The sequence below is a fragment of the Accipiter gentilis genome, chromosome 4 (genome assembly GCF_929443795.1).
Source record: "Accipiter gentilis chromosome 4, bAccGen1.1, whole genome shotgun sequence".
In the NCBI taxonomy this organism is placed as follows: domain Eukaryota; kingdom Metazoa; phylum Chordata; class Aves; order Accipitriformes; family Accipitridae; genus Astur; species Astur gentilis.
Genome location: NC_064883.1, coordinates 31,590,673 through 31,701,104, shown reverse-complemented (window position 1 = coordinate 31,701,104; position 110,432 = coordinate 31,590,673). Strand labels below are relative to the sequence as shown.

Here is a 110,432-nt window from a genome sequence, read left to right as displayed (position 1 = left end):
ACAAAAAAAAAAAAACCAAAACCAACTCCAACTATTGCTGCCTGTGGAAATGTACAGAAATTTATTACAGCCACAGTATATCAGAATTTGAACCCCTTCAATCTTGAATTACTTTGATCTCTCCTAAAGACATATACTCCATGTAGTTCATAAATATGCCAATTTAATAGCCATTTTTAATGGCTTCTCTTGCTTGTGTATGTTTTGGGGTTGTTTTTTTTTAAACATCAACTTCTACCCTATCTATCTTGGACACAGTGACACACTTGAAAGAATTCTCCCTTGGCATAGGGTGTAGACACAGCATTCTTTCTCTTAAAGGAGAGATTTCCTAGTATTAGTATTACTTAGTATTCAGCTGCTTTTCAAAAAAAACCTGAAAAACAAACCCCAGAACCCTTGCCAACAAACCCAACCCTCTTCTCCTTAGGCTATGCCTACATGTAGTTATTTCTTAGCTGTAACTGGGAGTTAGATATGTAAGATTATCGCTGCATCCTATTCACCAAGGTATTTCTTTTTTAAAATTGCATTCTAGAGTAAGCTGAAGTCAGCTTAGAGTCAGCTATACTTTCTTCTTCTCAGGAGCAGAAGGAAATTTAAGAACTGGAGGAGATTGCCTTAATTCAGACCTACTGGCAATCGAGGAAGCATAGATCCACTTGTTCTTTAAAATGGAACTTTGATGTGAAGCAGTGTAGAAGCTGATCAAGGGTTTGAGCACATGATATGCATCTGATTTGATTCCTGGGGATCTTAAAAATCCAATTCTGAAGACTTTCTAAGATGACAATGCATTTATCTGTTTTGGAACACATGAAGAATGGGTGCCTGCTTGCAGTGGTTCATCCTGCAGATGACAAATTCTGAAAGCTGCCAGTTCATCTGTAGCACCTGGCGTCTACTGTATTTTCAGCTTGAGCTGTAGCTGCTTGTGCTTTTATGTACTCCCAGTTAGCCAGTGAAGGAGGGAAGTGAAATGGAGATCTTCTGCCAGTCTGACAGAACAAACAGTTGCTTTGGTTCAGACCAAGAGCTCATCTAGCTAAGCCTCTCTCCAGAGGTGCCAGATATATGGGTTGCCCAGAAAAATCAGTCAAACGTGATGATTCCTCTCAATAGTCTTCTCTAGACGTATCACCGCAGGGGCTTTCCTGAGTGTGGTGTCGGTTGTCTGTATGGTGATGCTCAAATTTCTCATTTTATCCACATACTTGGACAGTCTTCTCTGGAAGCCATGTAAACTTGTCTTGGTTTTAGTTGGAAAGGAATTCCCATGAGTTACCACTTGCTTCATGAACTTCTTTTATTTTTTTTTAACTTGGCTCCTGCTGATTTGGTGACTCCTCATTCTTGTTTGAAAAGGATTAATCCCTTTCCAACAATTCTGTTCCACCTAGCCTTTTGTAGACCTTTTCTCTCTTTTTCTTTCTCAGGACTTGTTTTTCTTTCCCAGGAATCTGGGAAGCAACAGTTGATTCTACTTTTTCTGAGTGCTATTCAACTGATGTTTTTTTATGGAGCAATTTAGTTATGTAAGGCTGCAATCATCTTCTGGATAATTTTCTCAGAAAAAGATTTAGCTAAATTTGTAGAGCTTTGATATATAAATATATATATATACAAAAGCATAAAGGAGGTCTAGATTTAAGTCTGCCAGTACAGTTATGTAGAAGAAAAGATCTCAGGAGGAAGAAATTGCATATGTAAAACTGCTCAATAATGAGCTAATCTGATACTATCAAATATTTCATAGTGTATCCTATTAACTGAAGATGGCTCAGTCACACCAGTGAGGTGCTCACTTTTGAATAGACCTGTGTCTCTGCTAGGGGATGACCAACTCAAACCCTTTTAATTGTACACAAGGACTAAAGGATGCTCAAAAAGGAAAGCAAACTTCCTTTCACTCTGAAGTTTCCTACGAGCAATGGCATGACCTGAAATGACTTCTGAAATTAAGAAAAAATATTATTATGTCTCTGACAAGGAAAAACTGCAGTTACATGCACTGATAATCTACAATCTTCTAAGGAATTCATTGACAGAACAAGTTTGTTCTGTTGGCTGGCTTGGGGTGGCTTCCATCTTGAATGTACCAAGAAGTTGTAACACCAATTTAGGAGGTGTCAGATGCATTACTGTATTTAAAATGTGCTATGTGCAGACTGTCTCGAGTCACTTAAGTACATAATATAGCTTCTCTAAATGACGTAGAAAACATATCTGGAAGATGATTACTGAAGACTGTTGGTTGGGTGCATCAGAATTTTTGCCTGTGAAGTTTTGAGCTGATGAATCTTCCTGAATTCCCTGCAGGAGTGTTCATCATTTTATGTTTAACCAATCCTTGCTGGGGGGGAATGACAAGTGAAGTGGGACTGGGCAGGGAGAGTAATTTGAGCTGCTAACTCCTTTTAGTGTTTCATTATGAAAGTTGAAGGTGCAGAGGGTATCAGTCAGCTAGGCTATCCAGTGTGATGGGAAAAGTTACCTGAAGAAGAAAAATATAATGCAGAAGAAAAAAATGATTGCAAATATGACTATGGTAATAAAGCATATTTAGCCTATTTACTTTGAAAAGGAAAATAAGAGGCTAATGACTGTAGAGGGGAAAGAAAGGGGCATTGCATAGGATGGTGTGGCATATCTGCACCCTGGATGCCTTGCGGGTGTACGTTTCAGCAGCATACTCCCTCTAGGGTCTGTTGTGCTCCACAAGGTAGGCATACCGGTATTGCGGAATGAAGCTAAATCCGTCCAGTGTCTTCACCTAAGGTACCAAGGGAAGTGTTAATATGTACCTCTGGCAAGTAGGGAGAGCAGCATAACCCGCATTCTCCGCATTCCTAAATCCACAAAACTGGGTGCGGAAATGACTCCAAGGTGCCCCCAGGTGTGTGTTTTAGAGAGCTATTTCCACAGCATCTGTTGTGAGTAACAAATACCTGGGAGCCCCTGTCTTGGTCTGAAAGTCAACTCAAATTGTCTCCTGCAGTTAGAGATAAATACACTTCACAGCTGATGACACCATATTGGAGATACCTGCAAAGCTACTTGCTGTTCCAGTGGATGTCTGATTTGGCTTTTGTCAGCAGCAGCATTAAAAATTGTGTTAAAAAGTAAATTAGCTCAGCAAAGCATAAATGTCAGTCTTATCCTGTCTGCTTATTGCCTCCATCAACAGGGTTCTGATCAGCCCGGGGAGGGGAGAGTGTTGTGCTGTCAGGATAGGTGTTTTACCTGATCATTCAGCATCCTATCCTGTTAACAAGCAGGTATTTGCAGAGTATTTTGTGCTGGTCTTTTCCTGAGAGGGTGTAAATGATTCTTTAAATGCCTTTTGCTGCAAGAAATACCTGTCAGCAGAAACCATGACAGATCTTAGACTGCTGCCCAGGAAAGCTGGTTTCAACCGCAGCTTACTGCAAGGCCTTTCTGTTTTTCATGTCAGCTGCATGCAGCAGCCTGGTCACCATCTGTGTTTTCTAGGGCCTGATTTGCAGTGGGGACTGCAGCGGGGTGAGCCCCCTTCCCGCTGCTGATGGAAGAGGGAAGCTCCTTTAGGCGGTGGTATCCTCTCATATGTGCTCTAGGCGCTGTGCCTTGCCGGGTTTCCACGTCCTGGTGATACCGAAAAGCCAGTTGAAGAAACTCTCTAAGACTCGTTTTGGAGTTTTAGAAAGCAGGCATTCTTTGTTGCAGCACTGGATGCACGGAGGATAGTTCCACCTTGCGTGCATACCACAGCTTTAGCACAAACAGGTTATATAGAATAATTAATTGCATATGAATCAGATTAGTATACATATACATAAAAATGACTATAACTGATTATCATAGTACTGCCTGTATCCGATCATGCACAATGAAGGATCCATTTGAGTCGAAGGGCTGCTTTTACGACCACCAACCCATTTGAAGTTCTTGTTGGCTGTCCTTGAAGTCTTTATTCTTGTCCTTGTGCTTTGATCTCGAAGCTTAACACAGTTTCAATCACACGTGGTCAGATTCAACATTGTTCTCATCTAGTGTACAGGAACATCTAGTCATAAGAGCAAAGAACTGCAAAACTGATGAGTAACTGCCTCTACTAGTTAATTGCTTGGCTATACTTTTGTCTATTGTTTCAATCATAGTGTTAGTATAAGATTTCTAATAATTATTTGCCAAATCTTACTTTTACAGTCGCCTAGCAGCAAACCAGTTTCCACGGCTGGTACAAAATATTAAAACCATCAAAATACTTAGTCATACCGTGCAGAACGTATGGAAGTATGCCATCACTGGTGGGTTGTTGTGCAGAGGCAGCAGCGCAGCTCCCTTTGCCCGCAAGCGGTCAGGCCCGAGTCCTGGTCCTGCCGCCGCGCACCTCAGCCCCTGCCGCCTTTCCCCTTGAGGCCGGAGGGCTTCCCCCTGCCCACCTTGGGACCCCGGCGGGAGGGACGTGTCACTGTGCTGGGGGAAGGGAGGAGCTGCCTGCTTTTCCTGGGAGAACTTTGTATTCCTGCTCCTACAGGTCTGTCCTCCTCTCTAACTGTGAGGCCACAGGGCCACAGAACGGGAGAGGAGCTGAAGCGCAGGTCCTCGAGTGGGAGAAATACAGGCCAGGCTGTGAAGCAATAAAAGTTTTGTTCGGTGTTTTGTTTTTCTAGGTCTGAAGTTCAGCTTATAATAAAAAATGAAGAGTTCTTCCTCTGTCATTGCTGAGGCCTTTCTATCTGCCCATGTTGTTGGGGAGCCTCCAAGGTCACGATGAGGTGCGAGCCACGCTTGTCGTGTCGCTACTTGGGGCAGTAAAAGCAGAATTGCCCAGCCGGGGTTATAATTTCAGCTATGCAGAGCAATCATTAACAACCAGAAACGAACCCACCCTGTGCAAGCCCCTTCTGAGGGTGCTTTATTAACCCGAGAGAGGCAGGAGAGGGCTGCCCCGCCGCAGAAGGGATCCCGGGCGCTGGGAACCGCTGGTGCAGGGATCCGGCTGTTGAAGCCGACGGATTCTCGAATCCCTGCTCTCTCCCTTGGCCCGGGCCCCCTTCCCGGTTTGGCAGCCAGGCCCCGACCCTGCTCGGAAGCTAAAATGGGGGCGGCGCGCGGCGCGGCCTCCCAGCGCCCCTCGGCCGCCTGCCGGCGCCGCGAGGGGGCGCCATGGGCCGGCGGGGCCCGGCGGCGGGATGGCGGGGGCGCGGCGGGGGGGGGAGCGCGGGGCCGGCGGCGGGCCGTGGGTGCGGGTGGCCGCGAATGGCGGCTCACATCGTCTGCCTTTAGCGGCCTGGGGGTCTTGGGCGGTGCTGCTTACCCGCCCGTGTTTCCGCGTCCCTCTCCCGCCCCCCGCAAGCTGCGTTTTCTCACACTCACAGGCAGGAAGGCAGCGGCCGGGCCGCCGTGCAGCCCTCCCCTCAGGGGGCTGAAGCTTTACTAGCTCTCTTCAAGTCGCCGGCTGTTTTTCTTCCTTTAAACGTGTTTATGTTTTGTGCAACTCCTTCCCATCCCACAAACCTCTTCCCCGTCTCTGGTTGCGGAGGGGACACTTCACCGGGCAGCAGAAGAACTGGCTTTGGCCTCCTCGGCGCCGAGTACGTAAGAATACTACTAACCCACCCCCCAGGGCCTGCTGGCCCCCGCTTTCCAGATGTAGCTCAGCGGGCAGTTTGCCTTTTCCGCACGTCGTCGCGTCCCCCAGAACCCCGACGTCCTTCGCCGCAGGGCTGCGGCTCAGCACCTTGGTTCCCAGCCTGTCCTGATGCATCCACCCACCTGTGGGGAGAAACCCTGTGGTCTTTCTTCAGGTGTAGTATCACTGCGGACTCCTCTGATGTGTGGCCTTTATAAAGTCACTTAAATAAAACCTGTAGAATTCATTCTTATGCTAAATTCCCAGCTAGTTCTACTGGCGTCATGCAGAACGAATGCCATTTGTCACAAGGAAAAGGGCTGGGAGCAGATCCTGTGTGTGTCTTTCTATATCATGACATGTAAAGCAGCAACTGTAAAACTCTTCTATCCCACAGAGCTGCATAGAACTGAATCTTGACGTTAAAATATTGTGAAAAGCTGCACGTTATGTTTCTGAATAAGTACCAGAATATTCTCCTAGGCATTTTCCACTCCTGACTTAAACCGTTTTTTTTTCAGGAAGATACTTCAAAATGTCACAAAATTTGGTATCTTTATTTGAGCTGCAAAACAGTGATATAAGATGCAGAAAGTCAGACCTGTGCAGTGGGTGAATCATTATCAAATCCACTCATAGATGAAGCTTTGAGGCATTTTTGTATTTTTCTCTCGTTTCCAGCTGACTTATCTCCATTGATCCACAGACACATGAGCAGCACGAGAGAGGCAGGAAGAGTCATTCCTGATGAGAAATGGATTTTTCACCCCCACGCTCATTATTGTAGAGGACTGTCAGTTTCCCTTGGCAGCCTGTACAATGGGCCTGCTCTCTAATAAATGCAGATAGCATTAAATTAATGTTTCATTCCCATGGTGACAAACAGTGGCATCCAGTTCCAGCGCAGGATAATTCAGTGACAATATGGCAGCAAACAAGTACCTCGCCTGTTATGAGCTAATCAGAGATGCAGAGTATTCGAATGGGACTCAAAGCATCCACCATCAAAGCTTGGAATGAGTTTATTAACCTGGAGACATGTTGTTGAAAATTAGCTGGAAACTGGGAAATGAGACAATATACGTTAAAAAAAGGATCCAAAGCACATAAAAATAAGTATAAAAGTATGAATCAATGTTAATAAAAATTTTCATTCTGCTCTTCATCTGGCTCTAACTGGAACCTGTGCAGGAGCGTAAGTATGTGTGGAGATAAAGAGGATCCTTGGTTCATATGCTTGGTTGATGAAGCTGGTAGAGATTGGGCTGCCAGCCTGGCGAACTGTGGAGTTTGGCTTTGTCGTGTTCTTTGGTCAGGGTTTGGCAACCTAGGTTAAGGCAAGGCTGTAGAGAACACAGAAGTGTTTGGAAACTGTTACGTGAAAGAGCTCCAATGGACAAGAGCAGATATCCACAGCAAAGAGATTCGAAGGGCTGTTGAAGCCTGAAGGGTGACCGGAGCCCTTCAGCACCCTGCCATGCTGCTGGGAAGGGAGCTGCTGGCACTCAGGCAAGACTTGGCTCTGAGGTTCCTCTCTCTGCTCCTCTGCTGCTTTTGTCCCCTCCTGCTGGATGCATAGCTGGTGGGCCTTCATTAGGCCCAACAGTGAATGCACCTTTCTTTTGAATTTATAATACATATAGGTAGATACTCTAGAGGGAACAAGATACTGAGCTCTTGAGACAACTTGCAAAGAAAGAGAGATTTTGCAAGGACAGGGAATTCAGCCTTCATTATTATGACTTGCCCCAGGGTTTTGTTCTGCACATCAGCAGTTCTTCAGGAGGGGAAGGACCAGCAGCCACCTCTTAGAACAGAGGGATCCCCTTTCATTTGCGCTCAGCTGTATGTCCTGCATGTTTCTGAAAGGCTATTTTTCTGCATGTGTTCTCAGTGAGAGCAATGCTTCAGTTGGTGCTTGGGATAAAATCTTATGGGTGCTAGTTGCTTTTTCTTTTCATCAGATTAGTTATTTAAAAGCATCTCATTCATGTTCCCTAGAATTATTCTAAAGATTCTCATTGCACTTTTTTTTTTTTTTTTTTAATTAATGAAAGCTCTTGGAGCCACATCTGGCATGTTTTATTGATCATAATCTCATGGCTGGAAGCCTCATCTTGGTAGCTATAGCAACAGAGCTTTTTTTTTTCAAATGTCAACATAACTCCACAAAAAGTGGAGTAGGGGGAGCAGATCATTTAAATTACTGAGCAGCTAATAACTCTTTTTTTCTGTAACCAATTCTGTGTTTTCTAATTTGATACAGTAAATAATGGATAGGAGCAAAGTCTTTTGACAGCTACATCTGCTGTGGAAGCTCATGAAAGAGAATAACACGGATGCACATGGTGTTTCGAGAGTCCTTTTTTGCTGGTTGTGCGTTGCTCCCATCCTCCACTGGGCTGCAGGCATCACGGGCAGGCTGAGGGCATGGACCCTGGAGGAGCGGCACCATGGATCACGTATTCACAGCCCTCTCTCTGCTACCCATCAGGCAGGGGTCTCAAACACTGCCCACGGCAGCAGGGCTTGCTCCAAGCTCTTGGGGGCAAGAGGCACTCCTGAAATGTGCCTAAGGGGTAAGGTGAAATGATATAGACTGAAATTATAACTTTCTATAAGTGCATTCTGATGCCTAAAGACCCCTGTGAGGTCGGCACCGCCAAGTTGTTCTTATCAGAGATTTTCTCAGGTATGTCTACTCAGGCAGAAGTTACCTCTGAACCAGAGGACCAGCAGGTAACCTGGCCTTCATTGCAGGATGGCTCTTTCCTCTGCTTCCAGCTCCGATGTTTGGCTCCGAGAGCATTCGGAGCAGTGTTTCTTCATCCTGCCTAATAGCGGCATCCTGCTAGCACTTGAAAATGGTGATGCTGGGACAGTCAAATGAAGCAGTGGGTGGATGCTGTTGCCTTCCTTGCTTTCCCTTAGGGCTTTCCAGCAAGGCAAGTGGAGAACCGCCCTCAGCCGCCAGCCAGAGCAGAAAGTCAGATCCAGCTGCGGCTGCCTGCCTTTTTCAGGTTTGCAAGAAACTACATATGGGTATAAACTGTATTTCTAAAAAATTCCTAGAGATTCAACCCTTGACATCATCTTTTCAGCAGCTGAAAAAAATAGCCCTTTGGAGGTGCTGGAGAGCACAGCCCTGAGAAAATTGCAGAGGGCAGGCTCCTTCCCTGGGGCCCCTCACAGCTCCCCAGGTAGGGGCTGGAAACTGTTCCCATCAGCTCCCTGGTTGGTGATCCATGCAGAACGCTTCGGTGGCCGTGATGTGTTTCCTCAGTTGACGCTTGCCTTCCCCAAGTCCCACTCCCGGCGTGGGAAGGTCTCCCTGGGGCACACAGCCTCAGGCAGGGCTGAGGTTCTTGGCAATACCCCACAAAGGGCCTATATTTATTATTATTAATTATTGAAATCAAGCTCGCAGCTGGAGGGCAAGTCATCTGGGGGCTCTGCTGCTCTTAATATCACCTATTTGACCCCCACTTCTGTGCAGTCCTCCCTGCAGCCCCACCAGCAATGCAGTGCAAGGCTTTCCCTGCAGATGCCCTTTCCACCCAAGAAACCCCATGGATCAGCCTCTTCTTTTCATCCTGCTCAAAAACCAGGGTGGATTGGGGCTTTTTTTGCAATGTCTTTCCTGAGTTATGTTAAATGTCCATCCATCCAGCGGATGGATGGCTGCGGCTGGGCATAAGTGGCCGAGGCAAAGGCATGCCCCGGCCACTTACACCCGGCTGCAGCCCCGGCATTTTTTCCCCGTGCAGATGATGCAGCCGCTCATGCGTGTTAATCCCAGCGCCAGGTCACTGAGCGGGAACAAGGCAAGGATTGTTCCTCTGGAGCCCAGGGGAAATCGGGAACGCAAGGCACGGGGAGGGGAGAGGAAAGACGCGCCGCCTCATCCCAGACAGCGGCAGAGGGTGAATTGTGTCTCCGTTTCGCCCTGGGTAAAACCAAGTGTTGCTGGTTGCTGGAAGAGATGCTGGAAGATATGCGAAGACCTTCTTGCTGCTGAATAAAAGGGTGAGTTGGCGCGGGTTGGCGCTGACTTGGTGAAACACGTTTCTCCTGTGCTGCACCCACAGAGCACCCCGGGCAAGGAGATTACCATCGGGAAAATATGTAGCTACGGTGCTGCCAGGGATTTGACGCAGCAAAATACTTCTGCTGTTATCGGTTTTTGCTGGTTGACGCGCACATCCCTGCCGGGGCAGGTCCCTCGCTGCTTTAATGCTTAGAAATTTAGGGAGGCGAGGTGGTGGGTACAACATCAGCGGGAAGGACCAGTCTGCCGTGTGGTTAAGGACGGGCTTCGTGATGCTTTGCTTCAAGTTCAGCCGGTCAAGTGCATTGTTGTGAAGAGTGCAATTTTATATGGTGAGAGCAGAAATGGAAGAGTAAAGTATGTCCATAAGAGTAGACAAAACCAGTGTGCCTGGAGAGAATTTCAAAGACAAAATGGCTCATGTGGTTGGGGGAAAGTCAAGGGGACTTCTTCAGAGAAGTGGGTGTTGTGTGGGGCTGGAAAAGAATAAAGGTATATAGAGCTTTTCTTTCCTCAATTTCATTTCTTCCCCTCCCCCTACATTTCCTGAACGCTATCCTGGGAAAAGCCTTTCACCTGAAGCAAATATTTTCTTGTATTAGCATAGCTTAGGGCCTCTAACAGAGCAGAGCTAGAGGAGTTGGCCTGGTGCTGCTACTAGCAATGGGCAGTGTCATTGGCAGGATCATCAAGAGAAAATTCAGTGTCCACTGGGAAGCTTTGGACTCATACAGACCTCAGATATTTTAGAAAAGATTAATGTGACCAGCTTTTATTTTAATTCATGTTGTATCTTTACAGCAGTGACTTGGTGGTGACTATGTACCACCGCACACATCTAAGAGGAGCCTCAGACAACATCATAACCCAACATTTAGGTGTATTCACAGCAACCTGCCTCGACCCTGTAAAGATCTAGCTCTGTTACATCCTGCTTTTCCACACGCGCAGTCATCAAAGTCCCTACATGTCTGTCCCCCCCCAGGCCACTGCAGCCAGGGAGAGGGGAGGTGCTGGCCCCTTTTACACCCAGATTAGGAAGTCTTGGTGGCAGGCAACGTGCTGCAGGGAACATTTCAGTATTTGGTATTCAATAATTATAGGAGCGAGGATGGGAAAAGGCTTTTCTGCCTCTGATGATAAGTGGTGACCTCTAGGCCAGAGACTCACTCTGACTTGACCCAATAAATATTTATGGACTCCGTACAAAAAAGGGAGAGCTTCCACAGGTGGAGCTGAGAGGGCAGCGAGAGCATGAAACTGCCCTTGGGCGGAGGAAGGGGCTGGGCCAGGGTTTCCCACATCTTGGCTGACTATTTTAACCACTAAACCAGTGGGTGAAAGTAGGAGCAATGAAGACCAAACCCAGCTCCTAGATGAACCAAAACAGAAAGTCATGATTCACGTATGGGTCTACAGAGAGGATTCCCTGCTCCCACTTCCTACATTCCTTCAAAGAGCTGAAAAGCCTCCCCTTTCTTTTTTTTTTTTTTGAAGATGGGATTAGAAAGAGTATTTGCAAAGAAGTGTTTCAGCCCTCATGGGGAGCGGGACTGGGCTCTACCCTCCCCAGCAGCGATTCCAGCGGCTGCCTGGGGCACGCCGTGCTCCCTGCACTGGCTTTTCATCTTGCAGGTAGGTACCTATCTCTTCTGTGTCCCCCGTGTAATTGGGATGTTATGAATGCTAGCCGAAAAGTTAAATATCACAGGGTGCCATTGCAGCCTAAATCATCCCTCTGACTCTAGTCAATATTTGCAGCTAGTTCTGTGTGATGATTGTAAGCAGGATTGTTTTCTAGGCTTGGAGCCTAAAAATGCCAGAGAAGGAGAGCAGGGCAATGCATTTAGCTGAGGAGTTAGGTTTATCTTCTGCATGTATTACTGATATAATCATTTGTATTTGACTCAGTCAGTATTCATTTAATACACATGCATTAACAAATACTCATTAAAGTCAGATAGAAGCTGACTGCCATCTGATACACCAAATAACTCAGGCTACTCACGGCAGTACACAATGTATGCAGTATTTATTCAGGTATATATGTAAAAATGCATATGTATGTACACATACGTGTGTGAATGTATGCACGTATATATATGTTTGGATTTCTTATTCCTCGAGACAGTTACATTCTGCTGATCCTTTGATACAGAGGCAGTCCTGTGGATGCTCTCCAGCTGAAATGAGCTAATTCAGTTTACGCCACGAGTGTGGGGTTAGGCAAGGCCGTCCTCCGCTGCACATGCAGCCTCAGCCCACACAGCCTGAAGTCATCAGCAGCCCCACCAGTGCCCGGGGAGGCTGTGGCCGGAGATCCCCCCGCTCCAGGGAGCAGCGCAGCCAGGGGCGAGCATCCCTCTGGCCGGCGGGAAGGGAGCAGCTACCCTGCCGCAGCAGGGCATTAGCTGCATAAACCAACTCGGCGCAGATTGGGCCTGGTGCCAAGTGTCAGACAAGCTCGTGGTTTATTTAATACGGCCGCTTCCAAGGCAGAGCCTGAGTTTGCAACAGTCCTGCGTTGCGGGCTCCCTGCTGTGAACTTGCTGCCCACTCCACGGATCACAGCGAGCGTTCGCTGAGGAGCACACAGCACCCTGAAGATGCAGCGTGTCATCCTCACGCTGTGGCTGGTCGTACCGCCATTGCTGGCAGCAGCACCGCACCGGCTGCTCGTGCCAGGGCAGGCAGAGGGGGCAGCTGGCAATTCAGGCACCTCGCTGTCAGGTAGCATCGGCGGTTGCTGCCACTTCTGCACCAGGCGTGATGGTGGTGGGGAGCTGCTCGCTGCCACCTCTCTTTCTGCACGAGCATCCCCAGAGCAGCAGTAAAGTGGAAGATCTTGTCCTGTACTCCAGTTTACTTGGAAAAAGATATGTCACTAAATATTGACTCTTTGCAATGAGACTAATACTTTCCAAACAGCTGCAGGTCTCTCCCACCCTCTGAAATATTCTTGTGGGGGAGTGACGTGGAGTATGTTCCTCTCTCAAATGTTATTTTCATTTGATGTGTATGCTAATGTGTGTGCAATACTGTCACTGAGATTACCACAGACTGTCACATGTTGGAGACTCTGTACAGCTCGTTTCTATAATGGCACTTCTTACTGCTAAACATTTTAAACTGTTTTTTAAAAATGAAAAGCAGACAACTATTGGGAAAGTCTTGCTCGAGACAGGGAAAACAGGTCCTGGGGGAAAACCATTTTTATTGCTCTCACTTTATGAAACACTTCACAGAGGTCAGACTTCTTTTCTGTGTAAAGATCTCACATGGGGGTACAGAATGATTTTCTGAAACTCTCATAGTATGTTAGTAGCAGAGGTGGAATAGCTGTTATTAATTAGGCATTAAACAATTAAGATGCTGATGGAGGGGATGGGGTGGTAGGGCTGTGTTCAGGCTAAAGCACCTCGCTCTTAGTCTGCCTCTTAAACTGCTCTGAAACAGACTGACACGACATCTTGCCTCTACCTGTACGATTCAGCTGCGCTAGCTGACCTGTGTCCCAGCCCTCCCTATTTCCCCTTGCGAAGGAGGGCAGACCTTTGCCCACAGGAAAGGGAATATTAAAAGAAAAAACAACAACCCCCAAGCCTCAGGAAAGGGCACTGTGCTTTGAAGGGAGCCGGCCGGCTCACCCGCTCCCCGGTGACTCACGTCCTTGGTGGCTGTGAGCAGCAGCCGCGGCACGAACCTGAATCAGGATGTTGATGGATGCCGCGGGCAGCCGTGGGCATGTTTAGACTAAACGGGAGGTTCGGGCTCTCGGGTAGCAAGGCTGTGGCTCACATCGCCGTTCCTGTCACAAAACGGGCACGTACCAGACTTGGCACCGGCGCTTAGGGACGCTGCGTTTGCTTTGCGGGCGCTTTTTCAGCGCTCCTGGCTGTTCACGGCAGCGACCGGCGTGTCACCTGTGGGAGAGCCATAACCTTAATTGCCCGATGGCTGGGTAACTCGGGAGGCGCAGGAGGCGGTGTGCGGGAGGAGGTGTTTGGCAGGGAGGACCCCACGGCAGCGGGGTGCTACAAGGCGCGGTGACTCAGCGGAGCGTGCTGCCGGCCCCGAGGCGCCCGGCCGCCACGCTCCGTCCTGGATGGAGTCTCTGCCTCTGTTCCTCTTTAAAAATTAGGAAATTAGCTTCTTCGGAGCAGTGTTACGCATAGTCATGTTTCGCTAGATAAACCTCCCGGTTGGGTGTGATGCCGGGAAAGGCGCAAGGTTAACGAGTCAGGGCGTCGGAATCTGCTCTTCCTACTTGACAAACGCATGTATGAATTTCACTCTCCCACCGTGACAGGGGGATGTACCTCCGGCTGGCCCTCAGCCTTTTGCTGGCTCTCCCTGCCTAAGAGTCATTGCGATTTTACACTTCTTGAATGACTGGCTTGGATAGATCAAATCTTTGATGTGTTCCTTCCAACCCTGTGTGTGCCAACAGGAGGAAGTATAGGCGCACTCGTCAGGACAACAGTAATTAGTTGCAGCTTCTGAATCGCAATGCACAATTAATGCTGCGTCACATACCGAGCGTCAGTCATGCAATGAGAGGGTTGTGATGGCAATTAGGAATTCCAGAGTTTTAGGGCAATTGCTGTGCCAAAAATCCCACTCAGCTTGTACAAGTGGTCCTGGGCAGTATTAATTCATTGTGCAGCATCAGGCAGAGGGACTGTTTGCATCTCACGGTAACTCTCTTGCAACCCGATCTCCAAAGTGATGGCAGTTCCTCTGTCCTGGAGCACCGCTCTGGGTGATAAAGTAACCCTGAGCCCAGCTGAGAGCCAGCTCTCTCCCTGCAAAAAACAGTCAGTGAATATTGAAGGTCCTCCTGCTCACCTTTCTTTGGTTGGAGTCTCCTCCTGTGCCAACTCCAAGAGCCCCTTTCCTCCCTCATGAGCTTCTCCCCTTCCAGGGACAATGGGGAGTGGACATGCAACAGGCAGCCCAGGGCTCCAGCCCGCTGACCCGTCGAAGAGCAGGGGCACGGTGATGGCAGCGCCCGAGCAGCGCTTCCCTCCACCACAGTCACCACCAGGTTATGTGAGTACTGCACACACACGACTGACGGTGAGTGTCTACCCCTGACCGCGCCTGGGAAGGGACCTCCTCACCTGTCCTACAAACGTGGAGCATGGGGAGCCCCGCAGGACCTGTGCTCTGCCGTGCTGGAAGGGCTGGAGGCCTGAGAGCTTCACAAAATCATGTTTCCTTGCTCTTGGAGGCAAACAAGGCAGTTTTACAACTGGCAGCATCTCTTCCCTGCCACCTACCAGTTTGGGGAACAGATCTGAGACTTGCCCGTGCCATCAGAGATGTGTGAACAACCTGATCTGTGCCTGCCTCAGTGCCTGCGGCTCAGCAATGCTGTCTGCTGAAACCACCGGGTTACACAGCTTGTCCATGGGTGTCCTACCTTCATTGTTTCACATCCAAAACACCTGTCCTGGATTTGAGACACCTTTGCAATGACTAAGCTCCTGAGTCGCCTACCAATAACATTTGCCATTGCAAAAGACATCCCGAAGGACAGCTCTGCCTGGCTGATGACACCGCATTTGTCGCCTGGTCCCATCGAAGGCTTCCAGCATCACAGAGGCACTGCCAGACGTGTTTGGTTTGGGGACCCAACCTGGGATTTCCCAGTGTTAGGGTTTTCTCAGTCAGGGTGAACGTTGGGGCACCTTCATGGTCACCTCTGAATGCAGGGAAAGGCTGGGCTAGCTGCCTACCGAACAATGGAGGGACAAACAAGTGGTGTCCCCACTGAAGCTGTAATTTAAAATTACTATGCTTTTAATGTGCTAAGGCACTTCATAAAAGAGGGCGCTTGGTGCTGGTACAGACAGCGTAGCGCCCTGTGCCTGTCAGAGGGAGGGGGACAGTGAGCTCCCCAGTTTCCCCATTAGCACCATCCCTGCTCTTTCTTTTTGATTTTCAAGAAAGCAAACTTGTTTTTTCACCAAATGCCTCCTCCCTCTATACCCCAAATTCTTCATGGCCCGTTACTGGTTTTCCTAAAGCATTTTGAACTAAATGCTGCTTTCAAACCTGTCCCCCAGCCCTGCTGGTACTGCTGGATCAGCTTTTTTAACCTTACACCCCTTAATGGTCCTTTTACAATATTTACTGCTCCCACTTTGAATAATGGGAGATTAATTTAGTGCTGCATCTTTTTCACATAATAATTCTTATTAAATCTCTGAATCCTGATGTAGTATTTTGAGTCGTACAGGACTCAAGAAGAACCAAATATTATTTTCACTGCAGAGTTTCCACAGGTCACTAAACCGATGCCTGCACTAAACTGACTGCCATTATTATTCTGAACAGGGAAGCAGCCCCATTCCAACATGATGAACTGGTCTGATAAAATTACCGATTTTTTTCAGTTCAGCATCTGAACCAAAATGTTAATAAAAGAAACAAAGAAACAAAGATCTGAGTGAGCAGTATGTAAAATTTGCAGGTGTTTCTTTTAGGTTAAAAAAGCTTTGTCCACATAAACCATCCCACCTGACCCAAAGCAAAACATTTTCTTTCCTTGCATTTATAAAAACATAAAAAATAAGGAGGCGCTCCATACACAGCTCTGTTTCTAGACACCCAAGTTTATCCCTCACCAATAGTACCTCACACAGCAGGTGGAACAGACGGTAAAATAAGGGAAAATTAAACCCATATATGCCATTTAGGGTCAGTGGAGACTTCCCTGGAGTGGGCTGGCCCAAAGGGGTTGGGGACAGCCATATATTTGGGGACCAAATGCCTTGGGAGAGACAGTTGCTCCTCCGGCTCTTCTCCTCCCCCACAGCAGGTTTCCAGGAAATCATGTGAATAAAAGCCTTTGTAAGGAGAAAGGAGAGAGGGTCACGGAGACAAGCTGGAGAGGACGATGCCAGCCAGCGCCATGCTGACAAGTCCTCCCTCAGAAAGCAGCTGTGCTCCCATTGTGCTGGGTGAATGACAAGGCTCTGCCAGGATGTCACGCTGACCCAAAACGTTGCCGCTGTGTCCAATTGACCAATAAATCATGTCTTGTTTGGGGATGCTCTCCTGAATAGCTGGGTAATCGCGGTTTGCTGGCTAAATGCTCCCTAATGGGTGAGGTTTCATTTGGAGTAGATGTGAGTCTCCGATGCCTAGGGGTGAGTGTTTTTCAGTGGTGCAAACTGGAAGAGCCTCTGAGCGAGCAGGGCCAAGAGCATCCTGCAGCATCCCCCCTCCACAGCGGGGAGAATTGTCACCAACAATTAATCACATTTTTCTTTGTGGCTGCGGTTTTTTCCTAGAAATAACTATTTGGGTCAAATTTGTGAACAGTTTTGGGATGACCGAATTACTTTTGGGGGAGAATTTGCAATTTCCTTCTAAGAAACTGCTGAGAGCTACCTGTTAATTACTATTAGCAGCTCTGAGGATCCTTTGGGCAGGTGGAGACCATGTAGAAGAGACAGAAGTGAGACAGAACATTTTCCAAGCAAAGATATAATTAGGGATTAGAGAGACTGATCCTACTGCATAGTATAATTAGGAGATTATGGCGTGGCATTGGCCTGGATTAGACTTGACAGAAAAATCTCTACCCTGCTATATAAAACCTTGGAGGTTTTGAAACGGAAACCTGTAAACAAAAAGTCCTCACTGTCTTAAACCCGTGTCCTACAGCAGCCTCGCACTGCTAAGGCTCGCATGTTGAAGAGTGAATGGAAACTCGGGTGGTCTCCTGGGTTAGAGGTAGAGAAACCCCTGACAGGAGGTGACCACCAGCACTGTCTGCTGCTTTCCCTTCCCCGCAGGGAAACTGGTCCCAGCTGAGACTCTTCTGCTGTCCCCAGCCCTTCCCTGCCAAGCCTTTCTCTGAGCCTGTCCCGGGTGTCAGCACCACGGGGCAGTGGGCTTAAGGACCCCCTGCTCTGGCTTCTGGATGGGTTCCTGCTGGGATCTCCCCTCGGGTTTGGGAAGAGGCGTGAAGGGCACCCGCCACCCTCCCCAGCCCTGGGCATCGTGTGGGAGGACAGAAACACTCCCTTATGTGGTAAGTGGGGCCAAGGAAGGCACCCGGTGGGCTGGGGGAGAAGGAGAAACTCGCCTGCACATGGCCCTGGTACTGGAGAGTTCTGCATCAGCCAAGCCAGCCCCTAAATCAAATGAACACAAATAAATACTCTGAGAATCAGCTACACGGATTACATTCCCTTACCTCCTACCCTAAAGCATTTCTAAAATCAGTCACTCCAAAAAAAATTAAATCATACCACTAAATGGACCACCAGCAGGATAGGCTTGGTGTGCTTTTGGTACATCAGTTGATTAATTCTTGCTAAAAGTCAACAAAACACTCTAGTGAAGCATCCCCCAAATCAAGCAGTGAGACCACTGCTGCCATTCAACCGCAGTATTTTTTGTGGTGCCCAGAGCCATAGATTTCCCAAGGACAAGAGGGGAGTGGGGAAGCGTAGTGCCTTCCCGCAGCTCCAAACACTTTGCCACGGGTTTCTTTGCCATGCACTATGGTTGCAGCAGTAAGGCTGTCCAGTTCCCACGGCATCTTATTCTCTCCCCGTACCACTTTTATCTGGTATTAATTCTTCAGCACAGAAGCCACCTTCTTTCTATTACTTCTTCATGGCAGTATAGATTGTAAATACGAACAACTCTGAGTACTTCACTTCCCTAGTTATACACTCTTCAGGATACAGGTGGATAATAAAATAATATTCTGCATCTTATGGCCAATTAACAAGAATAAAACTGTGGATGAAATGCATGTGACAAAAGCCCAGTGTGAGAAGGCCCTGCAGACTCCGCCAATCCATTTCCTGTTTCTCTTTCTGATGCTCAAAAATCAATGTATAGTAAAGTTTCAACAACCTTCACATGTAAGTGCCAGATAGTAAGAGAATATCTTGACCCAATCAAAGGTTTGTTTTACTTTCGGCAGCATTGATTGTAACGAGGTCATTTGTCTTTCTCTTGCCGTGCAATCACAGAATGAAAAATTGCAGAATTTACAGAAAATAGACAGTCACGAGCACATCATCTTGTCAGACTATGATTTGTCTGGAAATGAATGACTGCCAGATTTCCTCAGCATAGAAAGGTAATCTGAACGCTGTCTATGGTCTAGCAATTTTGCTAAACTTCCCAGCACTTGCACCAAGACAAATATTCAGGATACTAAGATGGAGATATTTAAACATGTGATTTCAATGAAAAATTATGCCAGAGCAAGTGCTTGGATTCTCAGATCCATCCTCTTTTAAGGTATTATTTGGAATTGTTTTGCAATTTTTTCTGTAGTATGAACTAAATCTTTGTGATACACCATAGGCTTGTCTAGTAAATGCAATTGTCTCCCCTCTACATTGTATTTTCCTTGATCAAGATTATTACCCCCTTGAGTACCTTACTTAGCCTTTTGCTATCTGACAAGCCAATTAAAAAGTTATTTGACGTTGTAAGTAAAGAAGTAAAAGAAGATTTAGAACTATAAAAAGTAATCTGTATACTTCTATAAAAGCACCCATCTTGGGGATATTAAATGACTGCAATGTACAGTCAGGAATAAAAGGTAACACAGCAAATTGGACCTGTCATTTCATCTCCTCTTCATAAGAGATTAATTAATTTTCTTTTGACAGTGATAGCAGTTGAGCTTCAACATAACGACACATGATACAAAAGCATAAAAGCTTCTTTTAAAAGTGCATATTGATAGTCATCTGCCTGGGATCCTACAAAGTACAGTAGATTTTTTTTTCCCCACATTTGGCCCAGTAGGACCATTAGGTGGTTTGTCAGAGACCACAGAAAGGCTCAGGAGCTCCTGACGTCGGAGTGCATCCCTACTTCCAGAGTGGTTTTTTGGTTTTGTAAGATGTTGAAGATCTTACTGTTCCTAAAATACCTGCTTGCTTAGGGGAATTTTAAATGCGCGTCTTCTCACTTGTGTTTGGGATTAATTGACCCTTGGAAGAAAAGTCATCTTGTATGTTTAACGAAGTGACCTGAAAAGCTCTGTATTTAAAAGAAAGCCTGCCAATTGCGTGGCAGCCCAGTTCTGCCTCACAATCCTGTCGCTGCTGCACAGCGGTTGCTTTGGGGTTCACCCAGAGCCCCAGGGACAGCTTGTTCCCCCAGCGCCCCTGAAGATGCCACTTGCGCTGCAGCCAGCCCCAGCCCACAGCTCAGCCACCCAATTTAAGGGGCCTGAGTTCACTTCCAGGAACTGGGACGAGTTTCTCTGGGAGCCCACCCTGGTTTTCCAGCAGATGGCAATAACCCATAATGGGTGAGCGGGAGGAGCGGGGGGGGGGGGGGGGGGGGGGGCTGCGCACTGGTGGGACAGGAGCCTCCCCAGCAGCCCTGCCAAATCCCGGTGGCAGGGAGAGAGGGGGAAAGCGGGGAAGAGAGAGCAAGCCAATGAATAATAGATTACTAAAATCTAGCCAGCTAGAAAGTGCATACACAGGAGAGGGGAAGAGAGCATAATTCAACTATAATTGCTCAGGGGGGGATTTTAAATAAAGAAAAGAGAGGAGTTGCACATTTCCTTTGTTCCTTTTTTAAGTTTTCCAGCGGTGGAAACGTGTTTTTATTCACCCACCTTGGCCTTAGGGCTCAAAGGTGACCCAGCTACCATCCTGCCATCTGTCAGGTGGTGTGGCTGGTCACATACAGGGTGCCAAGGCGTGACTGAAGCATGACCTAAAAATGACAGTTGCCTGTAATACTGCAGGCAAAAAGTGGTGAGCGTGGAGGATACCTTTAAAAAGACAGGGACAAAATCCTGGTACTATCTGGACAATGGCTATTTCGTAGCTCCTGAAAATAATCTGGAGGAATTTCCGTTTTGTGATTCACCGTTAATCATCCTGCTCACTTTGCAAACCACCAAATTTATGTGAGGTTGGCCTTTGTCACAGCAAATGGAAACCTTTTTGGCTTTCTTGTGTTTCTCCAGAATAAACAAGGGAACAGGAGAGAACGAGACAGGTCGGCTAACCTGGAGTCTATAAAGGATGCTTCCCTGGGAATCGAGCATGTTCATGTCTAGAAGTGATGATTTTATGTGATAAACTTACACCCTGCATTTGTCAAGATTAAACACCTCAAAATTCTTACTGGCATTACAGAAAGCAACATAAATATAGACCCATGCTCTCAGCTCAGAGGTCTGTTTGTGCCAACGCCCTGTCTCTGAAAGTCGAAAAAATCAAGCTCTTCTGGAGGAATAGCAAATGAGACAACATGCCCTGGTTTCCTATTCACCGGGGGGAGGTACAAAAGGCTGGTCTATGCTGTAAAACCTGAGCATTTGTAACCACCGCTGTTCCACTGCTACCTGTGTAAAGCTCCTTTTGTTTTCTCATTTTGCTACACTCTTGGCCTCAGTAAAAAACTTTGGCAACAAGTTCCATGTTCTAGTTTGTGTGAAAACCTTTCTCAGTTTCTACTTTGTAACATTTCAAGATCACTGAATGTTCCCTTCCTTTTTCTTTTCTTTTTATGAAAGGGCGCACTTAGAAACTTTTGATCTGCTTTCTTCTTACCATGATGTTATATTTGTTCTTACACTGTTTCCTTGTACTGGTCTTTTCCAAAGATAAATTTTTTTTTCAATCTCTTAAAAAAAGGCATAATGAAGTGGGAAGAATGGGCAATGCCCACTGATAAAACATGCAGAAAAATACTGAGCTACTCTTATAAGAAAAGGCAATCCTTCCATTTTTATGTCTCCCTCACTCTCTTCCAAGAAGCACATTAAAAGGGCTGAGGAAGATAATTGTTTTGGGTGGGTATGTGATTGAGATCCTAATAAAAATGTAATTGCCAGATCAATAATTGAAGACCTGTATCTGTTAAAAGTTAGTAACTATTTATTATTTACCCACCACTGTATCAGTGGACCTGTTTTAACTTCTGCAGGCATGACAGCTTCTCAGCCTCCACAACAACAATCTGCTTCATGCTTATTTTTGAATTCCTGTGTGTTCAGCACCTAACGAGACACTCAGTTTGTGGCATGCATGGAGTATGCGGTCCAGATTACCAGCTCTGCTTTTATTTTACTATTCTGTTAAGACAAAGCTGATGCAGGGAGGTGAGCGCTAGCGTATCATTCAGTGCCAGATGGACTGGCACAGATAACTGCAGTTTGAGACCTGCTCAGAAGTAACTGTCTTGTGCTTTACTTGCGGACCAAGAGACAAGATGCCTACAGAAACCGTGTTTCTTTTGGTGATAACTTGTGGTTATTAATGCACTAAACAATTTCCATTAAACAAGAGTAGGAACGGATGATATATGTCCCAGTGAACAGTAATATCACAACAAATATGGTCTCATTCATTCAAAAACTTCATAGATTGGATCTCAATTCATTTGAATGATGCTGCCTAGGGAGACCAAAGGAAAAGCAATGTCACCGTATTCCCATCACGGAGCTGGGGGAGGGGGCCGCCTCTCTTTGAACATTCACTCTCAGCATGAAAGACGCAGGTTCAGTGTCTGCTTGAGGGGATTTAAGCTCCCCCCCCCCTCTATCTTAGTCCGTCAGTGCTAACCGCCACGCCATTAAATATTCTGGGGTGCTTGCAATCCTGTTGCTGCTGTTCCACTTAGCATTAATAATTAAATCGTCACTGGCGGAGGGACTGAGCTTCAGATATCTTCCATCCTCGAGGAGCGCTCCAGGCTGAGAAGCATTCATGTCCTTTGTTGAAATGACTGCTCATATATTTTCCACACACCAAAACTGTGCCAGCCAGAGGGACTGAAGGTGGCCCACTTTAGACTGGTTAGGATGCTAATCTGAAAGAGATGGTAAACATGATTTTAAATCCAGTTTCTGCTTCATTTGAACTAAACTACAAGGTCTTTGTTGTGCTATAAAAACTCTCACATTTAAATTTGCTTTGACCCAAGCTGGGGCCTGTTTCTAATCTTGTTCCCCCCCCCCCTTCCTTTTTTTGTATCGGCAGGAAGCCTGAGAACTCTCTCTCTCTCTTCATTAATTGCAAACATAATGATAACAAAACTCTGAGCCAGTGAACACCTCTCACTTGGCTTTGGAGTTTATTCATCCCTAAGGTATAGCTATTATTTCGTAATTGGAAGCACCTTCTAGGTATTCTTTTATCAGTAGTATAATAGATTCCTACAGCTCTGCTATTACTTCCTTGTGAAGCTGCCTTGGTGTTAAGAGCTTTTATCTCGGCTCAGCTGTTTGCAGCAGCTCTGGGCTCCTCCCTTCCAGGACATAGTTTCATCCTGACCGAAACCGGCATCCTACACAGCGTTGCTCTGTCGTTAGGGCAGACAGGTGCTGCACCATATTTCTTCCCACTCTGCAGGAAGAGATCATGACCTCAGTTATGTAAAAGAGCATATGGAGCATACATATTATATATTGCTAAAGTCATGATCTAGTACGCACAAGGCTTCTAGACTTTCTAATTAGGGACTGAGCTAATGAGAACTGGCTAAAATGTCCATACATTGGACATATTTCTATTTCACAAGCTTCAAAAGACATATAAGCATCTCCCCCTTCCAAAAATGTTTATATTTGCCATCAACATTGTCACTAAAAGGTTTAGCATTCATTAAATTGAAACCTGACTTTTCAAATGAAGTCTATGATTACACGAATCAATGGTTTTGATGAAAATAACAGAGTTGGGGGATTGGGTTAATGACAGTGATACAGGTAAGAAGTTTTCATGAACACTTTAGGGAGTGCCAGCACAGTGAATGGCTGAGCCTGGGGGAAAAGGCATTAGACAACAGCTATGGTGAAGAGGTGCAGTGCAGTGTCAAGCCAACACAGTCTTTCTTTCCCCCCTTTCTTTATCACGGAGCAATTGTAAAGTCAAGTTATGATCTACCCGAAATGTTCCAGGGGATCCTTCACATCAGCCTGGGGTGAAAACCTATGCTGGTCCTGCCAAAATACTACAAATACCCATTCTTTCTAATGACAAATCAATTTTACTATTTAAAAAACACGTACAAATATCCAAGGCCCAGCCAATTCGTTTTTATGAGTTTCTCCCATGGTTTGCTCTCTAGTGAAAAACTTGAATGACTCATTTCTGGCTAGAAGCAGCTGAGACAACAGAACTAACGGCAGCATTGACTGCATCACCTACAGCATTATTGCTGTGCCAGCCTTAGAGCAATGACAGACTTTGTAAGGGTTTCTTTTCCTTTCTCAATGGAAAACAATTGGGCAAAGAGAAAGGACAAGGAAAACCAGCAGAGAAACTTGCAGGAAAGCAAACATAATACAAAATGGGGACTTGGATTCCTGGAGATATCTCTCTTTGAAGGAGTGACAGGATTGGAAAGGGTTTGGTCCCTGAACTCCAGTGACTCCTTGGGAATGGCTATGATATGCTGAAATTACTAAGAACTCTGAGCCAGCACATAGTTTCCTTCATACCAGCCCACTCAGGGACTTGAAATAACTTTTTTGTCAGAAGCAAAACACAGAACTAAAAGAAACACAGCATGTCATGGAAATGTCATAACCTTCTACCTGACTTTTTCTGCAGTAGCTATTGGCACAGAAGGTTTGTTTTCTCTTTTATAAAGAAGAATTAAATAGAGAAGGGTTGGTGCAGGGGCTATAATGAAACACAGGAACTGGAGAAGGAAGAATAAAAGGTGGCATCTGTACTAGTAAATTAAACATGGTCACAGGCACTGGAACTTGATCATCTGTACTGTGAAATTGTTAGAACAGTCCTTCCCATGGTTTGGTCAGAGGCTAGCTTGCCGTCTCCAACACGTGTCCTGTGATGAGACCTTTCCCAATAGGTAGTTTAGATGTAAACACCAGATTTTGAAGAGTAAGAGCTCTATGACTGTGGGCCCTTCTGGGCTGGTTGGCCTCACTGTCTTGAGAGGTGTTCAGGTCTGTTTAACTCACTGGTATAAGCACAGCCATAGAGAAATCAGGGACCTTCACATTCTTCTTCCTTTGACATAAGCAACCAATGTTTAAATGTCTAAACAGCGTCTTGAAACAAGTTAAGATTTTTCCTGATTCTAGTGGTCTCTCTGAAGCCGCTCAAAATCCCTACCCTCCTGATGGCAGGGGGCTTTAAAAGAAATGAACAAAAAAAAAGGCCAATTTGCATCTGTTTTGCTTAGAGAGAAAAGCTTCTGTTGGTGTTTCCCCTGACATTCCTCTATTTACAGGGAGGAATCAAAATCCCTCTTCACCTCTGTTGTGTTCAGGTTTTTTTACCCTTGCTGCTACTGGCTATTCTAGTTCTTATGGGCAGAAAGCACCTCCTAACTTCCAACTCACATCTATTCACAGCTCAGATAGGAGAGGCACCCTGCGCATACAGTATTTCATGCAGCAGCAGCTTGGCCAGTCACATAGACAGCCCTGGACACTAAAGCTGTGCCTGTACTAGTAAATAAAACAGGCTAAGGCTGTCCTCTGGCCCTGGTGAACTGGCAGCACCCATCGGCTAAACTCTTTCACCCTCAAAACCAGAGAGGATGCATCCAAAGTGCCTAATGGGAACAGTCACTGGTCCGTGCTAATTCTCAAACTGCTTGAACATGGAGAGATTCAGTTCAGCCAAAAACATGTGCCAAAACCATGCCAGGGAGCATGCTAACAATTTAACACGGTAGGTGGCCCCATTTGTTGACCAGCACAGCCATAGCCTTAGAATGTGATTTGCAAGAATGTTTACTGAGTTGAATATCACAGTTACCAGATGAAATGTTTTTCTGAATCACTGGGATCTGTAGAATGAAACCTCTTCCATCAGGATTGCTCTCTAGCTCTGTTTTCTTCAAGACCAACCCCATGGTGACCAAGCAACATCTTTAAGAGAAAACATCATGCTTATAGAACCAAAGATTTCAGAGAAAAACTGAAATATAACACATGTATGTCTATTTTTTCTGAGAATAGCTAGGATTAAATTAACTTCAGGCAGCTGAAAATTAAAATTCTAAGTCACACAATTTTTTCTCATGAATTTTTCTTGTTCTTTTTGAACATGAAATCTTTTGGCATTCACCAGGTCCAGTAGCAGTGATTTCCACTGTTTAACTACATCAACAGGCTCTAGCGTGCAATCATTCTGATCACACACGGGCACCTACTTTAAGATGAGATGAATTATTCTCCAGACTCCTTTGACTGTAACAAATACAGCTCCACTGATTCTCAAGGGAGCTTAGACATCTACCGTTGGTGTAGATACATACTAATAGACACTCAAAAATCGTGGGCAGGATGAACCTCTTGCCTGACTTTTAGCTATGCCTGGTAAGCTGAGATGAATCCCATCCAGTCTATCAATTTCTGCTGTTCCTCAGAAATAGCATTCAGTATAAACTGGACAATCTCATATAACTTCACTTTGACCATCCACTGGGAACTTCACCGGACCGTGAGAAGCCTCTGTGGTTGCATGGGATTAGCAACGCGCAGCGCGAGTTTGAACTTCTAGTTCCAAAGTGCCCAGAAGCGAGCACGTTGCTTGCTGAGCCACGCCAGGCCCCTGCACTGGAGCAAATTCTGAACTTGAGTGACTTGGGGAACCAGAAACTCCCTTGTGTATCTTCTCTAAGCCTGAATTTTGTGCAGTATGATGAAATGAACTTCGTTACAAATAAAACATTTAACCCAAGAGGTTTTATTTCCCTCTTTTTGCACAGCTCTGTAATATCTTTATATTTATTTTGATTCTGCTTATCAGTGATTCATAAACACTATTCCTTCCTTCTTAATAGACAAAAAATAAGCTAATTAGAAATTAAAGACACTGGTACGGGACTCTTCTTAATTCTCCAAGGTATAAATGGACATTTACATTGTGCTTTTTGAATATCAATACCTGTCATTATAGGTCTATCCCAGGAAAGAGATACTATTATTTAAAGGATTAATTGTGTCTTTTGTATGCTTTGCCTGTTAGCTCAAACCACGGCTGGATCAAGACAAGACTAGTTGTGCAGAGCTGACTAAGATTTAGCTTAGGCGAAGGTCTTAAGTCAAGGTAGCACAAAGAAATGTCCTCCTTCACCCATTGTCTGCTTTAGCAGTTCTGTCAGACACCACTTTTAATTCTGTGCTGTGACTCAAGAGGTACATTTGCATGCTCAACATAGAAGTGATACAGTTTGGAATACTATGCTCAAGAGGAGAAAAGTGATAAACAGTTTAACTTCACGGGTAAGTAGTGAGCCTGGTCTTGGCAAGAGCATAATTAAAGGATCAGTTTGACCAAAACAAATCTCACTTTGATCTTCAGTAATGCTGACAATCAGATAGTTGTAAAAAAATTGTTCTTTATTTGCAAACTGAGACTGCTAATACAAACAATAGGCACATTTGAATTTTTGTCACAGCTTCCATTGGATGATCTCAGAGAGAGAGACAAATACTGAACCCCACAATGACCATGTGGCAAATGAACAGAGCAAAGTAGAAAAGCATGCATTGACCACAGTCCATTCTGGCTAATGCGATTTACAAAAACAATCTGCTGGCAAGATGGAAAAATCTTACAAATTCCTCCCTGATTTTCCACAGTAAAACAAATTACCTTCTCCGAACTGTGCATAAAAGTTCCTCCTTAAGGCAGAGAACATCCCTTTGTAGTGTCATGGTGAAAGAACTTCACTGAACTGAGAAATGTGGGCTCCTTTTTCTACATTCTTCACTTTCCTTGTTCCCTTTTCAATTGATTTTCCTTATAATGCACAGTTATGTAAATAAAAATGGCTCATCTGTTAGCTGAGTCAGGAGATGGGGAGTAAATTGACAAGTTCATGCAAAAAGCCCACAGTATCTGCACTTTGTTAAAAAGTGCTTTTGTAGTAGTGGGAAAGAACAGAAAGGAGGAATTGATTGTATGTATATGTGTAGGTGGTAAAAGAATTTTTAGATGGAGGTGAGAGGCTAGAAGCTGTCAAAAAACTGAGAGTAGAAGCAGAGTAGACAGGAGATGCCCCAGGTGATGTGCTTTATATCAGGCAAGTTGAACCATTTTATAAAATACCCTTGTAAGTAGTATTTGAAGTAAAATAAAAATATTTTCTATTTATATCAGAACTGTTTGCTTAATTAAGCGCATTTCTTTGTCTAAATTCAGAATGGTTTCTCTAGTGCATACCACTACTAAGGTTAAAAGACCAAACACAGAGAAAAAGTCTCTGAAAAAAGGAGGGAAAACCCAAGAAAAGAGCAAAAAGGGCAAGGTGGATAGTTGCAGTATCTGCCTGTTGGATGCGAGAAAGCTTTTTGTATTTGCCTTCTCAGTCATTTCTGAAAGAAAGAATCAACGTTGTTCATAATGAGATTAGTCTGTTTGGTAACGGGGGTGTGTGTGTGTGTGTGTGTGTGTGGCAAACAATGAATAAACAACCCAGATTTAATACTGATCATGTTTTAAGCAGCACGTTTCTGTTGGTTACCTAACATCAGTCTCGGCATTATGAGTAACAGGACAGCAACGTCCAATCTCAGATACGCATTTCAAATTAATTAAATCATGACATGCATCTAGAATTACTGCGACTGGGGCATAAAATAATGGACAGCTGAACTTGTAGAGATTTGAAATAGAGGACTCAGAAGGAAAAAAATAGCAAAAAAGTAAAATGGGAATTTGCCCTTCAAATTTAATAGGCTCAGATTTTTATATACATGACCCTGGTATTTCAGAACGTTGAATCTAAGGAGAGAAAGCATCCTTTCTGCATCTAATTCAAACACCAAAAATGGACTTTTCCAAGACTGGATTTTCAGAACTATGAAACTTGTTTTCTATGAATTTGTGTTTTATGATAGATAGTAAGTATTGGGTCAACTTTTTTCTCCACAATTGCAGTATTTATAATGTCACTTTCTTATGTGGCATTTCCTGCACCTCTATGCGGCTGCCTGCTTTCACAAAACTTCCGAGAGCTTAATTACTTTTGAGACAACTCCCTTTTGGCAAACATAGTTAAATTTGAACAAAGGTTTTGAAAGTCTGGCGTAACAGGACAGACGGACACAATTCAAACACTGACTTTTCGTAAGGTATCAGTTTACAAAGACAGAGAATAACGTCTTTGTGTGCGAGTTATGACAAAACATTCAGAACGCAATAGATACATGAATTAAGAGTCCCATAGGTTCTACCATAGCTCACCCATACTACATAAAGCAATTGTAGTTGGCGATTCTTTCAGTCTGAGATTCGTGAGGTCACTACGTGTACTGGATCTTTCCAACTAACATGTACATATAGTCCCATCTGAGGTGTCAGTATGACAGCCATCCTACACCTCCAGGGAAAACAAGTCGCAGTGAGGAAAGGTTGCGAACTCTAGCTCTTTCTGCTCCAGTGAAATGATAGAGAAATCCTTCACAGGCGGAATACGTAACAGATGCTAAAATTGGAACTTGGGCTGGACAGTTTAGTTTATTTGTAATGTGGAATCTTTCATGACTGCGCTTGGGCAGGGACTCAAAATTACATATCTTCTGGCACCTTTTGACTCTATTATGCATGTTGATATTATGTGGGACCATTGGTTTTCAACACTGACTCAGAGGGAAGAGTGCCTCAGACTGAATCACTAATGCCATATCCTGCAGCACTCTAGTGAAGCCTTGGCAGCAAGGGAGGATAATTACAATGTGGTTACTATGACTGATTTTTTAGATGCTTTTATGTATACCTCAGGCATGTCAGTAGGTAAAATGCAGTCGGCTTGCTCAGAAATATCCAAGTATATTATTTTCTACCACAAAACTGGACAAACAGACAGAATCCTATTAGACAAAAACATCCAGCTGAACATGACACCCTGAATTATTCTATATCTTTTTCACATACATGTAATTTACAAAAGCATAAGTATGAATACAAAACTACTGCCCTTTTACAGGCTTCTTTTGCTTTTTAGTGATAAAACAACAAGATGTTGTTTCCTTTACAATAGAAACACTAGTCTCTAGTCTGTTTTTCCAGACTCTGTGAATAACTGCTGAACGAGTAGGTGTGACAGTAGTATCAGCCTTACAACATCAACAGAGTTATTTAATAATATGTTTTGTGGACAGACAGCTCAAGGTCAAATGATCCTTGGTGTCAAGGGGACATTTTCACAGGTATTCAGATTAAGATACACAGAAGCAAAGCTGTAAGATATTTGCAGTGTTTACTACCTGTCTTGCATGTTGTCACATACCACCTGATACGAGGCATCAAAGAAATATCGATATTGGAAACATCATTCAATGTGAAAATGTGTCCACGTGTTCAGTTACACCTGTTGATGCTATTTTTATCTTTTCCTCAAATAGCATCTCTGTTTTTCTCTTGCTTGCACTCCTCAGGTCTCTTCCCATTGCCTTTCTTTCCCCTCAGCAACCCTGTTCTTTCCACCTTTTGAGGATTTTACCCTCTCCTTCCTACTTCCATGGTTAAAATAATCAAAGAAAAAGTTAGGGCCAACATTAGTCTTGATTAGATGAATAGAGAGCGGACAGTTTACACCTCTCAGTGCCATTGTTTCAGGATGTTTGCAGATTCATTCAGATGCCACTGTATCAGTTACAGTCAGTTCATGCTTTCAAGGTTATCTCTGCCACCAGGAGCATGAGATGCCACTTTTTTTTTAAAGAGAAAGATAAGATTACTTAAAGTTTGAAAATGCTGTGAAGGCCACGTAAAGGTTCCCAGACTGGAGGTTTGACAACTTTTACTAACACAATAAGAAATACCAAGCCAGTTAACTTGGAATAACCGAATGGGGCTACTTCTTATTATTTCTTTTTTGGTCAGACTATGAAAAAACTGTGGTTTCTTCAGTTACCAGCCATTAAACACGCAGAGAGACGCCTGGCTGCAGCGAGGAAGGGGCGCGATTCGTGTCTTCCACCTGTGCTTTTTATTGCGGACGGAAAGGCCTAGGTATTTCACGTTACCATGTGAATTAGAAAACGATCTCGCCACTCCGGCGGTCGCACCGGGCTCCTTTAGCAGACTGTACTGACGGCGAGACGGCCGGGCTCACCCGCACCCTCACCACTCCTGAGCGACGCCCCCTCGGGAGCCAGGGCCCGCACTCCTCCTCGGGCTGCCGCCCCTTCTCTGGGGCAGAGGGGCGGCCGAGGCAGCCCCTGGCCGCCGGCAGGCCCTACCGCTGGGCGCTGCCTCACACGCCGCCGGCCCGGCCCCGGCCCCGGCCCCGGCCCCGGCCCCGGCCCTGCGCGCCCCGCTGCAGGCCCAGCCTCAGGCCACCCAAGACCCCGGCCGGCGCCGCGCACCCACCGCAGCGCTCCGTGGGGCAGGAAAGACCCGACCGCCGCCGCTGCGCTGGCACGACCGCACCGGACCGGACCGGACCGGACCGCACCACACCGGAGCGGCGGGAACCGGCGCGGCCGCTGCCGCTGCCCTGCCCCTCCCCCCTCCCGCCACACCCCCCCACCTCCGCCTGGCCCCGCCCCTCGCGCCCCGCCCCCGGCACGTGACGGGGGAGCGGTGACGCCGCCGTGCCCCGGAGCTGACACTCGGCGCGGGGCGCTGGCGGGGAGGGGGAGCGGTGAGCCGTGAGGCAGGGCGGCCGCCACCCGCACCGGAGCGGGGACCGGGCCCGGCCGCGCCGCCGAGGCAGGTGAGGGGCCGCGCCTCTCGGCCCGGCGGGGGAGGGGGGAAACGGAGGAGGCAGAGGGCGGGGAGGAGCGCGGCGGCGGCGCCGGGACAATCGGGCACGACAGGGTGGCCCTGCGGCGGGCGGAGGGCACGTCCGCGCCCGGGCCGGGGCCGGCTCCGGCTCACGGCGGCGCCGGCACCAGCCCGCGCCCCCCACCCCGGCGCCGTCCTCCCTCCCTCTCCCGGGGCGCCGCCGGGAAGCGCCTGCCGTGTGCCAGGCGGCCGGCGGGGGGTCTGGGCGGCGCCGCCCCGCCGTGCCCCCGTTGGCGGCGGCGGCGGCTTCGTCCCCCGGGCGGCGCCGCCGGCAGCGCCGAGTCGTCGTCGTCGGGAGGCAGCTGCGCACCTGGGCGCTGCCGGTGGGCCCGCGGGGCCGCGGCCCGGGCGGAGGCCGGGCAGGGCCGCCCGACCCGCCTTGTGCAACCGCCGCTCACCTGCTGGGGCCGCGGCCGGCGGGAAACAAAGGGAGGCGGCGGGCAGCGGCGCCTCGGCGGCCTGGCCCGGGGCGGGGGGGGGGGGTCGGACGCCCCTCCGTTAACTCGAGCGCGGCAGCGTGCCGTGCCGTGCCGTGGGCGAGCCGGCGCGGGTTTGCCGCGCCGTCGGTGGTGGCCGGTCGTCGGAGTCGGCAGCTCGGCAAAAGCCCGCAACGAGGAGCAAGGGGGCTGGCGATGCTCTGGGAGAGCGCTGAGGCGTGGGGTGCCGCGGCGCGGCTGGAAAAGTTGTCCTGACAGTTGTTGGAAGCGCATCGCTTGTTCAGTGCTCTTGAGTCACGGGCAGTTATTAAGCGGTTGCTTCGTATGCCTTTAAATTTTAAGGACGTGTGAGCTCTGGGAAGCTAGTTTGTTTGGAAGTGGTGCTGGATTTCTGACCCGTGTTAGTAAACTCTGAGGAAAAACAGCCAGGGATCGAGCTTTGCTTTCATAGAGCTCGTAAGTTCTCTGTATATGTTGTTTGCATTTGCATCTTTGCGTCTATTTTTATACAACTTCTGCGTGCTCTAGATGCGCTCTTTGCAGATGGTGGTTTTTACAGGCGCTGGTGAGGGCCGGTTGTCTGCGTGAAAATACTAGCTGAGGGGTTAGGTGCGCTGGGGAGAGAGCGGTGCCCCTTGGGAAGAAGGGTATGTGAATAGGGTTGAATTCTGACAAAAGGTATTGTGGGACCAGTCTCGCAAGCAGCAGTCGTGCAGCACAGTCCGAACCCCTAAGAAAACTGCCCAGGGAGAAGGACGACCTAGGGAGCTGTAGCCAGGGTATCTCATCTGGCCTGAACTGGTAAGAATTTATCCTAATTTAGCTTCAGTAATTGAGTTTTTTTCTGTATCAGCACTGCGGAAGGGTTCATTTCAGAAGTGGGTGAAGTTTGATGCTGAAAATGGAAAAAGATTACACAAGTCAACTGCTGCTGCTTTGTAGGACACCGTGAACAAGGTCACACGAAGAATTTTAAGGCGATTGGTTAATATCCTCAGTGGCGTTTTTAATAACTCATCAGCTCTTTGTATTATAAACTAAGTAACAGTTCCATAGCCACAGTGAGTAAGGCTTTTTCCAAGAGGAGAATAAGAGAAATACACTAAAAAGAGACTTTTTGCTATCTCAAGTCTCAGTTACCTGGTTCTAGAAGATCCAAAGAAAATATTCTGTGCCTGATAATTTTGAAAGAGAGGTATGAAACACTTATTGTGTACCTCCTGTTTTTTTTTTTTTTTTGGGGGGGGGGGGGGCGTGGGAGGGGTCTTGAGTTCTAGGATAATGCTGAAGTTAGGGGCAACCATATCCAGTACGATATATGATCATATTATCTACATACCATATATACTCGTGATTCTATGTCTGCGCGTGTGAGGACCACGCTTCTTTCAAGACCGTTTACATGTGCTTCAAGCTCCGTTTAGCGAGGGTTGCTCTGCAGCTGGGACCGAGTGCTGTCCGGAGGTGACCGACCGTGTTGCTGGAAGGTTTAGGTTGCCGGAGGAGAGGCTCACCTGGCAGCAAACCTAAAGCTCTCCAGCCCCCACCCGTCTAAGGGTGGCTGAAGCTGCCACATTGGCGTCTAACTAGAAGAGGACTCGTCTTGGGTGGACGTGCATAAAATGTAGCTAGAGGCAAGTGTGTGCGTTCCCCCCCGCCGTGGGGAGAGCTCCGCCCCGGGCCGTGGCTGCGGCGGGGCGCAGTGCGGGCCCGGCCCCGGGGAGCAGCGGGCTGTGCCGCCCCACGGCCGGGGCGCGGCGGGGGAGGAGGAGGAGGAGCTGACCTCTGCGAACACCGAGGGTTGCCAGCCTGACTCAGCCTTAGCTGAGTAAGAGGTGGGAACGGTTCCCGTCGGCAGCCGGAGCCCGAAAAGTTCCGTGCGTGGGTACCGAGCGGAGGGGCCGCTCGCCGCTGCCTTCCTCAGCGTGGCAGGGTGCTGGGCTGCTGCGGCAGGGGTCTTGCGTGCCATCACCCGCGTCCTCGCTTCCGACGAGGGGAGCGCTCTGTGAAAGGGCAGAATGCGTTTCCAGGTGGGGATGAGGCCCACCTTACATTAGTTACCCTGTAGCAGTCGGTTTTTTTCTTCACCAGAAGAAAAGTGTGGCCTGAGTCTGGTTTTTGGTATTCAAGAATAAAGTTTTCTTAGGCCTTTGCTGTCAGTGGGGCCATTCGTTGTTATTAATCTCTTAATTGGGTATTGAGACTTTATGGAGGGTATTAGAGCTTACAGATGTCCTCTGTGGAAGTAAATGGTTTTTCATGAGTATCATCCCCTAATTGGGGTTCTTCAACCTTCTTCACCAAAATGGGTGCCATCCAGCATTATAGGTAACGGCAAAGAAAAAAAAACATACAGTGAGGTTACAAGGTCTGACCTGCCATATCGCTTCAGTTATTGACTAGTAGCACAATGAAGTCAGTACTCCAAATGTCAATATTGTACATTCACATCTGAATTATTCTAAGCCCCTTACAGTAGAGGTTTGGCCAAGGCTTCCATGGCTCTTTAACCTGAGTTCTACGAGACAGATACATAGACCCTTGAAAGGATATTACAGTTGGCTATCCCCTCGGCTGCGCATAGGGTACAGGCAGTCTACCTTCTGTGGCACAACAGCTGCGTTAAAAAAAATTCAAACAAAATAAAACTTAATGCATTTGGATCTGTGGAATCAAGGCCATGATAGTTTGCAGACCTACAGGGTTAATGTTGGTATTTGTTAAACTTGCTGAGAAAGATTTCCCACCTATGCCATAGGTATCTCTTGCTTCCCTCTGTTGAGGCAGAGAATTGGAGCCTTGCTTGATCCTGATGATGTGATCTGTTTATAAAACTGTTTTAGTGTTCCGGCCAAACGCAGAACACAGCCTGTCTCTTTTTGATCATATGTTCAACATTACCAAATGTTTGCTATTGACTTGATAATTTTGCAGCTTGGATGAAAGAACAAAAAATTGTGCTGCTTGCTTTTGTTGGTGTTTTTTTTCTGTTTGTTTGTTTGTTGTTTTTTTTTTTGGAAAGGGGTGAGGCTGCAACACTGACTTTAAAAGTGGATAGAGCTGTTTTTGTAGCTGCTGTATTTTATTTACCTTGTATTTCTCAAAATTCTGTTTTTTTAAAGCATAAAATGCAACTTAGTGAACCTGTCTGTCTTGGAAAAAAATGTTGAGCATGCATTCTCAATAGTTATATGGAATTGGCAAAAGAGAAATGAAAAATCCAAGCTTTTAAACACTTGGTATCCCTGTGGGAAACCATAGGCTTATGTTCTCTTTTTGGTTTCTGTATGGGAGAAGGACAAACTGTGAATGGGTGCTCGTCCTACATCTCAAGTTACAAGGTAGTAGACCTTAGAGGTAGCCTGTAACTTGGAAACACTTGTATTTTACTGGTATATGACCTTGAAGCAGTGAAAGGGTTTAGTAGTGGCTTTGAAGAAGTGTTGGGAGGAGTCAGGTTTAGTAACAAGGAAAAAATTACATTTGTATGGCAGAGCTTCCAAAACTAGGAAGAGAGTGGGAATGGCTTGCAATTAGTTCATGTTTACCTTCTGCTACAGTTGCTAAACAACTGCAAAGCTGCACTTAAAATACCTATTTATGTAGAACAGCAGGTAAGCAAGTTGTTTTGTACAGAGGCTGTAAATAGACTATAATGCTGTGAATTTCAATGTACCCGTTTTATGGTTGAGAGAGTAAACACCAGAATCGTAGCATTCTTTTCTGTTGCTTTGTGTTCTTACTGTCAGCTTTGAATGTGGTACCATCATGCCTTCTGCCAAGTCCTGGATTAAATTGTAAGTCTGATCTGGTGATTCAATTTGGAGTCTTGTAAACGATGGTGGCTTTCAAGTTACCTGTAAGAAATGCTTCCTGGAAGTAAAAGAAGATGGGCTGTGGGTGAGAGAAAGACAGTTTGCCACAGATGGACACTTCTGTGTTGGCATCATACTTAAGCTTTTTAGCTACTTCTTTTCCTACCGAGTGATGTGGGAAATGTAATTTTCTTCCCCCCCCCCAAGGCTGAGACCAAATAGCAGAAATGGCAAAAGAAAAATTGAAGAACTGTTAGGGGTTTCTGCTTCAGCTATCCCCAGAAGTCCTTTGTTGTTGTTGTTTCTGTCCTTAGTCCCATTTAGGGTAGCTGAATTCACTCTACGTTTGTCTGCCTGCATGGAATTGCATTAGTTCTACTCTGTGGCAGGGTGAACGCTATGAATCTCATCACAAAGTCTTAACTTCCATTGCTGCAAGTTTCTACATAATTTTTCTCATTCATGAAACATGCGTTTTTAAAAAAAGACTTATTTGTTAATCTTTATAAGATTAAATGTGGTAGCATTTTACTTGAATTCTCCTACGTTCTACTTGAATGCTAGAGATCTTCCCCTTACATGCTTTGATTTTCAAGATTAAGAAATCATATCTTTCATGTTGATTTACTATGTTGTGTTCAGTGTAAGTTGGCAAGAATGATGCTTATCCACTCATGAACTCTGATATTGATGCTACATGATTAAATAGAGAGAACTTCTAGTTCATGGGTGCAGATACAGTGGTGCTTGTCTGGCTTATAAGATGCTGAAAGTCCTTTTCAATATTTTAATATATTATCTTTTCATTTATTATCCTTTTTTGGTTTTGGTTCATAATCCTGTTTCATTGTTGTTGGGTTTTTTGTTCATGTTTTCTGGTTTAGTCCTTAAACTTTTAGTTGGATCAGGTTTTCTGTAAGATAAGTACCGCAAAAAGCTCTCTTAAGAGCAAAGTAAATATGCAGAATTTAAACCACTGAAACCAAAGTATCTTGGAAACGTTGAATACTTTTATCTAACACTACCATGGTTATAGATGAAATTCTATGTTGCAGTTATACTAGCAATTTAAAGAAATAAATAAAATAGTCTTCATACCACCTGTTTTATAGAAAACAGCTAGATGCAGAGCCAACATGATGTGCAGCCTCAGACAGCGTGGGTCACATACTCCCTATGTCATCTCCTTCTGCAGTTAGGTGAAGGTTGGCAGACTCTGTAGGGCATGCAGCACTTGTGGGTCAAGGGTTGTCAGCCCATGCTGAACCTGATGACTGGTGTGTAGCATTGGAGGAAGATTTAAGGGATTTTGTAAGGAATTCTGAGCACTCTGAAGGGACTCTTGAACTGAAATAGGAATCAAAATAAGCAAATAGTAATCTCCTTTTGAATATTTTTATTAAAAGCAGGGTAGTAACACAGCTCCATGAAAAAATTAACCCTGTGTGTAAGCAAGAGGTTGACTCAGACTATTCCCCCCACCAAGCCACGGATGATCAGTCAACATTACTTAGTAATAGAAACAGGCTTAATGAGCCACTTGATAGCAGGAGGCTTGTGTGAATAGGAGAGTTAAATCGGTAACTAAGTTGTTCTACTGGGTTTCTGTTTTATCACTGAGAAAGGTATCTGAAAGTCATGCATTCTTCCATCAATTAGTCTGAGGTTGACATAAATTGAATAGGCAGGGTTATTTTTAAAATGATTTTCATCTGAAGTGCTCTTAAATAATTACTTTATTACATGATATGTTGTGTTATTTTCCTTTCCAGCTCTGATTATTAACTGGAAGATAACACTTCTGAAACAGAATGTGGCTTACCTTTTGCCTGAAAAGGTGAAGTCTTTTCAAACAGAAATGGCTGATAAAGGTGGGAAGATCCTTCCAGGACAATTGTACATTGAAGTGGAATACGACTATGAGTATGAGGCCAAGGACAAGAAAATTGTGATTAAGCAAGGGGAGAAATACATCTTAGTGAAAAAGACTAACGATGATTGGTGGCAAGTCAAAAGAGATGAAAATTCCAAACCCTTTTATGTGCCAGCACAGTATGTGAAGGAAATACCACGAAAAGCGCTGATGCCACCTGTTAAGCAGGCAAGCATGCTGCCAAATAATGCTTTGAAGTTGACACATGGATTACAGCGATCAACAGAAAATGTGAATAAGTCACCAGAGCTTTCTAGTTTTGGAAAATCTTCTCCAGTTCAAGTGTCTTGCTTAGTTCGAGATGCCAATCAAAATCTGGGACCGAACAATAGCCCCGGTCAAACTCTTGGTTTGAGTCTGGACTTTACCCAAAACAATGGGAAACTTAACAATGAATTGCAATCTCCCAAGGTTTCCAATCAGTATAGAACTGTCTCCATGGGTCATTTCCCATGTCCAGAGTTCTTGGAAATAGAGAAGACCAGCTTTTTGCATGAACAATCTTGTGATTCAGCAGGAGAAGGCTCAGAAAAAATTCACCAAGATTCAGAGTCTGGAGATGAACTCAGCAGTAGCTCCACAGAGCAAGTGCAGGTAAGCTAAAAACTGATCCCAGTAGGTTTGTCTGTTTGGTTTTTTTTCTTTTGTTTTCTTATTGCCATAATTGCTTACTATTGTTTTGAGATTTATTCCTAATAAACTCAGGTTGTTTAAGTAAAAATGTCTTATCTGAGCATGAATTAATTCCATTTACATTATCCTGTGATTGAATGTTACGGAGACGCAGTTTTTCTTCATTAAGATTGTTTTGAAATGACACTGAATTTGGGTTATATTTTCTTCCAGAGGAAGGGAGCCTACTGCAGTAACCTCCTTACTACTTGGCTTGTTGAAATAATAGTGCTAGCAACTGTCAGCTTTTCCTAACTATGTGAGTAGGTGGCATAAGACCTGTAAGTTGATGTGTTAGTGGGTTTAATAGTTTAAAAATGGTACACTTAAGATTTATATGGAGTTTAATTTCAGGCTTGATTATTTTATTTGTAGGCTTTTGTAATGAGTCAGCCTTGCCAATTCTGCTTTTCACAACTTTACTCTGGATTAAAACTCAAAACATGTGAGTTTGTTAATTAGTATGGAAGAATCTCAGGAATGATGTACTCCCACTTCAGGGGAAAACTGAGCATTGATGGCCTTTTTCCTTAGTAAAGTGGTTTCTCTCACTTTTTTTTTTTAACAGGCTTCCCCCACCCCCAACAAAAGATTAGCACTCTTAGGTAATCAGGTCACTTCTGGTACGGGTAGCCAAGTTAATTGGTCTATTGTAATCCGGTTTTTTTCTTGAACCAGTGGTGTATGTGTACATACACATAATTATGTATGTGTGTGTATAGACAATTCCCCTGCTTCCCTGCCACCACCACCCCCATCTTTCTGTAGGGAGATGTTAAATTTTTTTTAATTGTAAGGTTAAAAGCTCCCTAGTGTTCAACGTTAACTCTGTAATGTGAAACTGTTGTTGCTTGGGTACAAACTGATCATTATAGTAAATTCTACTTAGCAGCATGTATTCAGAATACCAAAGGAATTCACTCAAGTGTAGTATTAAAATAAAAGTTGATGCTAACTTTAGAAATAAAAATCTTATCATGGAGAGCTGTGAATTAGTACTTTGCTAATAAGACACAATTAAGACAAAGCTGCTGAGTGAGTGTGGGAAGATCTCAAAGATACAAGATTGATTGGGTGATTTATGTACCCTTGAACTATATGAGCTCATATACATATATTTATTGAAATATTCAGAATTGGTGTTTTTTTCAATATCCTACTCTACTCTTGGCCTCATTCTTGAAATTCAGAGTTTCTTTAGTTATGGAACTTCTATGACAGTTTTATTTTAACTCCCCCCCTAATAATAAGGAATAAATAGGATTACTTAATTTATTTCTTTTTTTAAAAATAATTTCTTGCTTATGCAGTGAACAGTTTTCTTGCACGTTCTTTACAGTAGTGTCCTAGTTCACTGTAGTTGATATGAGCTACTTAGAACATGGAAGGATAAAATAGTTATAAGATGCTTATTTTGGAAGCATGTGTAGTAGCCCATCTACTGCCATAGTAATCGATTGCCAAACAAGTTATGAAAATACTAAGGAATGTTTAGAAAGTATATCCTACTTTAAATAGTTTACCACACTAAAGTTTATATTGTATGTTGAGTGCCTTCTACTGTGTTGACTATAGTTAGATGCATCTCATTCTCTAAAATAGATGAAATTAATGTTACATGGGTGTCTTGTCAAACAATAAGAAATATGTGGCTTGCTGCTCAGTTTCCACTGGACTTTGTGACTGTTGATGCAGTGACAGTCTTTCCACCTTTCTCCCCCATCCCACACTCCCAAATATACTTGACTCAATGCTACAAGCTATTTGTGAGTTTGGATATGAGTGGGACAGCTATGCACATACTTGTAGACTTCACTGGGTTATGGAAGGTCTGAAGATGGGAGTTTTGACAGTGCTTAAAAATTACAAATCCTAAAAATGCTACATACTGGCTGTGGAAAAAGCGTGGCAGTTTCTGACTACTGTTACCGAAGAACTTGCCGTTATTGTGGTCTTGGGTGACAAGAATGCAGATGTTCACTGTGCCTTGCAGTTGTCTTATTTTAAAACTGTGAAGTAACTTAATCTCATTGTGTGCGATCACAAGCTCTTTAAATACGATGAAAATGTTTGACATTTAGTAGCCATAGGGATTAAAGCAGTAGTAGCACTGATGTCACTGTTAGCTCAGCCTAGATATTCAGAGTGTCAGCCTTCTCACTGGAACAGCCTCGCATTTTTTTTAGAATTCTTTCAATAATGAGCATTGTTCAGTAGAAATCAGCTGTGCAGAAATTAATGGCTCAGAAAGCTGTTTTTATTGCTCTTAGTCTGTAGTGAGAACATCAAGTTCCCAGCTTTCACGCACAAACAGGATTTCACTTCACAAGACTGACTGTGGTTCTCCCTCCCCTGCCTGCTGTGGAGTTCAGTTTTATGCAGTCTGCATTATAATAAACTCTAAGCTACAGGTGTTTTCTCTTAAAGTTGTAAGATTAGAAGCTAGAATGACCTTATTAATAATATCTTTGTGTAAGTGAATTTTTGGAGGGGGTTGAGGTGATAGTATTCAGCCCTAGCCCAACGTTTAGTGTGTTTTTTAGTATCCTGAGTACAAATGTATGAGATGCAGAGGAATGCTGCTGTTAGGAGATTCTTCTAAGAGGTGGTTACATTATCCTCCTTCTCCTTTCCAGTAATGGAGTGCAGGTTCTGCAGCTGTACAGTCTTGAGCTCATAGGCTTGCTGGCTGTGGAAATACTGGAAGATCCAGAGTCTACAAAGTACTGCATAAAAGAAGGATTTTCTTTTTAGCAGCTGAAATATTACATGAAATGAAGAATAGAGGTGACAGTGTGAGCAGAAGAACTTGCTAATGAAGATATGAGCAAATGATCTGCTCAAGAGAAAGATCAGACTGGGTAATGAATATTCTTGACATTTTATGCAAAGAAATTCCAACTATTGAGTGCAACTCTGGTGCATAAGGCATTGTAAGAATCGGATGTTACTTCATGGACTTGAACTGCAGGAAGGCTGGAGGTAACTGGAGGAAGTAGGGCTTGAGAGGAAACAAGCTCCAACTTAACCAAATTTAAATCTCTGGTGGAAACAGTAACTGTAGGTTACTGCATTGGAATTGAATGAAATGGTTCAGGAGTGCATAGCTGGGCATAAGACTCACTGACATGGTGGTGGCACTTGAAGCTGTGAGAATCAATGAAATTCAATAGAATTTTAGGAAAATGGTGTCAGGTGTGATGTCCTGATCCCACAGTGAGAGGCAGAAAATACTTCTCAGAGAGGCCAGGAATGGGGGGAAAAAGGAAAATTTTGAAAGAGGAGAATTCTGTAGCAGAAGATGGACAATGTTTGAAAGAAGCAGATGGGAGGTCCCAGCAGTATGCAGTAGAGCCCTGAGTAATTGTTCTGAAGAAAAAAATTACATGTTTAGGCATGCCTAAACAGGAAACAAAAGTTGAAGCAAAAGTGGAAGATTTTAAAAGTGGTCTTGAAAAGGAGTTTTGGGCAGTGTTTGCAGGTAAAATCTACTGCCAAGTTTTGAGAGAGAAGGTGTGCAGATGGGGAAAGAGTTGGTTAAATTCAGAGATCATGTCTAGAACGGTTAGGTGTTATCTATGAGGATGATACTTTGGAATAAAATAGTTACAGACAAAGATTAAAATGTGCTTTCAGCAATGCTAATGCATAACCTATGTGAAATAACTTTGTTTCTGGTGAGTGTTACCTCCTCTTCTGTCGTAGGAGACATAGAATATATTTAAAATACATGCACTGTCTTAATGTTACTTTTTATGCTTATTAAAAGTTACTTTTAGTAGCAGACAGTTTTAATCATTATAAATATAGACAGTGACCTATTTGCAAAGATTGTTCTGTCTTTCATCCTCTTTAGTAATTGACTATTGCATAAACTGTGAAGCACTAAAGGGGATTATCACTAGGATGGCTGTTTTGCTTTGATTAATTCTGAGTAGTAAAGATCTTGCAAAGACATCTTTCTGTTTTACCTCTGTAATTTCTGTGGCATTGCTGTAACTTTTTTTAAATTAAGAAAACAATTTTTTTTGTGTTTCTGTAGAAGATGCGAGGGTGCGTCTTCTGGAGATCTTAGCGTTCTTGACTTCGTCACTTAGTTGAAAGACTGGTGGCAAATCATTAGTGTCAGACTGCCTTGTGGGTCAAACATTAAACCTCTAAAATAAATGGCTATTACTAGTTTTGTGGGGCCCAGAATTAATTTGCTTCTATTATAAGAAATTTCATGCTATTTTTTTTATTCATTTGCCCAAGGAATAAACAATTTGACAGTATGAAGGAAGCATGCTATATACAAAGAGGGTTTTTTTTCTTAATGAAAATGAGCATGTTTGCAGATTCATGGTGGCATGTATAATGCAATATTCTGAATTGCATTTTAGGTACCATCTTTTTAATCTCTTAACTCCTTAAAATCAGCATTTGTTATTCTAATGATGTTAAATGCTGAAATATGCCCATTATAATGACGTGAAGAATAAGTTTCAATGACAAGGAACTAAAAGCTTTATAATTTAAAGAATTTTGTAAAACATTGGCACTTTTTTTTTAAATTCCAGTAACTGCTGTTAGAACTTGGAAAACATTTCAACCTGTTCACAAAGTTACATTAGTAATTCTGAATGTTGTTGGTCCAGAACCTTTAAGGAATATTTTTCCTGGATTTTTTTTTTCCTACCTAGTGACAGCAGGTCTTGATAGTTTCACTTTACAGTGGTGCTGTTTGTGATCAGCTCTGTCTCAGTATTTTTAATACATAAGTCAGCTAGCAGATAGCTGTCCCTCTTGGTCTGAGTGAATAATTCTGGATTTAGGCGCCCTAGAATGAGAAGGCTCTGTGTCCCATTTAACACTGCCTACAGCCCATACGCTCCTCTGAACTTCCCTGCTGCAAATCAGTTTGACCACCTTTAAAAAAAAACCAACCAAACCAAAACAAAATAAAAACCCACAAGTATTATCTATGTGATGCAATTGTCAAAAAACCGTAACCTGGGAGACAAGTTGGTTTTAGTTGCTTGGCTTGTTCTAGCACTGGTGTCTAAATACTCAGCTGAGTAAGCTACAGATCTGCTTGGTACATGCACTTTTGTGTTGTGATTTCAGAATTGAAACAAACATCTGGAGCACTGTTAAAATTCTGCAAGTGCCAACACAGTCGTCTGACTTTTCACCCCTATTTACCTTAATTTCATGCAGAAAATGATAAATTGGAACTTCCAAGGCATCAGCTTATATTAATAAACCTGTGCCTTTCATCCTGGTAGAACTACTTACTAGCTCAAATGAAACTGAAGCTGCAGTGCTTAAGGAATAAAAGCCATAATATGGAATTGATTTTCCTTTTTTTTTTTCATCTAGAAGAGTGTAATTTCTAGTGTGCAATATTAATTTTGGTGCCTGCTGTCTCACCTGCCTTTTCTTTTGAAGTAGTGCAAAATACCACCCTCAGCAGGGGTGATGGCAGAATCTTTAGGGATAGTGGAGTAAATGCTTAAACAGAAAAGCAGCCCTAGGAAAAGGAATGGATGTTTTGTCTGACTGCTGCCTAAACTGAAATCAACTGGAGATACTGGGGAATTGCTTGTTCTCCCTTGGCAGTGCTTCTGTCAACTTTAAGTGGGGAATCTCCAGACATAGAACGAACTTAAATTGCTTTGTGATAAACAAAAACACATTTGAGAATATTTGATCATATCTTGTTCTTGCACATAATTGAATATAAACGATTGTATTTGGTATGTCTTTACCTAGTTACTATTTAGGCAGTTGTTTAATATTGCAGTGCTTGCCTGTGGAATAAATGTGCTGTTATTTTGTAGAATTCTAAAGAAAGTATCATTTGTTTCACAGCAGTGTGACAAAACGGAACGTATGACTCGGTAGAATAAAATGCAGAACACTTTTTCTTTTTTTTTTTAGGCAGTTCTCTAGAATAGTAGACATTTGTGCTTAAAAAAAGGAAAGTAAAATCTATGTGTATCTAGTACCCAAACAGCTGATATTTCTCTGATGTGCCTTGCCAGATATGTTTGATTTAAAAATGGAGAGAAATGGGTTTTGCCCTTATGTGGGGTTTGTTCTAATGCTAAAGGACAGTGCTTTTGGACAAAACAATCTTTCAAGACAGTAAGAATTGAAGGTTTTCAAAAGACTTTTGTGATGGTAAGTAATTGGGCAACATAGGGTTAGCTTACACTTAACAATTTTGAATTTAGTCTATCTTAATGTGGCTTCTGAGCTAGTTCTTGGGAAAGACAGTAACTTTTCAGTAGATTGTTTTATGAAAGTGCTAGGTTAATGCAGAGGAGCAATCAAACAAGCATGGAAAATGTCAGCAGCAGGAAACAACAAAACAAAAATGCAGAACTCTAATTCCATGTTATTTCTGTATTTTTAAATAGTGTGCATTTGCTGGCCCCTCTCATCTTGAAAAGTAGATAGTAGTGCTGAAAATAGCATAGAAGAGGTGAAGAGTATGAGGAGAGACATGAAATAGTTCCTGTGTGAAGGCTTTGCAAAAACCTTACATGCTAGTGGGTGCACACTTAGTGCTGCATACAGAGCACTCCTGATTTTTAAGTTGGTATTGTAATTATTGATGCTGAAATGGCTGAGAGTAAAGCAGCCTAAATTTTGGTGGGTTTTTTCCCCATTTTTCAACAGTTTTTATCTGCTTGTCCTGTCTTGTCTTTTGTAAAATCTTTTGACAGAGACTTAGAGCTTGTGTACAATGATGCTCTGAAGAGTGGCATAGGTGTTTAGAGTCTGTGTTTCAATTAATTCTAGTTCTCTGTCTCATAAAACAGTTTTGTACATGAAAACTGAAAGTTGAGGAGCTCTCTGAATGAATTGAGCTTATTGCTTATGTTGGGTTTTGATGTTAAATTATTTGGCTTCAACGTCTGTTTGTAATCAAATTCATGATTAGAACTTACTGGCTCCTATCTTAAATCTGAAATTACATATTACATTTTGAATTACGTTAACATAGTTTTTAATTGTTCCCTTTTTTTAATGGTTTGCCTGGGGCTTCTGGATGATCTTTGGATCATTCAGTTAAATTAAGTAGCTTCCCTGTGTTTAGTGCTGAAGAGCAGAGTTTTGTGTATGTTTTCTGGTGGCGTCTAGTGTATGCAGTTGCCATCTTTCTCTTGTTTTTGTGGATTAGTGTTCTGTTGAACCACTTTGCTGCTGTAGTCACCACCTGGCTCTATGAATATTTATTGCCAGTACGGCACTGAGATGGAGTGGTGCTGGCTTAAGCAGTGTGATCCAGTATGTCAACAGCCCATACGTACCCCTTTACTGCAATTTGGGTAGTCATAAATAGTCCAGTGTGAAGTCTGCAGATCTGATGGACTGGAGGACACACTTGCCTTTTTAGTGTCATTGATGTGATGGGACTTCTGCAACAAATGTGCTAATGTAAATAAATATTCTAATAAAATATCTGATAAAACCAAAAATACTGTTAACAAACTCTCTGGACTCTCAACTGGTTGTTCAACATATCTAATAGTGTTATATACACATGTCTTTTCTAGACAGCTTGATAGGTTGCCAAGATATTGTTTAGAAATGATTCGTGCTACAACAGAAACTCTATACCGTGTTGCACATAACCATTGTTATTTTTGAAGTATTTAGAAGCAGCTTTATCCTGTGGTAAAGTGTTGTAACACTAAATATGAGGCTCTTGAGTGACTTTGATTTGACTGCTTTTCCTGTTGAAATTGAATAAAGGTGTTTCCCACCCCACCCCTGCTGCTGATCTATCAACATGCTTGGCACTATCCTTATCAATTTCGGGTTATCTGCATCTGATTCAAAGAGCTAATAGATGGCTGTCATGCATAACTACATTGTGCTTTAGACACAGGGGACTATATATGTGTGTATGTATGTATATAAATATCCTCTCTCTATATAATTATATATAAAGCTGTAAAAAAACCAGGAGCCACTGTTCTGTTTCTTGATAGCACTTTGATCTTGATTTGCACCTTATATAGTGCAACTACCAACTTTACACTCCTTCACAAAAACTTCATGAGATGTACTCATCAGTATTGTCCTTTTTTTTTTTCTTTTTTTTTCTCCCCTCTTATTTTAATCCTCTAAATAAGTCCATTTGTCCTGGCTGTGACTTTGTCCTTATCCTCCCTCCCAGGTGCCACACTCTAACTTTTACTGGCATCTTCAGGCTACCGTAAGGCCCTGTACTTTTCAGTAGCATAATGTGTGTTACTCTTTAGTGCTCATGGCCACAAGCTATGCCAGAGGACTTCATTACTTCCTCCCAGGCATGCTTTTCACAGCCAGGCTCTGTGGCTGCCTTGCTTTAGGCAGGGAGCTGGAGCCTGCGCTCCCTGGAGAAGCTGCAGCGTGGCCCAGCTGTCATGCAGCACTGTCCTTCCAGCCCTTTGCTCATCATTCGTTCACTCGCTGAGCTCGGCCACTCGCCCTTGTGTCCGTGGCAGATCCTAATCGGTTGTCCACTGCAGCCTTAGCAGTAACCAGCTACAGCCTTCGCTTTACTTGCTTTGCTTCCTCTTGCCTTTGCCAACCTGAAGGGTTACGTACTTCATATGACTGCCTGAGAAGAGAGGACATTTAGGGTGAGGGAAGTAAAACTCTAGAGATATTTTTTCTTGTTGGTTTTTCATGCTCTTCTCACAAGGACAGACCTGTCTCAGTTCCTTTTCTTCCCAAGTTTGAGAGCACTTGCTCCTATAGCAGGTTGTGGGTTATGATGTACCAAAGGTATAAATTTTCCTTTAAGTTTGTTTACTTTTTGGGTAATTGTATGTGTAAAAACTGTATTGCATCCCTTTTTGCTTTTTCCTAGTTCATAAGTTGCTATTGTAACCATCAGTTGAGCAAAACTTGAATATGTGCTTCTCCTCAATTATTTTTTTAATCTTTTATGGAGAACTGGAGAAACCCAAATCCCAAGTGCTTTGCTAAAATCTAGCTCTAAATTGTTTTTTCATTCTTTTCTTGCTTTATAAAGCTCTAAACCCTCAGCAGATTTTGTCCCAATTTACGGTGTGATGATAGCCCATACAGCATTTGTCAGGGCTGTAAGAGTGCTTTCTAGCTGCTGCCTGTCTTTGGCATGCTGTTTATTAAAGCAAATAAAGAGAACATTGTGCGATAAGACAAAGTTACACTGACTATTAATTTCTTTGCAGTTGATTTTCTGAGGAAAGTTTGTGATTGTAGCTTGAAGGGCTGTATTTAAATACTGTGTCCATAGCTGATCTCAGGAATTCCATACACTTATCCTGCTCTCACTTCATCTCACAGTGCCTCCTTACTGTCTGTCCAGAAACTGCTGCTTTGCTTCACCGTGTATTATGTTAAACTGTGATTTGAGCACTGAAGACCAGGCTTCTGTGTTGTCCTTGGTATGGCTGGATCTGGGCTTGAGTGCAGCCTCAGAATTGTTGTAAAGTAAATAAAATTCCACAAATACTAAATCTTTTTATATCTTCTTAACTGTCATCTGAAAAAAAAAAAAAGCTGGTTTAATATCTAATTTTATTGAAGCAGTAGTTGCAGACTTACTTTAACATCTGTTTTAATGTTGAAACACAAAATTAAGTGACAAAAGTATACTTATTTATTCTGGATACTGAATTGCAGAAATAGCTGTTCTTAAAAGCGAAAGAAATTCTTGCTAGTGTAAGGAAAATAAAGGGGAAGAAAGAGTGCAGATATGCATGGCTGAGGGTTTCATGCTTTCTGCCCTGAAACTGGGTGCCAACAAACTGTCTGCAAGTAGAGAGAAACAAACTAAGAAATACAGTTAAAGGACAAATATATCTATTTTTAGTTGTTGTAAGGGGGGGAAAAGATGCAACCTGGTTGAGATTCCCATGAGAATTTTATTGCTTTGCTTAGTTCTTCTGTAAGCAGTCCATATAGCCTATTGCTGAGTATTTCTGGAATTTCAAGATAGTCTTTAACAGTACAATTGTGTGCTTGCCTTTAGCATTTTAAAAAAACTTCAGAAGTGATCTTAAAAAAACCAAAACAACAGAAAAACCCTAAACAAACAGTCCATTCCCCCCCCCCCCCCCCAACTTGCTGAAGTTAGGCACGGTGGGTTGAATGTATTTCTAAAAATATTCATCGTATGATTTGGTACACTTTTGCAAAACAGAGTAATGATGTTAAAATTTGAGTCTCTGTAGCCTAGTCTAGGTCTGTTTAAAAGTTGAGAATTAAAAAACCAAATCTTAGAAGTACCATGGCATAATTACTTACAGCCTTTTTGTGTGGTCTTAAACAGCCACTAAAAGAAATATTCCTACTTTGATCAAATTTTGAAATAACTCTTATATAAACGTGCCAACTAGTAACACTTATTTTGTTCATCTTACTATGTCTTTTAAGGCAGAATTTTAAACTGAACTCTTGACTTAAACTGTTGTGTGTGTCTTGTCTGCCATGACACTTGGCTTTCTATTTTATCCTCCACTACCAGAAAAAAATGTTATGCATGGTATAATAGTAGATGTTCTTTGTCTTAAGTCATTAAAGTATGCGAGTTTGAGGGGTTCAAGTAGCCCTAAGAAAACTTTGAAGTTTTGATTGTGTGCTGAAGCACATATATTGTGGAGGCAGCATCTTCTGAATTTAGAAGGACTTGTGACATTTTGCCTTAATTCTTCATATCTCCTCTCCAATATAAATGATGGGTGCTAATATATGTGGGATTTTTGTTGTTTATTTGGAAACTTTTAACATACAAACTAAACAGCTAAGTAGGTATATATACTGGAGGTGACAATACATAAACAGCCAGCTTCTAGTCCTGTTAAGAGCCCAACTTGTAATGGGAATTAATTTTAAAATGCTTTTCCAGTGGAGCTGTGAACTTCATTTCTGTAAGTGCCGAAACCAGAAGTATTTCTCCTGGTCAGAGGGGTTTTAAACACAAAACACATCTACAGTATTGGAAAAAAGAGAAATATATTCATTTTAATGCCAGGTTTTTTTCCCTCTTTAGCTTTTTGCCTGAAGGTTTGTTTGCTTCAGGCAGCCTGGTCAATATCCCATTCAGATAGTAGTAGGGAGACAGTAAGGATGTCAAAGAAATGCAGTATCCTAAAATACCAAGGACTCCTTTGAAAATTAAATTGCAGTCTCTGCTTTAAGTTGTTGTACAGTGACTTTGTCTTGCACCTTGTACAAAATCTTTCTGTCTGTCATGGAATCCACTAATTATATTCAGCGTTACACAGTAAACATGTGAGAGAATACTGGATCTGAATGCAGATTTAGTAAAGGATAATCCAGTACAGTGACTGGTGGTTTCTAAAGGCAGCCAAGTCTAATCTGTTCACTGTTGGTTGAAACCTGCCAGGTGAAGATGAATTTTGATGTTAAAATAATGAGATTTTAGATAATATATTTTAATGAGCTAAATGAGTAAGTGGGAGCTTAACATCTAATTTTAATTTAACCATTTAAAAGATTACTTGTTAGTTGAAATTATATTTACATATATGAAAAATGATGAATAGTGCATGAAAATGGCGTTTGTATCATCTATAAGCTTCAGTGGTGCTTGAGGGAAGGTTTATGTGGAGAAAGAAGCCTCCAGAAACAAGCTACCAAAACCATATCAAACAGCTGCTTGTTCTAAATCCTTTTCAAGCTGGGGGATCTTTTCATATTAACTTATTGTGCTAAGCATCTCAAAGACATGCTTTATGACAAGAGTGACTTTTTTTGGTTTTTTTTTAAAATTGATTTGTAACTTCTTGCTGCTATTAGATCCATTTTGTTACGGTTTGCCAGTACGGCCAAAAGCTCCATGCTGCCTTCGAGAACAGCGGCATAAAAGTTAAGTTTCTGCTCAATATAGATGATTCTGTATGCTACAATGTAAAGTATGCCCATGTGCTCTTAGAGTGCAGCAGTTTGACATCTTCCTGTAACTCTTGTCCTGCTTTTCTCCTGAGAGGAATGAGGGCTGCGAGGCTCATCGCACCTTGAGGCTTCATTGTAGGTTTTGTTATGGTTGCTGTACTGTCACTATGCCGGATTGTTTGCCCATCCTCTAATCCCCTATTTCAATGGCAATCTAAAAAGCACAGCTATTAATATCTCCAGTAAGTGTTATTCAGAAGATGCAGCTAATCCCCCTATATACTCAATTGCTGCTCTTGTGAAGACAAAAGCATTTGGAGTAATGTTAGCCTGAACCCTATTCAGGTATTTAAAGTTTCCCAATAAGCTTTAATATTTCTAATATAGCTGTTGTACTAGATGTGACTGAACAGCAAAGTCTTAACAGTCATCAAGCAGAATAGGTTCTATTCATTGACAGCAGTATTGCAGGAAGCTTTCTGGGCAGTTGGCTGATCAGCTTGCAGCACTGTTACTTTACAGACCCTTGTGGGACCTGGAGCTTCTACAATGTCTGCAGTTGCCTGTAATTCAGCTCTTTAGAGAAGCTGGGTGGAAATGAGCATAGAGAGCATTTTTTTTTTTAATGGAAAATGGCATAGAAATCAATGGCAAAGTATTCTTGTGAACACTTGTATACAGTAATTTTAAATACATAGAAAACCTTCAGTTTTGGTCTGCTTTATTCATGGCAAATTATTGTTTTTCCAGAAATAGTAAGGCTTTAAATGTCACTTGTTTGTGATACTCTGCTTTAGCTACATCACCAAATGAATGCAGCAGACATCTAAAGGTGCATGATGACCACAGTAGAAAAATAACATGCCCTTTACCCTAGTACATATTTTTCTTGGAGAGTCCCAGAAAATTCAGCTTCCATTCAACCTGTGTTTTCTGCGGCTGAAAGCTGCTTTCCGTCAGCTTTCAAGAACAGCTTTATGTGCTGAGCTTTGCTATATACTTCCACATAGAGATTTTTAATGCATACATGTCCTTAAAAGCATTTTTTTCAATAGCTTGGCAGATAGTGCTGCAATACTTTATTATACTTGTACTTTCAATGAGAATGTTCTCTAAAGGCTGGTGGCTCCAGCTGATCCGCTGAATGCTGAGCACAGAATTGTAATTCAGCAGCATGGGGGAGGGCCATGTTTGCCATAGCTGCTCACTGGATGTTGCTTAATCAGCATGAAACTATTAGCAAATTCTTGCCATCTCAGCTATAATGTACTGCTAATAGGTTTGCTTTATTGCATAGGATAGTCGAAAAAGCCTGGAATGTTTTAGTAACTTTAAGTAGCATAACATTCCTCTTAACGAAGTTTGACAGCATTTTCTAAACTCCCTAACACTGTATGACAAGACTACCATAAATGCGTTCCTGTTACTAAGTGCTGGTAACTTATCTGTGTCTTTTCCTAACAAAAGTTTTCTTATGTGAAAGCTTTTGATGCAATTTTACATTCCAATGTATATAAAATAAGATTCCTGGCAATAGAAGCATCTGTATAATTGGTCCATTTTAATGTACTCTCAATTTTGTCAAAAAAATATGTGTTTGTCAGAAGACTTTGTAAATCTTACTTCAGTCAAAAAAACCCCAAAACCAAACCAACTTTTGTAAGGGTTGTTTTTGTCTTTTTTTTTTTTTTTTAAAATTACACCCAATCCCCCCCAGTATTTTAGGATGTGCTTTGTCACCTGGGGCATGCAATTCTACAGTATTAATCCGGCAGTGCTGCTCATAGTCAGAATGGCTCTAGTTTGAATGTAGTACCACACATGGGAAGACCAGATGCCATCTTTATGATCAGTGCATCTTTGGCAGACCTTGTCCTGACTGCTCTAACTATGACAGCAGGCCTTTGGAGATGGAGCCTGTACTCGAAATATCAAAATACTTGGCTCCCCCCCCCCCCGACCCCCCCCTAATTTCTGGCAGGCTGTACCTCTTTGTTTCAGCTTTTCATAAGAGGTCTTTCATCCTATGCAAAACTTTGTTTGAGAAGGACCTGTAAACAAGTGGGGGGCTTTCTGTTAAACTTTTAATTATGATTAATTGTTGATACTTGTCTGAAGGAATGAAATCAGTACAGAAAGTTGGAATAAGTGTGTGGTTTGGGTTTTTTTTGGTGTCCTGTTACTTACACAGTTGGCTTCTACAGAAAACACAGTATTTTATGTTGAACAGATAGTTCCAAGCCTTTTAAGTAAGAAATTTCAACTTAGGATGTCAAATGTTAGGTAATGGGCTAATTTTTTTTCTTTTTCTTTTTTGAGTTATCAAAGAAGATATCACAGTGAGGGATAATTGTAGTGACTTCATTGTCTGATTTATACCAAATGTTGTAGAAAAAGTTACAGTGAAGCAGAGGAAATATTTCTCTTGATCATGTTAATTATCAGTCTAATCTACAAGTGTTGTCACCTCAATATACCCCCTAAAATGGGTGCTTAAAAAAAGAAATATTCTGAACTATGTTATGGGGAACTTGGCTGACATGCTGTGCTGTTTAACTATCCTTTGTTTCAGTTTTTGTACCAGTGTATAGTTGCAAGTACTGAAGGGGAGCTGCTTCCTATTAAGTAGATCTGAGGAGTCAGAAAATATATATTTTAATTTGATTACTGAAAGCTTGATGAGATGTTAATTCTCAGAGCACCTAATTTCTTATTTAAAATCAGGTAGCTTTTCTATGGAGTGGGCCTGTAACCTCTTAATATTCTCATGGTGCTTAACCACTAATCCATATGGCTGCCTGTTCAACAGTAATCATACTAGCCTGGCAGTGGAGGTACTTTCAGTGTTTAGTTTATGTTTTTTTCCTTTGTCATCATTTTAGGTGAATGTTAAGGTTTGATTTATTTTTATTTTTAACTTTTTTAATTTGAATTGCTCAGTAGTTCAGGTAGAACATAAGGGACCATTAGAACCTGTTCTAACACCTCTTTTGTAATGTGTACAAGTGAACATCGTACAATAATTTTCTGTGTGAAACCTGTAACTGTTATGTTTAAAGATGATTGTTGGAGGAGGGGAGATACTTAGATCTAGTTTTGGCTTTTGAGGGTGGATGGCTATGCTAACCTTCTGGGGATAGGCTTAGTCTGTTGTTGAGGAACCCATTTGTTATTATTTGAATATTCTGGCATACACTCTTTTTTTAAAGTAAGTTTCTAGACCATGTGATGCTGCCTTAGTCTCCTCACCAGTTCTTTTATTTAAGATACAATAGGCATACCATAGACTGTATGCACTGATGCTATTTTGTGGTTCTTTCTCAATTACTGTAGCATACAATCCACAGACTTTTTTTTATCCTAATGGCCACATTGAAATTATATTTGAACTGCAAAAATTACAACTGACTGCTTCTGAACAAATAAATATTGAAGTTTAGATTGCACTGCAGTTACTCAGAAGCTAAAAAAAGCCAAGCAAAAGTCCCAAAGCTCAGTTCACTTAGTTTGCAAGACCTCTATTTTGTATTACAAAATGCAGCTTGTTTCATCATTTGCTTATTTGCAACTTTTGAGGGAACACAAGTGACTTGAAGTTTCCTGTAAGTGCTGCAGCTGTGAAAGCGAATCAGGGGGAAATGGCCACAGGTCTCAGTAAAACTGCTCTTCATTAAACATGTGGGGCTTGCCATCTAACTTAAAACTCTTTTTTTTCCAAATTGCACCTGGAATTGACTTACCAGCTCCATTTCTGAGGACTGTGAAGTGATAATTCATAGTCAAGGAAGAATAATTGAAGCACAAGCATTTGGAGCATTTCAGGATGTTGCTTTGGGTGACTTAAATTCCGTGCTGGAAAGCTTTTTAGTCTAGAGATGATTTCACTGCCTTTGTGATTGTCTCTGAACACAGTAGTGGGTTTGGCCAATGTTGAACTTGCCTGCTCTGAAAAAAATCTATGTATTAATCCCACAAAGTATAGCATTGTGTATATCTTCCTATCTGGTTTATTTTGCATCTTACTAATTTTTTGGGTTAGCCACCTCAGTGAACAGGACAGGAACCACTATGGGGTTGATGTGACTGAGTGAATGGTGGCACGTCCTTATTTTTCTGAAATCTGAGAAGCTCAATTCTCTAAAACTCATCTTTCAGATCTGTGGGAATGTCTGAAATCAGAAGCATGACTAGATCCGGTAGAAACTTCTTGCTTTATCCCTGTCAGTTTTGCTATTGTCCTCAGCCTTTGGTTTTTTTGGGGGGGTGGTGGGTGGTGGGAGCAGGGAGGAATCTCCACTTTCCTTGCTGGTATGTCTCTGAATGTTATAACTCTTCTGGGTTGTAACTTACTTTAAGTATTGATATACCCTGGAGGTTTGCAGAGGAGAGGAACATACAGCATCTTTTCTTGCTTTAATCGATTAAGATATTCCCACCATACCTGACCCAGGTTTTTCCACTAAAAATTAATATTAGTAATATGGATTTTTAATTAAGTTTTGCAAGAAGTGACTATAAGCATTCTGAACAATGTACTGTTCCTATTTTTCTTAAAGAAAAATAAAATAAAAATTGAGACATGGCAGTCCAGCATAGCTGAGACTATATATTAGACCTTTGCCTCGCTAAACTTTCCATTCCATCTCATTTGATGACAACTGTGGCAAAAGTATCCCTTTTCTGCCTAATTCTGTAAGGTAATATATTAGGTACAGAGTGATAGGCTTTTTTTTGTGCCTGTCCATGCAGACTGGTGGAAGATCTTGAGCATTGCCAGAATTGTCAAATGCCTCACTGGTAAGTGGGCAACTCACACCGTAGACTGTGCAACAGCTGAGTTCCCTAGATGTGCTTATTTTGCAGTTACCTCGGTTTACCTGTTGCCTGAGATAGTCATAACGAGTAAAGCTTACCATCAAGTTTTATCTTGTAGGTGCATCAGGCATCAGTATGATACCTTTTTTCCTGCAGTTGGAAGGGCTTGGGTGGCTGTGAGGAAAATGTTTTGGTTTATATTGCATATATAAAGTATCACGTGTTATATTTTGTGTTTAAAATAGTTTTTCTCAAACTACTAACAAAAAAACTTTATTCAGAGATGTTTTTTTGCTCCAAGTGGAGGACTTAAGCTAGTGAGCAAAATTGTATTTCTGTCTTCACTCTTATCATTCATACTACTACAGTGCTCTGTACTCTGAGGGGACAGGAAGAGCTGTCCTTACCCAGCTTAAAAATCTTTGTTATTCTCCATCTGAGCTACTTGGGTTACTACTTTCTTCCTTTTATGGCACGTGGCCTCTTCTCCTTCAGGTATGTTCTTTAATGCTCCGATCCCTATGGTACTTACTATATTGCTCGTTCTTATAGGCTGTTGACTTTTCCTACCAAAAAGCAAGGATTTAAGCCTAACATTTTAGTTGTGCATAGTTGTACAATAAAACAGCTTCTTACTGTACATTTTTAATAGCTTGCTCTATTTGTTTCTAACTTCAGATGTGAATGTGCTGCCTTTCAGGATGAGGGTTACAAATGTGCGAAGCTATACAAAACCTTGTGAGAGTAATGAAAATAGAGAACCACCCCAAAGTGGTTCTTTCTCACTGCAGAGGGACAGAAACAAGAATCCCAAAAGTGCACTTGAAAGTTGTTGACTAACCTGCACTCAAGGAGAATTCCCTATTTTCCTGATCAGACTGTTGCAAAGTTTCATTCCTTGTACCTTGCTTCCCTCCATACCTAAGTTAACTTTTTTCTTAATTTAGCCTGTTGTTCCCCACCCCCCTGTCCCTGGCAGAAATAGACACCTCTTGACTTATTTTTGTTTTTATAACTGATTCTGTTTTAGGCGTTTGAAGGTAATGCCTTTTTCCAGCCACCTTTGGAGTTTAATGATGCAGCTAAACCCCCTTAAGAGCTAACAGGTTCTGAAAGAGAGGGTCTTGCTCTCCTGTCTCCTAAGTCATTCAGATACTTCAAAGACAACTCTAAATATGTTTTTGTTTGGTTTTTGGTTTTCAAAGTCTCCGTGGGCTTAATTTACTGTCATTCTAGTTTCTTCCGTCAGCTTGCTAAGAGGTCACATCAACACTGCAGAGAGGAAGGGAGATGGCATTACTCCTCTTGGTCGCAGTTGGCCAGTAGACCAACTTAGCTATATCTTAAAACTGTATCAGTGGCCTTTTATTTTCTGAAATAAATAAATTTGTGTTTTTTCTTGTTTTCTAAACATCGAGTTGTTGGCCGAGTCCTTTGAACTGTGTACTTTATTAATTTGGTGACATGAACTGAATTAGCAAAAGAATTTGCTGAACTTCTGGTATAAGCAGAAGTGTCAGTGTGGCTTCTGCTTTTCTGCACAAAGGAAATTATTTGCTTGTGTGCATGGGGAGTTAGGGTAACTAACTCATTTGAAATGGCAAATTACTTTTCTCTTGGCTTCTCTTTCTGCTAAGGTGAGCAAACCAGTTTTTCCAAAAGGAAAAAGAGAAAAAAAGAGATTTTTAAATTTTTTTTTAATAGTAGATATTCTGATGTGTTAAAGATAGCTGTTGAAAAATTTGCCTGAAATTAGAAGTATGGAAACAATCAGGACTTTGGGTGTACAGACCTAAGAACAAGTATATCCTGAGATTCGCATTTCCCTAACCCACATCTGTTTTATGTTAGAGTATGAATAAATTACTTGATGAACAGGTTTTATCATAATTTTTCTAGACTTTGGGTATATAATTTGATTTTTGGTTTGTAGAGGGATAGAGCTAGCATGACACTATGTAAAATGTGGTTCTTCAAATCATATATTCTGAAACCGTATAGCCAGTCAGGATCCCTAGAACATACCTTTCAGATGTTGCTCTTAGTTTATAAATTGGGTGGTATTGAAACTTGTTTCTCAGGTTTTTAATATAATGTTTATGAAAGTTAGGGTAAATAGCTACACTGACTGTTTTCTGAAGGGATTGCCTGTTTAGTCCCAAGTGGGACATTCTAATCAAGGAAACTACCTACTGGAGATTTGGGGCACGTGAGTAGTGCAGTACCTTGAGAGTAGTAGTTGCAAGTAATAAACTCAGGGAAAGCTCTGAGAAGCAGATGTGGAGGGTAGCAGCTGCCTGGGTGTTCAGGAACGGGTAGACCCTACCAGTTGCACAACAGAATATATTATTTTTAATATATTAGTAAGGCAAGCCAACAGAAATTACTCTAGTATCTGATTTCATACTATACCATGGTTGCTTCCTAGGCCAGTTAGCTGTGTTATTCACTGGGGTTTGCTGCCTCAAGTTATTCCTATAACATATTTCCAGTATATCGGTAAGTGTGCTGATAAATTAGCATTGTTCATCCTGTTTGAATACAGGTGATATTCTGCAGCTGCATATGTTATTAAAAACTTTAAAGCGTTGCAGTTCATAAGCTCAATAAGATATTTTGAAATTGTTCTAACACATAACAATGAAATACTAGCATAACAAATGCTTGCAGAATTCGCTGCTACAAGCAACATTTAGTGAAGCAGAGTTTCACACAAGTGAAATCTGCTTTTACAGCAGAGTAAAAGGACAACAGCTGTAAATTGTGTGGGAGTTCTGCATTTTCTTGTCAAATGTTTGGCATTAAATACCCTTTCTGACAGAACACAGATTTGGTCACTGCTGTGTTTTGGAACTGTCTTTTGCAAATTGTTCTTTTCTCTATTTAAAAAAAGCAAACCAACCCTTAATATTTGGAAAGTAAGCCATTAATATACACATACACAGGTTTTAAATTGTTAACGGCTCTGGCTTCCTTCTGTTTCAAATAGTAGAATATTACAATTTTTTGTTCTACTGAGTCATGGGTTTTTGGTAACTTGCATGGTAGTAGTTAGACTTCATTCTGTTTGATCAAATGGTACTCAAGGCTTTTGGGCTTGCCCAGTAATACAACTTCAGTAACTTTTGAGTAATTTGGGAATATTATCAGAGGTGATGTTTACTTTCCCATCTGCACTTTCCATGGGTGTGTGGCTTTACACTGCTTTGTGTAAGCACTGGACCCTCAAAAGTACGCTTAAATGCTATGGGATCTGTACTTTGGAAAATGTAAAGTGTAGAAAAAATATCTATTCAGTTTGAAGTGACTTAAACTAATGGAAACTTTCTTGACCTTTAAGCTATTATGAGTTCAAATAACACCATTCTATCCCCCCAATTATATTTCATATGAGCTAACTTTTTAGATGTGCTATGGTATTGTAATGGTGACACATAGAAGTGTTCCATGAAGATGTTAATAATCTAATCTGTCTTAAAAAATACTTTGATCTCTCTGAGGCAAATGAGATGTATGGCTATACATTAAATCAGTTAAAACAGTAAATGGCTTTTTAAGCGAGGGCTTTCCAGTACTCCCGAAACTTTAAGAGATCATTCTGCTCTATCAGTTATTCTGCTGTAACACTTCTAAAACAACTGAAGAACTTGTTGTGCTCTTGTGATACTGCCCTTCTGAAAAGCAGTAGCTGTTGGCATATTATAGGACAGTTTTCCACTGGAGAAAGCAAGTTTGGGTTTTTTGGTGTGTTCTTAGTGTACTATCTTAGTTTTTATAGAAAATAATCCTTGAGAGATATCACAAATGATTCCCAACGGCTTTATTCTTTACAAATCTGCATTCAGACATGTACTGCAGGTTCCCCAGAGGTCAAGAATTGACAGCAGTTAAACTAAAACACAGAATAAACTTGGTGTTTCTGCTAGTATTGTTGAGACATCCTTATAACAGAACCAACTTGACACCACTTCCATGAAGGTGGAGGAAGAATAAATGTGTAAATCTACCACTGTATGGCATGTCCAGGTTGTTCAAGATGCTGGCTACCTTTCTGAAATAGGTTACAGATACTACATTATGTCTGTTGAAAACATCAGTGTTTTATATGGTGAAGTGGACAGGGTAAAAAAAAAAAAGTGAAGGAAATCTACTGGTTGACTTTACAACATTGTTAAATTCGGCCACTTTCCTGACTGGGGTAAGCTTGCTGTGTAAGCATGTATGAAGCAAAGTGTTTCATACGGTATTTAAATTTTCTACTATAGGAAAAGCAGCTTTGTATATATCCTTGGACAAAAGCTTTTTTATGGAAGGGAGAAACGAGATTGTGCAAGTGGTGAAGTACAAGCACGGTAAACACTGTCATCTTTGTGCATGTTTTACAAAGGATCCCATTGTAAGATCTTATTTCCGTTTTTTAAAATATTTGACATCACTGTTGCAATCTTTCGATCAATTATATACTTTCTTTTATTGCTATAAACTTCTGAAGTTCATATGTAATAGTTTTGCTCACTGAGATGGTTATGAGCACTACAGAAATGTGAATGGGAAATCTGTAGAGTGTACAGGAAGAAAAGGTTTCCCATTGATTTTCTTTCATCGGTCAGTTATGATGGATGATCTGGGAGTGTTGTCTCTGGTACTCAGACACAGCCAACTGCTCCCCTCTGTAGCAAGCCACGGCGTGCCAGAGAGCCCTCCTGCTGCAGCAGCTTTCCGCTGCTGTTTGTCAGTCCTTGTGAATGTGACAGAAGCAGCCACCTCTTGGCTTTCCGTGCTGTGGGATTTTTGCAGTACAATTTAATAAATCATTGTCTTGATGAGTATGAAAATAATTTAAGGCACTTCTTTTGGGCTACTAAGAAAAGGGAATGTTTCTAGTTTTACAGGCTTTTTGCTATGCATCTAGATTTTTTTTTTTTTTAATTGATAAGGCATTACAATATCACCAGATGAAGACTTACGTTTTTGGCAACTTTGGGATTTCTTTTTTGTTATGGGAGAGGTAAAGCAGAAGGGAACTTAAGCGGCTGAAATAACACAAGCGCATTCTGGCAGAACATGACATCCCATGTACTAAGACTCTTTGTTTCCTAATCTAGTTTCATAAAATAATATATTAATAGATTTATTTATATAAAAATGCCTTGTATGTAAATATCTCCAGAAATAGAAGAAAGTAATAGCTCAGCCTGTAATTCAGTGTAAGTAATTTGCAAAATTGACCAAAAGATAGAATTAAGGAAAGTAAATCAGAAGCTTAATTTTCCTGTTTTCAATCTGATGAAAAGTGATTGACTAGCCATTTGAAAAAATTACTTTGAGTGTACCTGCTTAATTTTTAAATTGGACATTTTAAGCATTTAACTGTTGAATGGACTTTACTAGGCAAATTTATGTGAATGCTTGGTATAGGATGATTTTAATTCTGCATTGCTTTGTAATGTCGTTTATTTTTTCTTACCACTTTATAATGGCAAATCAACTGAACACAAGAACTTAAATGTATTTAAATATTTGCATTACTATAGCTTGTCTGAAATTTATAGTCAACTAGTAACAGGCTTATAATATTTACTGTCGTCTTCTTATGCATTCCTTAGAACTTAGAGAGTGAATTGTCCAGTTAAGTTTGGAGAAGGTTAGTGCATTAAAAACTTGTTTGGGTTCCCATTTCAATTTGGCTTGTTAAATTAGTTTGCTCTCTTCACCTCTGACATAGTAGAGGACTGGCTGAAAAATCTCCCTCATGGATTTTTGGGTATTACAGTAAGTTTTAAATGCGCCTGAATATGTCAGAAAGTAAGTAGCGTCCAGAACATGTTTGTGAAAACATAAGCCAAGAGCAGAAAGAGGAAGGAGGAGATGAGCTAATTATTCTAGTTGAAGCTGTCACTTCGTGAAAATGAAACTGTAGAGTTTTTGAGATTTCTTTATTCAACAGGAACGATATAAAAGCTAGTATTGAAGTCGCAGGCCTTCTTAAAAGGACAGTGGTGATTCCTTGGCAAGAAGCTCGGTTGTTGAGGGAACTGGGATGCTTCGTTGCCTGTCTTGGGATGCTGTGGGATGTGCCTGTTATCCTTTCTTCAGCTTGCTGCTGCAGAGAGCCAGTATTCACTTGTTTTCCTTCAGCGTAATGCTGTTCTTTTGCATGAGTATGGACCATCTGTTGCTTGTAACTTCATAAAGAGTATTAAGATAAGAATTGATTTTTTAATTTTCTTTTTTATTTTTAGCAGCTGGTTTCAGCAATTAGAATGCTGCTACTGAAATGGAAGCTTTTGATTTTTTAGTTCATAACACTAAGAAAAGCTGCAAATGGAGACACAACACTAAAAGCAATTTATTTGTAAAGGAGGGAAAATCACGTGTGGAAGATCAAGTTTTGCAGGCTGGTATTGCAGTTCTAGAAATTTTTGTCTTGGATTTAAGTGCTATAAAAGGAAAAAGGTAACTGCCAGTTTTGAGGAAACTATGTTTTCTTTTAATTGTGGGCATCCTCGATGCAGTGTGTTCTCATTGCATGAAAATAAACCAAAAGCATTTTTAGGTGGTGGATAGGGAAGAGTTCTGTAGTCCTTGCTTCTCCTGGCACTGCAGTCTTACCCTGTTGGAGTCCGCTGACAGCCCCCCCCCCCCCCTTTTTTTTTTTTTTTTAAGTTTCCTTTAATTTTGAACACTTAAATACTGCCATCTGAAAAAAGCCATTTGTATAAGGTAACATTAAAATTTAAGGTGTCCTCTGGGAAGCTGATATGCATTTTGGTAATTAAAAGTACCTTGTGAAGTATAGTACGTTTGCTTTCTCATTGCAGTGTGTTCAAGTGCTCAGAGGCCTGATAGTGTATCTGTGGCCTTTGTTGAAAATGTTGACTGTTCGTTCATGAATGATTAACAGGTTGTTTTATTTAAAGGCACGTATCTGCTTCCTACTGTGCCAGCATAAAAACTATGTTCTGAAAAAGCTGTGTGTACAGTCTCTGTTTGAAGAATGTTGTGTGTTGATCCTAGAAACTTTGTCCTGCCTGCATGAAACTCTCTTCCTTATCAATTTGCAGGGATTTAGTGCCAGCAGACTTTTCTGTGAAACTGAACTTATATATGGCAGATTTCTAAAGTATTAAAACACAGAGCATTACTTAGCTCAGGGAGAGGTCCTTATGTTCATAAAGTTGTCATAGGGCTTAATAGGCTGTACCATTTTCATTCAAGTTGTAGCATCATAGAAGTATTTCTGCTTTCTAATTTTTCTTTATCACTTTTCTAGCAAGAGTCCTTCACTGTTCTTAGCGGGAGAAAGCAACATGAAAAACTGTGAAATCCGTATCAAATAGCAAATGAATGTTGAAATGTTTTGAGTATAAGGTGTTTTGTGTGTGCGTGTATGGGCCTGTTGAAGGACGTGTTGTGATTTTGATAGTGAGAAAACAAAGAGTCTCTTTTGATAGATTTAATTCCATGTTTATGAGCACTGGAGCTTGTTAGTGCAAAAGTGAAGCTCAGGGAGTGAAGTTCTATCTGGAAGTCCTCAGGTACATACAGAGCTGTTTAATGTTTAGCATATATTTAAGTTTCCCTTAATGGTGTATGTCTGGTTTTGGGAAAACGCTCATGGAAGTGGTCAGAAACTATTTTGATCTAGATAATGCTTTCTCTGTTCGGATTTATACATTGGTAATGAGTAATGGGTTTGGTAAATGAAAGGAATACAGTTAAATTAATATGCTTTTTGGCTTGGAACTATTAAAGGTTTTTGCAGAACACAGTCTTGGAACTTAAAACAGGCATCTGAAATGGAAGGAGATGGTGGAGTGCCGGGGAGCTCTACAGGGACATCTAGTGGGACCTGCCTCTCTGCACGACTCTCCTTCCCAAGCTGCTGGGGGGAGAGGATTGACCTTCCTGTCGACACTGACGTAGAAAGTACACTAAAGTTAATTACAGGAAACTTTTGAGCTTTCTAAAAGCTGTTTTTCTCATCAATAAATGAGAAATTCTTCACAAAATTACCCTTGATAAGGTTGGGTGCTGTTGAACTGAGCATTATTGTAGACGTAATAACGTACCTCCTTGTGTGGCTCAAGGTATGAGGAAGTATTATTGTATGTTACGTGGTTATTTAAAATAGTTCCTGGTAAGAAAGTTGTATCCCTCAAAGACGTACTTATAAGCTAAGCTGCGTGTTGTAGTTAGATTGATGGCTTTGAGTTTTCTTATGCTTCGCTGAAAGCAGTAACTTACAGGTGCCTTTCAAAAATCCTGCAATTCTCCCCAAAGAATCTGGCAGAAGAGAGTGCAACAGGGAATGGAAGTAGCTGGAGGCTTGGTTGGCAGGTTAGTTAGCTGTCTTGTTTGTTGTTCAGGACAAAAGTTCTGGCTTCCCTTGAAAACCAGAAATTGGTATATTGAGTTTGGAAGGACTGAGCATTCAGAAGAAAACACCTCATTATGTTTCATATCATGTTACTGTTTTAAACTTAACTACTATGCTGCTTGAATTATGTGGCAGTACGCTGGCTGTGAGCTTCCAGTATTGGCTTAGCACATACATGTCCTGCAGTTTCATCTGGAGTTGTTCTGGGTATAATGCTAAAACCATTGAAAACCTCAGTGTGAAACCTTTGAGCCATATTCCTATGTGTTGTTTGAGAAACTGTTCTAAAAACTATATTGAGCATTCTGTGTCATAGGCTTTCTATTTGGAAAACACTTTTATTAATACACAGAACTGTTCTTTTAATAATGGCACTTCATGTCTTAATTAAAACAAAAAAGCAACTGGCAAATGCAGGCCAGACAGCAAATCCTTCTTATTGCCTTGTGTGGAAGAGCAATTGTAGGAGGACGGGAGTGTTGTGCAAGCCACCAGCCTCCCGCTGCAGCAGCCAGGGTGTTTGATGGTGCTGCTTTTGCCAATGCCTTGAAATAGAGGAAGAACCTGAAGGTTTGTGCATTTGCTGGTGCAGGTGTATGTTGTGGTTTCAAATGACAAGCTCAGGGGTTTAATGGCAGGATGATTTATGTGGGAAATGCAGCTCTGCAGGCCGGTTGGGAAATGAATGCAGAAACTGCCTATTGAAAGAGGAGACCTCTAGGCTGCTTTCGCAGCATCTGAGGGAATCGAGGTTCATCCCTGAAGGCAGTGGAGTGATGTTTCATTCATAGTAGCATTTTGTATGGTGTTACTGCTTTCAGGAGCAACTCCACCAAAGGCAGCCATTCTACTCTCCTCCTCCTCCTCCTCCTCCTCCTCCTCCTCCTCCTCAAAAAAAAAGGCAAAAAAAAAAAGCAGCTGGGTGTTGGAGACTTGGATAGTAGAAAAATAGCCTCTTACTGCTCATCAAGTTTTGTAACAGCTTGTTTGTTTTTTTTTCCTTTGAATTAGGTAGAGGAGGATACTAATTGGTTTTGGCTCTTATTTTGCCAGTGCTGCGATTTTGGTTTTTTTTTTTCTCCCTCTTGTGGTTTGCCTTAAACATACTGTACTTGCTATATCTAGTAAGCTGTGTTTTCTCTTCTAAAGGCACACAAAACAAGTCCATGCCTGTTTTAATCTCATTAAGTTCCTCTCTAGCCGTTTCCCTTTTGGTTGTGCATATTGCCCATATTTGGTTCTAGCTATGGTGCAATCAGTTTATATCTGATTGTGTGGTATGCTAAGCTGTCTTGCCTGAGCAAACCCCGATAATTTATGATTAGATGTGGCCTAGATTAGCAGCTTATGATTTTAATGTTTAAAAGTACATTATAAAAGATCTTTTATGTAATGTAATATGTTATTTTTTCCTGTGAAAGATGCAACAAGAGGCACAAGGACTTGCCTGCAGCAAAGCTTCTGAATTAAAACAAAGCAGGGGGAAGGGATGGTATAAATTCCTTCCTTTAGAGTGCCTAAACAATGTGTCCTAAAATACAGAGATGGCAGTGCATTACCAGGAAACTATTCGATTTGGTTTAATAACAAGCTGCTTTCCCAATCTCATAATCACAGCTCTTATATTCTGCGTGGTGTGTTTTATATACTTGTATTATACCTTAAAAGTGGAACATCTGAAAGTCTATTTCTCTCTAAACACTTTAGTGGCTTATTTGAAAGTACTTGTGGTTTCAGTGAGTGCCATGGACTTTTAACCATGCTTTCTGCTGGCCTTCATGTTAGCAAACTATTTATTAATGAGAAATCAGGGGTTTGTTTTCTTGTTGGTATTTGTTGTTCTACTTGTGTACATGTATATGAATAAAACTAGGTGGATAAGAATATCCACTTATTTGTTTCAAGAAGAGAGTGGTAATTAGAACACTCAGTGATATTGCCTAAAATATTTAAATAAGCATCTGTTTGGAAAGGCCTACAGGTCAACTGTCCAGGTGTTTTCCAGAGTCTCTTAGTCACAACATTGTGCTCATCTTTCTAACCAAACTGTCTGTTTGGATCTGCCTGAGAAGATAGAAGTGCTGCTTTACATTCATCATCATCTGTACTAGCAGTGAGGGAGAAAGGCTGTGGAACCATCTTTGCTTAACAAGTGGCATCTCAGAAATGCTACATTTTGTCTTGAACGAGATCACATTACTCACAGTTCCTGAGCAATACCTGAACTGTAAAGCTGAAGTTTTTCAATAAGGCAAGGATATAATTATTTTCATGATGATGCCGGTGTATTTCAAATCCACTGTAAGACGTAATTATCAGCTGTCATCTGGAGATATGCTGAAAAATTGTTTCAGTATTAAATAAATATAGCTTGTGCTATCTACCTTATAGTTAATAATCTCATGTTTTCACGTCCCAGCATCTTGTGGCTGTCCTTTGTGCTTTTGTACTTAACAACAAAAAAGGGAGTTTGTTGGTTCGTTTAACTACTGTAATATATTCTGATTTGCAAGGGAGCATTCTAAAACTCATTTGCTCTTTAACAATACATTTCTTCTCTCAATAGCCAACTACTCCACCAAGCCAAGGGAGGCCTGATTCACCAGTTTATGCTAATTTACAAGAACTGAAAATATCTCAGTCTGCACTTCCACCACTACCTACAAGTGCTCCGGTCCAAATAAATGGGGAATGGGAAACTCATAAAGATACGACAGGACGCTGTTATTACTACAACAGAGGATCACAGGAACGAACCTGGAAACCTCCACGGTGGGCCCGAGATGCAAGCATTAATAAAGGGGATTCCCAGAGCCATGCAGATCATGAGGTAGTTCCTTCTGAGATCACAAGCAATGAGACTGTAATGCATATGAATGCTGTTTTGCTATGGAATTTGGTATCGCTGAGTTTCAAGGTGTCAAGGAGTGTCTTCATTTGTCTTTCTGGTCATGTGTCTTGGTATGAAGTAGTAAACAATTTAGCTTTTCAGTTGCTTTTGTATACAAGAATGCATACATGAACTGTGTACAAGAGTAGTAAGTTGTAAAAATGCCTTACAGTCCCTCAGCAGGTATTGCAGCTTTTCCTTTTAAAGGTAAAGGAAAAGTAAGATATTTTGAAACTAATAGGACTATGAATGATGATAGAGTAAGATAACCATTCTAAGTTCTCTGACATGGAGTGCGTTCTCTTTCCCAGTGTATTTGCCACATTTTTGGGGGGAGAAGGAAGGGGAATGTGACAGTGCTTCTAGCAGCAGGATTTATGGGGATGCATTGAAAAAGGCAAGGGGAATTTTTTATTGTTACCAATATCAGTTAAATGCACAGTAAAACAAAGGCGGGGGATATACAGGTGTTTGCTACTGCTTGGTTAATGCTGTGGCAGTAAATTTGAATATGAGATGCTTTTCTTATAGAGGAAAATATTTTTGAGGGAGGAATTAAGATGGATTTAGAGGTTAAGATGGATGTAGAGAACTCAAGAGTTCTGGACTCAAAACCAGACTTAAATTGAGTTCCACAGCAGTTTCCTTCTGCATCAAAAATACTGGCATAATTGAAGCTTCTATCAAATTAAAATATATTGATTTTTATTTTCATACTTAGATTTATACTATTAAAAATTTATGTATTCTATGATGCTTTTAAATTTTTTATTTTTTTTTTAAAGTGGCATATGTGACTGTTCAAACTTGAGTTTTATTTAATGAATTCTTGAAGAGGTAGAATAATTATAGTGAATATAAAAAGCAAGTTTAGCTGGATAACTTGTTGCAGCAATTTAACCATTTGCTGAAGAGATTTGAATTTACACACTTGTCAATGATTTCTGCCTTGGGTAGCTGTAGAACAATCTAGGAGAAAGGGCAGTTAAAGGAGAAATATTTTGTTATCAACTTGTGTTAACTTTGAGGAAATCCCTTTCTTCGCTCTGTGAATGATATTCTAGAGAAGAGGAGGACATTAAAATTACTGTGTTAGAAGCTCTGCCTAGCCAAGTGTCTAGGTGCAAGGGTAGCAAATACTGATGGGGGGAGGAAATCCACCTTAGCTTTTGGAAATTAGCTGTAGGAGCTTTTGACTAAATTACATTCAAACCATAAACTTATTCTTTAGATATCACAATGGATTTTTTTTTGTTGCTTTTGCAAAACTTTTTGGCAAAGCTTTGCTGCAGACCTTGCTTAAGAGAGTTGAAGATTATCATGGAGTTATTTATGTTAAAAGATGTTTTGGGCTAATATTTGAGGTGCAGATATATTCTGTGCAGCCAGTTGCTAGGGAAAGCCAGACAGTGGTGTGTGTTTATCTGAACTGCAGTGACTCAGATAAAGCAAAGGAATAGTTGGGAGATGGATATTACTATTTAAATACACTTAAAATAGTGCTCTTGTGTTCAAACAGTACTTGAGTTAATCAATTTCCTGATTGAAAGAAAAAAGCAAACTTTTATCAAGAAATCTTCTACATATTTCACTTTTATATACCCTCTTCAAATATGTATAGTTTAGGTGGATTTCCTCCTGAGCCTATCAGAATGTTTAGTTTTAAAATTTAGTTGTGGACTGCTCAGAAATTTTAGATTGCTGGAATCCCTGTTGTAGAAGCCTACCTCTGGGATGGTAGTGCCAGAAACAGGAGAGAAAGGAAAAAGGGACCCTTTCATTGCCTTTGGCAATGGCCTTCATAGCAGCTGTGACATCCGCAAGCATTTGAACAGCCAAATTTTCTTGCCACAGGCTAGTGGCAGCAACAGGTAGCCTGGTGAAATGTTTGTGGTTGTCACTTTGGTATCTCTGCCAATGGTCTATTAATTTCTCACTGGCTGTGCTTTTGCTGGATGAGGCTCTGTTTTTAGTCTGGATAAAGTGATTGATTTTTTTCAGTAGTAACTTTCCCTGTAGCAAGTATAACTGATTTTCTGTTGTCATTCTTCCTTTTCATGGAAGGACTTCCAATAGTTCTTTCTCCTTCTCCATCTGCAAATGATACCTCTGACTCTCTCATAGCTGTACCACAACTTCACCACATGGTTGCGTGTTTGGAAAGTTTGATTTTTTTATTTTTTTAATTTATTTCATTGGCCATAACTTAGCTCAGTTTCTCTGTTTATTTGTGATGCTTGAGGTATCACAGATTGGCCTTCAGACAGTTAGATCTATCAAGATTTCAGTCGTAGTAAGACCAATGGATGATGCATGTTTTGGTTAATTTTTAACTTGACATAAGTTTGCATTTCCAGTAGCACAAGTTCCTTAAGTAATTTGTGTCCTCTCTGACTGGGTTATCAAAGTTTGAGTCTAGGGAGATATATGTTGCATGGTCATGTCAATCCACTTTCCAGCAGTCTTGTGTTGTTTTTGAAGCTGCCTTTTTTTTCCCTTCCTTTCTTTTCTGTTCTGCATTTGGGAGTGTGCTTCATACTCCACTGTTTGTGTTCACCTTTTTGTTTGACCTCTGAGTACTTAAACCAAAATATTTGGAGTAAAGGTTGAGATCCTAGCCTAAGCGATAGTAAAAAATAGGACATCCAAAATTTTGTTTTGTGAAGACTTAGAGCAAATATGCCTTAATAATTAGTAAAACCAGATTAACTTCATTCTAATAAATTAAGTTGGCTTTTATATGCTAGTCTGAGTTATGCTCCTTCCCTTCAGATTTAGTAATAAAAGAGCATATGCAGGAAAGTTAAATGCTAGTTGTATCTCTACTGATTTGTCCTCAGAGTAGCTTGTATTGTATTAGGTGGCAAAATGGCAAGATGATGTAAAAATGAGAACTGTGAATGATCATATATTCTAATATATGTGTAATATATTAGAACATGAAATAGCTTATAGTTGGTCTTAGAACTATGTGATTAAGAAATTGAATTTTATTGGATAATTAGGAAGGGGCAAAATTGTACCTAATTTGTCAAAGAAGTTGGTAACAGATATGGCACAAAGAAAACAGTTGTAGGTTATGGCAGTTATTTGGATGGGGTGGGGGGAAGCAGTAAATTCCTGTCAACAGGGCCTCTAGGAAAGTGTATAAGACTTTGGAATTACACGTAAAATTTATCAGAGGTAGTGACTTGTTAATGTATTTGAGGAAGGAGTGCTTAACTGTAATTGGGAGAAATTTGTCAGTGAAGTGATTTAATTAAGGTGTACTGTAAAAGGAATGAGATGTTGTCATATCAGGGAAGTGCAAAATTCTAATACCTAGCTAGGAGACCATAATGTGAAGTAGAGACCAACAAATTAACCTGCAAGCTGTAGAAAAGCAACAGGATTTCATTTAAATTGAAAACTACATTTAAAACATGTGGCTAACATGCAATTTTGTTCCCCATTCTTTTGTTTCAAAGTAAAAAAATGGTGATAAAGGGATGCTAGCTCCTTTAATTAGTAAGTATTCTTTCTTATTATTTTGATTTTTAGAAGTAGTAGTAACTTTCAAAACTAGACTGGTTAAGTGATAGAAGAGAGACCGTAACTGTTCCTTTTTTTATTAAATGCATGGTGATGAACTGGTCTCTGCCCTCAAGAATTTTCCATGTAAATGGAAAAAAGCCAAGACAGACAGTAGAAGTGATGATGTGGGGGGCCTTTTACATAAATCTCTTTAGTGTCACAGCAAAGTTCTTAGAAGGTGTAAGGTTGGGCAGCTGCCTGCTTAAGATGGCTTTATTTAAATGCGATATAGTATAATTGGGGATGGGACACAGGAAAGCATGGATGCTACATAAAAAGCATATAGGCACTTAATACTGAAAAAGTGTTGAAAATTAAATTGAAAGTTGTTGAATGTGGTTTGGCCAGTGTTCTCTAACCCCTGTTGATGCAGCTTCAGCAGTTGTTCCTACTAGCTGAAGGACAAGGAATGCCTTGGCTTGGCAAACTTTCTAACAACTCAGGAATTTTGTTTAAGTTTAGGTCTGCAAAGGTAGGTGATAGTTAAGTCTGGAAGCATCAAGACTATTGTTATATAGTTGCCCTACAGATAGACACATTAACAGTCATTCTTACTGAACAACAGTGTTTTTCCTAGGAGAATTTTCATTTTGAAGTCTTCTGTTTAGTTTTACATGTCTGCAGTGTTTCCTCAGTATCAGGAGTTGCTTGGAAGAGGCAAATACAAATGAATTATGTTATTTGGCCATAATTCCTGTTAATAATGTGCAAAGTCTACTACTTTGAACATATGTCATTGCACTTAATATTTAACCATTAAAACATGATGTAAACTTAAATATGCGTATACAATATAGCTATCTTATAAAACAGTAGTTCAGATGGGGCCAATAGCACTCTTATCAACTCCTCAGTCTTAATTCTTGAGGCATAAAAAGTGGGGCTGAAAACTTTTTTTTTTTGCCCCAGTGGTTAGAAATTGGCACTTCAGAATTTCATGTTACCCCATGTGCTAGAGAGGTAGCAAGAGAGGCAGTATTGTTTAATCTGTAGTTTACATTCTTGCCTTCTGTAGGCTGCAGAGGATGCTTACTTTTTTTTTTTCATGTTACTTTATTAATGATCTGAAAATTTCCCATGGATTTTGCTGTGTTTGGTAGGCTGGCTCATGTCAGCATAGGCAGTTTGTGTCACACAAGTGGTAAGGTACTCAGAAAGGTAACACCCAAAGCCTATGTAATAATCATTTGGAAACATCACTAACATGTTGTCTCTAAAACCACTGACTCTTTAAAACTGGTGAGTTTCTGATACCTGGATATTTTTTTGTAAGATTTAAGTTGTTCTGGGGAGGTTTTTCTAGTTTAAAATTGAAATTCTGCCTTTCTTCTGCTTTGTAGTTTTCCTTAAAACCCTTACACTTGTGTTATTGAACCTTAGTCAATAGTTAACTATTGTAATTTCTGAATAGCAGGATGTGTTCCCTCTTAAGTGTTATGCTTCCTACTAGCCAAGGATCCAAGACAGTGTGAAAGGAAATCTGCACTGAACTCCTCAGGAGACTGTGGCATAGAGATATTGTTGTGGGAGATAAATGCAGGGAGATTTTTTTTTATGCATGCTTTGAATACTACTACAATAAATTAGCAAGGAGATGAACAAGGTGTATGAGGGAACAGAAATTGTTTGACAATTGACGCGTGTGTGCAAAATCTTTTTTCTACTTTACACGTCACACTTGTTCCTTACATTATAATTCACTTCTACTTTCAGAAAATGATCTTACACCTCATCTAGCTGTGCCTGGTAGATAGTGTTGCTTTTGTATTGCTTGTTGTCACATGCTTCAGAGTTAGGAAGAGGAGAGTGGAAATTCCTAATATTTTAGGATGCATCGCATAAGTGCTTTAAAGTGCTGGGATCTACAAAGATGCAACTGGAGTTTCAAGTGGTCCTTAATGATTATTGTGTTTCCAGATACTATTTGGGAAGGGGAGAAAAGGATTTAGGTATGAAAGTTGGGATGTTGCCAGAAAAACAAGGTAGCAGGTCTCCCAAGTTTTTTGAGGCAATGCAGATTACTAAAGCTAACTCTCTTCATCATTTAGTAATGTAAATTTGTGGGAAATAAAATTTAGATTGGGGAAAAAAAGGCATTTGAATTTGAGTAGCTAAAATCTGGTATAGTAGAATTAAAAAAAATAATATTATCAGTATAAACCAGTTGTTCTGAAAATACTTTGAATTGCCTAGCAATTGTCAAATATTTCTGTACTGTAAAAATGCATCTCTTATTTTCTGATGTAAGACATAAAAATATGAACTTCCTGAATTTACTACTATTCTCTTTCTAGTCAAATAATCTTTGATCTTTCAGATTTTAAAGCGCTTTCATTCTTAAAACTGCCTTGTATGTTTCTGACTACTTGTAGCATCTTTCATCAGAAGAAAACGACCACAGTTCTTGTTACAGCCAGTCAGATAGTCAGTATGGTTCTCCTCCAAAGGGTTGGTCAGAAGAGTTGGATGAACATGGTCAAACCTTATATACCAATGACTATACTAATGAAAAGGTACTTTTTCCTTCTTCTCATCACATGTTCAAAATCTTTTCCACTAATTCACTGTTAGAAATGTAGATTTTGTTTCTAGAAGTGGAAAGCATACTGCAGCAGTACCTTCTCCCCCCCCCCCCCCCCCCCCCCCCTTATGTGTGTTCATTATTTAGAAGAAGTTTTCTTATTTCCAGTTGGGTATCAGGTTACGTTAAATGAACACATAATGTATAATTTTTTAAAAATCCTGCCCTCCCCCTTCCTCTTAGTTACATTTCAGGAATGAACTTCATACCAATGTAATGTTTTTCTTACTGTCTTTTAAGAGCTGTTCTTGTCTATGTAGGCATTCCAGTTAGGATGGTTTCAAAATGAAAATAATGCTGCTTTATCAGTTTCATCGTTTACTAGAGATTTTCAGTACTGCTTTCAGATGTAGACAAACTTCTTAATTTAACTACAGCTGTATCAGCAGATTTATGTTCTATTCTAATCATCTAGTTGCTACGGACAACTTACTGTGATTCTGAGCACATAATAAAAATTTCTCCCACATAGGATAAGTGACAATATTTGTTTATATTTGTAAAGCAGTCCCTTTTTCTAGTTGTTTACTAAAGTTGCATTTTGTTTTTTTAACTTAAAGTGTTCATTGAAACAGTAGTTTGTCTATCATATAGCACTACTTCTTTTCCAGTTGATGTATGCAGGTTTTTTTGAAAGAAGTCTTTAAATAATTGAGTTTTATGTCAGTTTTGGAACTTTATCCTGCTTTCTATTTCTGCTAAACATCTGTAGAGCACGTACTTATTGTTTTGGCAAATATGCAAACTTTTTTTAATTGCACTGGGATTGATAGGAAACACTGTTTCCTATCACAAACAGTTCATTGGAAGGCAATCTCGTGAAAACTGCTTGACCCAAGAGCCTTACTGTGAGTGTTTCTGTGCATATTTTTGTGCGATCTTGTAGACTTTTGCTCATTATGATTCTTTCCTTTCTGCGTAACGAGTCACAGTTGTCATAGTTTTACCTCTTTGATTGCGGGACTTGCTTATAGAGGTTACAGAAATTATGTTCTCTTCATAATTTATTTAGGAACTGCATCTCATATTCCTGTTGATGTTTTAAAAACAGAGTTGTTCAACAAGTGCAATTATCTCTTAAATTATCAGTAGTTGCTGGCTGAGCTGCTTGTAATTCTGTAATCTTATGTACAAAATCCTTATACAGATATGATGCAAAGATTGTGCTTCCTTAAACTGACACTGTAATGTCAATAAGAGTGAGATATACCATCTTCAAAAATATCTGTTTATCACAATCTCTTGTGTGATTTTGCAGCACTATATGTTTTGAGGTGTTACAGAAAGAAAAAAATATTAGTTAACCCAATTCAGGAAGCTGAAAATTGTGTTGCTCTCGTTGCTAACTAACCTTGGTTAGTTAATGGAGGCTGTGCACTAGATGCTGCTGAAGTGGATGGCACTTTATTAAAAATTTAACTTCAAATTGCAAGTATGAGAGAGTTACTGTTATGACTGTCACTCTGATTACATTTCCTATCATCGCATTTTCCCTACAGTGGATAAAACATGCAGATGAACAAGGTAGACCATACTACTACAGCGCTGATGGTTCCCGATCAGAATGGGAGTTACCTAAGGTGAGTGACCTAAAAAAGAAACTTTGACAACTTGGGGCTTTCCCCTCCTCCTCAATAAAAGTTCTATGGGGCCTTTAATGGGAGTTATTCACAACAAGAGGACTTATGTGTTGCACTTGGTTATTTCTTGCATTTTTGTGGAATTTCTGATTGTGAAGAGAAAAAAATATGCTCAAGGACATGAAAAATAGATGTAACTATTCAGATGTCAGAGAAGATCTTGTATCTTTGCTGAACTGAGCTTTTCATGCAAGGCAGAAGAATAGTATCTGTGATTTTGCTGTGATAAAGAAAACCTCTATAGGAAAAAAGAAATTTATTTTAACTACAAAATGTTCCTGAGAAACTGTAGTCTATTTTTAGTACCCTCCAAAATGCTTATACAGACAAGTGTTGAAAAACAAAAGTTTCAGCAGAGTTTTGTGGTATCTTTGAGGATGATGCAGTTTCACCAAAAGTGTGTTCTGGTATTTATTAATTTCATAATGAAAATGGGAATTTGTAGGAAAGTGCCAGAGCTAGGGACAGTTGGTAGTCTGAGGATGTACCTAATACTATGTAATTCTCATTTTCACTTTGAAAAAACTATAGGACATTTGTCATAATGATGTAGTTTTATATGTCTTCCCTGCCATTGGGATGTTTGTTCAATCCTACATAGTAAGTTCAGCATTAAAAAAAGTTTCACACGGAATTGTGTACATAAGTGTATGAAAGAGCATGTTTCTCTATTGTTTCATCAGTCCAAAAACCTGGTGTCTGAAGTAACTTCCACTTATAAAGGAGCAACGCTAATAGATAGTGCTTTCATAATACTTGTGAGAAAATATTTACACTGAAATTTATGAATGGATCTATATACTAGACTGTTTTCTTATGTTGGTAAAAGAATTGCATCTGAGTCACTGAAGAGTTGAGTTAGCTTTGTGAATTCTCATATGTTGGTCTGATGTGTTAGATAAATTTTGTAACATACATAAACCTAACAATATAATCTGTAACTATTGGTTTTAAAAAGCTACTTAGCTATTAGATTAATTGGAAGTCTGAAAATCTGCTAGACCAGGTTTTACCAGTAACAATTGTTAGTTCAGTATGTATAATGGAAGTGAATTTTGGGAAATGTCTTGCATATTTCATTCTGCGACTTCTGCAATGCAGAAAGTTTTGACTGTGAAGAAGTTGCTTTCCACTAAAACAGAATGGATTTGGATTTGAACTAAATAGCAAATTAAGTTGGCTTTGATCCAACTGCAATAAGTCACAAAGATAATCCAGAGCTGCTACATGAGGCATATTAGCATACAGGGATTGGGTCTAGTATTGGTGTGTTAGTCCATGATATTCTAGTGGTTCTAAACAGACATCTGAGCTCCGTTGTACTAACAGCCACCTACAGAATGAAATATAGCCTCTGTTTCAGAGTTTGTGATCTGATATGCTTTAGTTCTTGTTTATGTGAAAATCATCACTTATTGCTGTTACAAATGTTCCTTGAAAATTTTCTCATAAGCCATTTGGGCCGAATGTACTCTTTAATTCCTTCTTGAAACTAGTAAATCTTGGGTGGCAGCAAATGTAAGGTTAACAGAAGTAAATGAGCAATTGACTCTTGTATTCACGATCCAAGAGCCTATGTATTTTCAGAAATCCTTAGCTTTTATCTTTAAATGCTGTAGAATAGATGAAATATTTCAGTAAAAGATTTACCTGGTTTCTGTAACTGTATATCTGAAGAGCATACAGCAGAGATGTTACACTTGTGAGTAATTGAAGCATGATTGAAGATTAGTCTCTTGAAAATCTTACTGAAGCTGGTTCCAAATATGCTTAGAAACAAATGAATTGGAAAGACAATGTAGACTGCAGAACTGCTTTGAAGAAAAATAATCTATATTGAAAACACTTACGAATGGTGAGAGAAAACTGTAAAAAGACTTCGGCACTGTAACTCTTGCTTAAATGAAAATTAAGTTCCTAGGAACAAACCCCTACTCTGGGTCAGTTTTTTCCAAAATTTGTTGTGAAATAAAGTGCTGGCATAGCATGGTCATGTAGTGCTGTTAAAACAGAAAAAGAGGAGAATGCTTTTGTTAGATGGTTCTTAATAATCTGGACTTCATTAGAACTAGATATCATCTGAAGGTTTCTGGGAATAGCACATTAGCTGAGCTAATGCTATAACATTAAAAATCTTCACTGTTACAGCATTAACTGTAAATGTGAACATGCTTGGGAATAACACTTCCAGTATTCTTGTCTGTGTGTTAAAAATTGTGAGGGTATATGTTGGGGAGGGAGGGCAGTTACAAAACAAATTACTTCAGACAGTCTCACAGAAAGCCCTCCAGTCATGTATATTTGAATAACACCTAGGAATAGCTGAATGCCTCTGCTTAAAAATGACATCTCAGGTGGAGTAGCTTTGACAACTGCTGAAAGGTCTATTAAGGCTCATGATGAGTGTGACCCAGCTTTTTGCAGTGGAAAAGAAGAACATACTGAATTATTCTTTAAAATGGATAATAATCTTTAACCATAATTTGTACTACATGTTGCAAAAGACTTTGAGTTTTCTCCTATGCCTGTGCATTCTGCTGCGTTCAGTTGTTGGTTCTTGCCAATTATTTAAAAAACCCAACCAAACAACCCCCCCCCCCCCCCAACCACCCCTCCCCCAGCAAATAAAAGTTCATTCCTGTGTAGATCACTGTGATAAAAATGTTTATTTCCTGTGTAGTGAATGAATAATATCTAAATTGTGTTGAAAAAGGCTACAGCCCTATTCCAGAAACCTAGTTTTCTAATACAAGTTTTATAATTTAAGCAAATGAGAAATCATTTGTATTAAGTGGGGAAAAAAAGTTAACTTCATCTCAGGAATAAGAACTCCATAACTTCTAAAGTTTAAAAAAGGTAATCTATCAAAATGACAACAAAGTGAGGAAACCTGTGTAATAAATAATGAATAAGGAGCTCAAAGGGGAAGTAGAGAGGACAACCTAATAAGAATTAGAGATTAATGGTCTCTCAAATTTTCAAAATGCATTCTTAGGCTGATATCTAGCATAACAGCATGATGCTTGGCCATCCTCTGACTGAGCTCTCTGATCCAAGAGTAGACTTTGAAAGAAAATGTGTATACCATAAGCCTCTGGAGTGAACTCATAGTTTTGGTGTTAATATTTACAGACTGTGATATTGCAGTTGTACTTTCTCTTCTCAGAAGTTCCTGCAGCATTAGCTGCCCTTGCTGTATCCACAGAGAATGGGCTGGGTGGAAGAGCTTCATTTTTGGCAGTCTTAATAGACCAGCAGTCTGTTAATTCACTCTGTGCACTGTCAACACTGGGCCTCAATTCCGATACTGAGGTGAATGATTTTTGCCTGCTGGAGACCTGAATGCTGAAAAATTACAATAAAACACGATGCAGGCAATATCAGGAAGATATCATGCAATCAAATGGTGAAAGAAAATAAAGATGAGAACATGTAAATAGGGCCTGGTTGTCTTATGGTAAATTTGTCTTGTTCTGAGCTGTGCTACCCAATTTGAGGTAACATGCTTTGTGTGTTGGCATTCATATCTACTGTAAGTCAATGCACTAAACAGTATCGTTAGCAGTAGTGAATCATCTTCGTATTCTCGTCATAAAATTTGGGGTTGCTTGGCAAAAGTTGAGATAGTCTCAGCTGATGTGAGGATCTAGATGTTTTTTAAGGACAAAAGCGCAAGTGATATGACAAACCTGAGATATGTATGTGTAGATTTGTACTCAAGAGGCCTGGTCTGGTCTTCCTCATTTGTCCTGGTGTTTGGTGGTTCCCACCCTCTTTCCCTCCTTCCAAGTAAGATGAGGAGTGGGGGGGAAAGTGCCCCCAGCTTTTGCTTGGGCAAGCAGCAGGACCTGTGGCAATTAGTGCTGACTTGGAGCAGTCTTAGTGATCTCAGTGAGGGTTCGGTGAGGCAATGGACGTCCAAGTCAGCAGGGTGAATAAAGTGGGTTATCCAGAGGTGTCTGTCAGTCACTTTTACATTTGAGATAGAGCTGCTTGTCCCAGCGGCCTCCTCGTTTTGTGTAGATTCTGTTCCTTCAGTGCGGCTGGTGCCTCCAACGGCTGCCACCCAGGCATCCTATGGCAGAGAGTGAGGAATCTTCTTTCCTAAAGAAAGGGAATGAAGTCTTTAAGAAGACAAAAATGATTCTTTTTTTTTTTTGATGTAGGTTTAAGAAAAATGTGTTACTGATTTAGCTGAGAAGAAAATCAAAAGCTGTAACATAGGTGTTATGTCTGTTACAGCACCAAAAAAGTTTATTCAAAGCCAATGACAGTAGTAGCACTAAAGAGTGGTTTTGTTCTGAGGCAACGTTTAAATTTTTTTTTAAAATCTTCGATTTCAGACAGTCTGTTGGAACAACTATAAATAACATGGTAGAGTACATAAGGTGCTAAAGGGTACTAGGATATCAGAATATTTTTAAATGCTGCTGTTTTGAGCTCTGATTGCAAGAAGGTAAACCACTTAACTTTAGGTCTTTACTAACTCTCATTGTTGCTTCCCATTCTTTTCTCCCTTCAACCACCCAGTTCCTTTCATTTGGCTGAGGATGTTGTTAACGCAAACCAAGAACAATTTTTTTTCTGTTTCTTAAAGATGACAGATCTGTGTCATCCCCGTAAAAATGGGGACAACTGCTACAAATAACTCGGAGGTGTTACATTTATTTCAGTCACAATTAGGCTAGGACAGAGCCTTGAGCCATGCCACGTATCGAGTTAAAATGAAATGCAAATCACTTGGCCAGTTGAGAGGGTTAGGAAATTTTATACTGAGGCAAAGAAAGATTTTAAGTAGCTGATGAAGGCATTGAACAAATTCAGCAGTGAATATAACCCTGTGTGACCTATATTTCTACTACTGGTGTCCTTACCCTATGCCAAGAGCTGTTACAAGAAGTCTGGGTTACTTGGTGCACACAGTCAGGGATTGAGCAACTTGCTTCTGTCCTCCCTTTGTGATGGGAGGTGCTCCCAATGGAATGGGGAACAAACCTAGGTGATGTGCTGGAGAGGTTAAAGTAATGGGATAAATTTGAGTTTGTGGAGGATTTTCATGGAGCAGTAGTGTGTATATTTGGAGTTGTGTGCTACATTATCAAAAGCTTTAGAATTAAGAAAATAACATCTCGCCCTAAGAAGATGGTATTAAGGCATGTGGTGTAGCAGAGATTGTCCTACCAGGCAATGTGTAGTCTTGAACGGGCCAGTTTTATTGCAATGTACAGCCCTTGCCAGATATCCGTCTTCAAGATTACACCAAGGCTTAGGCATAGAAAGCCTGCTTAGAGTTGTATAAAAATAAGATTTTTGCATGAACAAGGAGAGTCCAGCCTAGTTGCGTATTGTGGCTGATAAACAGTGGAAGTATCATTGTAAAAGCTTGTAGGAGAGGCAACAGCTCTGCAGGTAGGAGTCCCATAGAGTGTCAGTAAGTGAATCTGACCTGAAATGGTTCTGCAAGGCTTTTTGAACTATGAAGATTGGCTGGGTGGAGACCAAAGAGTAGCAGGGGTGGTGTCATCTGCCTTGGTTAGGCTACTGGCTCTGGCTGCTTCTCTCTAGTCAGTGGACTCTACCTGATCTAGAGGATGGCTAGATCAGCTGGATAATGCAGAGTCTGAAACAGTATCTGTATTTCACTGTGATTCTCTTTGGAGGTCACAGATCAATCCATTTATTTTAGAAGCGGAGGCTTGTCTTGAGCCCAGAAATACATAAGGTTTGTCTTTTTTACCCTTAGTAGTGTGTTCTACTAGTTGTAATGAATAAAACGAACAAAACCAACCACCACCACCCCCCAACCCTCCCCAGCAAACCACCAAAAAAACCTGTAAACACCTGAGTGAAAAACGTTTACTTGACACCTCTAATGGGAACATTTGACATTTTTGCCCCATTTTGTCACATTAGAGACTTGCCAGTTTACTAACACTGCTTGTATCACCAATGCAAATTATTTAAGCTGCTAAGATGCATATAGATCAGTGTTCCTGGGTTGTTAGCAGTGTTTTGTTTAATGAACTCCATATATTGTTGTTTTGCTTTCTTGTTAAATGTTTTGTAAAACTAGAATTTCATATTATTTTACAGGTCCTTTCAATTCTTCAAGATGGGGGTTGTCTGTTAGATAAGTTTAACTCCTGATGGCTTGTGATGGTATCAAAGGCACCTTTTAAATGTAGATCACCTATAGATCATATTCTAACTCTTAACATAGACTTAAATTCAGGATAAATTACTTGAAGTCTTTGACTGCTTAAACTTAAATTCCTCAGGTTACTAAAATGGAAAGTGCATGGAGGATTTCCATAAATAATACTCACCAGTGTCACTAAATTGTAAATCTATTTCTGAATTAAACAATTCTGTTTCATAGCAAGAAATATGTTTGAATTGCCCATTTAAATGAGTTGGAACTGCTGCAAGGAATGCTGTTTCTGGCAACCTTCTTCAATTTAGACATAGTTTCGCTGAAAATTGTTTAGATTTTAGTTGTGGTATGGGTGGGCAATTTTGCTGCATATTGATTATCTTGCTGCTGCAGTTTTGAGTTGTAGGAACATTTGCAGAGTGGATATTCCCACCACAAGAAAGTAAGCTAGTATTAGATTCCTTGCAGTATGAATGATGGTTCAGCTTTTGATTTAACAAGGGGACAAACTGAGAGTTCCTTAAACCTCACCATTGTTGTCATGTGAGCGTAAATGTGCTGAACCCAGTACAAAGTCAGTGCAATCTTGAAAGTGAATTTCTGCAGTGACAACAAATACACTTCTCTCTGTATGTGAACTACCAAATTTTATCCTCAATAGTGCAAGATCCATTCACCTGGGAGTATTTTACTACTCTTGTGGATATTGAAATAATCTAATGAAACACTAAGTTATTTACCTTTTAAGCATCTATTGACTTATTGGAGCATTAACCCTCTTCATAGTAAAATACAAAGCTAACACAAACATGGTGTCTGCCATGGCAGTAGTAAGGCTGGTTCTTTATTTGGGCAATAAATGTAACTGCATCATGCAATTTATCTTAAACTTAGCTTTTATGTTATTTAGGTTAAACCTTGTCATGCTTCATGGGAATGTGTAGGTGTAGTTATTCTGTCTTTGAAGACCTGAGGCTCTGAGCTTACAGTAGGAATTGATAGCAAAACTACAGAATTCAGTGTACTTGCAAAGATTATTGCTTTAGCCTTTTTAAATAAAAAGGACACTTGACTTTCCTTTGTTACTTCTTACCCAGTGGATTCTAGTCCTTTACATGACTCCGCAAACGCTGCCTTAAGTTTCTTTCTACATGCAGACTTCAGTCTTCTGATGTGGAATAGAAAGAATGAGATTTTTAATGACTTAAAAACCCCTATGTTGATGGTGTATTTTCTTGTTTGTATTTTCAGTATTAAACTTTGTTTGAGATATTTTTATAATTCTTTATAATGCTACCTTAGTGTTGGTGGTGATGATTTAAAATGGCAGGTAAGTATGCTGCAATGCTGAGATCTAATTAAATGCTGGGTCCTTCTCTTGACTGTCACATTTTCTTAGCCCGTACATATTTGGATGCTATTGAGTTATTAGAAAACCCATGTTATGATAAATTCATTCTCTCCTTGGCTATTACAGCTCTGCTTCTTAAAATTATTTCCTGCTAAATATTTCTTTTCTGTGCTTATGTACATTCCACACCAGCAAATCCTTTTATAAGTAACATAATGGGATTATTTTGAAAAAGCAAGTCCTCACCCTCCTGTCTCCTCTCCTAGGCATCCCAAACCATTTGGGTTAAAGAGAATCTTATCCAGGCAATCATAACTCTCAATCTAAATACCTTACTGCAGGATAATAGGGTTTTCCTTTTCTTACACAAGAGCTAGACAGGTGGTATAGTACTGTCAGTGCAATATGAAGAGTGAATGTTTACCTCTTGTATTTATTCTAATTCCTTGGTGGCTCTCAATATGCTGGTTGGCTGCAAAACCAGCAGTAAGCTGTTGCACAAGAAATCAAATATCTATCTGCCAATCGAGAGCATTATCACAATAGGCCAGTCTTAGTTACTGCCTCGGAGAGGACTACAGCAAAAAGGACAGTTCTGAAGACTAAACGCAGAATAAAACCAAGGCTATTTTCACGCCCTTGGATGATATCAGGAATCTGAAAGCTTGCACTGTTAAGGTGTATGAGTGGTATGTCCAAGTCTTGTTTGCATGAATTAGATTCTACTTATAGTTTGATTTTTCTCTTCTTTAGTATAATGCTTCACCACAGCAGCAGAGAGATATAATAAAGAGTAGGAGTCTGGACAGGAGGCTACAAGAACCAATAGTTTTAACAAAATGGAGGCACAGCACAATTGTGTTGGACACCAATGATAAGGTAGGAGCAAGTTAAACAGCATGCTGCAATACCAGCTATTTCTGATGTGTGAAGTATTTGATCTAACAAATGAGTATGCATGAATTACTGAAATATCATTTTTCTTATCTTCTGTTGTATCATTGTGTATAACATTCAGCGAAACCAAGGGCTGTTTGGTAACTTTACTACTGTGATTTTGTGAGTAGTAGCTCTTTTCTTGTTATCCTTGAAGTATTTTAACTAGTGTTAGTTCAGGGTTTGGTGTATACAGCCATTTCACTTATAATTGGGGAATCTCCCAATTCAGTTTAGGCTATGGAGTGTAATTAGGGTATGAATTCAAGAATTACAGATGTGGGTGAGGTTCTCGTGTAAGGTGTAGTGATGTTTCATGGCCAAATGTTTTTAGCTGTAGGAATACACTTGAAAGATTTCAGATGAATAACTGAAATACTCACAGAATTGAAATAAAATAAAAGTTGCACTTGCTAAAGTAAAAACTATGACTTAAAGATATAAATAGTAGATTTTATATAGTGGATTTATCCCTTTAATGGCTATTCCATTGATCCTGACTTCAATATGTCAAGGGAAGACGAAAAGCTGTGTGTGGTTACAGCAGGGTTGTAATCTTTTTATTGAAGGACAGAGGACAGTACTGAAAGTGCTGAAATGCTGGGTTTTGATCCTGTCCAGAGCTGAGCTGGGTGTTTAGTCTGAAAAGAGCTGCAGGTCAGTAACAACAAAAGCTGTTTTCTGCCTGTTCTTAGGGCATGTTCTTGATAGTCTGTTTTGGACTGTACAGTAACGGATGCTGTTTAGGCCAACAAGGAGACACAACCTCTCCCTTGACCTCCCTCTGCCCGTCTCTCTCTGGGTTGATTTTTGTCCCAGCCGTTTCTGCTTGTGCTGCCTGTGGGTGAGGAGAGTTGATGTGAGCTGAGTGGGGAGAACTGAAATGGGTGTTGTAGCGTGGTGACTTGCTGGTTTCTGTAACTTTGCAGCAGTCCACCCCAAGATTCATGGAAACTGAAATACTTTGTAATGCTGAAATCTTAGCACAGACTACAGGGAAAAATGAAAAGAATGTAGGTTTGGAAGTATGGAGAAAAGCCTATAAGTGGGCCTGTGTAATTGCATATGTTAAAGCCAAACTTAAATGGACAAAACACAGTAGTTGTAATAAAAATGGATCTGCTGCCCAGAATGTTACTTGCTTGACCTTTTGTTTCCGGTATGTTTTAATGGCTTTCCTTGTTGAAATGGAGTATAGGAGAGTGGGTTGTCATGAGTTGACTTAGTTCCTCAGGGTAGGATTTATTGGATTTGATGGTAAGCTTTTGAGCTGTCAGTTTAGAATATATCATAAGTGGTGCTGAGGAGGCAGTGGACCGTGCTTGGCTGGAAACCTTGCACCTGTACACATTAGTTTAGCCTGAGTGGTTCTGAGGTCCCTCTACTGCTCCTTTCCCCTCCCAACTCCTTCTTACGCATACTTCTATACTGAGTGTGTTGTGGCACTGCATGAGAGCGAGCCTAGACGGAGTCCTAATGAGTCAAAGCTGAGTGGACACTTCTAGCCTCATGTGCGGTTTATGCTTCACAGGTATGAACAATTCTGTTGGACATAGCTTAAAGTTTTGGCCTCACTTTTAAAAGAAGACTTATCTTTTTATTTTTTGGTGTAAGATTTACTTCTGTTTTGGAACAACCTCTATGTAGTGTTGCACTGAAGAAGAAGCTCTTGTAGAACATTGAATACGTTGGCTGTTTACTTTTCTTCAAGACCCAATGTTCAAATACCAAGACCTTAAACCTAGTGAAGCAAACATGGAAGTGTACAAATGCCTAGTGTGATAACCAAAAGAAACTGTATATATAAGCCACATTTGTAAAGTCTAAGTCAGTGGCTTAAAGTTCCTTTAACAGCTTCAAAAGATGTAGCATGCATTTTTTAATGGTAAGGAGACTATGTAGCTCATGTAAAGCACAATGTTAATGCTTGGAGAAAATTAAAAATGTGTAGTGAAGCAATAAACTAGTGTTTTGTGGAAAGAAAATTTGTTTACTGCATTAATGTACCCATTTTATTACCACTGGCAGGTACACCGTTATGTATTCTGCTTTAAATTAGTATGTGGAAAGGGAATAGTTCATGACCATAAATACTGGATTTCTTGTTTCAGAGTTGCTTAGGGTGTGAAAGCTATCTCAAATTCAGAAAGAAATAGAGAGAAAAACAACTGGTATTTGTCTGGATAGGCACATCAACCCCAAGTTAGCTTTTTAGCTGACTCCTAGGGAAGCTATTTTCTTTTTATTTTCCTTATTTGTTTTTCCTGGAAAAACAACACAACTGAATTCTGTGAAAATAGGCCAGTCAAAAGAGTGCTGGAAATGTGTCAGTGAAAGTATGGGTTGCCATGGCTGATGAGAATTTGATGATACCAAATGTACTTGTTAACTGTTTATTGGCTGTAGCACGTATCTGTATGTAGCCATCAGCTAAAAAAATTGATAAGTAGAGGAAAAAATACCTTCCTGGGAGGGACAACATTGACTTTCTGAATTTTGAACATATCCCCCCCTGCCTCGTGCCAACATCTGAAAATATGGAACATTTAGGCTGTTCTTAGGATTGCTAATATTGTCTGTTACTATGCTACTAAAAGAACTAGTGGGCCACTTCTGTAGGTAGATTTACAAGTGAATTTTAAAGCATGGGTGTGCAGAGCATTATGTAATGCAGGAAAAGCAAACTGAATTTGGGAGAGGTATCAAGGGAATTAAAAAGAGGGAGGGGGAGAAAAGTGTTAACAGTAACAGAGAACAAATGATGTTTTTCTTCTGTTTGAAATTCTTCACCAGATTTTTAAGCAGTGTATTTGTGCAAAGCAATCATTACATCAGAGGAAACGCACATGCCTTTTTTTTTGTTCCAGATGGGCAATTTTTCCAGTTTTCAGAGACTTACTACTCTTTTGGTCCATAGTTAATGTCTAGTTTAAAACAAAAACCTGAATCTCTAGAAATTTTCAGTGCTTGATTATAAGGAAATTAATGATCATGACTCACAAAAATTAATACAGTTGGTATATGATTTTCTACATGTATAACAATTTATTGTATTTTATATTTACTAACCACACAGATGCATAATCTGTTCTTTAAAATCTTGGTAATTATATATAGTGCCCTGTAATAAGTTAGTATTATAAATGTGTTTCATAATTTGATAGCGATGTCATACAAAAAAATCTGTCCCTCAATAAGGATGAAAGCTTTGCTTTAAGCTGATACTGTATGTATTAACATTTTTTTCAAATTGATACGTGCTAATTAACCCAGTTTGAGTGTTGTCTGTAAATCTTGTAAGAACACTGTTTAGTAAGCAGGTTTATAATATAACTATCTGAGAATATAATGAATTCTTAAAAAAAAGTACTTTTTTTTTTGGTAATGTGTGAATGTGCATAGAGAGAGAGAGAAAAAATATCTTTAGGGGTAAAAAAAAGTACAAGAATTATAAGAAAGGTAATAACTTATGTTGCCTATTTGAATTTTATAGGAATCGTCAACTGCTTCTAAGGCCAGTTTTCCTGAAAATGAGTCCTCTCCTTCTTCACCAAAGCATCAAGCCACAGTCAGTATGCAAAGTGTTTAAATAGATAAGTAGATGTTGTAGAAACTGGGCTATTCATGATTAGAGAATTGAGGGCAAGCCTGCTTGTTATTGAGAAAAATAATGGGATAAAACTATTATGAAGGCATTACATTTTAAAAGGAATGCATTGTATCCAACTGTGCTTTCAGAAAAAAAGGTGAATGTCTTTGGTTTAAATACAGCTTGGCAACAGTAGATTAAGTTAAAAATTCACAATGGAATAAAGTTATGTCAAATTGTGTAGAATTTGGTTTACTTCCTCCAACAGTCATGTCTTCTCACCTAGCAACTTGGAAGGTAAAACCAGAAAAAAACTCCCCCCCTCTCTGCAGAATCTCTTACTGTCAGTAGTCAGTAATAATTTGTAGTATTTCATATCTTTATTTTTTTACTTGTCTTTTCAAGGAGACTGAAACACAGAGGACCTGACATAAATAAACTATGTCTTTTTGATTTAGTAGAATAACTACTGGAAAGAAAACTTAAGCTTGTTAAACTTGTTATGAATGTTTAACAGATTTTTTTGCTGCAGTTTATACTTTAAGTGTGATCATTGCTTTCTAAACAGTGGGAAATAATTCAAAAAATGAAGCTTTTATATATTTTTTTTTTTAATTTTGGAAATGTACTACAGTAGCATTGAAATATGTGCCTTGATCAGTTTTAGCAGCCCTTTACTAGGTAGCTCAGGGCATCAAAGGCGCAACTTCTCCTATTTAATTTTTACTCTGCACACAGAGGAATGGTTCTCTGGCTTATTCATGCTAATCCATTCTTACAACTTCCACAATAAAAATAAACATTGTTTATTAAGCAAGCAAGTCGATAGCCTTACACACAAGCAATTATTGCTGCATGTATTCTGATTTCTTTAAATATGGCTCAAACTTTGCATTATTAAAATTGTATTTTGTAGAAGAGCTTACTGCTGCTTTAGATAAATGCAGCTTATTTTTTAATATTTCTTTAGCTGTCCCCTGAGATTTAAATATTGGAAAGCAAGCTGGTGAATTTTTGTGTATTTTGGTCCTTAACTTGCTTTCCACTTCCTTTTCCCCAATTACATTAATTTTCCCATTAGTACCCCCTAGTGTTGCTGCGAAGTAGGGCATTATGATGCTTTGTCTGAATAATTCTTTGGAGCATTCCCACTGGTTCCTCCATGAGTAATTTATTAAAACCATAATTTATTTGAGAAAGTAGGCATGGATTGCTCAGTCACTGTGAAAGATGGTGACAGGCTGTTCTACTTACTAAAGCCAAAGGTTTGTTACAAGGGTGCAATGCGTAAGACTGTTAGTGGTGGTCTGTGTGGACCACAAATAAAGACATCTAAGCAATGGGTACTTTTTTTTTCTTTTTTTGGCGGGCGGGGGGGGGGGGGGGGCGGGGAGCAGGGAAGTGACTAATTTTTTCTATTGAATGTATCAGTTTTGGAAAAGAAGGTGTTTATCACTGGCTTGGGAAAACATTCCAGCACAATGGAGAGATTAAATTGAGTAAGAGTAGCAGTTACCATTGGACTGAAACAAAAGAGTAGCAGTTACTATTGGACTGAAATAGCATCTGAACCACCAGCTATACACTATCATCCTTGAAAACATGTCTTTTTTCTATTTTATGGGCTGTGCTTGAAACATGCAGGTAGAATTTTTAAGGTTCATGAAAAACAGATCTATGTCTTTGGTAAGAGTGTTGTGACAGTATCCCAGCAAAAAAATTCTATTCAATACTGTGTTTTGCAGTTATGGTCCACTTAAATTTGAGATTGAGGAGAATGCTGAAGAAAATATATCTTCTATTTTGATTGGATCTAGAATTGAGGACGTTTTCATTATGATAAAACGAATTTGGATCTTTTCCCTAGTTGATTGTTTCAACTAATAGCTTAGTTCTTAAATTAGGAACTGTTACAAGCTGATACTGAAAAGGAATTGATTTAAAAAAATAATTTAACATTTCTTTAGCACCATTTGTTGGTAGGACAAGGACAGGAGAAAATGATAGAATTTGTTACTCATATTGAGTCACAAATGGTATAAATCAATGGTTTTCCTTTTTATCTCAGAATGTTTTTTTCAAACATTCCTTTATATTTTATTATTTTTCTGTAGAAACTAGAAATATTCATTCTAAATATTTGAAACATGCAAATACACTTCTTGTTCAGTGGTGTGTTTTCCACCATTTACTGACTGATCTCCAGATTTGTCCACAGGCATACCAATACAAATGATTTTCATCAGCAAGACAGAACTAAGTAGTTTAAAATTCTAATATTTTGCTTGGGGATAGGAAAAAATAGGACATCAAAGAAATGTTTCACTCATCTGTTTTTTTGAAATGAATATGTTAATATTCTTATGCATTTCAACCATGTTGTATTAAAATATGCAATTATGTTAAAATAACATGGAAGAGTTTTGTTAGAGAGTTTAGGCTGGCTGTTTGTCATCCATCTCCTTTTTTAGTAAAGAACACAAACACAAATGTGCTATTACAAAAATTATTACAAATTTATGTTTAAAATTTCTACTGTCTTGTACCACAAATGATTTAGTTTGGCTTGTCCAAAAAACATAGGCCTTGAAGAAGGAAAGCTTTTTACCCTCTGAATGGTAATGAGTACTTTCCCAGAGGAATTTTGATTTTGTTGATCTCTGCTTATTTAAATATACTTAAGACAGTTTCTTGAAGTTATAACATGGGGAAAGATGACCGATTGCCAGAAATGGATTATTTGGGGGATTGAATTCAGTGCTGTGATGGCAATAGAAGCAGATTTTCTTTTATATTTGTTCTGTCTTACTCTATCTTACAGGGTCAAGAGAAGTATGGGCTGTTGAATGTGACAAAAATTACAGAAAATGGGAAAAAAGTTCGGTAAGTCTTGGACTTCTAGAAGTACATGTGCATAAGCGTCTGTGTAAGGTATCTGATTTTTATATTGGGATAACATACTGGGTCTTGCAATTTCTGACTTTCTGTCTGATTTTGCCTTAGAGGTTTTCCTGTAGGACACAGCATTTCCTTATCCCAAAGTATGTGTTTCTCCCACTGTGCTAAAGATAATGGACTTCAGAGAGCCAGAGGCTCGTGTATGCCAGGGCTCCACACAGGGCAGTGATTTCGTGGAAGTGTACTGATGAGAGACAGCTTTTAAAAATGGGATTGATGTATTTATTTAAGAGAAAACCTGTATAGGTTATAACCTCTCTTGTTCCTTGGATAGAATTGGTGTAAGTGGGGCTTTCAGACTTTCATTTCATCTTTCATTTCCAAGGAGTGTACATGTCATGTTCTCCCTAATTCTTCCTTCACTCTGCTTGTGAAGGGTTTGAAGCAGAATGTATCACCCAATGTTGGTCTCCCTGGAGGAGGCGAATGACCTCATTTCTAATTTTTTTTTTCTGCCTCACAGGCAGGCATTTACTTTATAAATCATAATGTATAATCAAGTAATGCTGTCTAACTTACACTTCTGGTGTTTTGCTAAGGGTCAGTGTTAAATACTGCATAAGTGTGGCACATCCTCAGATTTAATTTAGGTTTACTTTTTACCTTTTTTTTTTAAACTTTTTAAAATTTAATCTTTTAGGTCTAATACTGTGTTATATCTGCCTCAGTGTTTCCCAGATTTTTGATATATGAAGCATGCTTTTCCTGAAGATTAAATAGTGAGCACCCAGCTGATATTCCAGAGCCACCCTGACCTAGTACAGTGCAGCTTGGCAGTGTATATGACCCCCACTTTGGTTTCTTAGAGCTGTTCCTAAGAGCTTGGTAGGAAAGAGTGGACAGTGGCTCATGTAAGCTGCTACTAGCACAATATACTCTCACCACTTATGTTGCATCTGTTGGAATCATTGATTTGGATTACTGTACAGGAAGATGCAACATGGCCATCCTATCACTTTAAGAGCTTTTGAATAATAATTCATGTTTGAGCAATGGGAATAGATTGTCAGGGCTTGTGAAGACTTTTATTTTTTTTAACCTCAGGAAGATGGGTACCCAGGCATAAAAGCAAATAGACAGTTGGAACAACTTATTTGTTCTTTTTCTGCATTTTTTAGATGTGTAGCAAATATTTTATTGCCAGTATAAATGAGCTTATCACATAAATGTGGGACACTTGCATCCCAGTTAGATGCGATCAATCAGTTTTAGAATTATGCAGTACTTTGACATGATCTACTAAGTAAACAGTAGGCTGAGTGTTCCAGATTAGCCCCTTTGAAATTATAATTGTATGGTGTTTCTCCTGGTGAACTGCTTTCGCTACTAATTAGCTCTCTTTGATTTAGTCTTTGATGGTCAGGCTGGGGCTGTTAACATATGTTCCCTTCTACAAATATGATAGCAATTAAGACTTACTGATGGCACTAATGACCGTATATATATAGTTAAGTATATTAACATACGGGTCAGCTGGGCAACAATGATCGACAGCTTAAATATCTACTTTCAAAGTCAATTTATCTTGTGTTTGTTTACAAATATTTACAGAAAGAATTGGATGTCATCGTGGGCAGTGTTACAAGGTTCATCACTGCTGTTCACTAAAACCCAAGGAAGTGGAACTGGCTGGGTAAGCACAGGAACAACCCCCACCCTCATATAAGTGTGAATCACAAAACGCAATATATTAAACCCTTCTTATTTGTAGGGCTTAAATACTGATATGCATGCATAATTTAGAAAACATAAATGTGTGTAAGTTAAGAGGAAGGTAGTTCAATGTAACAATTATCATGCAGAATGAGAAGAAAACCAGTTCTACTTTCTTATATTTCAGAAACATTTTATATGTGATAAGTAAGAAACTGATAAAGAGGTATTCAGATGCCCTGTAAGCTTGAAATTTTTGTTCCAGGCCAAATATTTTTGTGTTCCTTACTAATGCGTTTGTCTAAACAGTTTGTTTGTTTTACCATTCTTGGTTATTTTTTTCATAAACTTCAGGTAATTTTGAAAGTGATACACGTAATAAAGAAAATAGTCTGGAACTTGGCTTGTTGTGTTGGACTATTTGAATGATGTAGTATTGTTGTCTTATTTAGTCTTTGCCTTGCTGGATTCCATATTTTGTTTTAAATTTGCATGGTGCATGACAAATATTTGTATCTATTTTGATGTCTGATGAAGACCTAAAGAGAAACATCACACTGAAGATGATGAGGATTATTCAATTTTTATATCACCTCTAGTTTATTAGTACTATAATTAAATTGGCTATATTTATCCAGCTGCATTCCTACATTAATTGGTATAGAAATGGTTCTTTATCTACAGCTTGCTTACCTACTTTTGGAGATCTGACATTAAACTCTGTGGATCTCCTATAATAACTAAAGAGAGGTCAGATTCAGTATTTGTTATTCCAGTGTATTATCATGCAATTCCAGCAAAATTGCATCTTATAGATATATGCTATCTTGCTTCTCTTTGCTGATCTTTCTACTTGGCTCACTTTCTCCTGCTGTGCTTCTTTTTGGGTACTGAATTGGTATTGACTATTCTAAAACATTAAGTTCCTTTCAGAGCTGTAAACATAATTCTTTTTGCTTTTCTGTTGCTGTAGAAGGGGTGGTTGGAAAAAAATGGGTGAGGATGGATAAATAACATTTGGGGTAGAAGAGAATGGAAAGAGTGAAGTTGGGCAAATTGGTCAAGCAGAAGGAAAAGAGAAGGGAAGGAAAAAGAATAGAAATTAAAGGCATGAGATAAGGTAAATTATGCTGTCTGGTAGGAATTGGACTTGGTGACTCCTGCAACTTACTTTTATAGTAAAGGATCCAAAATGTACTTTAGTTTTACAGGTATAAATATGCATGTCTGGAAAGTATAACATTTTGCCTGAGTAACTAATCAAGTTCCAAAATCTCAATTACAGCTACTAATACTCCAAATGTAGCTGTAGTTCAAAAACCACATTATTTTATCTATACAGTGATATCGTTAAAAGACACAGTGCTAAACTAAGATACTGTTTATGAATGTATGATACTGTTATGAATGAATGTGTGTCTAAATGAATTATCCATAGAAGGTAATCATGCAACTCTGCTTATTGCTTAGGGATACTAGTGTAAGTTATGTTACACCTTCCAAATACAGTCATTAGGAAAAAAAAGCGCCATAAATGCTTTTGAAATTTAAGTGGAGCAAAAGTATCATAGTGACAATATTTCTATGTGACACTCTTGGGTATGTGTACTGTCAAGTATTGGAGTAAGGTCAGCAAAATAAATAGCAGCAGTATAGAATACAGTGAAGCTGGAAATATTGAGAGAAGCTCTTTCAAGGACTTTGTGTTGTATACCTGCATACGTGAGGTTGGCTTTGTAAATATGTAATTAAATATTCAGCACACTCTTTTTGCTTCCTGTGTAGAAATTTTTTGGGGTAGCGTTAAAAATTCCACCTCCCTTCTCAAACTTTGATCTGTGTCAGTATTTTAATAAGGTGATGTCAAGTCTTAACAGTTTTGACATAAAATGAGAATTACATTTCTTCTTCATCTTAGAAGAAGAATATTTGTTTAGCATTTGTCTAGTGATTGATATAACCATTTTTTGGTGCATTGTTTTGTGACTTCATCACTTTTCTTCCTTTTTCTCATCAAGTCATTTTGCCAAGGGGGCTCAATTCCTGAGCTCTTGCTCTCGCTGCTTTCTTCTTGGAAAAATGCTCTCAGTCGTCGACCTGCTGTCACCTATGTAAACTCTGACCAAGTTTCAGCTATCACTGTATGTGTTCTTGTTGCATGCCTCTTGTCACTGTAAGGCTATTTACCACTAATCTTGAAAGTAAATCTGAATTTTCCCAAGGTTTAAGTTTTGTCACTTCATATAACACCTTGTGTATCCTGTTTGCTGTTTTCTGAAAGTCATCCAAGATGTGAATTAACACAAGTGATTGCAATAATACTGTAATTGTTCTAATGGAAGGAAGTAGAAAGAGTATCTGGTTCATCAGTGCCAGAATTATGATCCCAAATTTGCCTACTCTTTGAACCAGTAGTGTCTTGACTAATAAACAGCATGATATAGTGATCAGTTCCTTAACAGATATTTTATGTCTAATTCTTTCTAACATAACTAATTTAGGATGTTTGTAAGGTGCCTATGATGCCTTTGATACAATGATGTACATGTTATTGGTTAATTCTAGCTATAATTGGAATACCCCAAAAATGTAAATGTTATGCATAAAAAGCTGAAAGGAAAAGACATCAAGGATGTTCTGGCTATATGCCACATACAGAAAGCTGATGGAAATTTGTAGGACTCTGTATATAATTTAAGCATCTGTAGTTAGTCATGTGTTGAAGTGTAGATGTCAAGCATAGAAGCGCTGCTCATGAGAAACTGATAAAATGTTGGTAGCTGATATGGTAGCTTGTTGCTCAAGGTGGATGAGGAGGAATTTTTAATGATACTAGTGTTAGAAGAAACAAACAGGCTTGACTGGTTGTATAATTGGTTTTTAATATTGCTTTCTCAGCACTCTTATCAAACTAAAGCTTTCATGGAAAAAAATCATATGCTGACGACATGGAAAGCAATGCTTCCATAATTTGACTTCTTCACAATTTGAAAGTGTCAGTGATGTTTAAAACTATTTTGGTATCTTGGCTTGTATTTCCTGAAGAGTGGAGAGAGAGCTATGTATTTCGAGATCATTTAAGATTCCTGAGGCTTCTAGAATGACCATTTTGACGACCAGTCCTTTAATTTTTGTTTTCCCCTGTCATGGGGAGTAACTGTAGGCTTGTTCAGTTAACTTTGTGCTAAAAATGATGCAAATTATGCTTTTTCTTTGTCAAATTCATTGCTATGTATGTGGAAGCCTGGAACAGTTAATTTGTACACAGTTTGATATCCTTTAAAATGCTACTTTCTATAAGGAAATCTGGAGTTTTTAACATGTCTTTTCACAGAAATTTAAATTTTCAACTGTTGGAAGAAGGTGTCTCTCAACTTTTGGCGTGAATGGGTTGTAATAGGTATTGCCAAATTTTAGCAATGGGGCTTCTGCTGATGACTGCTTGGAAGGATTCATCTGTCAGCCTTCTATAATAGGCACGTGTCTTCAGTGTCAAGTACAGTGGTGGTAAACTTCTCAAACATCAAGGAAATAAATGCTCTTCAAGGTTTATCTGGGCAAACTCTTGTTTACTGTGTTACACCACTGTTTATAGCCAAGGATGTTGTATGTATATTACTACAGTTCATTAGTATTGCACAGCTCATTATATGGGGGCTCAGGTGATTGTAATGAAAACTATTTGGAAGGCAAACACAACTATCAGTCTGGTTTCAAAAAACTTCCATCATTTTGCTATGACAATAAAGAATATCTTCTATATTTTTCTTTTTTGTTAAAGCTGTAAGTTCTGAAGCTTCCCTACCAGCCACAAAGGAGCATCTGTCTCCTCAGCTCTATTTCTACAGTCCGTCTGTGGGTGAGAAGGACTTGAAATTAAAACGTGCTACCCGACTGATTAGAAACAGAATTATGAGAATGGCAGGTGTCATTTGTACATCCAGAGTCGTCCCACAAATAACACCCAGTTCTGTTTCCAAAGAATGCTGGAATATATCACAGTACAGACTGTGTGGCTCATCCTGTGGAGGCTTCCAGGAGTTGGAGAAAACTCCTGAAAAGACTGAAAAGCACTTCTATTTATTAGTGTCAGCACACATCAAGGCAGTCCTTAAACTACACAACATCTACTCTGTCTATGGCACCCCTGCCCCCTTCTTTCCAAAAAGTGGAAGTTATTTCTGCCATGTAACTACCATAAGCACATCTCATCACTATGCTTTTTTTTCCTAGAAAGTGACTCTAGGACAGCTTCATATCTAGGACAGCTGGCAGCACCATGTATAGACCTCTCCCTCTTTGTCTTGCACTGCTGCCCTTTCCAAACTTCCTAGATGGCTCAAAAGAGAAATCCAGTAAGAAAAAGGTGCTGCTTGGTAAGGGCTGAATTTAACCCTACTAGTGCTGACTTGGTAGCGCACTCTGTTTTGAGAAAGCAGGCTTTATGTTTAGGTGGCAGCAGATGCTAAAGAGAAAGGTTTTCTTTTTACTGCTCTCAACAGAACCTGCTTGCTTCAGGAGGGTTTGATTGCCTTTAGCTAACCTTTGTATGCAGGGCATCTGACCAGCCTTGTACAGGATTTGCTCCTGGAAGCTTTCAAGGAGGGAAATGGCTGTTGGCATCTTGTTTTCATCCACCCAGGAGCAGAAAAGAATCTTGACAGGAAAGCTCATAGGAGAGCCTGCATGGTAAACTTAAAATTTCCTTGAATAAAGAAATAAAGTTTGTGATGAGTATAAAATATGTTGGTATGTCAGAGGAGCTTTGCAGAGAGGCTGGATTATTTGCATAGGTTTCCCCATCCTTGGATCTCACACAGCAGTTTGGGCACTGCTTGTGTGAACAAGTAGGGGAAGACTTCTTTTTTCCCCTCTGAGAAATTTAGCTTCTAGTTTTTGGGTTGTTCTGTGCTTCTCTGAAATGCTGAACGGAGTCAGGTCAAGAAGATGGGTAGAGTGCAAAGGTGTTTTGAGGTAGTACTGCAGTCTGTCAGGTGGGGAGTTCAGCAAAGTGATGTATTAGAGGGCTTTCCTTTTGGCCAAAACAGCAGTCGCTGTTACTTTTTTATGTTGTTGTTTTTTATTTCACCTGTAGCAGGTCATCTCCTGTGCTCCTCAGCATCATCTGGGCAGTGTTTTTAAAGAATTCCCCCCAATCCTGCAGAGGATTTTGGCACAAGTCTCCTGCTCTCTCCAGTGCCAAACTCTATAAATTGATTTCCACCCCCAACACAGAGCAAGATTGATCTAGGCTGTCAGGAATTGTGTGGCTGGTACACGTTCGTTGTATGTGGAGTGGTTATGTGAATCTCTCTTAAACAGGCAGCTGCTGCATGGCTGCCCACAACTGCAAGAGCCATAATGGCCCAGAGATTGTTCCTGTGGACTCCACTGCCAAGCTGGGCCTCTCTCAAAACCTCTACTGTAATTAATAAGAAATGTTCTTGGATGTATCTGAGAATTAAGTTAGAAAGCGGAAGGGGTTTTTTTTGTTGTTGTTGGTTTTTTTCCCCAAGTGCTAATTGGCATTCGGTAAATTAGAAATATTCCCCTATTCTGATATTTCACAGGCAAAATAAAGAAGTTAAGATGCTACTTTCCGTTCAACGCTTAATTGCCCTTAGGACTCAAGGCAGGGAGATTTTCCAGTGGTAAACAGCCTTTCTAAAACATGATTAGCATTAATTAACGTCCATGCTGGGAATTTAATCAGAAGCAGCAGATTAGTTGTGTTTTCTGTACTGTTTTTTTCTCCCCTTGGATATGGCTGTTGTTGTACAGGCTGGAAACTTGTGTTCGCAGCAAGGAGCTCATCTTGGGTCTTACGTCCCCCAGAGCTGTCACACGAACAGCATTCGCACATCAAAGACTTTTTAAAGAAATAGAAAAGAACCATTCTGATGGATCAGATGCTGCAAGGTTCCTCTAGAACTCTACAGCATTCAATTTCTGTGCTACAGCCAAGTGACTTGCAGCTTTCCCTGTTCCGTGTTTTACTTGCTTTACTCACAATTAGAGGTCTTTGTTTGTATGGGTCACTGAACTGGTTTCCTTGAGGAATGATATTTCAAAGCTATGTGGTGTAGGTTGAAACCCCAGTAAAAGTACTTTATTTTAAAAAAATTGTGATACCTAGTATAAATGTAAGAGTAGTAGGTAAAAATAGCTCCCTGATGTTTTCCTCCAAATTGTTTGCAGGGTTACTTGTGGGTTAAGTGGCTTTTTTTATCACTTCAATTATTTGCTGTTTGTTTAGTAGATAGACAGTGAAATTGAGTTCCGTTTACTTGCTAGTATATGCTCTAGTATTGCAATAGAAGCACTACAGAAAAATATAAAATAATGTGAAAAGCATTGTTGGAAATATATATATGTATCTATATATCTCTCATGGAAATGTGAAAACCGAAAGTGCTCTTTCAGTGCAGGAGGGATGTGATTCCTATCTAGCAAAACTACTATTTCTGGTTTGATTTTTGGTTTTATATACAACCATTGATTAACTGACACCATGTGGTGTTTTGTGGGGCGGGGGGGGTTGGTGGGTTTTTTTTTCTTGTTGTTCAATTACTTATTAGCCAGTTTTGTTTAAAGCTTGGGACTATCTTTACTAAAATCAAGCTACAATCAAATGTTGTATGGAATTCTACCATTTGTGATAGGAAAAAAAACTCAGCTGGAATCTGGTTGGAATTTAAAATTACGGAATTTTAAGGGCTTTAAGCTGAGCAGCTTTTAATTGTCATTCTTAAAGGGTGTTCTCTGTGTGGTTTTTGTTTGGGTTTTGTTTTCCTGGTATCATGCCTGTTGATTTGTGGCAAAGTACTGTATTTGGGTTGAGTTGTACAGACTCTAAATAATGTGTGTTATATTTAGAGGATTGCAAGACTGTGTACCTGTTAGGAGTTTGTTTGTTTTTAAGTTTGTCATCATTGTTCCTTTTTTTCCAGAAGTTTGGTGTCAATCAGTCTAAGCCAGAATTTACAGTGGATCTCAAAGGGGCATTGATTGACTGGGCCTCAAAGGACAAATCCAGCAAAAAGAATGTTATCGAGGTGAATTATTTTATTTAAGTGCAGAATTATAGGTAATTTAATGACTTAAGAAATTTTCTCTAAACTTAAAATAAAAACTTTGAGTTTTTTACATTTCTTACTGCTCAAATGTAGACATATCTTAGTACCTGCAAGAAATGCCCGTTTTTAATATGTCTGTATGGGATATGCTTTTACATTTTAAGCAGACTGTTATTTACTGTTTTCATTAGTAAGTGTTCTTGAGTGGCTATATATTATCTAAAAGTTATGCCAGGGAGAAGTTTAATTAGATTTAGGTAATTTCACTTTTAAATTCCGGTGTGTTTATCAATTCTGATGATATCTGTTTTTATTTCTTTAAAGCTAAAAACCCGCCAAGGAACTGAGCTCTTAATTCAATCTGATAATGACAGCTTTATTAACGAATGGTATAAAGTTCTTAACTATACCATCAACAATCAGGTATGTGTTTGAATTGTGAAGGCTCTGTTTTTAAGGTAATGTTATTTAGTAAAATAATTGATGCAATGACTCCTAGTGCTTCACATACATCTTCATTTCCTGATTGTGGGCAGGAGGTTGAGTATATGGCAGTTCCTGGTGGTGACATGTGAAATATAATTAATAGTTGCAAAGGAATAAGGATGGTTCACTGGATTAAGAACGAGGAGGTGTGGGCTGACTTCCAGCTCAGAAATGAGCTTCCTTCTGCGGCCAAATATTTTTTCTGTCTTGGTGACCTAAAACGCTCCGATAGAGAGGGAGTACAGGGGGGAGGACAGCCAAGGGAGTGCTTCATGACATACATTAATCAGCATTTGATACTGCTATTCACTTAAGGCTGTACTAAAGTACCAACTAAAAGCCCTGGCAAAATACTGTATTATCTCTTCTTATCAGGCAGCATAATGCCAACTATTTAATCATAGAAAAGTGATCAAGCATTTCCTCTTGATATTGCCAAACAAGGTTTACCATCTTTGAATTCAGAAGAAGTTGGAGGAGATCTTGGAGAAAATACGCCTCTCCTATCAAGTTGACTTCATGTGTTCTTAGTTTTTATAGTTACAGGCCTGGCTGCTACCCATAAGCTGCATTTATGTTGCTTTTGATGTTAGTCAGTGGCCTTCATTTCTCCTAGCTCTAATAGTGTTTTCCACATATGGGTGTTTTCTGCACAAACACAGCAGGCTAATATGAATGGTTTAATTTCTTCCTGAGTGCTCATGGTTTAGGGTCCTAATCTTCTGCTCTCTCCTGGTGTGAAAATGTCATGACTCTTAATAACCAGGCAAGGTAGTCACTTGGCAATACCCGTCTCCTGTTTGCCCCATGTAATGCAACTAAGGCCGCTTCTTCCCTGCTTAAATATAAAGGAAGATGGAAAGGCTGATACATGCTGAGATGAGAGCGAGGTATTATGTGTTAGGTTGAGGAAGTGGGTAGTAGAGTAGGGAGAGTTTATCATCGCTCAGGAAGAAATGGTGATGTATTACTGCTGGGAGCTGAGACACCTAAGATTCCAAGGGAAAAGTTAAAGTAGATTATTAAACTACCTGATAATTTGGAGCGCTGAACCTTTGCGTACAAAAATCCATCAGGTCTGAAGCAAACTTTTAATTAGGGGAAGTTTATGGTAGTAGTAGCTGTGAATCTCTTTCCCAGGACAGGCGCTAGTTCTATCTAGTGTGACGAGATCTTCCTCAAAAGAAGGTACAAATGAGATTCTGGTCTCTTTACTCCTTCATGCTGCTACTGTGGCGATATGCTGTACAAGAGGAATAGCTATCTGCGAAGGATGTGGATGCTCTTTTTTATGTACACAGATTTCCAAGTTAGTTGTATTATGGACTTGTTCCATAATACAAACTAGATTGCAGGTGATTTTTTTTTTTCCCCAAAGCAGTTAATGGTTTTAAAACTTATCAATCCTAAAAAGCTTTGAGGCCTCTTGAAGAGAGCACTGTCTAAATCCTCTCAGTGGCAGAGGGATCCTTAGTGGGGACATTAACTGGGCAGTTGACTATATTGATCTTTGATGTGTAAAAAGGGTATCCAAAGCTTTTGAAAAGCCACAAGGAATGAGGGTGTTTAACACCTACCCTTCAAGTTAAAGTGCAACTAGTCGGTGAAGTTGTGCTTCTGCTCATTCAGTGCTCTGGAGTGCGCAACTTTCCCTTGTTTTTAAAATGTCTTTCCTTGTAACGAAAGACACTTTACAGTCAGATTTTTGTAACTGCGTAGCAGTCAAGTTCACTTCAGTAGAAGTGAAGCTGGAAATATGTGGTTTCGGAAGGGAGTATGTTGCACTGAGACCAGAGGATGTTTCTTTTCCTATTTTCTGGTATGTCTGCAGTCATGGGTGTAGCATAGGTATGAGGCTGCAGGTGGGCAGTTTAACAGACTCCAGTATCTGCATCCACAGCTACAACATGATCTATGTTTTCAATTGACTGTGTTTAATGAGAATATGCTGAGAGCGCAATAACACAGGGCACGAATTTTAGGTGCTGGTATATTTACTTTTTCAGAGTGAATTCAGTGTATGTCTTGACAGTGGTGAAATTTTCCAACTGGTGGTTCTGTTTTCTATTAAGAAAATTTTAATTACAGAGATCAGAAGTAGGGTAAATGCTCTAGAACTGTTTTTTAGACTCTATCAAGCGGGTGCTTCTGTAGCAGACCATGAATTAACTGATGTTTGTCTACTGGATTTAAAACAAAACAAAACAAACCCACAAAACCCAACAACCAACACTTCTGTTGGTTGATGTAATGAAGCATTTTCATGAAAGGCTGGTTTTACTTTGTTCAATGTCCAGCAAAACTTTCTTTATTGGGTCTTGTGATCAAATAGTGTTTCTCAAAGTTATTCACTCTGACAGTGAGAATGGGGTCATCTCTGAAGATACTTGGAGCATCTAGAGTTCAGGAAAGAACCAACTGAATACTATTATAAGGAAAAAAATATGTATTGTAGAACTGTCTACAGGAAATGTGTTTGTTCCTGCTATATTCTATGAGTTGTCAAATTGATCACTGTATCTTCTTAAATCTAATAGGTAGTAGAGTCTGATGAAGCATTGGAAGATGATGTACCAGATTCCCCTGGGGTGGAAAAACAAGACAAAGAGAAAGAGAATAAAGACTCTAAGAAACTTCGTTGTGAGTTGAAAATTTTCCATTAATTGATTTTAGCAATGCTAATTCTTATTTTTTGCATCGTCAGTATTATGTGTAAATAGAGAAGAATTCAAAAAGACAGCTAGAAATGAAACTATTCAAGTTTGGAAACAGGCTTTTGTATAGTTCATTCTACATCTTGGTGCCAGTTAGTAGATTTTTCTTCCTTGTTTTATTAATCATACTTTAAAAAAAAAAGTACCAAATGTCTTTAGCTCCTGCTGTATGACACATGAAAAATAGGAGAATCTAGGCAGTGGTTAGATGGATTATTTTCAAGGTATTGTCAAATGCACAGAAGTAATTAGACTTTTGTTTTCTCTGACTTTTATAAATGGTTTTGAATAAGAATTCTTTTGTCCTTTCACGTGTTCAAAACTGATAAGAATTGTTTTACTTGGTTTTTGTCTGTGGTACAGCATCTGTAAATATTTGCATTAACTTAAACTGCAATTTCACTAAGTTGCTAATGATGTTATATTGGCCCATTTAGAGAAACTAAACAGTTTTAATTACACCTTCAGAATTTTAAAGCTAAATTTCTGTTAGCCACAGAAATTTCTTCCCATGCACAGAAAGATATTAATCAGGAAGACTATTGTCTTTTACTTGCAGGCCTTATATGTAGTTTGCAAGAAAGTATTTATTTCTTTCAAAATAGTTAATGAAAGGCAGGACTGGTTTTGAAACATAAGTATATTTTTTAAATTCCATATCAATTCCATATGTAAGCTACCATTTAGTTAGTTTCACAGGCAATACTTGGTTTTATAAGATTTTTGCGTCTGGGTTGTCTCTTAGTGGTTTGAAAAATGGATGTCATTTACAAGGAGTTCCAAAAAGGTAAGGAAAAATATGTGGATGCATTGCAAATTTGGATAGGTTTTTAATGTGCTTTTGAGCTTAATTTTTTTAATGTTCATTTATTAGCAGATAAATGCTGTGTTAGTTCTGTGAATATTCATGCCAAATGCATTTCTCTTTTCAGCAGTGAAAGCACCTAGCAATATAGATACCACAGATCAGAAAAAGACCAAAACGAAGCTCAAGAAGTTTCTTACACGGCGCCCTACGTTACAAGCTGTCCGTGAAAAAGGATACATTAAGGGTAAATGAACCTTTTTAACAAAGGAAATAATTTGAAAAGCTGAATTTAGTAGTTCGTGTGTAAAGTAGGGTTAAAGTGGTTTAGTTTTAGAGTAAAAGACGTGTAATAGCTGGTTTAACAAAAGTCTTGGATGTGTAGTGGAACTGGTAATTGATTGTCATTCTTCTGAGCACTGCTACTAGCCACTAAACTTCGTGGAGGATGTCCTCTCATTCAGCTCATTACTGGCAAAACTGCAGTGAAAATTGAGGGTCCAGGAACCTGTTTGGACTTGGAGTGCTTCTTGGCTAGAGAGTCCATTTGGTCTGCTGTTCTGAGCTGGAAACTTCAGATGGCTGATTATCGTTTGTGCGTACAAGGGAAAGAAAAGTCCTTTGGGTACAAAGCCGAATGCATGTGCTCATCTGTTTCACTAGGGTGTTTTAGTCTGAGTGGAACCAGACAATCATGTGCCATTTCATAAGAAATTAAGTATTTAGGCAAACCAGGATGAGGCTAATGGAATCTTAACTTAAACATCTTTTTTTCCTAACCTTTTTTGAATGTATAGTTTTTTAATTGTTTCACAAACAATGACTTCTACAGATATTCTTGAATCAAACTTATGAAAGAGTTGATTTCCATTTGTCACGCTTGTAGAAGCTTAGAGAGAACAGTATTTGCACAGCTTCAAGTTAATGTGTTTGTGTAAATTATTGACTTGGTACTCGCTGTAAAACTTCTTTTATTTATTTATTTGTATGCTTTAGCAGGATTTGTAGGTGGTGCTCTACTAGGGTCAAAATAGCATATGGGTAGGCAAATATCAGACCAAAACCTACTGTGATTTGCCTAACTACATACTTTAACAGGTGTGCTTCTGTTGCATGTGGCATTTGATATATTTGTGTATCTGCAAATATAATTTAACTGTAAATTACAGAATTTCTGCTTGGGATAAGGAAGCTTTATTCCCAGACTTTGACGTTTTGCTCTGCTTTACAGCTTAGTATTCATGTCATGGCTCAGTGACGTAACTTCTGACATTAGCAACAGTGAATGCTAAGCCAAGTTTAATTTGTACACATGCGTGCTGATGATTGGATTTTTAATAAAGATGTTAAGGAATGAAGAGTTTGTTTTTATTTAAAAGCATGGTGTAAATTTTAAAAGTTGGATCTGTGCTGTACAGTTTTACATTTACTGTATGAATGAAAAATACCGAAGCCTTTATTTAAAAGCCCAGTGTACTTTTGTGGCTGCTACAGAACAAGCTTAGTAAACAGAAAACTTGGCAAACCCAGTGTAAGCAGAAAAAATAATGAAAAGTTCTAGAAAAAAACCCCACTTGAAACAGCATGCACTGAACAGAGAAGTAACTGTGCTAAAGTTTTGTTACATGGAAAAACAAAATTACAGAAGTTACTTTAAGATGAGATGAAAAAATATGTCCTGTATCTGTGGAAATTATTAAAGTTCGAGGCAATTGTAGCAAATCAGTTTGTTACATGCTCATATTTTCTTGTGCTACCTAATTTGCATTGCTTTACCTGCTACAGCTGCATGCTAGCTTGGCTTTCTTACTGTGTGAGCTTTTTCAACCCCTTGCTACTGATTCTGCTTGTACAGCTGGCTGCATGAGTAGCAGCAGCAGGACTGAGGTGTTTTGGGTCACCAGCATTATACGTATACAGCTAATAATACCATTACATGCTAGTTTTCATACTGTATAATTGGTTTGGTGTGCTGTTCGGATTTCCCAAAGCAGTGGTCAGATGCAAGTGTTGTTAATGAATATACTTAAATTACTAAATATGAAAAATGGGCTAGGTGCTATGCATGATGCAAATGCAAGAGCGGTTTCTCTCTGAAGTAAGATCTACTAGGTACTGCGAAGATGGCCACCTACATACCTTATTTAACAGATTAAAAAAATACAAACAAACAAAACACCAAAAACTTCCTTCCATTTAAGAGCCTGAGCGTTGCTTCTCTATCTCAAGACCCTATTTCAACATCATGCATCTGAACAGGGGAGGCCATCTATTATTTGGGCATCTTTGAAAACCATAGAAACGGGTCTGAGATTTTGGTGATAACATAATCTGAACAAGATGAGTTAACATGTTGCTGAAGTACACAGAGACATTGCAAGAATCAGTTGTCTGCCCAAGCTGATTTTCATTTTTGCTCCAGTTTTTGGTAGAAAACATTCCTCCTGGACTGTGTAGTTTTGAAAACAACACTCAATTACCTTTGCCCATAAATATTTGTATTTAGATTCCAACCTTGCAGCCAGGTTGCCTATGCATAGTCATACTTGCACCCATTCAGAGCTCTGTGATGTAAACGTCTGTCATTTACAAATCCATGTCAGAACTTAATGTTAGAAATTAAAGACTCTACATTAAAGTAAATTAATATGTAATGCTGGGTTAAACAGTAGGTGCAATGAAAGATGAAATTTTACAGGTTTTTTCTGCAAGCAATGCCAAAAGCTTTCACTATAGTTAACTATCTCTGTTCAGATTTTAACAAAGATCGCAGTAAATGTATTTTGAACTCAGAACAGGAATGGAGTGTAACAGGACATTTGAATCCATTAAATTTTTTATTACAGTAATGACTCTATGACTCTCCCAAGTATCTCCTGGTGAATTAAAATTATTTCAGTAGCAAAAGTTCCTTACTCAGAGACTCACATTTGTGTAACTGCTGACGCTCTTTCTTGCTGGGAGCTGCCGAGAACTCTGTTCAAAACTTTCCTATTTTCACTCTAATACCGTGGCAATTGTATCCAGTAGTCTTTGCCCTTTGTAGAGGCTTGTTTTAACCTGAACTAGTTCTGTCACTTGAGTCCTGTTCCACTGTAAATCAGTCTCTTTACTTGGTTCCAGATCAAGTGTTTGGTTCCAATCTCACCAGCTTGTGTCAAAGAGAAAACAGCACGGTGCCAAAGTTCGTGAAGCTGTGCATTGAGCATGTTGAGGAACATGGTATGGTTGAAGTTTTTTGTTTCCGAATCTCTCTTGCTCACCACACTATCTAATTTTGAACGTTTTAATCCTTAAAATGCTGTAGATTTATTTGGGGAAAATAATCTGAAACTTGTATCTGTAGTTAGCCATGAGTTTTCAAGTGTGGGGAGGTGGGTGGGATCCAAAATGGAGAGAGGGGAGGAAATCTGGTATCTGAGAAATTGATCTGCTACAGTATATTTCAAGCTGAGGAGAAGGCAGGACAGCTTCCTAGCAGCAAGGCTCTGAGGAAAGAGGGGTTACAAGAAGTAATAGAAGAGCTCAGCCCATCACAGGTTTTTTTCAGATGAAAAGAGTGACTGTCAAAATGCAACCATTTGTTCTTTGAGGGTTTAAGCATGCTAACGATCATTTATATTAAAGCTTCCTTGAAACAAACTTCTAGGAAAAAGTTGTGTTCCTGCTCTGTATGTGTTGACTGTCAGAAGACAAGTCTATGGTTTGATGCCCTTCAGCCAGCTACACCAATCGCTATGCAAAGTTTTATGCAATTCTGGAGATTATCAGTGTCTGCATATTGACTCAATTTTTGCTTTCATTGAAAATAAGTCTCTCTTACCTAACAACTGAGAAAATAATGTTTGAAAGCTACATGTGACATTCTGGGTCGTCTGATGTAAAGGACATCTTCACATTTTTGTTGAAAATATGTTGGTTGCGACTCCTGACTTGGCTGTAGTCTGTGCTGGTTTTCTTGCTTGTTTCTTGCTGTTGTTGTTGCCCTGCCCTTGGAAAAGATGACAGAGGGGATTATGGAATCTCCATAATCATCATTCAAATATATACCAGTCTGTTAATCTGAGAACATTCTCTTGAGAATCAGGGTAAGTGTTACAGGGGAATACTATGTGTGAATTTTAAGGCATCTTCCATGGGAACTTCATTTAGGATTTTGTTGCAGCCTGTAGTCCTCTTTCTCAATGCTGCTATTTTATGGCCTGGGAGGGGAAAAATAACTGCTTCTGTTGCCTTACTCCAGTTTGACAAACTGCCACCTTGCTTGTAACAGCAGGTTTTATTCCGTTTGTGATCTGCAGTTTGTGAGAAAGGGGTTATTTTGCTTTGTCCTTTTTTTTAAATTTCTTTTTTATTTTAAAGGCAGGACTGCAGTGAAGATAGTGGTGAAGTTTTCCTTTTTTAAATACCTGAGGGGAAGCTGACAGAAATGAATAGCTTTTTTCCCCCACTTCTCCAACTCTTCTTCCTACTGCCAATACACTTCAAATCAGTTCTTTCTGTAAAGGAATGACTAGTGGATTATGGGGAAAAGGGATATGTCAGATGGTGCTGGTAACTGTGCTGTGTTGCATCAGACAACTCCTTGAGGAGCTACAGGGACTTGCAGGTATTCTGGCAACACTCACCCTCTCAGTGGCACTGACTCACATGCTGCATTCCAGTGGCATTTCAATGAAATTGTTGCTCTCCTAATCACTTCTGAGTAACTGCAGTAGCAATCACAGAGACACAGTTTTCTTTTCTGGTTGAATGTGCAGTACGGTAAAGGCAAGGGCTACCCGTTTTAGTTTTGTAGGCTGTTGGGCAGTGATGAGCGTGCATGCACATCATTCCTTCTCCATGCAAACCCGGTCACTTGACAACTTTGAGATGCTCTCTGTGCATGACTTGACTTGATTTTTCTTAACAATGCATTAAAAAATTGAACATCCACAAAATACTTGGTTCTTGCATGTTGAACTCCTGTATACTCTGCCGGCCTACCAAGAGCATCTTAAACTACACACCTAGTCTCATTGAGAAACTTGGAGCTGTTGCCTCATTACAACTATTGTACTGTGTAGGAAGTTTTAGAGATTACTCTGAGCTTGATGCTCCCAAACCAGTGTCAGCAAACTAAATCTCCTCTGATATGCCCTGTCCATCAAAAAAGCTAGTTTAACCTTTGTTGTTGTTGAACCAAGTGTTCTTTGTTACAAGGTGGGTTTCTTTTTTGTTTTTAATTTTGCTGAGTATACCTATAAAGAAGCAGCCTAATGATTTCAGAATTCATACATATGTGAGGTATTAATATGGATTTATGCTTTTGTTTTAGGATTAGATGTTGATGGCTTATACCGAGTTAGTGGCAATCTTGCAGTGATACAGAAGCTAAGATTTGCAGTCAATCATGGTAAGCTTCCTTTAACTATATTACAATTGTATGTGTTTTCAGATTGTTGAAGTTCGTAGAAAGCTCAGGAAAAAATTTCTTAATATATAACTGCAGTCTTCCATGAGAAATGACTGTCCTCTTTGAAGTAAAATTACATCAAAATTGCAGAATTTAGTGTGTAATATGCATCATTTGAAAAACCTAGCATCCTGAAAGTTTGGTCTTATGTGGAGTATAGAGGCATTTCTAGAATGTAATTCTAAAGAAGGGTGGTAATAGAACTGGGGTGGGGTGTATTATTTCAAACAAAATCACTTCATTACCTTATGGAAAAACAGTAAGCATATTAAGCTTAAAATTAAAATTGTAAGTTAATGCTTTTTAGCAAGATTTGCCACTGTCTGTTAGTATGGGGGTGGTTAGCTCTTCTTCTCCATATTCTGTGTATAAAACCCTTTCATGTGGCTCTATCTTAGTGTTTTGTTGAGTGGGAATCAATAGGCAGCTTGCAAGTAGGAAGAGGACAGTAGCCCATCTACAAGCTGACCTCTCATTTCCTGATTGACAGGGTCTAACAGTAAATTCTGCATTATGTCAGCAGCTCCTGTTCCCCTCTGGAAAATGCCCTTGGTATAGGGGAGCTGCATTTAGTGCAGTAGGCAGAGTTTGGCCATCTCTGTCTGTTGTGGTTGAGTTTTTGTATCCACTTTTATATTGCTGCAGTTCTGTTTCCCAGCACAGAATGAGCTGAAGTGGAGTAAGAGTATTCACTGCTTTAAAAGCAATAAGTACAGAAGAGTAGTTAAGTTTATTTTTTTGAAAAAAAGCTTGGATAGTTGAATTAGTAACAGTAATTATTCATTTTTCTCTCTCAGATGAGAAACTAGACTTGAATGACAGTAAATGGGAAGATATACATGTCATCACAGGAGCTCTTAAGATGTTTTTCAGAGAATTGCCAGAGCCGCTGTTCACTTATAATCACTTCAATGACTTTGTCAATGCAATTAGTAAGTCTGGAAAACATGTGTGTGCTTTTTGTATAAGTTCTGCTCAATATGTACAATTCACTTAATTATTTTGGACAGTAAAAAGAATGTTTTGGTTATAAACATGTGTAAGGCTTACCTAAACACTGCCTGTCAGTACTGCACGGTCTGGTCAGGAGGTGGCAGTATTTTATCTCATATTAGCACTGCAAAACGTTTGTTTTTATTCCCAGTCTGCTAAATTTTGCACTAAAGTTTTAAACAAAAATACTAAATTTTTGCTTCTACACCTCATCCTTTTGCAGAACAAGAACCAAGGCAGCGTGTCCATGCTGTTAAAGATTTAATCAAACAGTTGCCAAAACCAAATCAGGACACTATGCAGGTACTCTTTAGACACCTGAAAAGGTAAGTAGCAGATAGGAGAGGCTTTGTATTGCCGATCTTCCCTTAAAGCTAAATAATCCAATTAAAAGTACTAGGTGCCTGTTCCCACTGCATTTTTCTTGCCTATATTGGACTTGATTAAAACAGTGTATCTGTATTTATACAAGCTTGCAGAGCACAAAACAGACTTTAGACAATATGTGTAATAGTTCTGATGTTTACTGCCAAGTCCTTTTGTTCGAGGGATTGTGAGAGGATCAGGAATAACATTTCAAAACAAAACTTTTCTCTAGAGAGGGGAATCACAGCAGCTGTGTGTCCTAATAACAAGACTACTCATTAAATAAATACTGTGAATAGTCATTTGCATTGGACTGTGTCTTTTTCCTGTCATCCTATTACTCTAACACTGATAAGCCTCTTTTTGTTTATTTTTTTTCTCTTTCAGAGTTGTAGAAAACGGAGAAAAGAACCGAATGACCTATCAAAGTGTAGCAATAGTTTTTGGTCCAACCTTATTAAAACCAGAGAAAGAGACTGGTAACATAGCAGTCCACACAGTATACCAGAATCAGATTGTGGAATTAATTCTACTGGAATTAAATTCCATCTTTGGACGCTGACGTTTTTCTGGGAGTAGAAACTGGAAGTGATGGGTTGGCAGCAGTACTCCATCAGAAAGAAAATCTCTCACTGTACGTGATGTATTATGTTTGTGGACCAAGCAGCAACTTGTTTTTTGCACTTTTGGGGAGGGGAGAAGCAGGAGAAATGTTTGACCACTTTAATGCGAATTAAAGACAACACTCTGGATTTCTTTGAAAAGTTCAATGTAAAAAGTGAATTGAAAAGTTTATAGTTTGCCTTTTTTAAAGTAGCATTGGAAAAATGTAATATAGGTTCATACACTGGATTTCTTGGAGAGTAAAGCTATTAATCTCAAACTGGATAATCTGGAATTTAATCTTAAAATTCTTCCACTTGATAGGGAAAAGTCCTACCAACTGGTATGGAAAAATTCAGTGAAGTTGCATCTTAAGCTTGTGTATTGCAACCTACTCAGATCTGTATGACACTTTTCCAAGGTGTTTCTGCATGCAGTGACTGTCTTAAACTTGTGCTAACAGTTTGGTTTAGTTATTCAAATCTAATTCTTCACTTGAGATCTGCTGTCCTTTTTTCCTTTTTTTCTCCCCTTTTTCTTTTTTTTCTTTCCATTTTTTTTTCCCCAGGAACCTTTCTGGAACTTCTTAGTTGCTTTATAGAGCAGCACACTACTTCAAACACTGAACTTGTGAGAAGATCTAGCAACGGATATTTGTCTTGTGGCATAATAGAAGTCATATTTAATAAACATGTTCATTTTTTCTGGGTATTTCCTGAGCTAAGTTTTGTGTTATACTGATTTAAAGCTAAAATCCTAAGTAAATACCAACTGTAACACTGTCTTGAGTTCTTGGTATAATGCTGTGGTAGTGGAAGTTTCTTGATGTAAATACAGGCTGTCCTTTTGATTCTTGTATATAATTCAGTTCCTGTATAGTTCAAGAATACTTTAGTCACACATTTCTAATCATGGGTAGATTAGCTACAGTAGCATAATGTTTCCAGTGGATGTCTGGGTTTCAGCAGGGAAACAGGTTATGGGGAGGGAGGGGGGGGACCTAACTGTGTGCACTTTTAGATGTTAATTACATTTGCAGACAAATAACTGTAATGCAAATGGTACTGAAGAAATACTGAGTGTGCTTGCTAAATTGTTAATGCACTACAAGAGGAGCCTTTTAGGTTATTTAATATGTACAGGATACATTAGAAAAATGTATTAAGAATTCTAACATCTACAAATAGTGAAACTCATGTTTTGATAGATAGATGTTTGATGGAATCCATAATGCTAAATTTAAGATTTTCTTTTTACATTAATGTAGAA

At 40.1% G+C, this 110,432-nt stretch overlaps 1 protein-coding gene and 1 long non-coding RNA gene across 10 annotated transcripts; both read left to right on the top strand.

Annotated features, from left to right (window-relative positions):
* Window positions 1–8,551: 8,551 nt before the first annotated feature.
* On the top strand, window positions 8,552–13,633 carry LOC126037900 (uncharacterized). Of its 2 annotated transcripts, none has more exons than XR_007505841.1 (4): window positions 8,552–8,637; window positions 9,385–9,643; window positions 11,163–11,300; window positions 11,824–13,633. It is a non-coding gene; the product is annotated as an uncharacterized LOC126037900 (long non-coding RNA). The 2 variants fall into 2 exon arrangements; XR_007505842.1 differs by having other exon boundaries at window positions 11,797–13,633.
* A 17,575-nt stretch (window positions 13,634–31,208) lies between these two features.
* ARHGAP12 (Rho GTPase activating protein 12) lies at window positions 31,209–110,135 on the top strand. Of its 8 annotated transcripts, none has more exons than XM_049798514.1 (18): window positions 31,209–31,327; window positions 37,427–38,181; window positions 65,907–66,170; window positions 72,176–72,316; window positions 73,884–73,964; window positions 82,283–82,408; window positions 85,959–86,033; window positions 88,876–88,937; window positions 90,564–90,645; window positions 97,616–97,720; window positions 98,066–98,164; window positions 100,765–100,867; window positions 101,874–101,993; window positions 104,870–104,968; window positions 107,064–107,141; window positions 107,999–108,133; window positions 108,418–108,520; window positions 108,948–110,135. In XM_049798514.1, the coding sequence occupies exons 2-18, from the start codon at window positions 37,513–37,515 to the stop codon at window positions 109,120–109,122; spliced, it is 2,517 nt and encodes an 838-aa protein (XP_049654471.1). In that variant the 5' UTR covers window positions 31,209–31,327; window positions 37,427–37,512; the 3' UTR covers window positions 109,123–110,135. The 8 variants fall into 8 exon arrangements, with proteins under 8 accessions (XP_049654471.1, XP_049654472.1, XP_049654473.1 ...); XM_049798515.1 differs by having other exon boundaries at window positions 31,209–31,331; window positions 97,619–97,720; XM_049798516.1 differs by having other exon boundaries at window positions 31,209–31,331; window positions 101,877–101,993.
* Window positions 110,136–110,432: the final 297 nt, after the last annotated feature.

Bases quoted from the DNA above. Each gene is read 5' to 3' on its own strand.
- ARHGAP12 (XM_049798514.1), top strand. From the start codon at position 37,513: ATGGCTGATAAAGGTGGGAAGATCCTTCCAGGACAATTGTACATTGAA. The intron at 72,317-73,883 runs GTACTTTTTCCT...TTTTCCCTACAG, and splicing joins ATGACTATACTAATGAAAAG to TGGATAAAACATGCAGATGA. The intron at 82,409-85,958 runs GTAGGAGCAAGT...TGAATTTTATAG, and splicing joins TGTTGGACACCAATGATAAG to GAATCGTCAACTGCTTCTAA.